Source organism: Strigops habroptila, chromosome Z, assembly GCF_004027225.2.
Source record: "Strigops habroptila isolate Jane chromosome Z, bStrHab1.2.pri, whole genome shotgun sequence".
Lineage (NCBI taxonomy): Eukaryota > Metazoa > Chordata > Aves > Psittaciformes > Psittacidae > Strigops > Strigops habroptila.
The window spans coordinates 72577294-72683230 of record NC_044302.2 but is presented as its reverse complement, the minus strand read 5'-3'; the positions used below and the strand labels follow the sequence as shown (position 1 = coordinate 72683230).

Here is a 105937-nt window from a genome sequence, read left to right as displayed (position 1 = left end):
TCTTGTGGCTTCTCTGGCCTTGGGAATGCCAGGTTCAGCAGTGCTCATGTCACTGAAAGTCGGGAGAATAAAACTCCTTGACACCAATGCAGCATCAAGAAGCAGACACTTCTTTATTGCAGCGGTGGGTGCTAGGTGGAATTTCCACAAATCAAGCACACCCAGTGCCGATTTCATCCTTACATTTATACTCAAAAATTACAAGGTAGTACACTCCCAGTTACAATGATTGGTTAGTGATTTACATACAATTACATTATCTGCAGTGTCATTCTCTTGTGCTACTATGCTTGCACGAGGGAATGGTCTTCACCTGGGCAAGGGTCTTCTCGATCTGTGGGTGTTTTTTAGTATTATTATGAAGGAAGTTTACTTTAAGTCACCTTAAAAGTAAGTTTTGTTGCCAAGTTGGCCAGCTAGATTTCTACTTTGCCAGGTTGTCAAATAACTCATCCTGTATACAATAGACCCTAGGTGCTTTGGTTATGCTCTAGAGAGTAAGGACTAAGACTAGGATGTCACAGAGAACAGGGACTTCAAGCAACACAGCTTCTGATTTCTAAGCTAACACAGCATCCCATGCTAACATAGAGGCTAACTTCCTAAATCAAGATGTTCTTATAGATAACTGCGTCATAATAAAACACAAAATATAGAAAGATTCAGTAAAACTTAAGATAATCTGCAACATTTAGCACTGGATAGGTATTTAGCAAAAACAGTGACAAATTGCTTTCCTTTATTTCTGTGGATACAGAAACCCACATTTCTGTGGATTTTGTGGATGACAACTAGTTGTCCTCTTCAAGCAGTTAGGTAAACACTTCTAATTTGTTTGGTCCTTCACATGAAATTTACATCAGGAATCATGTATTTTGAAGCTATGCCCTGTGAGGATCAAACCGAGTTAACCACTGTTTCTGCCTCACGTACAATTACATCAATGATATCATTATAATCCCATAGAAGGCAGGTAAGGAAGCTTGACAGCTGGTGATTCATACCCCTTTGCCTAAGGGAGAACTTTAGTGCTTTATTTTCTATGTATGTTTGCCTTGGTGTGAGGCAGCGCTTGCTGGAACTGCTTATCTAAAAATCTTCCTCCTCCAAGAAGAAGAGTTTGTGGAAGCTATTTCTAGACCCTGAAATGCTCACCCTGAGAACTCCAATATGTGGTTTATTTCCATTACGCTACAAAAAGTGGAATGAGGAACCAACGTTTTGAAACGTAATAGTTGCTGGGTGCTTGCCTTTTTTTCATTTTTTTTTAATAGGAAATGGGAACAGCTGAATTTGATTTATTAATTACAAACAAACAAAAAAAAAAGACCTTACCGATGTGACTGGAGTTCAAAAATAAAGGAAGAGAAAAAAAAAGAGCAACTGACATAGGTTTGATGTTGTTTGTACCAATGTAAATCCAGAGCAACAGTGAAAGTTACTAGTTAATTGAAATTATGAAGAGTCTGACGCCACAATTAATTAATTAAAGCAGTGTTACTCAAGTGGTGGCCTTTGGGACAGACCTCTCTCTTTATAAGAAGTGCTTCTTAGCTGGTTTGCACAGGTACCTACCAGCATAGCTTTCTGAACCCTGACAGCAGGGAAATTTACTTCTTTGTGAAACCCCTGTCTTTCTGCTAGTCCTAACTGAAATTGGCCAGAAGGTTCAAAAGCAAAACAGCTATGCTAAAGATACATAATAATTTATTCTTAACCTTAAATGTTTTGATGTTAAAGTTTTGCAAGTGTGCACACTGGACACCAACACTGATATCTAGATGCTTTCTGAAGTAACTGACTTTTCCAAAAATATTCATAAAGCAAAGCGTCTCATACTGACTCTCATTTGAGCAATAATTACATAGCACTTTTAAAAAATCAGCAAAATGTATATTTTTATAATTTTATTTCAAACTGAATTACGGTTCTGTTTTTAAATTAAACTCTGCTCATCCTTTTCCAGGACTGTGAATCAAAACACCACTTGCTATTACTTTGTACTATGAACCAGAAGTAAAACTGAGTAGAAACAAAAGTGAAACTCAGAGTCTTTGCTTCACTGTCTAAGTTGAGAATACCAAGTGGAAAAAAACCCCTACAAACACATGAAATGTTTCACTTTGAGTTTACTGTAATCAATTTAAAGAGCTTTAGAAACAGTTCATAAAAGGTTCTTGTTCATGTAATTGTATGTGTACTAAAAGTTCTTGCCCTTCAAGGTCTCTGGTGATTGATGTGAATACAGCAAGCAGTTTGGAAAATGTACAAGATAACCTTGGTTCAGTTTTATGACATTAACTTCCATATTGCAATCAAGTAGCCTAGAAATTGTATCTTAATCATACATTAAAAAAAACCAAAACCAACAAACAAAACCAAAACAAAAAATATCATTAAGGTTGAGCTCTCCAGTGAGGAAATTCCAAAATTTCAACAGTTGACCTTACATGGATTTAGTTACCCTGTTCTGTTGTATTTTGTCCTTTCAGTTTCTAGCTGTATCACACTCACATCCTGTCACACTGGCTAAAGCAGATTAAATTACATGAACAGATTAAATAATAATAAAAAACCCCAACAGGATAAGAAATTACTGACTGAAATGAATTTATATAAACATTAACTTTTGAAGCTTCCTGACTTTCACAGATAGATAAGTGCTGCCAAACAAGTTCAGGAAGGTTAACTTCCCATAATAAGCAAAAGCACCTTGACAGAGCTGCAGCTCATTACGCTTAGAATCACTATGTATTTAACTTCTAGAAACCTTAAGTTGTAAAATTCTTAACAGAGTTTTCCATCTAAATGTCCAAAGATATCTTGAAACATAAGAAAAAGTTCTAATATATGTACAATTGTGAAAATATCTATTTCTAGGAACAAACATACTTTCCACAAACTGATGCTAGGTCATTACACAGTCCTGAACACTGCATAGGATGAGGTTCTGGAGAAAGTATTTACGTGAACCTGGGCTGGAAACTTTTAATTTTGCATCAGAGTAACTTCTGGTCAATTTCTGAGCCCCTCTAAATGTCTGGAAACCCCAAGGCTGAAAGCAGAAATATTGGTTTGTGTATATGAGGGAAGTAGGCTGTTTCCCATGTTTGACTCGTTTAAGAGAGTCTAAGACGAGTTTGCTTAGATTTTTCAAAATTAAAACGCCAAACAAACTAAAATAAAGCCCCAAAACCAGAGTCTCTCATAAATCTGTTATGAGAGGTTTTCAAGTTAGCAGACTTCCCTACTCCCAGGAGATTTTCAAATAAATTTTTTGGGGAGTTATAACCTATTTTCCTGGTGATAGATAGACAAAGGAAGGCACAACTTGAGCTTCTCTTTATTATGCATATAAATACATTCAATTTGTATTGCAGTTTAACCAAACCGTATATGAAATCACCTATCATTGTGTTTAGGCACCAGTTAAACACAGAGGATATCCTGCTCTAAAGATGAAATAGTCTCGCAGGAAAACACAACAAAACAAAGCCTATGCAAGCAAAATTTGATTAGGAAATAAAATGTAACTCAATGGAGACCTATACTCAATGGGACTCCAGAAGAATCTGTGTTGCAATCACTAGGAGTTTTGACTGCACAGCCACTGGCAAACAGTGCAAGCCGAGGTTTGCAGTGTCTACACTTCAAGGTTCTCGTTCAACCCAGGTTCATTAATTTTGTTTTGTTCTGTTCTGTTAGCAGATGATGTTGTTGAGGAAGAAGAACTCAGACTCTTCCTACTGACTCCTCTCCTCACTGGATGGTGCTAACATATGTACCTGTTTACTTTGACCCTAAGCAAAAAGCTCTGAAGTCACAGAGTGGCAGTAAATTTGTGGTATAAATGCCATTTATACTGAGCTATTGCCCATCAGTGGACTGTATTTCAAATTTTATTTTCAAGAAGCTCTACAGGTAAGACAATTGCTTGCTCTTACTTGCCTGCCTGCTTTTTCCAGCTACACAAGTGCCAGCTGCTAGGTGTTATCCTATAATAGGAGAAAGGCGCATGTTCCTTCAAAGGAAAAACCCTGTGCTGCTGCTCAGTTGTGACTCAACTAACTTGGCAAGCCATAAATTTACCCCATCTCCAGATCAGATCCATTCCAACTTGTGCTGAGCCACATGGATGAGAACATTCGAAGGCCTGGAACATTTAATAGAGCCATCAGGCAGTGTAGAGATCAGCACAAGCATTGCTGTTCACCTTCAGTCAGCAATTTATTATTTGGGGCAACCAGCTTCCTTAAAAAGTAAATAAAAAAAAATACTGAATCTTTCTCATTTACAGAAAACCCATCAGAAACTATTTAAGCCAACAAAACCACAGTAACTCAATTTGAAAGATAAGAGATGAAAATCCTTCACACTACGTGTGGTTCATCTGTGTATGTGCTACCAATTTAGGTAAGCAATATAGCAATACCACTATGTCGTCTTCCTTTAGTCCAGTTTAATGCCACTGCACATCTGGCACACAGACTCCCCTCATCTGAACTACGAATCCTGATCACTGTAGGCTATGGAGGGGACTTCTTCACTGTCTTCTCCCTCTGTTGCTTGAAGGAATCACAGAGTGCTATTGGAAAGTGGCAGCTTACCAAGCCCCTGGAGAATGCTATGGAAGGGAAACAGGGCAGTTACAGGTATGGCGGAGGGGGGAGCATTATCAGATTTTATTCCTCTTTGTTTTATACAAGTCCTTGTACTGCTTTAGTCACTATAGTGTCTGAGTGCTCTTCAGTTGCTCAGCAATTGAACTGATGCCTGTTCTTGCATGGGTTTTGGTTTTTGGGGTTTTTTTCTATGATGTTGTTTTGAGGGGCTTTTTTGTTTGGTTGGTTTTCATTTTTCCTCTGCGATTGTTCTATGATGCAGCGTTTTGTACCTGGTCAAGAACAGGGGGACTGTTAGAGAAGGTAGTGTCAAAGAGGTGCACCTTCCACCAGGAGCAGTGTTCAGAGCAGGACTTAATGTCTGGGGAAGTATCTTTTGCATTCTTAGGTATAGGCATCAAAAGCAGCCTTCGAAGAAAAACATTATGGTGTTTTTTTACATGCTCTTTACTGTCTGTCAGAGGAACAGCTATCAAGTGAATGTCTAGCAGGGAACAAACTTACCATTGGGACCCTCAAAACCAGGAGATGGCTTTTTTCTTAGTGTTTTGGTTTTGGTTTTGTTGTGTTTGTTTTGGGGTTATTTTTCCCCAAAGTGGTTGAATTAGAAGTGAGTCCTTTCAGGAGCTGAATCATATGCAAACCTGTATTTATTGGTGCTTGTTCCTCTTTTGTCCTCCAGGAAGGAGGTATTCACTCATACCACTCAAGAAAATAGGCTTCAGAGAATGACTATAAATAATGAAAAGTCTTCCTCAAGAGTGTTCTTTGTGCCATATATTCAAAGAAAAGCATGGATTTTAAACTGAAATACATTTTTCTCCAAGGTTGGACCTACACAAACAGAAGGAAGAAGAAAAACTATTACAACATATATTCTTATCTTTAAACATTAAAAATTTTACATCCTACTCCAAAAGTAGATGGAAAAGTGAAATACATGCAGACAGTCTTCGTAGATTTAAATGAGTAACTTTCTTAGCCTTGTTCTAACTCGTGAAGGTTCTGCAAACAACCTCCCTTCCCCCCCTCCAAATACAGAATGTGCTTTGATTTTACTTTCATCTAAAAATGAAAAATCTAAATCCAACTGTGAGAATTTTTTGAAGTAACTACAACAAAACCGTTTCTATCATTTTTAACTGTCTGAATATGAAAATAAACAAAATGTATTTCCTGGTCTGTATGCTAGTATCACAATTTGGAACACAAAAGTAATCAAGAAAGTAAAACTAAGCCTTTTGCACAGGGTGGGAAGTTTTGCAACTTGCTTTGAAAAGCAAACTAACTCTGAAGGGAAGTTGTTACAACAGTTGTAAAAATCACATTTTGTGTATAATTAGTGGTATTTTTGTCCCTTATTTGGGAATATGTTTACTAAGTTTAGTGTTTTACATTCCTATTTAATTTAGGATTCTGCAGTTATGTGTGTGTTACCACACCCTACACATATTTGTGTCGACGCAGGAGTGAATATGTGAAATGAAACGTATAAACAGGATGTAGATAAATGATACTTCAATCCTTCTAAGTTCCCATGTGTCACTTGTACCAAAGTGTATTAACATGCAAATGTAGTGTCATTTAGCAAAGAAAAAGGAAAGAGGGATGCTTAAAGAGCAATAAGATGCAAATCCGAGATGCTGACAATTTTTGGGTGCCTTTGGAAGGACTTGTTAAAAATCAACAGAGTAGCAGAAACACTGATAAAAGTAATGTACAATCCTGAACAGACTAGTGAAAAAGGGTAGTGTTTCTTGCTATAAATACCACGCTAAAATGTGTTAAAACTACCTCCAATAGCAGGCAAATAAAAGTAAAAATGCCTGCTATTACATAAGCTGTAACGTTTGGAGTCCTAATGTAGATTGGACTTTCACAGTCTTGTCAACTGGCGGTATATGCTTTGTCACTCAAGAGTTTGGCGAGTTCTGCAAGCCCACCTAAACCTGACCCTGACAAAATGTTGAAACTTGGTTAACGTAAGGACTTCCCACGCATTTCAGTAGAATTCTTTGCATCCCACAGAGATCTTGATGAGCTGAGTCTTAGACATGCAGTGAGCCCAACCAACATAGTACGCTACTTGTCTTTTAAGTGGTCTGGGTATCAGTAGTATATTAGGTGATTATATTTGGGAGGCATCAGGACATTTTTGTTTTGTGGTTTCCTTGCCCCACTTGCAAGGAATTTTCAGTGTCACTGCAGCACATGGTTATGGGTTTTTCACACTGCAGCCTGGAAAGAGAGGGACATTAAAACGAAAAGCAGATTATTAGAGGATGTAATACCACAGGTATTAGAATGGTACCATAGAATGGTTAGTGTTGGAAAGGACCTTAAGATCATCTGCTTCCAACCCCGATGCCATGGGCAGGGACGCCTCACACTACACCGTTCCACCCAAGGCTCTGTCCAACCTGGCCTTGAACACTGCCAGGTACTTTCAGTGAGATCAGGGACTAGAAGAAAACATGCTGTAATTGGCTTTATTTCAGAATCACCAGGTAGCCTTTAAACTGCATGTTCAAGGAAATCAAATGAGCAACGTAGACACTGAGTTGAACTCCTGTTCTGAACTGGCCTAATTTGTTTTCTGTAAGATGATGTTATATGACATGGGCACACTCTTTTCTTCTGCACAAAGAGTAAACAAACACATATAACACTGCAGAAACGACAGCGATAAGCCTGTCCCTAAAAGAATGGTATTTGATTTGAGAGTACCAAATTGTTAGCTGACATTTAACAGCTTGCTTTGAAATCACTGAACATTAGGAGCATGAGCTCGTTGTTAGGTTTCAGGCTCACATCTATTAAACTTTTCCATGGCTTTTTTAGTTCTTCTCTGTCCCAACTTCGTCTTCCTTTGTCTCCTGGATAAAGGCTTCACGGTACGTACTAGTAGATCAAATCCTCTGACCCTGGTGTTCCTTCCCTAAGTTGCTATCTGTTCTGTCAGCAGTCAACAGACAACCCGTTTCCAGAGCTTTCAGGCGACGCACGTTTACTTGGCATGCACGAGAAAATCTGGGACAAACTCATCACTTAGTAAGTTACAGAGGAATGTACATTTGCAAGATCAGAACTGTGCAATAAATCCCGGGAGCTGGGACAGAACTAGTGCACACTCAGCTTAAAAAATCCCCGAAGAACAGAACGTGAGTTTTTCCTTTGGCCAAATAACACGCTCTCTACAGCGTAGCGACACCACAGCGGAGATGCGCCGCTTTTGTTTACCACGGCTGAAGAGGGCAAGATGTGCCTCTCAAACTTGTGCGTGCTGGTCCGAGGCCCTTTGCCTCAGCTCCCCTCGGGTTTTACCTCACAGCGGCCCGCACCGGCGACGGCAGGCGGAAACCTGGGAGAGGCAAGACGCCATCGATCCCCACACGGACCGGGCTGCGGGCAGGGGCAGACAGCAGCAGCCGCCCGCACAGGAGACGCTCCCCTTTCCGCATTTACACAGCGCTGGGGCCCTCTCTAGCGCCTACAGGGGCGGACCCGCCGCTTCGCGCCTGCCCTGCGCTCGCCGCGCTGCCGGTAGCCCCCGGCGCCGGCCGCCAGCGCGGCTGCCCCGCGGGCAGCGCTGCACTGCCCCGCCCCGCCCCGTCCCGTCCCGCGGCGCCCGGAGCGGCCCCGCGGAGCCCCGCGCCGCCAGCCTCCCGGCCGCGGCCCGCCTGGCAGCTGCGCGGTGACGCGGGCGGCGGGGAGCCTCGCGCCCCGCCCATCCCGCTCCCCCGCGCGACAGGGCGGGGCGGGCCGGGCGCGCGGAGGCAGCGGGCAGCGCGCGGGTCGGCACGCCGCTGCCGCCGCGTCGCGCGTGCCCCAGCGCCGTGCATGGCGACAGAGCGGGCCCCGCGGGGAAGCTCCGCAGCCGCAGCCGCCGCCGCGGTGAGTGCGGCCCGCGCCGCCCTGACGGCCGGGGAGGGGGGAGGCGGCGGGTACACCTTCGGCGTTCCCCCGCGCACCGTCCTGTCCCGTCCCGCCCCGTCCCGCCGGCGGGCAGCTCCGCCGGCCGCCCCGGGAGCCGCGTGAGGCGGCTGCCCCCGCCCGGACCCCGCGGAGTGTGAGTGCGGAGGGCCGGGCGGGCGCGGGTGCGCGGCGGGAGTGGCGCGAGGCACCGCGGGGGGCGGCGGGCTCCGCTGAGCGGTAGGCCGTACCTGGGGAGGGGGGGTGGAGGCTCCCGGCCGGCGCGGGAGGCCCGTCCCGCCCGGCGCTGTGCTTACGGGTCACTGCCGCGTCCCGTCCCCGCACCGCGTAACCCGCGCGCCCTCGCTGCGCCGCAGAGTCCGAGCTGCCCGCGGGAGGAGGACCGGGAAGCCGCCGTCCCCCTGCGGCTGCCGCGCCTCGGTGGAGGTGGCGTGTTCTGCCGGAGAACTTCCTCGAGTACTTACTTGTAGCGCCAAAAAAAAGTACATTAAAAAGCAAAATCTGCCGCTGCAGGAGGGCAGAGAGCCACAGGAGCATCTGCGGCTTCTCTCTGTGCGTCTGTAGTGAAAACGGGTCTGGGTGGCGAAGCGTTCCTGTACATGAGGGTTATGAATTAATGGATTTTATTCACTTCCACGAGAGACTTTCTGTAAGAAAAGAGTTTCAGATAAAACTTCCTAAGGTTTGGTTTGTGTTTGGTTGTTTTTGTCTAATCAGAACCTCATTGGCCCCGTCGTCAAATTTCCCTTTCTCACCTCTGCAGTATGTGACAGGCGAGAAAACAACGCCTTGCTGGGGTTATTCGTAAATTACTTGTTGACATGTCTGCTTGAGACACAGACTATATTCTTTTTGCTTCTTGTAAAGAGGGAGACATAACTGGGAAGACTGCTGTGGCTGCCTGCAGTTTCACATGTGATTTTGCGCTTCAGATTAGGTGCCTAATGGTCAGTGTTTTCTGACATCTTAGCCCTGTACAGCTTTCCAGTTTATCATCTGCTTCTCCACTGGTTCTGTTGCTAGCCAGAGTCAATGTAGATGTAGTTTAGGTGAGAGAGAAGTAGTTCTAAAGTTTGTGTTTCGTGGTAAATCAGTATTGACAGGAGATTGTAGAGAGATTGTATGCACTCTTAAGAAGGGTGGTTCTGCCCACCCCCCCCCCCGCACCTAATCTTCGTAGTAATTGGTGTGAGAGTAACACTGTAGTGATGTTCCTTGGGCATGCCCATTTACCCTCCCTTCTTAGAGCTGGTGACAGTAATTTGAGGATTCAGTAGGGACACAGTAGCCATCACTGTCTTCTGCTTGGTGAGAATGAGTCCCAAGTGACTTCAGTGGTGCTAATAGAGAATTTTGTAGTAAACAACTTTGGTGTTTTAGTGTGAAATGATAGGGAGTTCAAGCAGTGGTGCTCTTTCTGGAGAAGCCTTAAATCTGAGCTGTTTACAGAGCTTTTTACTTCCGTGAGTGCCAGCAGCAGCAACATAGGGAAGTAGTATTTGCTGCTGGGAGGGGAAGTTTTAATGAGCAAGAAGTTCACAGAATACAGAAAATGGTTCAGCATTCTTGCTGATCAGATCTGACTGGAACTGCAGAATGGAAAATGAAAGGAGACTGCTGCTGCTTCGCATGTGTGGCTGTCAAAAGTAGCAGTTAGGCTAATGGAAAACAAAGTTGAAATCTCTGTAGAATGACTCTTTCCAAACTATGGGGAGTTAGTGTTATGTGTGAATGTCACTGCCTTCTTGTGCTTGCAGTCCCGTCTTTTGCTGAAGTGGTAAGAAACATAGTTTGCTGCAAATGGGTTTGTCATTTTTGCTGTTGGTTTCTTTATCTGAGCTCTGGGACATTTCTACAGTATGACCTTATGTAAACAAAGAGCTAAGTGATGATGTTTGCAGTTACAGGAAATACTCTAGCATCTTGGCTGACAGAACCTTAAGAGGAAAATAAGCAAGATTCAAAGATACAGTGATATTAAACAGATACAGATAGTGCTAGTTATGGATAAAAGCGAACCACTATCAAAAGTTACAAAACTTTCATTAAAAAGCAGATTAACATAACTAAACATACAATAATGAAAAAAAAAATAATGGTTTTAATGGTGTTTTGAAGAAACAACTGATGTGGAACAAGGCAACCAAAATCTCATGTTTTGTTTTTTGGGTTTTTTTTTTTTTATAGAAATAACTGGAGCCTTGAGTAGGAGGTTGAACTAGATGACCTTCTGAGGTGCTTTTCAACCTGAATTACCCTACCCTAGTGCTACTATGCTATTACGGGCTAGCATTTCTATTAGAACGCCCCCCTTTTTTTCTTTTACTTAGGCTTTTATGCAAATATGAACACTGCTATTAGGCAATGCAGTGTTACATTTTTTCAATTTAACTTAATGGAGCTGCTATTTCAAAGCTTCTGATCCTTGCTGTGCCCTGATTTCAGTGGGTTCCGTATGAATTCAGATGTCCTCCCACAGGGTTCTCAGCATGAGCCCAGTAAGATGACTAATATGACTAGGACCAGCAAGATCTGAGTCAACATTTGAGCTCATGCTTGCATTTTTATTTCCCTAACTTGTTTCAGACGTGATGTATCAGAAGGTAAATGAATTTTTGGATATGACATTTTTGAAAACTATTCCATAAGGTAGATCTGTCTTTGGGCACTTGAAACGCACAAAATGTGTATATGCAATGAAGCTTCTTTATAATAGGAAGGGCTGTAATCAGTTTTATTTGCTGCATACAAAGAGGTGCATTTTTCTGCAAGCTGTGTTGATTTAGTGAAGATTTAACCTGTCACTTAAATGGGATATATGCCTACAAGGTACAAGTGTAAGGCATCTTGTCACTGTCAGTTGCAACCTTTGAGATGCTGGAAGGAAAAAAAGTGATGCCTCACTCCAGTGTTAAGATCTTTGGGTCATGCAGTACTGAATGCAGAGAGATCTGTTTCACATAGACAGTGATATAATCCCCTTACGTTATCGTGGGTATTGAGATGCAGCTGATACGATCTTTTATTCCTGGCTTTCTTTCTGTCCTCTTGGACTGCATGAGAAAGCAGTTTTCTGTGGAGGAAAATCCAAGTGCTTTTTGAGTAGACAAGTAGAATAACTTGCCTGGAAGATATTGTCATTTTTGACAACAAAGTCCATCTGATTTTGGTTATGCAGTCACTGTGTTGCACAGTCAAACATGAACATTTAAATCTGACTTGTAGGAAAAAAAACCCCAATGTGATGCAGCCAACTATTGACTTAAAATCAATACATGCATTGTCCTTTTATGATGTCCTTTTATGCATCTGTGCCTTTGACAGTATCTTCCACAGTAGTATTACACAGTTCCGTTTGTTAGAAGAGTGCTTTTTTATCATGGTTGAACGTTTCCTTGTATTAGGAAGAGAGGCAGTATCTCTTGGATATTTTGTTTTTCTGTACTTCTCTCCCTTCTGGGCTTTCTTCTGTGGGTTTTTGTTTGGTTTTTTTTCCTTCCCTAGTGCCTTCAGTATTTGTCCATAGCTCAGATAAATCTATGAACTACTTTTGGTTTTCTGGCCACAAAGGACAGGTGAAATGAGAATATTTTTGATCCCTTTTTTTGTTCTTTGAAATACTTTGTTTCTTGTCTTGCGTACACTTGTATTAAGAAGAGATTCTGTCAAGCTGCACATTCTGTGCATGGTTATTTTAGAATCATAGAATAGTTAGGGTTGGAAAGGACCTTAAGATCATCTAGTTCCAACCCCCCTGCCATGGGCAGAGACTCCTCATGCTAGACCTTGTCACCCAAGGCTCTGCCCAACCTGGCCTTGAACACTGCCAGGGATGGAGCATTTACCACTTCTTTGGGCAACCCATTCCAGTGCCTCATCACCTTCACAGTAAAGAACTTCTTCCTTATATCTAACTTAAACTTCTCCTGTTTAAGTTTGAAGCCGTTACCCCTTGTCCTATCACTGCAGTCCCTGATGAAGAGTCCCTCCCCAGCATCCTTGTAGGCCCCCTTCAGATACTGGAAGGCTGCTATGAGGTCTCCACGCAGCCTTCTCTTCTCCAGGCTGAACAGCCCCAACTCCCTCAGCCTGTCTTCATACAGGAGGTGCTCCAGCCCTCTTATCATCCTTGTGGCCCTCCTCTGGGCTGGCTCCAACAGCTCCATGTCCTTCTTATGTTGAGGACACCAGAACTGCACACAGTGCTCCCAAGTAGGGTCTCACAAGAGCAGAGTAGAGGGGCAGGATCACCTCCTTCGACTCTGTTTAATGCAGCCCAGTTTATTTGAAGTATACTTTAAGGCTTACATTTGCCTTAAAATTCAATGCCATGTAGGAATAGCTGCAAGTTATTCTTTCGGGAGTTTATTGTATTTGCTGGCATCAAGTAGCTGTCTTTTGGTCTTTTTGCTTGGCTAGCTCTCAATTTTTATCCTGCTTAAGCTCATGAAGTAAGAAAAACTTTGAGTTTTAAATGTCTGATCTTGATACATATAAATATACAGTAAGCTTGGTACCTGTATTTCTCAAACTATTTTTAGAGACCTAAGTTCAAGTGCATTTAGAGTGGGAGCCCTGCTAACTTCGACGTGAAAATACAGGATTGCTTGTCTGGATTCGGTTACAGAGATAGGGCCACAGATGGTGTGGCCCTCTGAACATCGTTAGGTACTGAATATGTTAGGTAAACTTGACTGCGAGCACAGCATTTGAGGACAAAGGCTATTGGAAAACAACCAGTAATTCCTAATAAAAGAGGGGTGTTTTAGTGAGATTAAAAGGGTGCTTTGGAAACCTATTAAGATAGTCAAATAACACAGGAGGTTCTGAGGTTATGAAGATAAAAGCCTCTTAAAAATACAGCTTTCAAGTGAGGGTTGGTGTTGGAAGACAGTTTTCAGAAAAAAAGATAGTCCGTGGTATAGTTGTTGTACTGCATACTACAGAAGGCAGTCCGAGCCAGCCAAAATCTCTTCTGCAGCATTTCCCAGTTGTGGAGATTTCTGACATTCTTTAATGTTTGGTGCTGGTTCTCTCAAAATGTAGCAGTACTGTATTATGTTTGTTCGTAAGTTAACTGTAATACAGTTGCAAGGGACAGCAATACCCAGCTCTCTCTATACTTCTTTGTGAAGGAAAAGAGCAAAAGGCTGCCAAAATTCACAGGGGAAATAAAGCCACTTACTGTTTGTTGCATCCGGCATCTATGAAGGAGTACTCCTGTGTGCTTGGAAATCAGGAGCTGGGTCCAGATAGCAACTGGTCTGTATGAGAGGCCATCCCCTCAGGGACAGGCAGAATCAAAAACATTCTTATTCTGCTCTGTAGTCTACAAAGGCAGAGAAGGCAAATTGTTGTCCTTAGAAAATGGAGTAAGTAAAAGGAATTGAGTTAGTGAGACCTTTTAAACCTTTTCGTTATAGAATCATAGAATCAGCTAAGTTGGAAAAGACCTTGAAAATCATCAAGTCCAACCTTTACCCCAGGACTGCCAGTTCACCACTAAACCATGTCACAGAGGGCCTCATCTACACAGCTTCTGAACACTTCCAGGGACAGTGACTCCACCACTGCTCTGGGCAGCCTTTTCCAATGCCTGATCACCCTCTCGGTGAAGAAATTTTTCCTTACATCCAGTCTAAACCTCCCCTACTGCAGCTTGAGTTGAAAGAATCAAAATTGGACACAAAGCCAAGCTACTTTTATTTTATAGATTGTGTGAAGACTGCCAAGAGAATAGGTGAGCCTAAAAGCTTGCATGTTTTTCAATTTTATCATCAAACTACTAAGGACATTTCCTCTCAATATGAGACGTACCATGGGGAGAACTGCTTCCCTTACAAAATGATTTTGGCAGTCATAACTGGAATTTCCAGTCTTACTCCTGGCATTATTTTGCCATACTTTGCAGCACTGGTACTACAGGTTCTCTCTTTGGATTCTTTTTTGAACCACTAGAAGTTTTATTTTTTAATTTATAGTGGAATATGTTATGGTCATATAATAATGTATACATAGAAATGTCTTCAGTTTTTATTGTCTTGTAAAATCAGGTTTATGCAGTTTTAAAGAAACATTTATTTTTATTACATTGACAAATTGTCTGCTATGCGTAGACTTTTTTTTTTTTAAATATACATATGTATGTTTTGATACCTTGAGGTTTTGCCCTCTGGAACAGTAGAAAGCAAACTATACCTACTTAGCAGTTGGTGGCCAAGGGACGGAAGAATTCCTAATGTTGGGAAAAATGAGTGGGAATACAAGCAGAGGAAAAGTTTGGCCTTTCTGTGAGGAATTATAAACCCTGAAGTCCCAGAGATATAAGAGAAAGGTAGAGGTGGTTGTTTCATGGTGTGTATTAAGTGTTCTCTTAAACTGCCTCTTTCTTCAGTCTCTCAACAAACACTGGAATTTGCTGCTCCCTTGGTTTTGTAAACACAACAGCTCTTTGAAGGGCTATGCTGTAGTCTGTATCACAACTGTGACCCGTGTTAAAATAAAACTGTTTTCTCTCTTTTGGAACAAGTGGCACAAGAGAAGGGAACAGACAGGATAACTTCTTAAGATGGCTTGCAGTGCCAGAGAAAGCATTGTGTAACCACATCCTGGATAACCCCAAAGATGGACTGAGCTACAAAAGAAATTTTGGGTTCCCAGTGGAATCTGAGGGCATGGGATTGCACAAGACCCAGATCCTCAGCTGTGGGCAATAAAGCGTGTGTCAATCCAACAGCTGGCTCCCAAAAGGTTGAGACTTTGGAACTATTCTAGCAACTGTGTAAATAGGTGCATGGTTATCTTTTAATTGCCGTATATACCTCGGTCTTCATAAACCTTTGTAACTACACTGTCTATCAGGGGGTTTGTGAATAAATACTTCTGGTTGCTTTTATTGCAGCCTGGCTTCAGTTAAAGGTGATTTCAAGGTAGCTGGCTAACAATAGGCTAACATTCTATTCCTATATGTCTTTTGATCCCTAAAGCTGGAGCCTAGCACACTAACATAATGGTTTGGGCATTGAAAGGCTGATGGTGTTGCACTGAATTCCAGTGGGTGTTTTGGAAGCATGCTTGCAGACGTTTGGGGAGAAGCATGTTAGATTTCAGTTCGTGATAATGAGAATGAAAATCTGTTAGTAGGACTTGCTAGTAGGCCCTGTGCAAGGTGGGTGTAAAAAATGAGCTGGAATATTCACTTTTCATTGTTATGCATTGGCAGACCTAACAGCAGTGTGATGAAATAGGCTCAGGTCAAAGTGGAGAATAAATAAACCAGGGAGTTTATTTGGTTGAGGTTAATGAGATTGCACCAGTATAAGTCTGAAACAAATCAATTTGAAGCAATGTCTGCACTATAGTTAGCATGTGTGATTGTAACACACATGGATGTCCCTTAACCAGCTTATACTACAGCTGCTGGAAGGTACAGCATGTAAATTGCACAGGACACTGGATATTTAATGTCACTTTTGCTACTCAAGCTGGTTCAGGTGTATTAACAGTGTTTTAGAAGGGTGTCTTTAGACTGCAGCAGACTTAAGTCATGCCATAATTTACTTGAGCTTTGGTACTTTTCCAGGTCTGTTTTCTAAGAGCTTTGCCACTTACTGAGACTCATACCTTATCAATATTTTTGCCTGTGAACTCACAGAACTGAGTTTTAAACTAACCTTAGAATGTTAAAAAATGTTTTTACTTCATTTTGTGAAAAAGATTGCAGTATTTGTCAATTTTATGGTGGTTCTGTGAGTTCTGGCACATAATTTTTTTGAACTCTTGAACCTGAGGTAAAAATTTTGGGGTAAGTTGATAATACAAGATGTCTCTTTTTGTTGTTTAAGATATTATGCTGTAATTAGAAGACTGTGCAAGGTAGTGAAATGACATTTCTTAAAGTCAGACATTTTAGAAGGAGTTTTGAAGTTTGCCATTACCTGATATTACAGCAAGTTAACCACATGCTATAATATGCTAGAAGGTATTGTCTGTCTTGTTCCTTACTCCTTCAGTAGTCTTGTGGACTACTCTACCAACTCTGTGAGGTATCTTGGAGCAGCTTTATATTTAAATTACTTCAAGCCATTTCTAAAATAAGAAAAAGCTTTCTTTTAAATAGCATGTAGGGCACTTGGTGCTTTGTGTTAATGTGTCAAACTACTTTTCTCCTTCTCCCACATCTGAAGTCTGTCTTGGCGAAGAAACCCAGTATTGTTTTGACTTGCCACAATGTAGCTGAAGTATTTCTGACTGAGAATGCCTAAGGGGAAGTGACCTCGAGTGCTCTTTATCACACTCTTAAAATGATAGGTTAAATATGCATGGAGCCAGGAAAAGTGGTGGTCTCTTTTCATGCTAAGGGGACATGCAGAAGGAAAACACAAGCATATTGTCCCTGATCTGGGGTGAACAGGCAGTTAATACACATCAAAAGGATTTCTTTATGCTTGTTTTAAAGAAAAACATTTGGAGGCGGTTATTACAATTCTGCTAAGGCCTAAATTTAATCAAGCAATGTAACTTCTGATTAGAGATACGTATTCATAGAATCACAGAAATATTTAGTGTGGAGGGGACCTCAGAGGTTTCTGCTCCAAATGCCTGCCAAAAGCGGGGTCAGTAATGAGGTCAGAACAGCTATTGAAGTTGTATCCCCTCAAGTCATGAGGATGGAGACAACACTGCTGGGGTGGCCTCAGGATAGAAACTTTCTCCTTAGATCCTCTCTGAACCACTTGTGTTTCAACTAATGCCTGTCCTCTCTTGTCCTGTAAAGAGCCTGACACTGCCTTCTGAATAACCTCCATGTTGGTACTGGGGGCTGCTGTTAGGTTCCCCCAAAGTCTTTTCTTCTCCAGGTGGAACGGGTCCCACTCCCCAGTCTATCTCCACAGGGTCTCTGCTACAGTCCCTGATTATCCTGACTGTGCTCATGCCCTCTGCTATGAACTTGTTCCCATTTATCAGTGTTTTTTCTGTACTGAGGGTATGGGATAGGGCCTGGACATGGAATTTTTAAATTTGAGTAAGATCTGAATATCTGCAAACTTCTAAAGAACAGCCAGGACAGGAGGTGGTCAGAAACTTTTTAACAGCCAAACTGGGAATGTTTCCTCTCAGTTTATGTAAAAAATAACCATAAAATTATGAGATACATTGGTTTTAAACCTTTGAAGGACACTGTGACCAGGAACAATCTGCTCAGTTCATATAATTACAGTGAGTGCTTCCCTTCTTTAATGAACTGCTCAATTGGAAATGTAAAATGTGTTTAGATGAATTTATTTGGTTATGTAGCATTTCTTTAGAAGTGTTGTGTTTAATAATGTAAACTCCAGTTTTTTAGCTTTGTATGTGCTTTTGTTAAATTTCAGTTTTCTAAATGCATCATGCCAGAAATAAGTTAAAAAATACTGTCTTGGAAACCATAGCCAATGTTTTAGCATAATGTAATTGATTAAAACTCAAAGTCTGGATAGAACACATTAAGTTCTATTGCTTCTTACATAAATATGCAACATAATGTGCCTTGTTAATTAAAAAAACTAGTACAAAGAATTATTTGACTGCTTCGGTCAAAATTAGATATGCGGAACAACGGCTTAAAAAATAAATGTGCAAAATGAGTGATTTATATTAAATGTTCTCTTCAATTTCAATCTTAACTTAAACAAGCTATTTTCAATTAATTTGAATAAATCAATGTGTTTTGCCCTCAGATTGCTGAGTACTTAATTATACGTAGTTTATATGCATGCAATACATACATATATATATGTATATATATGCAATACATGCATATATATATGTATATATATTTATTTTTTAAATTCCATGTGGTTCTTTAAGATTCATGGATTGTTAAACCAACTGGAACCTTTGGAGTACTACAGCCTTTTGTTTTTTGTCAAGTCATTAAACTTCAACCAGTTGAGACAAATGTGTTCTGTTTTGCTGGAATGTCTTTTAGACCTAGTTACAAGGGTACGGCAGTGGTAGTTAGTTCTTTTATCAAGATGGATTCTTTAGTACAAGTTCTCAAGTCAAGTTAGTTTTAATGTTTGTCTGTTTTAGCAGTTGCTCTGTAACCTCTTTGGTTACTAATAAAGTTAATTGTGGAATGTAAGTTTCTTCCCTTGAGGAACATAAATGTATGATGAATCAGTGTGCCATTTATTGCATCATTTAATGATGTCTAAATTTGTTTAATAAGAGTTTGTACTATTGATGTTATTTATTCCTAAGATTATTTTATTTATTACTGGGACTTGTTCTTTTACTTGACAAACTAGTTATATATGTAATGTTAGAACACTTGCATTCCTTTTCCACTTCTTGTTTTATGTTGCTTTTTAAATTATATGTTGCTGCCTCTATTGTCAAAATAGGATAAGCTAAAATATTAGGCTGTTTTCCTGATTATTTCAGATTAGTTCAAAAGGGGAAATAAGAAATCTTAAGAAATCTCAAATTGTTAAGCAAAAAATCTGTGTCTTAATTATTTTCCTCTAGTTGAGAAATACATCTATTTGGAAGCAGTAAGCATTCATGTGGTGTTATTAGTTGAAACGAATTTTGCCTATTTCTGGTTCAAAAGTGAATAGAAACTCTCATTTAATGGTTAATTTGTTATAGTCCATTACAATGAATTTAGAATGCTTATCTATTGTTTGGCACAGTATCTCTCTTATCTTGACATAGTTTCCAATTACTCACTGAGCTTTTAGAGAAAGAAACAAAGGAAACAAAACTGATGGACATCCTTTTGCCATAGGGGAAATCAGGTGGGAAATCATCCTCCCTGATAACACATTAAAGAGGAGAAAGAGAGACTAAGGGAACAACAACAACATAGAAGCCTCCTTGGCAAAAACATACAAGATGCGGCAACAGAGTTAAATTGAGTTGTAGACTCATGTGGTAAGCTTTCACAGCAGATGGTACAAAAAATAGAAGTTTTTTAAAACTGTGAAAGTGGACTTTCTAATACAAAGGATAGTGCACACTCAAGATAACTATTTTGAACCTACAGATAAAAAAAGACAGACTCAGTCAAAGACACTGAGAGGAGAGCATAATATATCCTTACTGCTTCTGAATGGTTATGTTTCCTCTGCTTTAAGAAAAGGAATTTTCTTCTTTTCCCACAACAGTAAAAATATTGTTGCCGTCCTTTCTTGCAGTAGTGAAGCAGGAGGTGAGTTTACAGGCAGAAGCAGGAACTCAGTAGGATTCTGGAAATAAAATGGGTTAAAGTAAGGAGAGAGCAAGCATGTAAACAGCTTTGTCTCTTCGTCCCTCCAGATGCCTCTCTGTTCTTTAACTTCTTACTATCTCTTTACTCTTCTTTTTCAGAACTTTTCTGTCATGTTCAGTCACATCTCTCCTATTGTGCTTTCTTATATTCCTTCCTCCAGTACCATTAATAAAGGAGCCATTAGCTGTGCTGTTGTTCTCAGATTCAAGCAGATTTTAAGATTGCTTTCTGATCTTGACAGTTGTCAAAATGTGACCTACTTAGAACCAAACTTCAGGGCCTAGATCCAGCCTAGTATTTAGTCTTTCAGTTTACATTGGTGAAATAACCTTTTGTCTTTCTGGATCTGTTGTCATCTCAGATTTGTTAGAGTAAACTCCCCAATCAAGTTTTGAGCACCTCTGGATGGGAGAATGGGAAGAAAAATAAAATAACCAAAAAGCATACTACATAAAAGAAATACTAAGATAAGAAACTATATGGCACATATATTTGCAGGATGGGCTAAACTATATTAAAATTGTCTGGGAGATTGGAAAATTGATTTTCAGTTGGAGAACTGCTGCTGGCTTTGAAGAGGAAATTAGTTTTGATTTGTTAGTGGAAGAGCAAATTGCTTGTGAAAAACAGATTGTGAGAAGATTCAGTTCTGCTAGCCTCAGTGGACGAGGGTGTGCTATTGTGATTAGAATTTATTTTGAAGTGTGGGGAATGAGAAGAATCGATATCTGTCTGGAAGGAGGAGAGAGCGGCAGGTGGCCTGGCAGTAGACTGGATGAGAACTGATATTTAGTCTGAAATACAGGGATGATGGGAGGAAGTCAGTGTTATGAATGAGGGTAAAAAAAGAACCCAACCCAGGTGGCAGAGATGGGTAAAAAGGTGCAAGAAATTTTGGGTACAGTGGTTCTGTACTAGAGGTGCAGAAAGCACAAGTCCTTGTCTATGTCTTTTTAAAGTTAACTGTTAATATGTACATGTTTAATTATTCCAGCAGTTACAGCAGTTGGAAAGTACTGTGTAATTTCAAGTTTCAGTGAAGCTGATGTGTTGAGAATGGCAGAGTCCTTTCTTGTGAGAAGACTGGATATTTTCTTTCGTGGCCTTGGTACAGATGATTGATCCAGAAAAAGATTGCTTGTAGGCTTTTGGGACTGCTATTCATGCTGTGTGCAAGTGTCTTGCTCGCTTTTGATTCAGTGTAGTTGAAGGCCAGACACTCTATAGCTATATGTGAGCACTAAAATTATTTCTAAAACAAACAAGAATTTATTTCCCCAGCAAATGCTGTATCTATCACATGTGCATGCACACATTCCTGGCTTATTTTTCACATATAGCTTTTTTGTTTCTTCACAGTGGAATAAGCAGAAACACGTATTTCAGATTGTGGTCCTTATTTAGCCTGTGTAGTGAAATAAAGTAGCAGTTTAACAAACCTTTTTGTTTTATCGCCTCTCTGTTTCTGTCACAGATGGTATGCAGGATTATTTTTGCAATGTTAATTTGTGATCTCTTCTTTCCTGTTTGTTCCTACATACTTTATTTCCTTTTCTTTTAGCTGTGTAATGGGTGAAGTCCTTTTGAAGGCATAATTAAAATATAAGATCGCAGTACTAACAATAGGTAGTGAATTGCTACATGAGACTAGAACTGCTTAAGTTAATGAAACAATTTCATGCTTGTAGGTACATAATTGTACATGCAATGTTTACAGTAAAATATTACACAGTTCTTTTTTATGAGAGGGAATCTTTAGTAGACCATCATTGCATGCATAAATATACGTTTATCATTCTGTATTTAAAATTATAACATGCCTCTGTTTTATGGAACATGGGAGTTAATGTAGGTCATTATTAGAACATTTCATGTGCTTTCAAAATGTGGTTAGAGCATTAAAAATGTATTATTACTAATGCTACTTCTTCTGCTGGTTTCAAAACATTTCAAAAGTTCTCTTGGTCTTTAGCAAGTAGATCATCAGAATGCTACCGCTGGACTAGTTCACACAAAGTCTGGCATTAGCAAATCTCATTATATGATTACAGATGTACTTAAAGTGTTAAATGGTAATGAAAGAAATGACAGGTCAGCCATGGATTACACAGACTGCATGCAGGAGTGTCAGTTAGTTTGTTTATTTGTCTGTCTTTTTGGTTTTGCCCTTGTAACCTGGAAATCCTGGTTGAGTAAAGAACATAATGTTTACTGTCAAGATGACTGTGGTAACTAGGCTATTTATTGGGAATAAATGCATGAAATCTAGACTCAGTAACATTTGACATCTGCGGTTGTGTGTTTCTCATAAAAAGGTAGATGATTTTTAGCTCACTGATAGTGTTGGAACTAATGAAAGTAATGCTGTAATCTAAACATGGTTGTGGTTTGGTGGAAATTAAGTCATTTGCAGTGCAGAAGCAAGAAAAATTTGGCAACGTTACCCTTAACAATAGCACAAAAAATAAAGTTTTATAGAACCTTTTTCTAGATATATAATATATTTTTTTCTAGGGTTTGTATAAATTTCTAAGTTAACTTGTTTCTCCATTTAAAGTCTCTAAATGCAGGCTGTTTGCAGAAAATATTTTTTCTTTCTAAAGTTCAGTCATCACATAAATAACCTGATCGAGGATTTATACTTTAATGAATTATTTCTAATTACTGATGTGACAGCCGTTACACAAGAAGACATTGCAGATTATCAACTCCACAAGCAATTTATATGTTCTTGAGTGATAACGAAATGAAACAGTACTGAAAGCTGGCTTTTTCTGTCCTCTACGGAAAGGAAAAAAAGCCCCAAACTTCTCAAAGGGGCAGAATGAGTCCCTTTGAGGAGTCCTACTGTGGCTAGGGAAGGAAAGAGGAACTGGAGAATGCCCAAAAGAAACAAAGGAAAAGGAATTTAAAGTGAGGAACTTTTACAAAATAAAGCAGGGGTAGAGACTAAAGTGGAAAGAACAGAAGAGGGTGGGGGGTTTCTTTTTCCTTCTTTTTTCCCTCTTTTTCCTTTTGTCTTTTTGAGGGTGGGGAGAGGATTATTATGTATAAAAGAGAAGGGAAAAACATAAAGCCAGAGGAAAATGTTGAAGGGAGATTTAGCTGTCACCATAATTACAGTACTGCTGGATGGGAGGCTCAGCATGAGAATCACTTTGAGGCTTTGCAGGCCCAGTATAGGCAATATACTTGCGTTTGTGTGGTAAAGGCAGAAATATTTAGTCACTTGTCTGAGTCATACTGCCACATTGGAAAAGCTTGTAAAATAAAGGGCCAGTAAAGGGGGTCCTCGGCAGCTGAGCAAAGGCAATACAGAAAGGAGTGATTTGTTTGCTTATAGAGTAGAATTGCTAATAAGGTGAGAGAGGGAAAGAGGTTTGGCAAGGCTGGCATGAGAAAGTACATGGTAGCTTGGTGTCACTGTTATCAACGCCTACTACAAACAAGCCTGGTAAACAAGAGGAACAAGATCCTTGAGCAGAAAACACTGAGAAGAGAGAGAGACAAAAAAAGAGAAAGGTTTAAATGTTCTGAGAACTGAAACTTTCTTCTAGACTGAGTCAAAGGACAGCTGAGTTAACTGGAGTTTAGTAACATAGATGGAGAAGGCTAGTGGGTTTGTATTTATCATTGTTTTATTTCTGGTACTGCTGCTGCAGTGATAGTGGGTAGTCATTAAGCTGACAAAATCCTTGCACCTAGATACACAGTATTGTTTTAGTAGTTGAAGGAATTCGAAGAAACAGTGTTTGAGATACATATGGATGGCCTTCATCAAAAGCACTGGTTCTGTTATTTGGTTACATTCAGTATAAAATAAGGTCCATAAAATGCTAAGAACAAAAGAACTGTCATAACTGCATATATGATTACAACTCTTGAAGCAGACAAATTTCAAGTGCCTTTAAAGAGAATGTGCAGCCAGGTCACACTTTGTTATTCCTGTATATTTTCACATAACCAAACACCTCTATTCAAATGATTCAGTATTATCACTAGAAACCTAGCTTCTGATATTTGCCTGGTTTAAAGTACCCAGCTCATTTGGGACTCAGATTTAAAAATGCATTAGGTTAATAGGCAGAAAGCAAGTCAACAATCAAATATGTTAGACTCCTTAATCTGACTGAACTGTGAGGATTCAAATATTATTTCACTGCTTGGGCTTTCAGTCAAAGCCTTATGAAATCAACAAAATAAATTTGAATGCTGCTTCATTTTTATTTCGATCTCTGTGGCCATGATAAATATTTGAGTAATCTGTGACTCAGGTAGTAACTGAATAAATTAAGCAGGTTTTATGTAGCAAGAATTTGTTTTTTAATAAAACTTGATTTCTGAGTTATTGCTGAGGTAATTAAAAGGTTGTTCTTTAGATACGAGAGAAAATACAGCCTTTTGGAGGTAACAAGAAGTACATTTAGCACTCACTTTGGGAACATTTCTGTGTAGTAGGTCCTGTTGTTACTATTAAAGCCTTGAAGTTATTGGTTACATTCAGTATATAAGTTTAACAAGTATATAAGTTTAACAAGCTTCCATGCTAGACTACAAAGTTTGATGAAAGGGATTGTCTCATTGTAAAGTTTGTTCTACACGGCTTGGGGAAAAAAAAAAAAAAATTAAATCTTGTTAGCCCAAACGACGTTTAAAACAGGACCAGCTGCTTTGTGTTTGTTTTTGTTGCATAGCTAAGTTCCTATGTAAGAGTAGAATTTTGGGCTGGTGTTCCTTCTTTTTCATACAGGTCTTGCAATTGTTTTGTAGGCTTTTGTGAATCAGAAGCTGCTCCAGCAAGTTCAGTCAGTGATTGCGTCAAATATATAAAACTTCAGTGGTGACAACAAATGTTTATAAGTGACAGTTTTAATCTTTGATTTAGTCTTGGTTTTTTTTGTCAGTTGTTAAGCATTTTAGTATTTCTGATTTATTGTCTAAGTCTTCAAACTAGAATAATCTTAAATAAATGACACTCCTGCAAGGAATACAGAACCATATTCCTGTTTTGGATTTCAGCCAAGTGCTACGTAAAGGTAAAATTGTTTCCAATGACTAAGTCCCTTGATGTGTATATATACATTTTTATGTATAAAGTATATAGGAAAAACTGAACATGCAGAATGTTACATGTATGTGTGTGTAAAGAAAACATATTTATATGGGTGGTGCTTATAAGATATGTTTACTCCTGAATTATAGTGAACATTTGTGTTGAATGCATTCTCAGTAGGCCGTTACAATAACTACTACTTTTCAGGATATACTCAGTTGTTTCCTAGGTATAGCCTGCATTTTTCTTAGGTATCTAACTTTGCATTTGTATCATTAAAATATTTCTCTGAAAAGAACATTTTGTTTGAAAGGGCAGTCATTTTGTCTGATTGTTGCTATTCCAGAGCTTCTTAGTACTAGATCAACGTTGGCTTGCAGGAATGTGTCCAGTGAAGGACAGCCAAAGATGAATAGGAGTGGAGTAATGTACAAGGCGCTGAGAGAACTGTGTGTTTTACTGTTTGGAGAAGCATGAGGAGACATCTGTTTGTTGTCTTCAGCTACCTGATTAGACTCTACAACGAATATGGAGCTGGACTTTTTTCTGAAGGTACATGGTGTTTGAATGAGCGACAACAGTCCCGAGTGAAAGCATGGGAAATTTCTGTTAGTTATTAAGGAAAATTTTTCAGCAGGAGGGCAGTCAAGCACTGGAACAAGCTGTTCAGAGAGGTTGTGAAACATCCATCTTTGAAGATGGTAAAAACATAACTAGACAGGCTTCAAGCCTGGCATAATTTGACCCTGCTTTGAGCAGGGGTATTGGACCAAATGACATCCCTTCCAATTATATTAGCCTATCATTTCTCATTGCTAATAAGAACTTATATCAACCTTTGTTACTTTCACATGTAATAGTTATGACTTTTGGTTTTGTTGCTGTATGAAAACAGTGTATTTTCTCACACCAGAAATGATGTTTGCATGAATTGCACCTGTGTATGAATAATCATAACCCCAGAGTAAACAACCCTGCTCAATTTTGATTCCATGTTGATCATTACTTTGAGACTCATAATTAGTATGTGTAACAACCTCTCTAAAGTACATTTCTCATTTGTTTCTTGAAGTGGAATGTAATGGGGTACTAAGTTGAAATCCTGGCAGAAGCCTGCTGAACCTGTAGAGATGTGTTTGGTTAATTGAAGTGTCTTGCTGTGGAAAAAGTATGCTCATGGCCTCTTTCCTACATGAAATCTTTTATTTTGAGGTTTTTCTTGAGTCTCAGAATTTCTAAAAGAATGTCAGTTTCCAGCCATGACCCAGCTTTTTATTAACCCTGCTGGTTTTCATGTAGATTTGGAGAAACTTCGATTTCTTTTTTTTTTGTTTTGTTTTGTTTTTGTGGTGCATTCACTGTGGATACAGTTCCTTGTCAGTGTGTGTCAGTGTTAGACTGGGCCACCTTCCCGTACCCTTCTCTGCACCTGTGCTAGCAGTCCTATTTCTGTGGAGTGAAAGAATACAGAGACCTAATACTGCTGAAAAATTTTAAATAGTCACAACCGAAATTGGTTTACTGAATGTTGTCACAGTACAAACACAAGTGCTGACATAAGGGAGCAAGGTGAAAGTGAGAATGGGGCATCAGCATTCCAGATTTTCAGACATTTAAGCTAGTGTGAAACCACTCTCAGGAGAAATTAGGTTACTTTTTTTTTTTTTTTTTAGTTCATTTAGTACTAGAGTTAGTTACTTGTCAAATAATTAGAGTAATCTTAAGTTTTGAGTTTTGGTCATGAGAAAAGAGTGTGGCTGGTTTCGTAAGCATTCAAAATCAGTTTAGCTGCTTTTTCAACTAAAAACGTAGCTGTCTCTTGCAGGTAAATTTGTAACTAAATGCACTTGATTCACTTGTTCCTGTGGTGTGTTTATACAACAGGTATCTTTCAAAGAAACGTGTAACTTAAACACTTTAAACTGGGATAAAAGCAAGCTAATATGGGTCTTTCTACCATGTGTAATTTTGTTTATGTTGGTCTGTGATTAATGCCAGCTCTTGGCTGCTGTGGTTTTAGATAGTTCTGTAATTTGAGATGGAAATCATGGATATCCAAGGCCAACATACACATTTCTTTAAGTGATAAAATCCTTATATTTAAGTATACTTGCTTCTATTTATTTAGAAGTTTCTCTGCTTTTTCATGGAATTTAAATGATTAAATGGATCTGTTTATGTACTGAAAAGCTAGCATGTAGAAGAGTTAATCAGGATCACATCCTGAAAGGTAAAGAATATAAGGTAAGGTTCCTTTGGACTTCATAAATTACATGTTCATCCCCCATGCATTCAAAAGATATCACTTGAAGTTGCAGTAATGGTAACACTCATCTCCCCTGCATCCACAGCTTTGCCAGCAGCTGATGATTCCAAAAACACTGCTTTTATGTAAGAACTTTTTCAGAACTCCAGCTCTGCAGATTCATCTGCATTTTTCACATATGGTAGCAAGATGCATGGCATTCGTATATGAGAATTGAATCAATGTGTTTGTGCGGGTTCAGTTTTCTTGTGGTCTGTAAATTCGTGCATAGCACATACGCATACCTAATATCCTTGTCTTACATGTTTAATTAAGTGCTGCCCCTACTGCTGTTCCAGATAGTCTGTGTTGAATAGTGCCCTATTTGAGGTGCACTCTTTCAAGTTCATGCAGCTCTCTTTGCTGGTCAGCCAGTCAATCACATAGTCAGATGTGCCTTGACAGAAGCACAACCAGGATATTTGCTTTAGTATGTGCTTGTCTTTTCCTATTTAAGGATCAGGAGGTGTCACTGGAGAAGATCAGTTGCCTTCCTCTTCAAGTCTCAATCTCTGAATACTTAAGTTGTATAATTCTGCCTCAGCCTGTATTGTGTTCCAGTGTGAGTCATCGTCCTTGCCAAATGAATTTGCAGTCCTGCCTAATCTTGTTGCCATGATTTGTGTCTTTTCTTGAGAGGGTAATGGCCTGCTTGCTTTCTTTTCCTTTCTTGCCCTGTTCATCCAGTTATTTCAGTGTGGAATTACAGTTTTATAAGGGCCTGCTTATCTTACGTGGTGGAAGGACTGCTCATGGTAGGTGTCTTTTTCATGTCTAAAAATGCCTGTCAGATGTGCTTTTATGAGTCTGATTTCATTACTTGGAATTACTTGACTTGTTGAGTGGCTGATAATGATTCTGTGTTCTCTAAGCTAGATAAATTACTATGATTCTCTTTCTCTTTTGGATTGCTGAAAAAGCAGATTGGCTAATCATTAGGATGGGAGCTAAAAAGTAGAAGTGACAAGAAAAGATGGAGAGTGGAAAGACTGGACAAGAAAGGGGAAATTCTATGGAAATTAGGAATTATGTGGGATCATCAGTTAATCATTGTGTGTGTGTGGGGGGGGAAGTATCCAGCTATGCTAGAACTCTTAGGATCTTCCAGTCTGATGATTTTCATGTCTGAAGGCCAGAGGGATTTTGCGAACTCTCAGACATGTCTAACACCCATAAAAATCAGTTAATATTTTGAGTGAATTTTGTATTTTAATTCACCTAGGTGTGTCCTTGTAATCCTCTGAAATCATGACAGAAGATGGCCAGATCATTAAGCAGCCCAAATCTGTATCATACAATTGACAAGGCAGCTGAGTATCCACCTGGAATATTAATCTAGCAGTTAACATTGCTTGTCTGCATATTCCTACAAAACATGTTACTGATATTTTTTTGTGTTGTTGTTCCCACCAACCTACCCCAGTGATGATTTCAATACAAAGTCATCTTTATCCTGATGTTAATTTAATGCTAGTTTTGGGTGAGAAAGGAGCACTGAATTAATCTGGTAGTGGTAACAGAGGCCTGGAGTCTTGAAAGTACAAAAATCCCTATGAATACTATATTTTTCTCCTTTAGCATAGTACCACATGTGATTTCTAAGAATCCGTCACCTTTTAAATTTCATCATTATTATAAAGGCAGATGATCAAAATCAGTTCAGTCCCATTCCATGTACCTCATTGTGCATGGTTTGTATATTTTAGTTTACTTTTATTTGAATTGTAAGTTTAGTTTGCCAAGTGCTGTAGTTTTTGTATATCCATAGGAAATTTTCCATCCATAGGAAAATGAATTAAAAAGTTGAATCTGCTTCGCAAATGAGAAGTATCCCAGTAGGAGTGTGTTAGCTCTTATTTTTCCCTTTTTCACTCTTTGTAAGCAGGAAAACGGGTACATTTTGGAAACTTAGTAGTGCTCAGATTTGTATTACTGGTTTCAAAAGGCCAGTAATCATCTGCCTTAGAAACTGGAACTGAATGTTTCACGCAGTTGAAACCTTTTTTGTTTCAACAAAAAGGTTTCTTTTTCATGAGAAAAGGAAAAAAGAGCATGTTTGGTAGGAAACTGAAATGTGGTCGAAGTGCTGTGGAACTAAATTACATGTGGCAGTTCATACATGTTTGGAACAAAAATAAGTGTTATTCAAATGTTCACAAATGTTCAATTCATATTGGCGTTTTCTCACTTAGCAGGATTTTTGTAAATGCACATATATGATTTGTATGTGCTTCATCCAGCAATCTGTTATGACACACAAACCTAAGACTTAGTAAATATACTTACCTAGTTAAAAAACAGTAACTCTCAAGTTACTGCCCTTATTGGGTAGCTTTAACTGTGCAGTATTCCCTTATAATGTATTTTTCTAAGTACAGTTAATGTTTGATCAGCTTCTCGGAAGCTTCTCAGAAGCTCTAAACTGAGGGCTGCTGCATAGGTGATACACAAATGCAGAACAGGAAAATTGGCCTAGACTCTACAGACAACACAATATACAGGTAAGGAGGAAGGGCAAGGGGCCAATAATGGTCAAGTTGGCAGGCAACACTTCAGCATGTTTTTAGGGTTTTGTCCTTTACTTTTTTTGGGGTAGCTGTGAGAATCTTAAGAGGGAAACAATGCAAATATACCATTGCTATGATGGATGTTTTATGGAGACCACCTCTTGGCAAGCGAAGTAGTATGGAACAGGTTTATTTTGAACGACAGTAGGACAGGGAGACTGGATTTCTGCATCAGTCTGGTGGGCTGGGAAGTGAATGGGAAACAGAAACTGCTTGTGAAGATGAAAGAGTAGAATGAGGAAAGAATGAGCAAGGTCAGAAAATGGGATGGAATTAGTGGAAATACGGAGATAAAAGAATGGGTCAGACAGATGTGGCAATTCGTGATGTCATTAAGTAGATGAAATGTAGTGTAAGGAAAAAAACAGCGAGAAGCATACAAAGGTAAGACCACTTAGCAGTTTTTTTGCCCTGAGAAGAAATCAGGACAGGAAGAAGCAGAGGCAGGAGAATGGAGTCTGAAGTGCAAGCTAAGCAGCATGGGGTTCAGTTACACTGGCGGGAAGGTCCTTCTGGTAAAATCACAATGTTAGAGAAGAACCATGTGTGCTGGAAGTTCAGGCTGATCAGTAGCAAGGTGGTCCTCAGCTTGAGTGGAAACAGAAGCTTGTGAGGATGCTGAAGGGAGGTGAGAGAAATATAGAGTGAGAGCACGCATGAGAATGGGAAGAATGGAGGGGGGAGAAATAAAGAGGTAAGCAGAGAGATTCGTTAATCATGTGAGTAGACTGAGAAAAGAAGAGAAGGAAATCAAATGAGAAGGGACCAGTGCTGATGGAGAGAAATTGTGGAATGGGTGGCAGGTAGAATTGTGGGGCTGAAGACTGTAGAGAAGAGATGCATTATCAGAGAGCAAAGTGTTGTTTGATAGAGAACATTTGGCAGACTGTGAGAATTAATACTTCCTTTGGTTCAGTGGGAGATCAGGCAAAGACAGGAATGCAACAAAACCTAGCCAAGGATCAAAGGTTGAAGTTTTCTGGGGTGTGAGGAGAGCCAGAGCACCTGTTTGTTTGGGGATTGAGACTATTAGGATAAGGAATTGAAATGAGTGGAAGCTGTGGAGGCGGAGGGATGTATATTAACATAGGTGCTAAGAGAAGGGCATTCTACAGAAGCATAAAAATCTCTTCTGTCTACAGGAATGAGCCCAACAGAATATTAATTTGGTTTATTCATATTAACTGCTAGAAATGATTATATTAGCAATTTTGCATAAACATTGGAATTGGGAACATTTAGATACTCACCATAGTTGTGGCATGATTAGGCAGTACAAATTAACTTTATCCATCATCTGACAATGACGAAATGCATTAACTTACTTGACTTTGTTTCAAAAATACAGTGCAGGGTTTTTTTCTTCTTTTGAAAGATTTTTGTATGTTATAACCAGATGATGTATAATAGTGCCAACCAGTCACTTTTCACTCAGAAAATGAAATGGGGTGGTGGCTTTCTTCCCTGTGCAGTATGCCAACTTTTTTTTTATTTTATTTTTTTAACTTACCAGCTGCCAGTATCTTCCTTCTGCCAAGCAGTTTCTCATAATTTAACCTCCACTGGCAACTAAGCACCACACAGCCACTCCCTCCCCCCACAGTGCGTAAGGAAGAGAACCAGGACAGAATCAGAAGAGTAGAAGTGAGAAAACTCTCAGTTGAGATAAAGACAGTTTAATAAGTAAAGCAAAAGCTCTACACACATGAGCAAAGCAAACCAAGGAATTAATTCAGTATTGCTCATTGGCAGGCATGTTCAGCCATCTCCAGGAAAGCAGGACTTCATCACATGTAATGGTTACTTGGGAAGACAAATGTCATCACTCTGAATGCCCTTCCCTTCCTCCTTCTTCCCCCAGCTCTATATGCTGAGCATGATGCCATATGGTCTGGCATATCCAGTGGGTCAGCTGGGGTCTGCTGTCCCAGCTGTGTCCCCTCTAACTTCGCATGCACCCCCAGCCTACTTGCTGCTGGGATGGTATGAGAGACAGAAGAGGCCTTGACGCTGTGTAAGCACTGCTCAGCAGTAACTGGAACATGGCTGTTTCCAGCACAAATCCAAAACATAGCCCCTTACTAGTTACTATGAAGAAAATTAACTCTATGCCAGCCAAAGCCAGGATGTGGTTAAAGCTCTTTCCTTGTAACACGTTGCTGGTCTTCCTCAGTGCGTAAAACACTGCTGTAGGCTTTTGGCAGTGACATGGGAATGATGCTGCTGGGAAAAGGATTAAAGATACAAGGTAATGTAGTGTTAAAGTAAAATATGTCGGAAAAGAATAACAAGTGAAACCCTCAAATAAAACACTTTTGATGTAGAAAGTTTGACTATTCTAAAATGAGGAAAGAAGGAAAGGAGTAGAAAGTGTGAAGGCAATCCCTGCAAAGGATTAAATACCATTCTGTCTTAAATCACATGTTATTTTCTGAAGATACAGGAATGGCAGCAGCATTTCTGGCTTGTGTTTTCACGCGAAGCATGAGCCAAACTGTCCCAAACCAGGGACAGGTTGGATGGAGCAACCTGGTCTAGTGGAAGGTGTCCCTGCCCGTGACAGTGGGGTTTGAACTAGATGATCTTTAAGGTCCCTTCCAACCCAAACCATTCTGTGGTTCTATGAATACAAGAAAGTCTTGAATGTGGTATTAAGAAGGACTACGATAGTTGTACTATAAAAAGCCTGATCAACAAGCAAGCGCCTTAGTTCGTGTAGATAAATTCTCTAGAGATATTTCAAAACAGAGGTTGTATTTACAGGTGTCAGAATGGTTGTTACATAGCAGTTTGAGGAAAAGGAGGAATGAATACTTCATATAGATGAAAGAAATGGAAGTGATAAGCTAATGAAGAACTGTTTCATAACTGGTGAGTGTGAAGAATTAAGCCTTTCTTTCATTGTTCATTAGTTATCACGGAATATAGGTATTCCAGACATATTTACTCATACTCTTTCATTGTAGGAGTAGAGGTAGCACCTCGGACTATGAGGATCAGGAGACATTAGAGACCAGAAAAGGGGGCTTATTTGGAAGGAACCAAATATTTAGAAGTTCAGCTTTTGAATCATCAAATTTTGAAATATACCTATTCCGAGTGTTAATGAAAAAGAATGTAAGGAATGCAGTTAGGTAGTGGCTATAGTGCAAAATGCAAGCAATTAGATAGCTATTTGATAATGTGTTTGTCCAAAAAATATGGCCCATATTTGTTACGTTTATTATAGTAAGCTCACATACTTGAAAATTACATGGCCATAAGCACTAATGAATTTCTCTCATGCCGTCTATGCTAGTGGAGAATATCAGTCTATTAGAGGTTTTTGTCAAAAGCTGTTGTGTTGTCTGGTGTGTCTACAGTGCCCACTGGGTTTCAGGCAACCACTGTGAGCGACATCCAGAGAAGTAATGATTAATTAGGAACTTACTAGGCATCACTCTACCAGTTTCTTTTCCTGTATAGTAGACAGTTGAATCTGGGCAGTAGTCCAGATTCACATCACAGAAATTCACATCACGTACTGGTGATGGAAGGGAAATTAAATTTTTCAAGATCATCACGTTGGTAGTCTAGGGAAACCCAATAATCACAAAATCATTTGTGATGAACTGTTTCCTGCTGTGATACCTACTGATAGTAAAACTGATACTTGACATTAAAAACTGCATACTATTAATTAAGAAAACCCACACCAATCTTGCAATTCAGGCAAGTGCTTGAAGTAAAAAAAAATTGTAATTTAATCTGAATTCTTTCCAAAGGCTGAAAAAAACCCCTGCTTGAAAGGCAGATACCTATCTCTAATTTTCCATAAATCCATCATTTATATTATGATAATGGTATGTTAAGCAGCTGGGGGAAGGAGATGTACCACAAGTGCATTTTAACTTTGACAGCTGCTTCAGGGAATAGACAAAACATGCACCATCCATTGTGGGAGGTAACAAAACTAAGCACACATCCATTGTGGGAGGTAACAAAACTAAGCACACATCCATTGTGTGAGGTAACAAAACTAAACACACATCCATTGTGTGTTTGGTAACATACAAGCCTGCTCAAGACTAAATGAACAGGGTGGCTGAGGATTTGGGCAGTAGAAAGAACAATGTTAACTCAGCATCAACAGATAAGGATCAGCTAATTGTTTGCCCTTGCTTTTAGTGCTCCTGAATATCCAGGTTTCTTTTCCCTCAGTCTGTGCTTGAATCTCTAACTTGAGCAATGCCTTCAGACTCATCTTACAAAAACAAGGTGGGTTGCGGAGAAGCACTGTGGCAAGAAACCAGGAAATGACAGGCTGCTTCAAAAGCTGTCTGGGAGCTGTTTGTCCATCAAGACCATAGTACTGATTGCATGTCTGTTCAGCTAGAGAAGAAGCTGGCTGTCGCTGATGTATTTTATACACCTTTTCAAATATTCATGTAGAATCACTGGCATAGTTGGCATACATTGCTGAAGCCTGCTTGTGTTTAGGCAGGGTGCTTTAAAAGCTATAGGTATTTTCTTGTGTCCAGGAAGAAGCAAAACTGGTTTGTCTGAGCAGAGGTTTGCATAGACTGCCCAAGAAAAAATTGAACAGCTGTGAAATCCACGTATGTGAGCTGGTGGACTGTGCAGAACCATTCCTACATTTCTGTTTTGTATGCAACTTGGGAGACAGCCAGATGCTTATAATCATTTGTAGTTTGGCTCTTTGTATGTTCCAGATGATAAGAAAATAACAGAGCTGCTTCCCCATCTCTGTTCTGCTTGAGAGTGGGAGATGAGAGAGTACCTGGTTGATGACAGGGATTAGAGCTGCTTCGTTCTTTTGGAGGAGCATTTTGCGACAAGTATTGACTGTTCTGGTTTCCTTCAGTAGGACTACCTGGCTCTGTAACAGGCAATGTTTGTCAGTAGTTAGCAGACTAAATATTCTGTGATTGGAAATGTGAGTAGCATGTCCTCTTGTGCCTTGCCGGCTCAAGTTTATTGAAGAGTAACTATTAGTTTTACTGGTATTTTTACACAATGCACAAAAAATTAGAAAGTTCAAAAGATAATTTGGACTTCTGTGTCTGGCCAACTTGGTTTTGCTCAAATGTTCTACTGAAAGACTCCGTAAGTCTCCTTTTCTCTTTCTCCTCAGAATCAGCCCTGATGGTAGTCTTTTCCCAGAAAGATCTGTTCTCCCACTTTTTCTCTTTTTTGTCTGTTTAAAATAGGATTTTATAGGTTTCATTTACTCTACCTTCATCAGAAAAAAGGTCTGCAGACGTCAGCAACAGTAGGGTGGCACTCGTAATTTCAGTGCTCAAAGGCATTAGCTGCCCTTGTGCTCAAAGCCATTAGGTGCCTTTGAGATTTCTGCCATTTACTCCCCATGTTTATAGAGGAAGAAATGACTGAAATCCTTGGCTTACATATCCTAATCACCACCCTGAGGCTTGGCAATAAGATCAAATCTTCCTCCATCAACTTTTTTCCAGCATTCTAAGGGAATAAGTAAATGTTGCTTAGAGAGTGATGAAGAACCAAAGAATTATGAGAAAGATAAAAATAATAATATCTCCTTCTCTGCAAAAAGGAGGGGGGAACGGAACTCGCCCAACCACCTATGGTGTGTTTTTAGCAGCAGCTGTTCGTGCTTTTTTTTTCTGCTTACATGTAGCTATGATTTGGACACCATGGGAATGGAAAGTTAATGAATTTGTTACCCTATAGTGTGGTATGTGATCCCTGCTGTATGCTCTGCAGTATCTGATTTTGTAGCCTGGGAACGCTGGGCAGACTCACAGAACCTATGGGAACTGGGAGAATCTTTGATGGGGAGTCACTTAAAACTGGTTTACTTGGGTGAGTTTGGGACCTGATTTGGAGAGACCACATCTGCCAGAGATGGGAGGGGAAATGAAAGAAATAGTCCTATGTACACTTTCTTACAAAACAAGAATGTAGACATGCAGGAGATAAAATAGAGCAGGTAACTACCTTTTTCCTACCCTAGTTTTCTTGATTTCTAGCCCACATATGACTCAGTATGTTGTCTGGATCTTCCATTTGAAGTGAGGCTCCTGCTTTTACATCACTCCTTTACCATCATGGGGTATCTCATGTCTTTGGTGTCTGTCAGTGCCTTCCAGTAAATAATGCTGTGAAAAGGTATTTTCTTCTCAGGAGTAGTTTAAACTTCTTCCAAAATTTTCATTTGTATTCGATTACGTTTCCATAGGTTAAAACAAAACAGAATGCTTTGGGAGGACGCTTTCATCTCCTTCCTCTTTTTCGATTTTTCTAGGAATCAAATGGAGTCCAGATTTCTGGTCATGTTTAGTAGTTACTATATATTTTCTTATACCTACTGATATCAAGCAGGTTACAACATGCTAGGTTTTTTTTATTTGCCTATGCACAATCATTTCTTTCACCTTGCGTGTATTAAGGTTATGCCTGCCTAACAATCCACAGACTTTTAATTAGTTTTAAACAATCTTAATTAGTCTTTAGTTTTAAACAACGTGGAATAATGCTAAGTGACTGAGGTTATTTCAGTTAAAATTCGAACCTAATTCTGTTCCCAGTTGTGGTTGGGAGGTGAGAGTAAAGAGAATTTCTCTATTAAAGAAGCATGGTGGGCAGTAGGAGTGGGGATAGGGAAAGAAGGAAAGCAACTGTCTTTTGAGACATTTGGGCTCAGGCTTGGCATGCTAATCTGTGCTTTTGACCTGATAATGCATTCTAAATTTGAGGACTGTTCAAGCAACATTCAGGCTTTAGAGTAAGGGATTCTCAAATTTTCTACAAAGCATGCTACAAAGATCTCACGTTCTGTTGGTAACTGTAAGTTTCTGATGTCTGTCATCCTGTCCTCTTTCATCTTCCCCCCTCAATGATTTGCACTTTCTTTTCCTATTGCCCACTCTTATTCTGGCAGGACTGTGTGTAATACGTAAAAAGAACTGAAGTCTTCAGGTGTGACTCAGTTGCTGTGCATACATTGCTTAGCAGGATCATACACTGCTTAACGAGACACAGTCTGAGAGAGGAATAATTTGGCTTTAGGACGGGACACAGTCTGAGAGAGGAATTATTTGGCTTTAGGACGTTTCCACATCAGGTGAGATGGAATCCTTCACCAAAGGATGAATCCTCCCATTACCCCGTCTTGCTGTCAACAAGAGCACGTGGCTGGTAAAAGGAAGTGCAAGGGAAGACTGTTATCCTCTGCCACTTATGTTATTTTAGTTTTAGGGCGTCTCTAACATCCTTTATCGATTATGAGAGTCATTTCAAACTACCTTAGCTTTTCTCAAAAAGAAACTGCTTTCTTGCAGTTTCCACTTCTTGCAGTTCTGACTGTATCTGTCTAAAGTGACTCGCAGGTCTGTCCCAGCTTACACTATCCTCACATGTGGTCACGGTGATGTGTGCTGCTTATGCCAGTAGGTTGATGAGTCAAGTGTTAAATGGTGATATTGTCTGTGAACAGTTTTACAGGGGAGTGGGAGGGGAAGCATCTGCTACATGAGATAAACTTCACTTCTTTTAGAACCCATCAGTCTTGAATGAGAATGGAAGAATAACGAGCCCATTTCTATGAACTTGTTTTAATTACTGCTTGGAATAATGCAGAGGCATGAAGTCTGCTTAGTAATGGCATTTAGACTGGATCAGTAGCACAGAGCCACAGAGAATCCTGTTTCTGTTGAAGGCATGAGGGATATTTTGGTCACCTATGAGGAGCACAATACGCCCACTGGCTTTGGTAGAGATGTTCACAGTAGTGTCACAGTTGTTATGTAATTCTCTTTTTACTGAACTGTAAAGAGGAATTGAGAATGGAATCTTAAACAGTTTTCAGAATCATTGTGTTGTATTACTTTGAGACATGTTAAATATATTGCATTTGTGTCTTTCAAGCTTAATGCCTTCTCTTCTCTTCTCTTCTCTTCTCTTCTCTTCTCTTCTCTTCTCTTCTCTTCTCTTCTCTTCTCTTCTCTTCTCTTCTCTTCTCTTCTCTTCTCTTCTCTTCTCTTCTCTTCTCTTCTCTTCTCTTCTCTTCTCTCTCTTCTCTTCTCTTCTTCTCTCTCTTTTCTTCTCTCTTTTTCTCATCCCCCCGCCCCCCCGGTATGGTTTGTTTTGTTCCTTACACATGCCCTTTGTGTTGAATTTTGTGTGTTCAGGAGAGTTTCTTTTTCTTTCCTCTGCCTGAGGTTTCCTCTGTGTACTAAAACTGAAAAATGAAACTGAGACATTGTTCATGGGGAGAGTTATGGCAAGGATTGAACTTTAAAATGGATTTTCTTTTGCAGCATTTAAGCAGTTTGGAGATATCAACCACACTTCCTTTATGGTGCTATTTAATTTTTCAACTACTTGCCTCTGTTGAAAGGAATTATTATATCATTCTTTACAGTTAAATTAGTTCTGTTAATTATTTTGTGAAACAAAGAGTTGTGTTTATATTAGATCTACCAGTGGCTCACAGTGTGAACCTGGGCAAACACTTCAGACCCTTGTACTTGTTTTACAGCTGGAAAGTAGGAAAGATGACAACATTTTATGTAAAGCACCCTAGTACTGAAGTGCAACATAAACCAAATAGATTAAGATTACTGTGCATAGTTACAGAGTTGTCCATAATAGTGGAAGTAATCTGATGACACTGAGGCCAAGTTCATCACTGACAGAAGTATGCTCTGCCTTCTACAGCAAAGTTGTATTTTGGGGTTTAGTTTTTAAATATATTTTGTACCAAAGAATGTTATCAGTGGCCTAAAAAAATTAAAGCCAGAGTCTGGCTTCTCCTGATATTTGGGTGGGTTTTTTTACATTTTCTTTTTGTCTGTGTGCTTGTCAGAGGGATGTAATTGTACTGTTACTTTATTTGCTTTAGCAAAATGAAACTCAATTCAGTTATTATTTGATGAATTGGCAGACAAGTACTGTGATGTTTAGTTTGGATCTAGGTGTGGGTGGACTGTTCATGTACTGGTGGTCAAAGTCCTTATTATGGACCAATTAAGAAAAAAAAAATCTATTTAAAAAATCATTTAGTGGTAGGTGAGCACTGAGGTGTGGTGAATGCTTTAAGGGCAGCAGGTGGTAGAGGGTATCCATTTATAGGTACTGAATGCCTGATCAGAAGTGGTACATTCAGACATTTTAAATTCCTGCTTAGGATTTTTAATTGGATTGAGTTTGCTAATTGGAATATGCGTTTCACAAATCCAGTAACTAATAGCATTTATAGTAGTTTGTAGTTTGTTAGGGTGTTTTTTCAGGACCTCAAAGCATGCGTAACAGAGAGAACAGACCAGGGTCGGTTTTAAACTTATTTCAGTGGGTCTCAGCAGTTTGTCTTAGACCTGAAAATGTATGTGCAAAAACCTCTTAGAGTGACTAGTTCAGCTGGAGTCATGTCTTACTTGGTGTAGCTTGCAAGCTGCAAAAAAACTTGCCTGTAATGTACTCCATTTCCCTTGTGTTCTAGACCTAGCTCCAGCTTACCTGATTAAATGAAATACAAAGTGTCAAAGAGTCTGCAGTATCTTTAACAGGCCTTTTTTGGGGAGCTGGCTGGGTTTTTCATTGCATTAGGGTCTCAGCTTGTTTTTATCATCTCTTCATTAGCAACATATTAAGTAGTATGGAATACTTGGTCTTTTTCTGTTTCACTTTGGGGAGTGGTTCTTGAGGTCCACAAAAGTCTATTCCTTTATTGCAGCTTGTTCCAAACCCTGGCAGAGGGGCCTGAGATTCTTAGTTTGGCTGAGGTGAAGCTGCAAATAAATATGTATAGTATGCTGAACAGTTCTGTAGAAAACTGAAGTGGTTTGTGAGTTTGAGATTGATCGAGCAAAAAGCTCATCTTGTTTTATTGTTTACAGAACAGATCGCCTTAGGTAGATTTGAGTTTTCCATTGAAAAGTGGGTAGGAAAATACCACCTTTAGGCAACATAGAAGCAGAAAGATTTCTGACTTGGAGTGGCATCTAGCAGGAAGAACTGATGTGTCTTGGTTTGCATTACTGAATAGATGCTTCTGCAGAACTTCCTGTAGAATAGTGGGAACTCATCCAAGATTGAAATGTAGATGAAAGCACTAGACTCAGAGGCTCAGCGGCAAAGCTTGTGTTGGAATTGACTTATGTACTGAGAGACTTGAATGTTTTAAGTTTTTTCTAGTTTTCTGTCATCAGATAAACTTTTAAGAATAGTTGAATACTTTTTCAGTGGAAATTTTGTAATGTCACTTTCTTATAAACAACTTAACAGTTCAAAAATACATCAGGCTATAAATGTTTCATCTTTACTTTATAATGCCTTCTCACGAAGGAAGTGATAATAATACAATCTGTAGCAGCACATTTTGAAATCCGGAAAAGAACACTGTATCTTCTTACTTGGTCTTCTATGTATCGCAGACCAGTTATATTTCATCTTCTCCTCCACTACCAAATTCAATAACACAGGTTTGTCTGAAGTGTATTTTGCATCAGTGCATCTAAAAAAATCAAGAAATACAGAATCTACTGCTTTCTTGACTGTTTGTTCCAGTAGTGTTATGTTCTTATTTCTGAAAGAGAGAAAAAATGCTGTATTTCAAATAGGTATTTATTCTGCAGTCATTATATCTGCTATTATTTGCTTTTCCATTATGCTTTTTTTTTTTTCTTAAATCCACAGTCTGCTGGAGCTTTTTGATCTGTTCGGTCACAATTCATGTGCTTTTGCTTTCTGCAACTTCCTTATGCTTTTTCAGGATATAATACCAAGAATCATGAAAAAAGCTTTGTGTCATTCTTATTTCAGCACTTAGGGAAATATGCAGTATGAATACAGGGAGCTCTTTGTAAGTGTATCTTAATTGGGAATATTTTCTTTATCTTTAAAAGTAAAGCATACAATTGAATTGCATAATCATACTAAAACCAGAGTACTGTAAGTATACCAGCAATTGGAAATGTTACATTGTGAATAGGTGCTTGTCTTCTTAACTAAGGTTTTTTTTTTTCCCCTGTCATTATCATTAGAGTTTTGCAGAATCTCTGCTAATGGTGCTTTTTATGACAAACCTTTGTTTACTTTCAGAGCCCTGGGTTTTTTTGCTTTCATTTTTTTTCTGACAATCTGTGTTTATAGAGATAACGTGATCTTGGCAAAGCATGTAGTGGTGTATCTTTGCAAAAAGCTGGCTGGTATTTCAGATAGGGAGCAAGTGGAGAGCTCTCAGGCCATGGGTGATTAAGGAAGCATTAAGTAAGTATCAAGTAAGTACATTTTCACGAATTATAAAGATAAAATGTCAACATTGCTGTCATAAATTATTCGACAATAAGTACTTCAACGTTTCTGTCAAAGAATAACAGAAACTGCAGTATTTATATGGTAATAGAACTCCAGATCATTTTTTGATAGGCTTGTGAATGCATTTCTGTAGTTTTGGGGTTTAGAGTATTAGTATTTTAATTAAATATTAATTTACAGACATAACTTGATTTCAAATATTTCTGTGGCACTGTCTCACAAGATTATTGCTTGGATATCTCAGAGGGTCTTTCTCGTGTTTCGTTGTATTGTATTATATGGCCAGGCCCTGATTCTGTAAGGATTTATAAATGTGATTTAGTTCGTGCACAATGCCCATTTGTAGCTTTGTTGAGTCTGCATAGGATCTAAGTTGGAGGCAAGGATGGAGGTTTCGTTCTTTGCAGCTGTTGTTGTTTGTTGGTTGTTTGGGTTTGGGTTTGTTTTGGATTTGGCTTTTCTGGGTTTTTTTGTATTGGTTTTGTTTTTTAAGGCTGGTTTATTATTACCTGGTTTAGAGCTTCAGGGTCTAATCTTGCCTAGATTTTTAGCTGCTTCTGCAATACCAAGAGAACTTAAATAAAAATGCAAGGCATCTTACATACATTGCATTGTATGGATTTACATTTTCTGCAAACAGGTAATGCAAAGTTAAGCACTTCTACATAATATTAGTATTCCAGGTTTCTGTAACTGATGTGTCATTGGAAAGAGCTAGCTTTGTTTCCTCTATGTACCTGTACACTTTTCCAAGGGCAGGTGCGTGCGTGTGTGTGTGTAAACAACACCAAAATCCCTTAGAAAATCCTGCACCTTGAGGAGGGAATTTCTAAATGAGATTTACATCAAGTCTGGCCTGTTGATAGACAATTTCTAAACTAAGGCTGAGAAAGCAGGGTAGGCTGAAGATGAAGAGTCTTTCCGAAGTGTCCAAAACAGACACTGGCATCTTTTGCTCTTGCCTGTTGGGTAGAGATTGCTGATTCACTCTGACTTAAGTGTTATCCTGTTTACATGCTGTCAGTTTTTTCTGTAAAGGGCTAATTTGTTGAAGCACATGTGTTCAGATTCTCTTCAGATAGTGTAGAAGCTGGGATATGTGTAAGGGGATAACTTAATTGATCCAGATGTTTTCACATTTTTGATGACTGGTAAATCTGAGGCAGAGTCTTTCCCTCCCCCACATTTTTTACTGAAAAATGTTTCAGGAAAAAAGGTCTTGCATGTTTTATCATGCAGCATATTATGTGAGGTTATTGTCCAAGACCACTTTACCCTTTGCCTTTGTCAGGTGGTGAAAACTGGGAGAGGAAAGAAACCAAAGAACCCACAAAAGTCTGAGCAGGGGGCGCATCGTAAAATATAGTGAAGAACATAGTACATATCTTTGTTTTCTATTTTTGTGGGCAGAAAAAGTGGCTGGGGTTATGATTATATTTTACATGGCACTTTACCATGTATGGTAAAGTATGAAGGTGTACTTCTAAAGGTAGAGATTTAGAAGTTTGACAGAGAAGAGTAGTTTCAGTCCTGATATTCTGGTTGTTGAAACTGGAGATGCCTTTTCATATAGAGCAATATAGCAAACAGGCATAGCGGTACTCGTGTGTGTGTCATTATTTCTCACTATACATAAAGTGACTACAAATTTTCACAATCGGTCTTTGAGGTTTGAGTAACAGTTTTTTCTTAAGTTATTCTGATACTTGGCCAGTAATCAGGATCTTTTTATACATCATTTCCCACCCCCATCCCCTTTCTTTTTCTTTTGATGCTTTTAAATGCAAGATCTGTTGGAAGAGAATGAAACATAAAATAAGTGGCGTAACTCATGGAGGGGAAGAAGGTTTTTAAATATTGTTTTGACTCTTTTTGTATTTACTTTGGCTCTTCCTCCTTCTGTGTACCTCGTACTTGCTTGCAGGAGATGGCGGGTGTCACTGCCCTTCCCCTGCCACATAATCTTCTGTTCTTGGTTCACAGGAAGAGAATTCTAGCTCTTCAGCCCTCAAGACTTTCTGAAAAGTGTAAACATATATGACAGTTACTGTAGAGGCAGTAGTTTTACTAACCTCTGAGGAGGGAAGTTGCCAGACTGGGGAAGTGAGATAAGAGGGCAAGAAAAGGGAGATGACAGTCCAAAAGGGTTTAACTTGTTAAAATCCAGGTCTTGAGAAGAGCTTCCTGAACAACTCTAAGCTGGGCAATTTATCCTAATAGCCAATGCCAACTGAAAAGAGTTACATCTGGTTTTCCTCACAGAAATGTTTGCTGTGAGAAACCCTTTATTTTCTGCGATGGAAAAGAACCTTGTATTTTCTATCAGGATATAGCTCCGTTTGATGAAACTGTTTCATTTTTCTTTGCCTAGAAGATACCTTTTTTGTCAAGACTCAGAGCTCCAGAGCACTGCCGTAGTCGGAGAGGATAAAGAACTTTGTCGAAGGTCTGATGCCCTTCAGAAGTACCAAATTACGGCAAGTGGTGGGTCTTTGCCGTTCTCTTTCTTCCACAGCTCAGCTGTTGAGAGCAGATGTTTACCTGAGAAATCCCTGCCTGCCACAGGAAAAAGGGCAGGTCTTTGGTGGCTGAGAGAAGAACAGCAGTTTTGAAACCTTTTCCATTGTGATACGGCTAGTGTCTGCTGTGCCGCTGTTCAGCGCTCTGACTGCAACATGAAATGGCAAGCTTAGTGCAGCCTGCTTGGTTCTTGACAGCATCTGCTAAGCTGGCATCTATTTTGCAACTGTTGGTGCTATTCTTTGTCCGCACAGTACTGTAGCAATAACTGTTGGTTTGTATTTTGACAAATCCTTCTTTAGTTGTGAAGGGGATAGCTTGCTTTCTTCAAAAATGTCTTCTAGCATCACCGCCCTGGTTTTTCAATCTTACGGTGTTTAAGAAAGCCAAGCAATCTGACAGACTACTTTGCTGCTACTGCTGTACTTTTTGCTTTTGTTTCTACTTTCAATATTTAACTTGTGATTTTAGCTGTAACTGTCATATGTATTCTCTAGCATTGAAGTGTTTTTCCCCTAGACAGTGTTTTCAATAAAAATGCCTTTTAATATAAAAATACTTTTTTCTCTTTCAGTGGTGAGTCAGACTATTTTTTCCACTTTGAAATGTGATTTTTTTAATCTTTATTATCTCCTAATTTCTTGTTAATTCACTGGTAGTTGTTTTTACATTAAACATCCAAAACACTGGCGTCAGTGTATGACACTGTTCTGCATTTCTTTTGTCACCAAAAGCCACCAGGCAGAATGAGACCAGTAACGAGCAATCCTCAGAAACACTCTTACTTGGAGTTAATTTGCTCCATGCACACAAAAGGAGTATTGGCAATTCCTTTTTTATGTCTTTTTGAAAGAAATCAAAGAATCAATTAAGGAAGACCTGTGCTGTACTAATTAACCCGTATTTCATGGTGTAGAGCTATTAAATAGAATTAAGTTTTTAGTATAGTTCACAAAAACGTATAGGATGATGTGGCATACTTGTGAAAGTATCAGTCCTAATTTTGCTGTCATCATCATTTATTGCATCACTTAAGAAGAATTTTAGATATGTGTAAGGGAATCATGGAAAATTGGAGGAATTTTCCACATACTTCATGCAGAATGTCTTTCTGACCTATTGTGGTTACTTTTCCTATGTGCATCTAAAGCTGTGCAGGTAATGGTGGCACTGAATGGACTAAGAATCCTCAAATGCCACTGTCTTGGGAGGTAATCTTTGCCAAAACAATTAGGCAACCATTTGAGTTGCTTGGAAATTTACTGATGAAATAGCCTTTTGCTAAAATTTATCGGCATGGTGAAATTGAAATGTTTTGCAGATACAGATACAGGCTGACTTCTGACAAAACTCTGATAGAACCTAAGCAGAGCTGTTGCTTGTGGACAGGTGTTTGATTTGAGTGCTTTTCTGGCAACTCACCTACTTGGCAGGTTACTGTGATGCTGAGGTTTCTAGAGTGTATTGTTCATTCTGCTTTTCTGACAGCACCCCACGTAACTTTCTTTGTGAGATAAGGTAGGGCAAGGACTTTATTCTACTGTGAAGAACTTAGAAATCATGATTATTTGTCTTAATTCTGAACCAGAATAAGAAGATTAAAATCCTCATACTAACAGCTTCTGTCCGCTTGGTCCCTGTGTGTCATGCAGGCAAATTAAGCCAGGATCATTACTCATTCCTTGTGCAAAAGTTCATGAACTCTTGCTGAATTGCTGATACATGCACTGGTTTGCCAAGTGAAAACTGTAAGCAAATGTTATCTTTGCTTCTCTACTTTTTTTAGCATAAGTTTTGTCATTGATATGTTAGTTTGTCATCTTTTTTTTTCTATTTGCTACCATATGCATTCAGATTTTGATACATTAAAAATCCTTGTGTGATATTAATGTACAGATGGGAAAACAGGAAAATTCATCTGGAGTCGTTTTTTGTAGTTGTTTCTTTTATGAGCAGTTGTTCTGTTATTGTTCTGGACTGCATCATGAATGTGATGAGGTCGAAGGAAGTGATTCTACCACTCTACTCTGCTCTTGTGAGACCCCACTTGGTATACTGCATACAGTTCTGGTGTCCCCAACATAAGAATGACACTGAGCTGTTGGAGCAAGTCCAGAGGAGGGCCAGAAGGATGATAAAGGGGCTGGAGCACCTCCCATACGAAGACAGAAGCAGCATCCTCATAGCAGCCTTCCATTATCTGAAGGTGGCCTACAAGGATGCCAGGGAGGGACTCTTCATCAGGGACTGTAGTGATGAGACAAAGGGTAATGCATTTAAACTGAAACAGGGAAGATTCAGGTTGGATATAAGGAAGAAGTTCTTTAGTATGAGGGTGGTGAGGCATTGGAACAGGCTGCCGGAAGAAGTTGTGAATGCTCCATCCCTGGCAGTATTCAAGGCCTTGAGCAACCTGGTCTAGTGGAAGGTGTCCCTGCCTGTGGCAGCATGGGTGGAACTAGATGATCCTAAGGTCCTTTCCCATCGTAACCATTCTATGATTCTATGTGTCAGTGGCTTTACCTTGTGGCAGGGCAACTTTTAGATCCCCCAGGATCTAAAGGCAAAGCATGTCAGAAAAAGATCATAAAATCTGGAGACGTACTTTTTTTTTTTTTTTACACAAAACATTTTGAAATGTGCTTAAAGACAATATCTTATATTTTTGTGAAAGCTGTTTTTAAAGTCTGAATAAATATTACCAGGAAAAGACAAAGAGTTTTCTTAGTGCAGAAGATGATGCATTTAAATCACAGATTAACTTTATGTGTAAACTTGGCATCTGTTGTCTAAGCACGGAAAAGGTTATCAGATTTTCCAAATTGCTTAGTATTTTTAAAGGTGGTGTTGAATACTTCGATAAAGTTAGTCAGAAGAATGTTTTCTCATAAATATGTGGTAGGAAGATGCGAATCTGTTGCTGTGAATTTTTTGTGAAATACTAGCTAATGTAGAGTGTTCTGACTGAACAAAGACTTCAGAATCTCTTGATGGTTCCATTAAGGAGCAGTGGCATTTCTGCACATGCTGATGTTTTAAAAATACAGTACTTTAGTGCCTGTCAAAGCAGCATGTGCATTTGGTTCCTTGAATTTAGTATATTTCTGTGTTAAAAAAAAAAACTACCAAAACAAACTACATTCATAAAGGAAATCATCAGACCAGATTTGCAAGGAATACTGCCTGTTATATGCAGAATATAGACACTGTTGTTACCTTTTGAAGATTGTAAACTTTTCATAGTACAACAGGTCATGCTGGGTGCACGTTATGAGAAAGTTTAGTTGTGGTCCATTTGTCGCTATTCAAACTGAACCGGGAAGACTATAATTAAATGTTAAGTATACCGTTGAGTGGCGCACTTTGACACCCCTGAGGGACCAGATGCCATCCAGAGGGACTTGGACAGGCTCGAGAGATGGGCCCATGTGAACCTCATGAAGTTCAACAAGGCCAAGTGCAGGATACCACACCTGGGTTGGGGCAGCCCCTGGTACCAATACAGGCTGAGGGATGAAGGGATTGCGGGTACCCCTGAGGAGAAGGACTTGGGGGTACTGGTGGGTGAAGGATTGGACATGAGCCAGCAGTGTGCGCCTGCAGCCCAGAAGGCCAATTGTATCCTGGGCTGCATCCAAAGGAGGGTGACCAGATCACACTTTCTGTGAGTCTGCCCCTTCACTCTGCTCTGGTGAGACCCCACCTGGAGTGCTGCGTCTAGCTCTGGAGTCCTCAGCACAGGAAGGACACAGACCCATTGGAGAGGGTCCAGAGAAGGGCTACAGAAATGATCAGAGGGCTGGAGCACCTCTCCTATGAGGAAAGGCTGAGAGTTGGGGTTGTGCAGCCTGGAGAAGAGAAGACTTTGGGGAGACCTTATTGTGGCCTTTCAGTTCTTAAAAGGGGCCTATAAGAAAGATGGGAAGAGACTTTTTAGCAGTGCCTGTTGCAATAGGACGAGGGATGATGGTTTTAAACTGAAAGAGGGGAGATTCAGGCTGGATGTGAGGAAGAAATTCTTTACAATGAGGGTGGTAAAACACTGGCACAGGTTGCCCAGAGAGGTGGTGGATGCACCATCCCTGGAGACATTCAAGGCCAGGCTGGATGTGGTTCTGGTCAACCTGATCTAGTTGAAGAAGTCCCTGCTCATTGCAGAGGGGTTGGGCTGGATGACCTTTGAAGGTCCCTTCCAGCCCAGACTATTCTATGATTCTATGTTTCTATAATAAGTGCAAACCAACCAAACTAACAAAAACAATTACAAGTGGGAAGCTGACTGACTTTTCTTCTTAGAATAATCTTGGTTTAGAAGTAAAAAATTTATTTTGGCTAAGTTTCATTAGACTCTTAATTCATTTTGGAATTGGGCATCCAGGAATGTTCCAGGTAACATTCTTTGCAACTCTCCTTTTAAAAGACCAAGTTGTGTCAGATGAGACTTAGTCAGTCTGAAAGTATGTAAACTGAATAGTTTTATAAGGTCTTGATGCAGATCCTATAAATAGGTATGTGTGTAAATATGTGCAGAAGAAAAAGTGGTTGACTAAAAAAAAAGAGAAATATATTAGGATAACCACTGTGAGCTTGTTTGGCTTGAGTTTTTCGTCTCCAAATTTCCATGCTTTTTGACCAGAGCTAAGAGCTGCTCTTTCATAAGCAAGCGACCATTTTTCTGTTTGTCATCTGAAGAAGGATAGACTTGGTATTAGGCTGCTTTATCCAATTTTTGCATTTGAAAATGCAAGCTGCAATGTCACCGAGCATATTGAAAATGCTGGGCAGAGAGTAGAAGTGCCTGGAGTTCTTAACCTGGTTTGTTCCATCAGTTCATCAGTAGCTGTCTCATACAGCTAATGATGCTGTGCAATTGATCTGCAGTTTTTGGAAAAAAATGCATAATTAACTACAGTGAGGTAAATCTTCATGCAGCTTCACTCAAAGTCAAGAACCCGCCTGGGAATGATGAATGCAAGGCAGTTCTGAGCATGGAACAGTACTTCAAAAATGGAAAACAATTTACAGTACACAGCAATGCCTCTTGATCTGAAACCTGCGCGAGCAGATGGTGGTTCTGTGCTTTGTTTGATCTGAAGCTCTCAGTTCAGTGTGCATGGAATGTGTGCTCAGTAGGTCAGTAATAGACTGCTCTGCCCGAGACAACCCCCTCTTTCTCCTCTGGCATTTTAATACACGTCTGGAAAATTTGCATTGATTGTACTGGACTTTGGATCAGATCTTAATTAGCTGGCTAGACAGCATTTGAAGGAAAATCCCTGGAGGTATATACAAAATACACAGCTGCCCAAACAAGGCAAAACTGCTTATCTCCAGCGCCGGCACTGCAAGGAAAGAAAAGCTGATCGTTGCCATAACAGCCTGACTTCTGAGAGAAGCTGAATTTACTGCTTGTTGAGATAGGTTCCTTTTTCTTAGGGTATTGATGATAGACTCGGTAGACACAGCATGGTGCTGAGGAAATTGTGTTGATTTCCTTCTCCTGTGTCCTGTCCAGGGAGATTTCTGTTTGAAGAGTCAGCAAAGCTTGCAGAGTTCTCTCAGTTTGAATTCTGTCCCCTTTGAACTTCAATTGTAACTTTTCCCCCTTTATTTAGTTTTAAAATGCATTTTTGCTTCTCTGTCAGGGCTGCTTCTACACTGGGAGGGTCCCAACAGGAAATTTATCATTTTTTTCACCGGTGCAGGAAGTTGCTGTTATGCTTAAGTACTTTCAAGTGGTGTTTCTTGAAACCACGGAAATGTTGTGCAAGGAGAGCAAAGGGGGCGTGCCCTGTCATTCCTGCTGCAAGACAGTTGTTGTTAACTTCCACATGAATTTAAATGAGTGGTTTTCAAATACAATTAATTGTTCTGGCTAAAGGGAGTGTTACTACTAAGTGAACACACCATGTCTCCTTTTGTAATTACTTCTCCATTTCTCTTTTCTTCATGTAATGCCATCAACAGTTTTCTTAAATGGATGCTGTATTCACAGAAAACAAAAACGTGGTGACTGAAAAAAAAAAGAATTGGTAACTATGTTCCAGGTTGGATTTCATACACCAATTTCTTGCTAGAACTGAGGAGCAGTCTCAATACCAAAAATGCATTTTTAAAAAATGTTGGGTTTGATTTTTTTTAAAAATTTGTATTTAAAAAACCCTAGATTTAAGAAGTTCTTGGCAAAGACAGTGGGAATTTGGGCAAATGAGATAGGGGTGGATCACTCTGTACCTAAACACAGATTTAAACTCTTAAACAACAATGCGTTGTGTATTGTTCACAGCCATTAACTTTTCTAATATTAAATATGTGTTTTTACTGCAGAGACATTATGTTCTACCACTGCTCGTGCGCCTGCTTTGTCTGACCTCCTGCGGATACCAGCAGTGAGTGAGTGACTTGTTATATGCTTATTTAAAGAGCTTCATCATTCTCATGTTTCATTCAGAGATTTCTCAAGTGATAAAAGGTAATTAACAGTTGGGGATTTATCTGTAGTGCGAGATTGCTCTGATATTTGAACCTCCCAAATTTAGTTTAAAAAATAGGTGTTCGAAGTGGTATAGTTTAAGATCCTAGCCCTGAAGGTTTCCCTAGAAACCCACAAAAAAAAAAAACCCTAAAAGCGTACGCTGCAGGGCAGGAGGATTATTCGCATGAAGGAGTTTAGATTTTGCAAAACTGTAGACCCCATGGTTCAAATAAAGAAATAAAAAATGTTGTTCTAAATGGGCCATGAATGCTCCATATAATTACATCATGAGGACTGTGTATGTCCTCCACATTATAATGGAATTTCTTGCATAAATAGTGGGTTTCAATCTCATTAATCAATTTCTTCCTGGTTGACTTAAAAAGAACTGTATGAATTAGTGCAGTCCTGTGTGGCTGGTAAAATTAACCCTCAGATGCACTAGAGGTACAGACAGCAACAGAGAGTTGTGTGTAAACATGTTGCATTGTAGATGCTGGTGACAGCAGTTAGAGCAAGACAGGGAAGGATTAATCTCATCCTTTAGAAGCTGTGACTTGAAATATTATCCAGATTAGGAACATTAAAATAATCCTATTAGATCAAATCCTCTGTTCATCAGTACCAGAATCAGATCTTTTATAGTTAGTAGACTTGATCTCCAAATCAAGATGTTTATATTCCATCCAGATTCTGTTACACATTGTTATGTGGATAAATGGACAGGCCATTTTTCTCTTTCACTGAATCTTATGTCAGATACCCACTTTCAGGTATGTGCGGACATATCTCCTTTTTGGCAAATAAATAGATAAATCTGTGGTAATGTAGCTTACCTAGAAAAGTCACATTCTGGGTGCGTTAAAAGAGTGGACTATTTCGCGTTTTGTATTTACTTTGTGTATTTACTTTACATTTTTTACTGTATTTTGTTGTTATTTCACATATTTAGGTATGATCAAGCAAGATTCCGTTCTTGGTTATGGAGATTTAAGGAGGGAATGATGAGGGGTTTTTTTGAAATGGCAAATGTGTTTCTAAATACACAAACTCTATGAAGGAGGGCTAGGCACAAACATGTCTGTTTAGTTCACTTTGGAAATTGGCCAGGTTTTCAGTTAGTTCTATAAACAGTATTTCCATTCAGTGCTGGATAGACAATACCACGTGACCAAGATGAAAGAATCTGTCAGTTCAGGTGAAGGTTTATATTCAACAGAGTTATTATTGGAGTATTTTAGAAAAATTACTGTGCTAATTAAATAAGCCTTCCTCTGGAGATAAAATCTGTGATGTTTTGTATAAGCAAATGGTAGAACACAAACATTACATTTTACATACTGTTGACTTACATACATAAGAAACATGAATTCCTTGATCGGTTAACATAAAAGCATTTTTTTCCTTAATTGAACAGTTTCTTGTTACCTGTGTGCTGCCTTTACAGCTGAAAGTACACGTCTCTTACATTTAAAGGTTGCTGGCTCTGTGATCGAGGGTTCAGGCTAGACATGAGGAAGAAATTCTTTACAATGAGGGTGGTAAAACACTGGCACAGGTTGCCCAGAGAGGTGGGGGATGTGCCATCCCTGGAGATGTTCAAGGCCAGGCTGGATGTGGTTCTGGGCAGCCTGATCTAATTCAAGATGCCCCTGCTCACTGCAGGGGGGTTGGAATAGATGGCCTTTGAAAGTCCCTTCCAACCCAACCTATTCTATGATTCTATATGCCCGCCTTAGATCAGGGCCCAAGGAATGTAGTGAGGGACACTTGCACCTAGAAATTCAGATTTAATATATCTGTGATACAGTGGCTCTTTATGTTGCTTTGTTTGGGAAACAAAATTACGCACTTTTTTCTTGATGATGGTGTCTTTTTTTTCTTTTTTTCTGTTGTGTTTTTCTTTTTTTTTCTTTCCCCTAGAATTACCATCATAATAGAATAATTTTATCCTACTGTATGTGTAATTGAATATTTTTGTCTATCACATAGCGCATGAAGTGAATGTTTTCCTCCTTAAAGATATTCAGCTTTGTGTTTCTGCTGGCTTAACCATTGTAATCCATTTCTGTAGCACAAGTCATCTTTCACCCACATATATGTGTATTTGTACACTCATGCTTTCCTCAGTAATTGTAGTTGGGAGCAGAAAATTTTAAAAAGTCATGTTCCAAACAGTTCTTTTACGATACAGCAATATAGTCCAGTATAAACAAAAAATCTAAAAAGCTGTTGAAAAATGCGCTTTTAAAAGTGTAACACCCATCTACCTATCCAAAACAGTAAACATATTTTGAAGTGAAACAATAACATTTTAATGTTGAATATGTTTATTAACTGTTCAGTATTTTCGTCAGCAACGTACAGTGGGATTGAATGCACCCTCAGCAAGTTTGGGGGTGACACCAAGCTGAGTAGTTCAGCTGGCTGATGGGCTTGAGGGAGGGGATGCCACCCAGAGAGACCTGGTCAGGCTTGAGCAGTGGGCCCATGTGAACCTCATGAGGTTCAGCAGGGCCAAGCGCAAGGTCCTGCACCTGGGCTGGAGTGATCCCCAGTATGAGACTGGGGTACAAATGGGTTGAGAGCAGCCCTACAAAGAAGGTCTTACGGATATTGGTAGGGGAAAAATGAGACATGAGCTGGCAATGTGCACTTGCAGCCCAGAAAGCCATCTGTACCATATAAAAAAAAACGTGGCCAGCAGGTTAAGGGATGTGGTTCTCCTCCTCTGCTCTGGTCTTGTGAGGCCTTACTTGGAATCCTGTGTCCAGCTCTGGGGAAGACATGAAAGCAAGTTAGAGCGAATCCAGAGGAGGGCCACAAAAATGATCAGAAGGCTGGAACACCTCTCATGAAGAAAGCCTGAGAGAGTTGAGGTTGTTCAGCCTGGAGAAGAGAAGGCCTCAGGGAGATTTTATTGTGGCACAAAACATTCAGTCTTTCTTTATAACTGATGTCTTGTTTAGACTTATTCTGCATTTTGAAAATATGAAATGCTGAATTCCAGGTGGTTGCTGCTTAGTATCAATTTTAATAAAAGCAAGCCTAATATGTGGTCAAAGCTTTTGTCGTAAGCATGGATTAGACTGACTAAAATTGTGATTTAGTCACAGAATCATCGAATGGTTTGGGTTGGAAGAGACCTTAAAGATTCCAACCCTCCTGCCATGCACAGGGACACCTTCCACTGGACCAGGTTGCTCCAAGCCCCGTCCAACCTGGCCTTGAACACTGCCAGGGATGGGACAGCCACTTCTTTGGGCAACCTGTTGCAGCGTCTCACCACCTCACAGCAAAGAACTTCCTAATATCTAATCTAAATCACCCCTCTTTCAGTTTAAAGCCATTCCCTCTTGTCCTGTCACTACAGGCCCTTGTAAAAAGTCCCTCTCCAGCTTTCTTATAGGCCCCCTTTAGGCACTGGAAGCTGGTACAAGATCTCCCCTGAGCCTTCTCTTCTCCAGGCTGAACAAGCACAACTCTCTCATCCTGTCTCCACAGCAGAGCAGCTCCAGCCTCCTGATCATCTTTGTGGCCTCCTCTGGACTCGCTCGAGCAGGTCCATGTCCCTCTTGTGTTGGGGGCCCCAGAGCTGGATGCAGTACTGCAGGTGGAGTCTCATGACAGCAGAGCAGAGGGGCAGGATCACTTCCCTTGACTTGCTGGTCACGCTCCTTTGGATGCAGCCCAACATGTGGTTGGTTTCTGGGCTCAAGCGCTCACTGTGGGGTCATGTTGAGCTTCTCATCAACCAACACCCCCAAGTCCTTCTCTTTAGGGCTGCTCTCAGTACGGTCTCTGCCCAGCCTATAGTTGTGCCTGGGATTGCCCTGACCCAGGTGCACTTGCACTTGACTTTGTTGTACTTCCTGAGGTTTGCACAGGCCCATCTCTCCAGCCTGTCAAGGTCCCTCTGGATGGCATCCCTTCCCTCCAGCATGTAGACCGCATCACACAGCTTGGTGTCATCGGCAAACTTGCTGAGAGTGCATTCAGACCCACTGTCCATGTCATCAGCAAAGATGTTGAACAGTGCTGGTCCCAACGCTGACCCCAAAAGAGGTGAAGAAGAGCAAAGACATTGTTCAGCTGGCTTTCAGAATATGCAGTCAATCACTTTAAAAAAAAGGCAACAAACTATTATCATATATAGTTATATATGTGGTTATATATTGAGTTATTAGTCGCCTATTTTCTTTGATTACATTTATCAAAGAAGATTTCTAGCTTGAGTTTCTTATGAATAAACTTCATTAGCCTGAAAGAAGATGGTCTTGGGAGTCCTCCCATTTTTATATACAAACCAAGTCTTCTGATTTAGAGTGTCACCTCACTTAGTACATGTTTTCTTTTAAGTGTCTACTTAAGATTAAAACTCAGCGAAAAGGAGCTATTCGTGTCCTTCTCTTCATCAGTGCCAGTTTATAACCTAGCTAATTGTTTTGTAAGTTACCAATGCAATCTTTGTATTTAGACTGGGAATATAACGAGTTGTGCATATGTCATTGTAGGGATTACTTTAGTTTTCAGATTTAACCAGCATGTTTCAACTGGACAGGTAAGCACACAGTGTCTGAAATCCAGTGTGAGGTAATAAATCCTCTAGTGGGACTCCCAACTAATATCTTTGGTTTTCCTGTCATAATGTCTTCTGTTTTTCAAACTAGAGCTACCTAGTAAATCAAAGAGAAACTTAACGTTTGGTAAACCTTCTAAGCCATTCTCTTATCCTCAGCTGTTAATGTTCTTCCTGTGTCAGAACAGTACTGTCATTAAATAGGAGAATTACAAGCAAAACCGAATACAGTTAGTCAAGAACTACGCCTTACATTTCTTTTAGGCAAATGCTCTGAACAGAACCAAACCGAACAATGGCCTGTCTTACAATGACAAATATGGAAGGTACAGAAACTTCTACTGCCCATCAGAATGGTGACATCCATGGGAATAGCAGTGCACCCAAGCAAACAGAACCATTGCTTCAAGTATACCTTTATCATTCTCCTGGGAAGACAGGAGGAGATTACCTTCAATTTCCAGCTGGAGAATATGTCGCAGAAGAGATCTGTGCTGTTGCCTGTAAAACCTGTGGTAAGTATATACATACCAGTTTTCCTAATGAGGGAGTGAAATTCAACTTAATGCAAGAAAGTTTTCAATAATGCAGAGCCCATCAATGTGGTGGCATTTTAACTGAAATGCTAACCTCTTCGTTCTTTCAGAAGTAATTAGCACTAGGCTGCAAAACTGTTCCTGTTGGAGAGGTTGTGAAACTGAGATTATAATTGGGTAACTGCTGTGTTTTTAAAATAATTTGAGGGTATGCTATCCTTTACCTTGAAGTCTTCTTTCATTGAACCGACATATTGTTTGGATAGTTAAATCACAGCAGGAGCTGGAAATAACTTGAATTGCTTTCTGTTGCAACCCTACAAAACAGATTGGCCCTGGAAGTTGTGCATGTATTGTATGTTATACATGTTTAATCACTTTGCAGATGGAAACTGTTCTATTAGATATGACTACTTGTGGGTAATTGTTTGAAAATAAAGTGAGTAAATGACAGGACAATATATTTGAAATAAATAATCATGTTTATATGTAAGAATGCCTTTGAATTGTTACATATGCTCAGAGATTAACATGAACATGTGCTGATACCCAGAGTAAAAATACTTCAAGCATGCATTTTGTGCATGCATCTTTCTTTCATTGCAAAAGTACATTGAATTTGTGAATAAAAAAATTAATTCCAATAAACTTTGGATATCAAAGTGACTGTCTTTTTGTTTCTCATGCAAATGTGAACACATACATGTACACATATCTTTGTATCTTCTTTTGGGCTGTCAGTGGTACAAGATTAGATTTGTCTTTTAACTATCCAAGTGCCACATTTCAAGTGCAAATGAATTTAAAAGAAAGGCTTGTAATTCCAAATCTTTCTTTCATATTGGGTTACAAATATGAAGCTGCTGAGTCTGTATATTTTATTATCTTGAAACACCTTACACTTGCGATGTTGGGGGTTTTTTGCTATGCTGTTTTTAAATATGCTTTAAATGACTACTTTTGGGAGGGATCTGTCAGTTCGGTGTTGTTGAATGTTTTGTACTGACTGAGTTTCATGCTGTGAATTGGTAGTTTCACAAAGATTCTCCTGGGTTTAAGCCCCATTGTTCTTTGGAGATCTTCAGGCATGGCAGAGTCTGGCTAAGATCTGAGTTTGTGAGTCGCTGTTCATGTAACATGACAGCTTTAGGCAGATAAGCACATACTGTGCAGAAGCATTGCCCAGGATTCATTCTCGGAGGTCATGAGGAAGTAGTGTGGTATTCAGAACTTTTAGCTTTGTGAGAATTCACTGTTCTGATGACCTTGTAAGTCTGAGTTTGACAGATTGACCTGGGAGTGTTCTTAAAGTTAAGATATCTTTTTGATGGTGGTTCAAATGAAGATCTTTCCAGTATCTTCCACTGTATCCCCAAGGTTCCATAGTCTCTTTCCTGCAGTTGAAGAAAAGAAAAAGGGCGTGAGCCATATATGATATTCTTCTCACGCACATCACAAACATGCAAAACCCAATTCCTGCTTATCCACAAATCCAGATAGTCTTGTTTCCTATGACATCATCTGAAGACTTTATACTATATTGCTTGTTTTGTAGGACCTCACCAGTGCTTCTCAAGGCTTCTAGCTTTCTGGGGTACCAGTTACTGTTTTGCTGGTATAGCTAAGTACAAATGTTAAAAATAATTTGTGTGAATAGTACAAGTTGGTTTTGTATTTTTCTATTGTTTCAGCATTCTTCATCAGAGTTTCTAAAGTATATCACTAGTGATTTATACTTGCTTGTATATATAAAATGTTTTATCATATTGAGCCTTTATCCTTGTAGAGCTGAGGTAGACAGAGTCCTCTGAAAAGTGATTTATGCCTGGCAGCTACTATGCAAATATTATACAACCTTTTTCTGAGTGGAATTTATAACTACATTTTTTTGTAAATTGGTGGAAAAGGCTGAAGTGGCTGCAGGTTTACATTTATGCCATGTTCTTGAAAATCTTAATAAATTAGCAACAAAGTATGCAGAGCTAGTGACTTTAACTAACATTTTAATAGCAAGCTGCAAAACATTTTGGCGAAGTTAAAGGCGCATGGTTTTGGTTAGCATATTGCATTTCTGCCATGACCTGTCCTGCTGGTATATAGGAACCCTAAATTTCTGTAGGGTATATCTGAGTTTATTTGTTCTGATTTCCCCTTCTGTTAGGGTTGCTAAACCCTTGAAATATTAACTTTAAAGGAACTAGAATCCCAAGAGGGAATTTGATAATCCTGACTGGGTTGCTAAGTTACAGGTAGCTGACAGTTTAAAAACCCTTGAATTTCTTGACTTCTGTGTCTGGTTTTGTTTGTTTTGTTTTATTTTGGTTTTTAATGTTGGTATCCTGAAACTCCACCTAGGAACCTTTTAATTCTCACCTATCTAAGTTGCAAATAGATTGGAAGTTCCATGGTACTTCCTTGAAAACTGCTGGTGCCTCCTGGAAGCCCATAGGATAGCAGAGAATTTATGATTATGCCGAAGTAAAAATACTGTTTCAAAACATTTAATGTGACTAACACTGGCAGTGTCTGCAGTCAGTTAAACTCAAGGGAGTGACTGTTACATAATGTGATGGTATGCAGTACTTTGTGCTTGTATGGCTCAGTACCTGAGATTGCTTGTTAGTAGCTAGAGAATTTTAAGCATATTGTCCTTAACATGCTGAATTTCCCAAATTCACATATCTCAGAGTTATCTGTGATTATAACTGCCCACTGTGGGTTTTGGGGGATTTTTTGGTTTGGGGATTTTGGGGGGTGGGGGTAGGGTGGGGTGTTGGGTTTTTTTCTCTTTTCTGAAGCGATAGCCTTTATTGAAAATCCGCAGTCACACGACACGCCACCCGCACCCTCCTGCGCCCCAGCCCCCTGACGCGAGGAATGAACTCTGAGCAATTCCGTTTTGCCAGGAAAGGAAACCTGTCCTTTGATTAACTGTTCAGAAAACATTTTGCTGACAGGATAGAGACAGTGAATGTGGTGTCAGAGTTTGGTAAGCCTCCAGTTTGCATGACGGATGAGGGCTAGATACTATTTGTTTGTAAGAAAAGCTAAGCAGTTTTCAATCTGCTATGTACAAGACTTTCTAAGTTTTAGATAGTTTACTTGACAGTTGTGTGAGAACTGACTGATGTTTGTATTGGACTTCAAAAATCGGAGAATTTTTAAAAATTGTCTTTACTCATTAACTCCATGCAGCTAATCGCTTTCATCTGTATATGTCTAGTGACTTACTATATGCTTGAATTAACAGTTTAGTAAGAAGTATTTCTACTGTAGACTGCATGTGGCTTCCACGTGTCATAGTGATGTCATGGCTTTTGTGATTCACAGTTTCTGGGTTTTAATTTTTCTTTACAGAAGGATGTTGCCTAATGAAAATATATTGTATGGGTGAAAGGGTACCTAACGCCAACAAAGGAGGAAATAATAGAGAAAAACTGTGTTTCCTTAGCTGCTTACCATGGTAAATGAAATAGTGTGACTTGTCTGAATGTGGAGATCTAAAATCATAATGAGGAAAGGAAGAAACTACTATGCAAATAATTCTTTTTTTAGGCTTAAGGTAGAAGTTTGAGGACTAAAATTCTGCTGTGTTACAGCCTTGCATGATGTTACTTGACAGACTGTATAGTATCATGAAGCTCCTTTACTTCACCTTATATACAAAATAAAGTACTTGCCAGAAGATAGTCATGTTTATGTCTTTGCAATAGTCCAGAAAATTTATTTAATAGCCCTTGCTGGAGAAGTTGAAGTGGAGAACAGTTCTGCTTTATTATGTCTGAGTCACTGTCTTCTCTCCTAATTGATCACTGATTGATTTGATAGCATGGCTAGTGCAGTGCAGAAACCCAGGGGAGTTTTTTCAGTACCTGTTGTGATCAGCTTTTCTGATTCTACATGTGTTGAGACTACATTTCTCAGAACTTTTCACTATTGTTGACGTGTCTAGGCTTCATCAGAAGACTTTGATTCCCCACCTCCACCCCCAGTCTTTTGGTTTTCATTGTTTCTGGAGAAAACACTTAAATACTGAAATTACCATTTGCTTAAAAAGTCCCTGCAATTAATAATGCTGGTGAGATTTACATGAAATAAGAATTTTTAGTGCCTCTGCTTTTGTCAGATTTTTGTGGGCCACTTTCAAGACTCTGATAAGGGGGTTTGCTTTACTTGTATAATCCTTGAACTTTTTCAAGTGCAGCAGTATTCTGGCACAAATGCATAATTCTTAAGAGGAAGAAAAAGAGAAGAATAAAAATGTACTACTTTTCTTGGAAAGCATGTATAATCGATATGTCACTGAGCACTGGCAATGAAAAGTACAAGTCACCGTTCAGCATAACAAACTTTAAAGTGTGAGCGATAGATGAGTGCACAGTTTGCTCTTCACACATAAGACAGTGAAACAGATTTTTTGGATTTTTTTTTTTTTTTTTTAGTGCCAAAACGTCTGATTTGCAGGGGAAATTCCAAAGTCAGGTTCTTCACTTAGGTGAAGTTTCAGAATGGCAATTATATGATCTGGATAGAAAAATCTGTGAGTTTCTTTGGTTTTGCTCAGTTTTTTTTAGGGGTTGGGTTGTTGTGTCTGTAATGTATTTTGTGAAATATGGCAGCTTAACATTTGAATTTAAGAATATGACTTGGAAATTTGTTCTTCTTCAGTATGCTTGTGTGGGATTCTTAATAGGGGAAATGCATTAATAAGACTAGGTAAATATTCAGCATTGTCTTGAATGGTGTTTAGCATCTGGCTAGAATCCTGAAATAGGCTGGTGATTCACATGCCCTACTCTGTAATACATCTGAAATTATTTGGGATGCAGAAACCATACAGCCTTAAATCTGCAAAGTCAGTTGTTACTGCTTTATAGACAACTGATCTTTAATGTAATCTAGTTGATCCAGATATGATCACTTCACACATCAAATGAGAACCATGATTGGTTGCATAATATAGATTTCTTTTTAACTCCATAAAATTGAGTTAATTTAGTATGTCTTCAAACTCTGATGGATCAAATATGTTCTACTGCACCATAAAGTTGCAACATCTACATTTACAGCTAATTCTTCAATTACTTAATCACCTCAGGGTTATTCCTTTGGGGGTTTTGTTTAGTTTTGGTTTCTCTTTGGATACTTTAATCTTTTCAGTTTCTGTAGTTTCCTGTAAGTCTGACTCCTTTTCATAGAAAGTCATGTGTCAGGACCTGTAGTTCTGGAATATTTCGGTGAGCTTTAGTTTAAACGAGTGTCAGATGATTAGCTTGTAGATGTCAGCAGTTTAACCTGACATTTGCACAATAGACCTCTTGTTCTTAGCCCTCTTAATGGCTCCCTACAGAGACAAACCTCTTTTTGTAAAAAATTTAAGCTAGTTGTTATTCAAGGCTGAATTACTTTCTGTTCCACAAGCTTATGCAGTTTTATACGTGGCATTGATTAGTTGTTTGTAACTCACTCTCTTACATGCACTTCAGATGTGATGAAAGAAATTTGGGTCTGCCCCTTTTGGTAGGTGTTCAGAACAGAAATAAAGAAATAAGGCTGGGTTGTTTTTTTTTTCCCTTCCTGGTTTCTTGTGTGAATTTCGATGATTTCCTTCTAAGTCTTTGGGCAGGGCCATGGGTATTTCGACTTTTACCATAACTCTTTTGTCTCTTAATGTGTCTTAAGTTACTTTTATTATCTTTATCTGGGGTTTTTTTCAGTATTTTTTTGTCTGCTTTCCCCAAAGTGTCTTGCTTTAATGTAAACATAGTTTTCTTTCATTTTGAAAGATGAAAGAAAACTACTGCGACTTTCACACTGCAATTTTCATCCTACTCTCTGACCTCTACACCTGTATACCTTCAAGTCTTCAAAACGTTTGTCAGTGGTTGAATTCATCATTTTGTGCTGTGAGTTCTCAAGTATTTAAATGGTGTTCCAAATCATAGCACTAGCATCACATAGTACAGTGCTGCAGCATCTGCCTTATGTCAGGCTGTAGTTTGAGCTGGGAGCCAAAAAAACCAAATTAAAATTCTCGTGCTGCTGAAGAGTCAGTTCTCAACTGATTTCCATTAGTTTGTGGTTAAATAGGATCCTCATTAAAACAATCCTGAATTGTTGAGATGGAAAAAAAGATATTTTCCAGTTTTGTTTAATTAACAATATATGTTTGGTTTTGGTCTTAACTGAGCTACTAAAATATAAATGGAAGGTGGTTGTCCTAGTCACAGTGACTTTCTTTGTATTGTTTTATTTCTAATTTTTCATCAGTCGAAAATCTTAAAATCAGCGCCTAGATCTGGTTTAGGAAAAAGGTGATGTGCTGTTCTTAGCTGACTAATCTGAGAGGCAAAGAAGCCATTATATTAGATGCCATACAGAGAAAATCTTGTAGCCTAACAATAAGGTATAGGATAACAGGTGAACACAGTCTGCAGTCAGAGAACATAAAGGAAGAATAGGAAAGTAAACCAGCAAAAACAGTCTGCAGGTAACGGGGTGATGATTCCAATGCTGTTGACAATGATGGACTAATGCAATGAATAGTTGGAGAACATATGCCAATCTGCTGTTTTAACCCACTATTTATTTATTTATTTATTTATTTATTTAAATAAAGTTGATTGTTTTTGAAAGGAGTTTTCTATGTTTGCCTCTCTGTTTTTTGTTTAGGTATCATGCCAGTGTATCATAACATGTTTGCACTCATGAGTGAAACAGAGAGAATGTGGTATCCCCCAAATCACATCTTCCATGTAGATGAAGCCACCAGACTCACCCTAATTTACCGTATAAGGTAATCGAAATCAAATGTTATGCACTTTTCGTGGTAAAACAAGACTGTATGAGAAAACACAACCAATAAGATACTTAGTTGAACCATAGTTTCTCCAAGAGGTTGTGGACAGGTTGTTGGTGAGATTGTTGGTAATAATCTGCATAAGAGATGGATAAAAGACTCAAAATTATCGGAGTAGGTTTGAATAATGTATTTATTTCATTGTCTATATACCATACGTTTGCCATGTCAGACTGGAAAAAAAACAAATAAAAAATATAGCAGAAGTAAAAATATTATTTTTCTTAATGATACATTTCATCTCCTCTGTGATTGCCTGTTGGAAATTCTGCAATGCAGAGCAATTATCCTGTGTAGTCAGGCAGATGTCTGCAATAGAATCATTTTTCTCTAACCTTTCTCTGACGTCTGAAGCTACAGACGCAGTTCTCCTTATGTAAAAGATTTTGTTTAGGTGGCCTTCAGTGTTTCTTTAGGAGCTGTCTCAAAGGAAACTAGAAGACAGTAACATAGAATTCTCTATATTCAGATTAGTGACCATAGCTTTGCAGAGCTCCTTATTCTTACCAGTACAGCTCATCACCCTGCTTAAATGCTGTGGTGCTTTAAGACACCAAAAACTGTATCCAAAGCCTTCCATTGACTAGCTGGGGCTTCATATTGGTCCTCCAAATCTGCCAGGACTAATTACATGTCTATGAGAGCAATAATGTCTGGTGTTGGTAAGCAGAAGTATCTGGTTATTGATGTTTACATAAATATTTCATAACAGGTTTTATTTTCCCCACTGGTATTGCAATGGCACCAGCAGAGCATATCGGTATGGCATTCTTCGTGGTACAGAAAGCCCTGTTCTTGATGATCTTGTCATGTCTTACCTATTTGCACAGGTATGATTTGGTTGATTATTTTTCTAATGTGGGTTGATAAATGTTGTTAGTATTTATTCTCTTTCATGTATTCTGATAGTAAATGTGTAGGCTGTTTTGACAGCTCGAGGCCCTCTCAAAATGAAAAATTCTGTGTCATACTGTATATTTGGAGAGATGAAGTTCAAATGGCAGTTGTGGGGAGAGCAGTGAGAGCGTATAGCTCCTTTCTTGTGCCACTGTCAATTTTTTCGGTGTGATTTCCATTTTCATTTTGGACTGACACAGTATGGACAACCATCATCCCCACATTGACCTTTTCAAGATTTGAAATTAAAAGATTTTGAAAACAGTGTTTCTAAGCATGATGGTAGCTGCTATCCATTATGAACATGCGCAGCTTTTTGCGGATGAAGGGATTCATTCAGGAGAGTGTAGTCTTAAAAAAAAAACAAACAAGAACAAACCTCCCAAAGCACCAAACCAAACAAATAAACAAAAAAACCCACAAACAAAACTACACTCCAAAATCCCCTTTTCATAAGCAGCAGTGCTACAGTTTTAACCTGCATTCTTGCATTCTTCTTTCTCAGTGGCGAGCTGATTTTTTGGACGGATGGGTACAGATGCCTGTTACTCATGAAACACAAGAAGAATGCCTTGGAATGGCTGTTCTGGATATGATGAGAGTGGCAAAAGAAAAGGACCAAACTCCACTGGCTATTTACAATTCAGTCAGGTGACTCCATACTTTGTAATTGTATCACACCAGTTTGATATCTAAAACCAAAGTTTTTGCACATTAGCATCTGGGAGGAGATGTTCAGCTGTTGGCAATTGATTTATTTAGCATACTGACTCCATAAACTTAGCCGTAGTGTAAACTAGAAATTATTAGAAAGGTTTTATCACATTTGTGGGTTTGGGTACATGGATTTGGTTCTCTTAGTGAGAGGTAAGGCAGCAGCTACTTACGTGGGAAAGAATGTACGTAGTAATTTGAGTTGGGAGAGACTTCAGGTCTGGATCCAACCCCCTGTTCCGATCATGACCAACTCCAAAGTTAGGTGAAGTTACTGAGGACGTTGTCCATTCAAGTCCTGAAAATGTCCAGGGGTGGAGATTCCACCATATCTGTGGGTAGCTTTGTCCTATGTACCATCACCCTCACTGAGGAGGATTTTCTCTGTATCTAATCAGTCTTCTCTGTGATACCAATGGTCCTCTGTAGCCTCTAATTCAGTCTGTTCCATATCCATCTGTTAGTTGAAGACAATTAGTAGAACACCTTTCTTGAGCCTTCTTTTCTCCATGGTGAACAAACCAAGCTCTCTTACGCCTCTTCTGTCATGCCATGAGCTGCAGACTCTTAAGCATCTTGGGCTGATCTCTGCTAAACTTGTATGAGTTTATCAATTCCCATTGTTTTATCAACCTAATTGGTTTCTACTCAGTTGAGTTAATTCTGTCCTTGCTTAGTACTTAATGCTTAATGTTTGTCTTTTAATGAAACCTAGCAGAAGGAGTAAAAAAGAGAATGAGACAAAAAATTGTCCAGCTTATTGCAGGTGACGAACTAGTCTTTTGCCCCTTGATAAAGAATATGGACTGAGATATAGGAACTTCAGTGAGAACCAACCACAGTGTTCTATTCTACCACTTACATTTTCAGCCAGGAAATCTGTTCTTTATTGATGTAGTTGCCTCTGTCTGTGCAGTATCCTCTTTCCAGCTTCTACACCAAACAGAGCAACTGTTCAACTTCTGCTGCCTTAGCTCAAAACTTCAGTAATGACTAGAACAGATATATCTGGATTTATGGAAAATGCATTATGTAATATATGTTGAACTGAGTGAGGGGAAAAATATGGAAAATTGAAGAAGAGACAGGGCTGTATTTGAAATATCATACTACACATGGAAGAAAGGATCCTTGTTATCCTACAGTTTAAAAAATAAGGTTACATTTAGAGGGAAAATTATTTTCATGATGACTTGTTTATCACAGAACTAATTATCATTGCTGGACTTAATGGATAAAATTATTAGATTTTTTTGCTGTTATGTATTCACAGCTACAAAATGTTTTTGCCTAAATGTGTGCGAGCAAAAATCCAAGACTACCACATTTTGACACGAAAAAGAATAAGGTACAGGTTCCGCAAATTTATACAACAGTTTGGCCAATGCAAAGCTACTGCCAGAAACTTGAAACTTAAGTATCTTATAAATCTGGAAACCCTTCAGTCTGCCTTCTATTCAGAGGTTTTTGAAGTAAAGGAACCTGGTGGAGATCCTTCTGGAGAGGAAAGTTTTGCAACCATTGTAATAACTGGAAATGGTGGAATTCAGTGCTCAAGAGGAAAACTTAAAGACTGTGAGACACTGGCAGAGCAGGTAATTTCTGTTATTATTTTAATGCTTGTGCAGTTTATCATGTATCAGTGATTAGCTTATGTTAGAAGTTCTGATTTACTCCAGGTAAATTTGGTAGGTAAATTTTACTTCACAGTGTTCATATAATTTCTGTATGGCTGAGGCTCACAGAAATGTATTGACTTAAACAGTTCAGAATTCTTAAATTATTTTTTTCTTGAAGTATTAGAAGAAAGCCAGTACTCGAACATGTAATACTTCTGTGCTTGAGAAGTGAGAGATTCTGTGTTAGACCTTCATTACTGTAAAAAAATCAATGTGGAAAAGTAATGACCCTGCCCCCAGTTGTAGGTAAAATGTACAAATACCTCAATTTCTCTTCGCAGTGTTTTGAGGACTCCAAAACCAGGTAGATTTCGCTATACTCAGACTCCTATCAGTGCTGGAGCTAGCAAATTTAAAGTGACATTTCTGTGACTGCAGGGTCCATATACTCTTTGTTAAGGAATTAGATGCTAAATGGTTCCAGTAAGTGCTCGTAAGCATGTGCAATGTCATTTATATGACATTGTAATTTGACTTGCGAAAGACTGAAGGAAGTGGTATAAAATAGTATAGTATTAAAAACTACCTGAACTTGCTATCAGAGGAAAGTATGTCTTGGATTTCACATATAATTATGATCAGTGCTTCAAGTTACCTAGTCAGTGATGACCATGGCTATACTCTTTCTTCATTCATACTGCATCCATCTCTTTGGTGGCAGATTTTGCAGCTTTTATCACTCTGAACAAAGCCATGATGTTTTGGATTGTTAATAGGCTTTCTATACCTCTTTAATCAGGATGCTAATAATGAGTTCTCAATTTCAATTGTTAATCCTCACAAAATACTACAGAGCAAATAGAAATATCTACAATTAAAAAAACCAAACAAACCAAACCACAAACAAACAAAACCAACCAAACAAAAAACCCAACACCCAAACAAAACAAACTCACCCATACATGGATATTTCCATTCACAGTTCCTGGATCTTTGTGCGTTTTTAGATTGATGCTCCTAGTGATGGTCCTGTAAACAAAAAACTTTCTTTATCTATAACGGCGTATTTAAGGATTTATCGTTCTTTGTTGGAAGCTTCCAAGTCCAGAGATGTAGGAATTTGCTGAAAATAGGTGGGGTTTTTAGTTGCATTTCGTGTTATGACTGACATTATATAACCAATATTTATTGCAGGATTTACAAACATACTGTGATTTTCCTGATATTATTGATGTCAGCATTAAACAAGCAAGCCAAGAAGGCTCCAGTGAGAGAAGAATTGTCACTATTCACAAGCAAGACAGCAAGAATCTGGTCAGTTTACTTTGCTTGCTGTTTTTTCAAATAGATGTTGCTTTGGGCAGGCTGTGTGGTTGCTGTGATATTTATCATCATAGGATCATAGAATGGTTTGGGCTGGAAGGGACTTTTAAAGATCCTCTAGTTCTAACCCTCCTGCCATCAGCAGGGACACCTTCCACTGGTCCCAGTTGCTCCAAGCCCCGTCCAACCTGGCCTTGAACACTGCCAGGGATGGGGCAGTCACAGCTTCTCTGGGCAACCTGTGCCAGTGTCTCACCACCCTCACAGGGAATACTTCTTCCTAATACCTAATCTAAATCTTCCCTATTTCAGTTTAAAGCCATTCCCCCTTGTGCTATCCCTATATGCCCTTCTAAAAAGGTCCTCTCCAAATTTCTTGTAGGTACTGGTGTTTATAGTATTGTATAACCTATTACCATGATGTAAAACTAAATGGATTTCAGCAGCATAAGAGGTTTATCAGAACACCAGAGGTCTTTTGCATTCAAAGCTCTCTGCATGGAATAGTACAGAAATAGATATTTTTAGCTCAGGGTAGTTTCGGATACAGAGATTGGTTCTTTTCTTTATTGAAGTATTAAACCCAAGTCTGGGTTTTTCCTATCAATCAAATATGCTGCTTCCATGCTGTTGTGGTAAGCTGTCTGCTGATGACCAACACATTGAAAAGGCTTCGAAGTGCTCTCAAAGAATGATGATACACAGAAAATGAGTACTGAAACCAAATAAATGTCATTTTTACTATTCAAAATTCTTTAAAGAATCACAGAATCACAGAATGGTTCGAAGGCACCACCATACATCATCCACTCCCAGCTGAGGTGGGTCACCTAGAGCACATTGCTCACGGTTGTGTCTGGATGGCTCTTGAATATCTGCAGGGAAGGAGACTCCACAACCTCTCTGGGCAACCTATTCCAGTGCTCAGACACCCTCACAGTAAAGAAGTTCTTCCTCATGTTTAGGTGGAATTTCCTGTGCTTTAGTTTATGTCTGTTGCCTCAGTCCTATTGTCTGGCACCATGGAGAAGAGTCTGGGCCCATCCTTTTGGCACCCTCCCTTCAGATACTTACATAAATTGAGCAGATTCCCCCTGAGCCTTCTCTTCTCTGGGCTGAACAGGCCTATCAGCCTTTCCTCATGTGAGAGGTGCTCCAAATCCTTAATCGTTCTAGTAGCCCTTTGCTGGACTTGCTCCAGGAGCTCTGTGTCTCTCTTGTACTGGGGAGCCCAGAACTGGACACAGTGCTCCAGGTGAGGCCTCGCCAGGGCTGAGCAGAGAGGCAGCATTGCCTCCCCTGACCTGCTGGCAATGCTCTCCCTAATGCAGCCCAGGATACCATCGGCTTTCTTGGCCACAAGGAGACATTGAAGGCTCACGGACAACTTGTTGTCCACCAGGACCCCCAGCTACTTCCCAGCAGGCCAGCCTCAGCCTGTACTGGTGCAGGGGGTTATTCCTCGCCAGTTGCAGGACCCTGCACTTGCCTGTGTTGAATTTCCAAAGGTTCGTCTCTGCTCACCTCTCCAGCCTGTCCAGATCCTTCTGAATGACAGTGCAGCGCTCTGGGGTATCAGCCTCTCTTCCCAGTTTTGTGTTGTCTTTCTAGGGATGGAGGTGGGTCTGACTGGCCTGTAGTTCAAAGGGTCCTCCTTCTTGCCCATTTGAAGACTGGGGTGACATTTGTTTTCTTCAAGTCCTCAGGCATCTCTCTTGATAGCAGTGAGTTTTCAGAGATGATGAAGAGTGGCCTAGCAATGACATCTGCCAGCTCCCTCGCTATTCATGGAAGCATCCTGTGAGGGACCACGGACTTCTGGATGTCGAGTTTGTCTAAGTAATCTTTAGCCCAATCTTCCTCAAGCAAGGGAGATAATTCCTTTCCCTAGACCTTCTCCCTGGTCTCATGGTCAAGGATACCTGAGGGCTGACCTTAGATTTAAAGACTGAAGCAAAGAAAGCATTCATTATCCCTGCCTTCTCTGTGACCGTCACAAGCAAAACAGACTCAGGGAAATGAGAGTAGGTTGAAGAATTAAAAACAAATCTTCAAGACATCTTCCTCCACCCCTCCCTTCTTCCCAGGCTCAACTTCACTCCTGAGTTTCTCTGCCTCCTCTCCCTGAGCAGCACAGGGGAACAGGGAATGCAGGTTGACATCAGTTCATCACACATTGTCTCTGATGCTTCTTCCTCCTCACATTGTCACCTTGCTCCCGCATGGGATGTCTCCCAAGGGACACGGACATTCACAAACTTCTACAGTGGGGGTCTTTCCCGTAGGCTGCAGTTTTTCACAAACCTGCTCCAGCATGGACTCTCCATGGGGTCACAGCCTCCATCAGGCATCCCCCTGCTCTAATGTGGGATTATCTCCATGCTTCAGTTGGATATCTGCTCCACCATGGACCTTCATGGGCTGCAGGGGCACAGCCTGCCTCACCATGGGCTGCACCATGGGCTGCAGGGGAATCTCTGCTCCTGTGCCTGGAGCACCTCCTCCCCTCCTTCGCTGACGTAGTTGTACACAGAGTTGTTGCGCTCAGATGTTCTCACTCTGTTCTTTGGCTGCTGTTGCACAGCAGTTTTTCCCTGCTTCTTAAATGGTTATCACAGAGATGGTATCACCATCCTCGATGGGCTCAGTCTTGGCTGCAGTGGGTCTGTCTTGGAGCTGGCTGGCATTGGCTCTGTTGGACACAGGGAAGGTTCTAGCAACTTCTGACAGAAGCCACAGCCCCGCTACCAAAACCTTGCCATGCAAACCCAATACAAGCTGTTTCTTCCCTTATCTCTGTGACTGAAATGTGGGTCTTCAGGGCTTCCCATCTTGGCATTTATGTGACTAGAGAGCTTTCTTCTCTCTTGTGTTCATGAAAAAGCTGTGTACAACTTACGTACTTCTTCTGTGTAAAAATGTATTTTTAAAATTTAAAAAATATTTCAGTAAGAATTAACTAGTTTTATTGTCTCTCTGGTGATGCTTTTTTTAAAAGAAAGGCATATGGTTTGCTTTCATTTATAGTAGAATTATGATTCCCATTCATTTCCTGCATTAATGGCACAGAATTAACATGTTAAGAATTTGAAAAATTGCAAGGCTTTTTATTGAAACAGAAGAGTAGCTGAAATATCTGTGCTGCTGAGAGCATAATAGCTTTTCAAATTGGTGGAAGAGGCTTCCTTAAGCTTGAGCCATTAAAATTTTCTTTAAAAATTCTCAATAGTGGTAATTGACTGCGTATGCTTGTGAGGGTAAAAGTGACTAAGAGCTTGTGTAAAAAAGCTAGTGAAGAGGAAGGCAGAGCAGGAACAAGTGCAGTTGTTCTTTTGCTAATGCTGTTCTTTTGCTAATGCTTTTTGTGTGGACACTTCACACACCAAAACTAGCTGATGTAAATTAAAATTTGTGAATTTAGTTTAACCTGTTACAAAGCTAATAGAATTCATTACAGAAATGTATTTTACCCAATTTTAGAATGTATGGATTCATTAAAATGAATGGGTTTCTAGGGCGTTGTTTGTCTGGGTTTTCTGATTATATTATTAAAAAATGGAAAGATAGTTGTTTCCAAGTCCTCTTTTAATAAAACAAATTATTGGCATGTGGTCAAGAGCACCAGCTTTTTTCTTACTGTCTAGCAAAGAACTTGCTAAGGAATTATGTTCAGCCACTAAGTGTCCCCGCAGTGTCATGGGCAAACTTGTACAGCATGTACTAAAGCGTGTTCTGTTGGGCTATGCTACTGGATGAAATCTAGTGTGGCTCTGTAGGTGGTAGGATAACACTTCTCTGTTGAAGTAGAGACAGCCTTTAATGCTCTGATACAACTGTCAATATATTAAGAAAATATAGATAATTGCATAAAAATAGACTCTGTTTTCCCTTATTGGCAGTAATAAATATGAAATATTTAAAATATTTTATAAATAATATATAAAGTATTTTATATATAAAATATATTTAAAATATATAAAATAAATACATTGTTACAGATGGATTTAATTTTGCCTTGCCCTTACCAGTTCAATGTATTCTGCATAGACCTTTTCCACGCCCTGTTTTCTTTTGACCACATTATTCTTCCCCTTGCTTCTAGCCATTGTACCTCTCTTCATAGTAATTAAAGGTCAGCTTCTGTTTGTGATCTAGCTCAGGAATCCAGTTTTAACTACTAGTTAAATTTTCAGGTAGGTACTTTTCTAGAGATTTTAATTTGCTACTTGAAGGCAGCCCCTTTGGTAAGCAAAGCCTTTCCTTTAGGAAAAAAAACACCAACACCATGTTGCCACTGCAGTAGCTGTCTGCCATGCTGGGTTGTATCCACTCAGTTTTTCCCTTTCAAATGTTCCTTCTTGTCACCATTCCTCTGCTGTTTCATATATAGAGGAAGGGTTTTGTTATGGCAGATTGGTTTGGGTTTTATTTTGAACACTGAAGATTGCTAACAAGCTTTGGGTGGCACAGGAAGGTACAACTATATGAACAGTAGTTAAAAACTACTTTTATATCTTTAATGTGTCTTTTATACCATTACTATATCCAGGAATTTTGTGTTGCCTATTTAAAATTGAATCTCTCTCTCTCTCTCTCTCTCTCTCTCTCTGTGTCTCTCCCCCCCCCTCATGTTCTCTCTACCCTTCATTCTCCCCTGGCAACTTAACAGGAGGCTGAATTTCAGTCATTAAGAGAAGCTCTCTCCTTTGTATCATTAATTGATGGATATTACAGATTAACTGCAGATGCCCACCATTATCTCTGTAAAGAAGTAGCACCACCATCAGTTCTTGAAAATATCCAAAGCAACTGCCATGGACCAATTTTGTAAGCAATTTTTAGCAATGTAACAAGGTGATACTATTTTTGAAAGATGAACTTCAGTTGACTGTGGACTATGATGGACATCTTTAAATGTGTACTTATTAACTTTATGTAACATAAAATGCTTTACATTTTTCGTCTTAGTTTTCACTTTGGAAAATACAATACCTTCTTCACATATTAAAAATAAATGGAAAAATTCTGGTTTTAATTTTTTCCATTAGAATTCATTTTATCTTCAAGTGAGACAGTCAGGAAAGTCATGATGCTGATTTTGCAGAATTATAGTTACTACCCTGGCAGCAACATGCCATGTCATAGACAGAGGATCTCATGTTTTCACTGCAGCCTCTTGCAGTTTTATTATCTGAGTTACCAAGCAGAAAAGGCAAATTCAGATAACATTTTCCTCAATATTTGAGCAAGTTAATAGTTCATAAAGTATTATTTGTTGTTTGCAGAAACACATGTGGGAGCTTAGAAATGTTTTGTTAGGTAGAATAAAGTGGGTATTTGCTTTAGCTACAGAAAGCTTTAAGCTGATATGTGCAAGATATGTTACATGAAACTAGCACTGTCTACTCGGCTAATACAGAATCGTTCTGTAAATTTCCCAGTGACAGAAAGAGGATAGGTGCTGTAATCTTCACAAGAGATAGAGGAGAGGGATATAGACCTATACAGTTCTAACCACATTTCTTGCACCAGTGACTACTGCTATGTATTTATTTAGGGCTGTTTAGAAGGATGCGCAATGAGTTTAGATCTTTCCAAGCCATTTTATTCCTTACGAGATGGATAGAAGTAGTCAGTTAGCAAGGCTTAAGGGGAATTATTCTTGTAGTAACAAATTACGTTTTATTTCAGCTTCTCTTTTGTGTTAGCCCTTTCCAAGTTAAACCCACCTTTTTTACCCATGGAAATATTTTGCTAATTTTAACTTACTTATTAGGCCGCTTTATTACCACTTCTTCCATAATGGATGTTGAAAGTCATAAGACATGGGGAATATACTTTTTTAGACTGTAAGATTTCTCATCAAACAAATAATTGCAGTGTTTTCAATATAAAAAAAATTTAATATACTGCTATCTACATCTATATACATGTCTCTGAATATTGGAAAGTAAAGGGACATAAAGATTAACTTAAAGGAAGCTGTAAAAAATGAAGTTTGAATTGCTGTTGTATTAGATATGTGATAGTAGTGCTTATTGGCCAATCTCTGATGTTCCTTCATTTTGAAATTATGCAATATTAAGCATTTTCTTTTTACTATAGCATGGACTTTGCTATCAGTAAACTGAAGAAAGCGGGTAATCAGACTGGCTTCTACGTTCTTCGTTGCAGTCCTAAAGATTTTAAAAAATACTTCCTCACTTTCGCTATAGAGGTTTGTATTCTGCCTTACATACTACCTGTATAATCTTTTTGTGTTATAATGATGAGCTTAAGATGTTAAGTGAATGATTCTGAATTTTCTCTTCAGAACGTTTGTATTCAGAATGTATATATTCTGTAGCTACTTCAGTCAGATTGGCCAGGTTTCAGGGTCTTGTGAGAAACCTCAAAATACATGTATGGTAAAGAATTGCTAATGACACATACCATATGCCTAGGAGAGTAAGACAGGTGGAGGGGAGAGCTTGAGAGTCCTAGGGATGGTGACATGGCTCTTGGAAATGTAGTACTTGTTTAGGTGGTAGAGCAGTTTGTTGGGTTTTGGTTTGTTGTTTTTTTTAAAGTTTGGGGTTTTTTAGTTGTATTTTTGACCTAGGATTTCCACTGACCCTTTCTTTTCTCTTCTCCTGAATAGGGCTTAGATAGAGTGAGTATACAGCCCGTGGTGATGTGAGAGTCTCTCTCCTTCACAGGTTCTTCTGGGTTTGGGTCCTGTCCCTGTCCCCAGTGCTGGGCCAGCTGGATTATTTTGCAGCTGTAATGTAATCACAGATCTCCTGCTGGGTATCTTGTGTTAGCTAGAGTGGCAGCCACCCTTGAAATGCCTGCAATTTTCATGCAGCTAAAGAACCAGAAGTACCTCTCCTCTGAGATTGCACTTAGCGATAATACGGTACTTTAATATTACTGTTTCATAATTGCATTATCCTGTTCGAAGGACAGGCTTATCCTAAATTAAAGTAATAGAGCTAAAGTAATAAAGGTAATGCATGAGCTTTTCTTCTGATTTATAGCAAGCTAGCAAGGTCACTAAATACTTTCGGAGGTATGTACATCTCTGAAAATGACAAAATAACCTTGATGTGTGGATGCAGAAGTAAACAGCCATTTTACGATCAGTGTCACAAAATCTTTATGTCCAGTCAGTGAAGTGTGTTTGACAGTGACTTTTTTAGACTTAAGAAATCAGTCCCTAAACAGACTTCAAGAGTCAAAGTCTTGTGTGTCAAGCTTGTGAGTTAAGCCTGCCATTGAGTGACGTAGCCACATTTATTTTTGTCTTCCTTGGTCTCAGTCTTTCTGGGCAAACTCTTAGCAGGCTTTTGAGATTCAGAATTTGTTGGAAGCACTGTTCAGAGCTCCTCTTGTTTAAAAATGTTTAGTGGTATCTTTTCAAGACTCATTGTAAAAATAATTCAGTGCATATTGAAAATATGTGCTTAGAAACAAATTGCTTAGAAGTGTACTGTAGATGACAAAAACCAAGAAATACATGTGAGGTCTCCAAATGCTTGCCAAAAGAACATAGAGTATGAATATCTGGGCCGTTACTTCCAACAGAATTTTGTTTTGATATTATCCCATGTAAGGGTGAAGAAGCTTTCATTGCTAGCTCTGAAGGATTTTTCCTAGCATTTGTTATCTGTTTTCTCAGCCCCATCTTTGCACATTTCGTAACATTTGTTTTTCTTAACATCAGCATACTAATTGCAGTGATGGGAGTAGAATCATATTTTCTCAGAATCAGTATTATGTAGTGAGAATAAAATAACAAATTATAGTAATATTTTGCTGAAGCATTCTTTCTTTAGTTAGCAGAGTACTATACATTTAAATAAGCTTTCAAATACTAAATATTGATCAATTTCATTTTTAATGGAAATAATCTCTGCAGCGAGAGAATACCACTGATTATAAGCACTGCTTAATTACAAAGAACGAGAATGGAGAATATAATCTTAGTGGAACCAAGAGAAGTTTCAGTAATCTTAAAGATCTGTTGACCTGTTACCAGACAGAAACTGTCCGTTCAGACAGCATAATTTTCCAGTTTGTCAAATGCTGTCCTCCAAAACCAAAAGGTAAGAGATCATTTGTAAGCATTTTCTGGAATTTAAAAATAAATTAATACTAAATGACTCTCAGGTAGATAGATATAGAAGTTTGCATGGGGTTTTTAAAATTTTGCTGACCTATTTGTTCATCTTCATCATTGTTTTCAGTTCTAGTGTTTGCCAGATTTTACTTTGTTATAAGATGGTCTTCCAGAAAGAATCATGGTAGCCAGTTTCATTATTAGAAGCAAAACTGGTTTCTTAATTGCAGTGGATTGTGTATAGCAGCATTTCTTCTTCAATAATGTGTTTTCATGTCTTGAGAAGGAAAGTCCTACTTAATATATAATTTCTTACTGAGGATAGGTCATAAGCAGTGGAACCAACAATGCCAGTGATTTTCTTGTTGATATTGTAGCTGAATTACACAAAGGCTACACTGTGATTTCAGCTTCTTTTTAACACTGAAAACTACATATGGACTAGAGCTCCTGTTTCAGTAGTGGATTTTTCTTTAATGTAAATTAAAGTTTTTCGACTAGCTTTGATTTTCATAGTGTCTTTCTTTATGAATTCTGATAACATCTGCCCTTTTTGCTTATTAGCAGTAGTACTATTTACGTTAATATAGTCTTTGTCTCTAAGTTCTTATTAAAGAAAAACTTGAGAGAACAGACTATTTGATACCACATTTCTCTCTCAAATTTGATTGAAATTAGCCAATAGATTAAAAAGCTTAGAGAAGATTTGACAGGTAAACACATATGCACATTACAGAGGATAATAGTGTAACCATATTTCCTTCAAAACCAAAAGTGTATATGCATTAGAATTTTAAATTATTGAATAAATATGATTGCACATGAATGCACGCATATTCCCACAAATATGTGCCTATTACCTTTAGTTTACTAACAGACCTGCTTTTTTTCATGGAGAGTCTTTTTTCAAGATCACTCGAAGAATAATTACTCTGGCAAGCATAATGCAATAAGAATCAATAAAGTGCTCCCAGGGCAAAAATATGTAAAAGCTTTAAAGAGGCATCAGAAAGATAGGCACATCTGAAACTTTGTAATATAAAAGAAGAAGGTGACTTACCTCCCCTTTTTCCATGCCATATTGTTATTACAAATACAGCAGAAGTTAAAATATGAAAGGAGGCAGGAATGTTTTCAGAATGTTTGTCAAAAGTAGGAGTACTCAAGAAACTTAAAATAGCTGTGTGAACCTAAATGCTTTTGCTGACTAGAAAAAATCAGGCTTTAAATTTGGTTAATGAAATACTGTGTGGCTTTTTGAATAAACTGATTTCAGTGTGATATCTTTTTTGTTGCATTAACAGCTTCTCATTAATAAACCTTCTGAAATAATATTGGTTTAGTTTTATGTTTTATAAATTTACCCTGGTTTCCTTTTCCCCATCCTCTTCTTCCAGATAAATCGAATCTCCTAGTCTTCAGAAGCAATAGTGTTGCTGATGTACATTCATCACCTACACTACAGAGACACAATAATGTCAACCAGATGGTCTTTCACAAAATCCGGAATGAGGACTTGATATTCGTAAGTCCATTAGTTGCTTCTTCCACTGGTAGGTTTAATACACTCTAAGTTTTAAAAAACTCAGTATAAATTTAAAGAGCCTTATCTGAGCTAGGAGATTTTACTGTGATCTTCCTTTAGTTAAAATTGTGAGAAAAAAGATTTTTTTTTTCCCTCCCTCCAATTTTCCATTAGTTTTCTTTCCTTCTAGGGATGTCTAAATACATCTTTAACAGAACTTCTTCCTCTCTGATTCTTGAAACAAGTTATTTCCTGAGATCCTTGAGGAGTCAATAAAAAATAAGCAAAGATTTAAGACATTTCTGATGTAGTTCCTTCCTTGTCCTCTCAATTTGAATCTAGAGGTGTGCTAGCTGTAAAGATGTGCGCATGTGTTGTTTAGGGTGTTTGATTAAGAGATCTTCTGCAAAACCGGCAGAGATTTCTGATTCTTTTCCCATCTGTATTCTACCTTTCTTTTAGGAGGAGAGTCTTGGACAGGGCACGTTTACAAAGATTTTCAAAGGTGTAAGGAAAGAAGTAGGAGACTATGGCCAGCTCCATCAAACTGAAGTTCTTTTAAAGGTTCTGGATAAAGTGCATAGAAACTACTCTGAGGTGGGTGTGATTGTTGACTGCTGTGTAATGTTTGTCCATACTATGCTGAGCATTACTGTTCTGACAACAAATGAGTATTTTTTTATATGGTAGAGGGTTATATGTTGAACCAAGCAGTGTAGACATACACTTTGGACAGTTGAAAACAATGAATAAATGACAATGCATTTTAATTTTAATAAGCTGGGTAATATATTCAAAAGGTAAGTGAAGATCAGTTGTTAAAAGGAGCAAGAGTACAGAAATGCAAATATATTTCCTGGATGAAAATGTTCTAATTTTGATCTTATTTTGTTGGGTGACTAACCAGTACACAAGCAAATGTAGTTGGAGATGCCACTAAGGAGAGTTAAAAAAATGGCTAAAGAAACAAAAGCATCTGAAACCTTCCTGACAGGGTTAGGTAAGGTCTGTTTGTAATGGATGAGTGATATACTACTTCTTGTCTTTCAACTTAATAGTGTGCTATGAAGAAATAAATTGGAAACTGAACACTGCATTATGAAAGAGTGAATTGGAAGCTGAATAGTGCGTCAGGAATTTGTCTACAGTTTACTTAGTTAACTGACATGGAAGAAAAGATTCTTTTTAAAATGTTGAGATATACCTGCCTGCAGAAAACAAGATTGCTAACCTCTCTGGAATGTGGATTATCAGTTATTTAAAAAAAAAAACAAAACAGACAACCCTAAACCAACCACAAACATAAAACATACTACACAGGGTCTTTGCAATGAGATGGAAGTTTAAATGTTTGAAAAAATGCACATGACTTTAATGAATTTATTAGAAATCATGTAATTTTCACTGATATTTATTCTCTCTAAATCTCTCTCTCTCCTTCCTCAAAGTCCTTCTTTGAGGCAGCAAGTATGATGAGCCAGCTTTCTTACAAACATTTGGTGTTAAACTATGGAGTCTGCGTATGTGGAGAAGAGAGTAAGTAAAAATTAATTATCTTTTTGTATTAATTTTATACAGCTGTCATGAGACTTTGCCATTGGCTGTGGGTAAAAGCAGGGGAAAAGAAACAAAACAACCTGTCACACCAGCTGGATACCCAGTACATGTTCACATTGCATTATTAGTCTTGGTGTCAGAACTAATTAATGTGGTGATAAAGAAAATCGAGAAACTGTGTAAATACAGTCCATGTGAATAGTAACCTCTGTAAATTACTCACAATCAAATCTGTTCCATCTGAAAATCTCACTTTTGAAAAGTTTTGGCCAAGAACTTAGTATAGCGGTTTCTTTGCAAAAATGCCCCCAAGTGGGTTTTTTTAGTTTATTCATTGTACCATGCACAGGGACTGCATGTAAAATTTCAGGTAGATAAGTAAATAATTAAAAAATATATCTAAAGATGTATATGGTTACTTATTTCTCCTTGTATTGCAGTTGTCCTCTATAGACAGTTCTGTTTGTGAAGGCGAGAGAATTGTTAGTTTGGCAAGAAACAAGTTACTAATAAATAGGAAGAGAGGCTTATTGTTTGGGGTTTTTTTGTGGGTTACACACTTCATGTACAGATTTGATGAAAATTGCATCACATAATTATAAATAAAGGTTTGCAGTCTATAAAATGAATGTTTGTGGCAATTCTCTGATGTCATATACCTTCTAATTTATAGTTAGTTCACCAACAAGGTATCAAAGAAAAAGATGGATAATACTAGAGCAGTGAATCTGTCCTGAAATTCCTTTATTTGTTCTTGGTTTTAATTGTTACTCTTTTTACTATTTTAAATCAGACATTCTTGTACAAGAATATGTAAAATTTGGATCCTTGGACACTTACTTGAAAAAAAACAAAAATGTTATCAATATCTTGTGGAAACTGGAAGTAGCCAAACAGTTGGCATTAGCCATGCATTTTCTCGTAAGTAGTTTATTCTTCAGTTTTGTTAATGGCTGAATTCAAGTGTTTCAGGCTAATAAATACAGAATGGCTGAGCTATTGCCCTACTTCTTGAAACTCTGAAGGGTATTTTAAAACAGGCTGGCTGTATACCATATAGCCAAGGACACACCTTTGTTATCTTGCACAGAGTGTGATTGAATTTCTCATTCATTTCTAATGTTTTAGCATGAAATAAAAACACATTTCCAGTAAAAATTCTTTTTATTTTTTCCAGGAACAGTCCTTCCTGCTTTTCCCACCTCAGCTCATGATGTTGAACATAACTGTTTCGTGGTAGCGTTAGTAGTTAACCACTGGGTGGGGAAAACATTGTGCTGTTAAGACTGCTGGTACATCTTTTTGTGCATTAGGTCCCAACCTTACTGTCTGTTTAATTCAACAATAAAGACTATTATTCGAGACAGAGTATGTGATTAGATGAATCTTCCCTTTAATGGAGTTTAAATATTCAGTTCTTGGATTCATTTTAAATGAATCATACTGATGGATCAGTATCCTTCTGAGTTACCGTACATAAAATAGTTTTAAACCGAAAACTTTAGGTAGGTAATTAAAATGAATGAAAATTGGCTAGAAACTATAACTCTGAGAGAAACTGATGAAATGTCTGAGGTTTGATCAACTTAATCTATCGTCGTCGTTTTCTTTCCTGATGTTTCCCTCATACTGTAAAGTACTGGTTCAAATACCTCTTCAACCGTAAGATTTTTTTAAGTATGTAAAAGTTGCTTTTCTGTTAATAGGAGGATAAAGGCCTTATTCATGGGAATGTCTGTGCAAAAAACATCTTGCTTATCAGAGAGGAAAACAGGAAGTCTGGAAATCTTCCATTTATAAAACTAAGTGATCCTGGCATCAGTATTACAGTTTTGCCAAGAGAGAGTAAGTCTTCTTGTCAGCTTTCTTGTTTAATGCTTTTGACTTGAAAACTAAGTTTGGGGTGGGGTTTTTTTCTGACCACTGTCCCAGGTACTTCTGTTACAGAAAGTTCCTTCATCCATATGTCACTTTGAAGTAATGTCTGCCGTCCTAGTCAGCAGTTTTGAGTGTATCTTCTTTATCAACAAATAGCTACAGGAAGTAAAGCCGCAACTCTCCATTGTGTGAGATTTTTTCCTTACTGTTCTCATTTTCAACTTCTTTTTTTTTCATTGTTACTATCAGTATGCAGTAAGGTACCATGAGTAAGTCTGTTGCATCTGCAGGTAACTGCTGGATTTAGTATCCTGTTATTGATCAAGATTAAATTGTTGTATTTTATAGCTTGGTGAATGTCGTGGTTTAAACCCAGATGGTAACTCAGAATCACACAACTGCTCACTCACTCCCCCCCTTCTCCCCCTCTTCTCATCCCCTGCTCCCGGAGGGATGGGGAGGAGAATCGAAAGAATGTAGACCCCACGAATTGAGATAAGAACAGTCCGGTAACGAAGGTATAATACAAAACCACTACTGCTACCACCAATAATAATAATGATAAGGGAAATAAGAAAGGGAGAGAATATAAAACTAAAAGGGGAAAAGGAAAACAAAACAATGAACACCAGTGATGCACCATACAATTGCTCACCACCCGCCGACCGATACCCAGCCTGACCTGAGCAGCAGTCTGGGCCTTCTGGGTAACTCCCCCCGGTTTATATACTGGGCATGACATGCTGTGGTGTGGAATACCCTTTTGGCTAGTTTGGGTGAGGTGTCCTGTCTCTGCTTCCTCTGGGCTTCTTGTGCCCCTCCTCACTGGCAGAACATGGGACTGAAAAAGTCCTTGATCAGAGAGTAAGCATTACTTAGCAACAACCAAAATCATCAGTGTGTTATCAGCATTGTTCTCAGACTAAAGTCAAAAACACAGCACTGCACCAGCTACTAAGAAGGAGAAAAATGACTGCTACAGCTGAACCCAGGACAGTGAAGCTTTCAGAGCTGAAAGTAAATAGTATAAAATTCCTCATTATGGAGCCTTTGCTGTGCCATAATGTGCCACCTCTAGCAAAGTACTTTTTACTCTTTGCTGTCTAGTTCCTTTGCAGTAGCTAGTAGGTCTCAGTAATACTGGGTGAAATACAGAAGTTGGATCAAAAATAGTGGAAATGATGTTAAAGCAGTTTTATAACATTAGGCTTATTTTACAGTAAAACTAATGGTCTTCCACTCTCATTCATAAATATTATTTTTGTACATATTCTGTAGTTTGGGTTTTTTTAGGCAGAAACAAAAACTTGTAATCTTATTAGAAGCACGTTGCAGAATGATATACCTAAGTATTCTGAAGTCATTTTACGAAATCAAATGTGTTAGAGAATTTTCTGGTTTTATTATTCATCTTAACATGATGTTTTCTTTGCCTGATTGCACAGTTCTTCTTGAGAGGATACCATGGGTGCCACCTGAATGCATTGAGAATCCCAAACAATTAAGCCTGGCCACAGACAAATGGAGCTTTGGTACTACTTTGTGGGAAATCTGCAGTGGAGGAGACAAACCTCTAAGTGCACTGGATTCTTCAAGAGTAAGTATTACTGAGTCTGCAGTCATAACAGTTCTTTGAACACTTCTAATTTAAAACATCTGCTGTTGTAACTATGTCAGCACGTAAAATGTTTTACCACAGTAGGAAAAGGACACTTTTACTGGTAGCTAATCGTCATAAGTGGTGATTGAGGTTTGTTTTTATGCTGTTTGTGTTTATTTTTGTGGGGACAAAGTACAGTGTTGCCAGTATTACCTTGTTCATGTTTCTGTTGCTTTGTTACAGCAGCATATGACTTCAAACAAAAAGTATTCCTAAAATGCACATGGATTTTAACTGGCATTGTTCTAGTAATTGAACATCTTAAATACTCTAAGACTCTGTGTGTTGCAGAAAATTCTATTGTTTTAGCTAAACCAGAAATGTTAACTTTGTTTCAACTAGGGGCAGGGCATGGAGGGGAAACACATTCCATAACAATATTACTTCTTACATATTTGCTTCCTTAGTTGAAAGCAAAAAGATTATTGCCTTAACTACACTACAAAAAGATTTGTAGTATTATTTTTAGAAATGGACTGTTACCTTCTCAAAAAGCCTGTTCTGATTTCTCAAGTGTTGTAATCAGCTCTTTCAATAAGCTCTAAGGTCTACCTAGACCTAGTTTATAGATATCTAGGTATTTCAGAAGTTGCCCTCCTCTCCTCTACTAATATACATACTTTAATAATACTCAGACAGTTTTTTACAACTGGAGGAGCTCAGCCAGCTCACAGGTGGATAAAATCTTCTGATGGATCCATCCCATTGAGGTTTCATGAAATCACCAGTAAAGGAGACCACCATCTTTCTCAATATCATTCTCTATTTTGTTCTAGCAGTAACTGACTTGGAATTTCTGAACTAATTACTCTAAATTATGCCAGCCTTGCTATGTTGTCATCCTTGGCTTTTCACGTAAATTGGTCAGATGTACATTTGATGAGATTACAAGTCTGGGTTGAGAGCTGTATCTTTTGGCTTTTATCTGTTTAATTCCAGAAACTGCAGTTTTATGAAGATAGGCACCAGCTTCCTGCCCCCAACTGGACAGAACTAGCAAACCTTATAAACAACTGTATGGATTATGAGCCAGATTTCAGGCCTTCATTTAGAGCAATTATACGTGACTTGAATAGTTTGTTCACTCCAGGTGAGTCTGTGGTACAACGAGAGCATGCTAGACAAAAAGAACCCTGATTCCTACTGGTTTATTTTTGTGTGGTGCCTTCCTTTTTGGTATGTTGACCCACAACCACTCTCCAGAGCAGCCCCAGAAATCTAAGTTTGTAAGGACACTATGTGACTGTTTTAAACACTGTGTTTAGACACTATGAACTGTTTTATTTTTTTCTAAAGGTGAACACATTAGAAGTTAGCATTATCATTCAAAGCAGTTTTCTGGTTTGATTATTGCCTGTCCCAACCATTCTAGTCTCTGAACCAAGTATGTTATGTTTGTGACTGTCTTTTTTCTCTTAATAAAATAAATAGGTTTCTTTTTTTTTTCCAAGTGAAAGATGCATGTTATTACAAGTTCATTTCTGCCCTCTGCAGCAGTGGAATTGTTGCATAAGAGTTGCTAAATTTGAAATACAATAGGCCTGCAAAAAAGAAAATTGGAAAATTAAAGCAAGACTTCCTATAAGTTAAGACAAGTCATTTGGCTTTTTTGTAATTCATCTTTGACTGCAAATTACTATGTAGAAATTAATTTGTTATTAATACTCTACTGAGCTTGGGGTATGCCAAGCAAAGGTAGAACATGCCAAGATTATAATGTTTCTTCATTCTCCTATTCATTTCTCTGTCGCTCCTGTTCCCTTTCTCTCTTCCCTTCTTCCTCCTGTCACTCAGATTATGAGCTTTTAACAGAAAGTGATATGTTGCCAAATATGAGAATTGGAGCACTTGGGTTTTCGGGTGCTTTTGAAGATCGTGACCCAACACAATTTGAAGAGCGACATCTGAAGTTTTTACAGCAACTTGGCAAGGTAGGATGTTTTGAAATTCTCTAATTGCCTAGGAGAGAACTGTCTTTTTACAATGACCCCATATATATTATTTTCATTTAAACTTTTGCTACAGAAATTAATAATTTCAGTCACATATGACTACAATGTGCAGTTCCTGAAAGGAGGTTGTAGTGAGGTGGGGGTCAGTCTCTTCTCCCAAGTAACAAGTGATAGGACAAGCGGTAATGGCCTCAAGCTGTACCAGGAGAGGTTTAGTTTGAATATTAGGAAAAAATTCTTCACAGAGAGGATGGTCAGGCATTGGAACAGGCTGCTCAGGACAGTGGTGGAGTCATCGTCCCTGGAAGTGTTCAAAAACCATGTATATGTGGTGATATGGTTTAGTGTTGGTCTTGGCAGTCCTGTGGTAATGGTTGGTCTTGATGATATTAAAGGTCTGAAAAGTCTTCCAACCTGGTTGATTCTGTGGTTCCTTTTAGATCTTTTTCATTTTCACAATATCATTAGCTAGAATAAAGATAGGTGGTGTCTACAATGAATCCAGTCACACTGAAAGGCTAAGATCTTTTTCAGTAATGCAGAGCTGCATGTGACAGATTTCTATTTCTTTTTTAAATACTTGGTATTCATTTTAAAAGGCTCCAGAGCAGTCTTGCATAGAACTGGTGGAGTTCAGGGCTTTTTATGCATGCGTATACTGGGAAGTCTGAATACACAGTCCCTAAATTCAGTAATGTCTTTGAGGTATATGTAGGCCTTGAATGTTTTAGGTGTTAGAAATCTGCATTTGGTGACTACTTTTGCAAGTCATTGCAGCCTGCCTGTGTGATGCCTAGAGAGATGACCAGGTGCAGGTGGTAGAACTTCACCAAGTACCATTTTCCTGGAGTGGTTCCTTGCTGGTTTATGGTTTTTATTGGCATAATAGCTATATATTCCTTTGACTCCAACTACTAGTGAAAGCAAGCATGAAAGCGAAATGGAAGAATTACTTGTGTTTGCAGATGGTTTGGTTTTGACTGTAAATGGTAGTGTAGCATGGGGAGAAGAACAGAGTGGTAGGTGATGACTGCACAAAGGAAGATGGAGAAAACCACAGAATCATCATAGAATGGTTAGGGTTGGAAGAGACCTTATGATCATCTAGTTCCAACCCTCTTGCCACAGGCAGAGACACCTTCCACTAGACCAGGTTGCTCAAAGCCTCATCCAGCCTGGCCTTGAACACTTCCAGGGTTGGAGCAGCCACAGCTTCTCTGGGCAACCTGTTCCAGTGTCACACCATCCTTATAGTGAAGAACTTCTTCCTAATACCTAATCTAAATCTTTCTTCTTTCAGTTTAAAGCCTTTCTCCCTTTTCCTGTCACTACAGGCCCTTGAAAAAAGTCCCTCTCCAGCTTTCTTGTAGGCCCCTTTAGGCACTGGAAGCTGCTCTAAGGTCTCCCTGAGCCTTCTCTTCTTCAGGCTGAACAAGCCCAACTCTCTCAGCCTGTCTTCATAGCAGAGGTGCTCCAGCCCCCTGATCATCTTCATCGCCTCCTCTGGCCTCACTCGAGTAGGTCCACATCCTTCTTGTGCCGGCCACGCTCCTTTTGATGCAGCCGAGCATGCAGTGGGCTTTCTGGGCTGCAGGTGCACACTGCAAGCTCCTGTTGAGCTTCCCATCAACCAGCACCCCCAAGTCCTTCTCCTCAGGGCTGCTCTCAATCCAGTCTCTGCCCAGCCTATAGTTGTGCCTGGGATTGCCCCAGCCCACATGCAGGACCTTGCACTTGGCCTTTTTGAACTTCCTGAGGTTTGCACTGGCCCATCTCTCCAGCCTGTCCAGATCCCTCTGGATGGCATCCCTTCCCTCCAGTGTGTCAACCACATCACACAGCTTGGTGTCATCGGCAAACTTGCTGATGGCGCATCAGTCCCACTGTCCATGTTGCTGTCAAAGATGTTGAGCAGGATCGGTCCCAACACTGACTCCTGAGGGACACCTCACAAGTCTCCATGTCACAAGTCTCCACTTGCGCTCTTTAAGTGCAACCATCAAGCCAGTTCCTTATCTGCCAAGTCCATTTGTCAAATCCATGCCTCTCCAATTTAGAGACAAAAAATGTTGTGAGGGACAGTATCAAATGCACAAGTCCAGGTAGATGACATCAGTCATTCTTCCCTTATCCACTAACACCATGGCCTCATCATAGAAGGCCACCAAATTTGTCAAGCACAATTTGCTCTTAGTGAAGCCATGTTGGCTGTCACCAATCACCCCCTTATTAACATAAACGAAGAAAGGGAAGAAGGTAGAACATTGAAACAAATGGGGGAAGAACCACCAAGAACTGGGGGAGAGTTAAGAGCTGAGAGGAACCTAAATGAAGGAGTTTTTGCAGGTGCAGCAGCAGGAGTATGCCAACTAACAATTTGAAAGTGCAAATGAATATCTGTGAAGAAGGGGGAAAAATAAATGGACCTCAAGCCCCTTGTTTCCTTCTGTGCTGTTCGTTTCCTTTCATCGAAGATGTTTCTGAACAGGAGATCTGTATTCTTAACCTGTGATTGGTATTCCTTTCTCTCAGGGAGGTTTTATGGCATCTCAATCACCTGAATGCTCATACAGTGAGCACTGAGGCAGCACGCGCAAGCACTAAGAAAGAGACAATGTGGACTTGTTTTTAATTCAAGTATTTCCATTTGTGATCTAGGGAAATTTCGGCAGTGTTGAGATGTGCCGCTACGACCCACTGCAGGATAATACAGGGGAGGTGGTGGCTGTGAAAAAGCTGCAACATAGCACAGAAGAGCACCTTAGGGATTTTGAAAGAGAAATTGAAATTCTTAAATCTCTGCAGCATGATAACATTGTTAAATACAAAGGAGTATGCTACAGTGCAGGTATGTGCTATATTAAATACACCTTCAAGTCTACACCTAAGTATGCATACTGAGAAGTTCAGAGAGGCAAGTGTTTATGGAAGTCACTAGCTTGTCATAACTTTAGCAGGACTTAGAGAGTACAAATCAAAGTAATGACTGTCGTGTACTACTACTCAGTACAAGATGGACTTTTTATTCAGTCAGCTCATTGCATTATTTGATTGATTTAGAGAAAGTACCATTTTGATTAATTACCCAGTTTCTTTATCTTAGAGTGAAAGTTGTCCCAGAAAATAATTTAAGGTTAAGTGGGAACCTTAAGAAAATAATTTAAGGTTAAGTGGCAACCATTTTGTAACTATTGTTTTTTACTCAGTGTCATGTCCTGGAATGGATGTTACTAATTCTTATACAGCCTATGCAGTAAAAGACTAGAGAAGAAAAATTTTTAGGCGCAGATGTGTTTGAGTGAATTGTTGATGCTGTTGAAGTTGATGAATGGAAGCGTGGGTTCTGCCCAGGCTCTTACTGTAAAAAGAAAAATCTTGGGTTAAGAATCACACTGTTTTTAAAGATGGTATAATTGCTGACCAGTCCATGTCAGTTGCCATTCTGAGTTTCGTCTCAGCAGTGTGGAGGAATTACATAAACACAGATACACACATGTGGCACTTCTGCTTTGCTTTAGCAGTAGTAGCTGAAGTATTGATTAAATGATCTTGATTAGTGATGTTGTGTATATCAAGCATATCCCCATTACTGTTGTGTTCAAATAACTGGCATTTCCTGAACAAATGCAATTAACTAATACATGAAAGATTGCATAGTGGTGTATATATAATAAATTATTTTTTGGTATTAAGACTATTTTCTATTTTATTCATAGACATTTGTAAATGTATTTCAAAACTTGTCATTGGAAAATGACAGAAAAATAAAGTGTATTTTTTGTTGTTGTTATAAAAGGTCGTAGGAATCTAAGATTAATTATGGAATATTTACCATATGGAAGTTTACGAGATTACCTGCAGAAACACAAGGAGAGGCTCGACCACAAGAAGCTTTTGCTGTATGCATCTCAGATATGCAAGGTAGGAAATTTTAGATGACTAATACTTTTCAACAAGTTTTTGTCTTCTTGGCCTTGCCTCATTTGTCTCAAAACAACCTTGGTGTATCTTGTATATCACTGTTGGGCTGCTAGTACCACGTAACCCTAAAAAAAGTAGCAGTATATATTCCTGTACTCAAAAACTGGGCAAACTTCTGAGTATCTTAATACAGGATGCAGAGACTGGCCTATCTGCTGACTGAGGAAGAATATACTCCATTTATTTCTGTTTATTTCATTGTTTGCTTAGCTTATATTTTGCCCAGAAGAATTAAAGCCCCTTTTCTCCCTAACAAGAGCTGAAATAAAATTTTGCAGGAGTTAGTATACTCATCCAGGCAAACTCTTCATGACATAGTATAACTGATTTTTTAGCACTTGGACATTCAGCTGTAAAACCACTATAACAGCACATGTTTAAGAAATTTTCTTTAAACTGTAAATAATATTTGCTTATTTAGCAGAAAGAGCAAAGATACATGATTTCTGTATGAAGAAAGAGAGGCCATAGAAGTGCTCAAAGCTGTAATAAATTATTTGCTAGTCTCACTGGTTGGTACTGAAGATCCTTAAAATTGTGAAAAGCGGGGCAAACACCTGATCTTTATTGTGATATCTTATTTCCTCAGAAAGAGAACTTAATGACCATCCTAGTTTTAGTCTGTTATTTTCTTTAGATACAAGAAACTACAGACACTTTAGATTTCATTCCATGTTCAGTTGTTTGGGGAAAGAAAAGCAGAAAGTAGGGAGGCAGGGGGAAGACATCCACACCCTCAAGGCATGTACCAGAAATATTTTTAAATTCCTTTCCCCAACCTGCACATCAAACACATGGAAACAGTAGTTGACTTAAAATTAATGAGTATTCTTCAGTGTTTATAGCCCATAGATATTCTAATGTCTGGTAATTCTGCTATGCCGCATTCGGAGCAGAAGCTTTCCTTCTGCGGGTCCGCAGAAAAGCCCTGGCAAGAATCAGGCAGGAGAGTCTCTGCCAGAGCTGAGATCTTCTCCAGGCATTCAAACTTCCTTTGAAGTGAACAGAGCTTGATAATTCCCTGCTTGGAGCTGGACTGATTGAGTAAACATTTTAGCTACTGAACCTGAGGCATGTATAGAAGGATGCCACAGGCACCTTCAGCAGCTGATCTCATGTATTCATGTGTTTCACTGAAGCAAGGCTGGATGGGTAGTCTTCAGCAAAACTCCTTGATGGGCAAGCAGTGTGCAAAGTTGTGAAAGGAGTGATTTAAGGTTGCTCAAAGAATGACCATCAAAAGCATTGGCAAGAGCAGTTCTAATACGAATTTATAAAACCAAAACAAAATTCAGTGGCAGGGTTCACTCTTACTACATTTTACATGGAAGACACATAAAAAGAAAAATCAAAGTAAAATCAAGTTAAAAATGATTGATAGAGAGACCGAAGGCACAAAAGGTAAGGGAGACCCTCCCATGAAGTCACAAGGTTCAGAATAGACCCTCTTGCTTTCTAAGATGCTGATGGAGCTTAGGTGCGACTGAGTCCAATCTTAGTCTCAGACTTGGGCAATGGTTTACGTCTGATGGAACAAATACAGGGAATAAGGAAATCCTCCTGTGGCATCATGAGGCTCAGAGTGGACTTGCTTGCTTTCTAATCTGATAGAGCCTAGGTGCAGCTGGGTCTAGTCTTAGTCACAGGCAAGGTTACAAGTGTACTAATTCACCACATATGGCTTTTACCTAGCAGCAATCTGTGGTTTCAGGGTGGATCTTAACATTTACAAAGTGAGTAAATAGGATTTACTACACTTGCTATGTCAGTTTATACACACATGCACTTACAGTCACAAAGACATGTAAAGATACCACTTAAAAACTCCCCTAGAATTCAATTAAATATTCATATCAAATGTCTTGACATTCCTCAACAGGTGAGGATTGAGCCTTGAGGAGTGGGGGTACTTCAGCTCAGGTCCCGTTGTCAGCTTTTGACGACAGTCCTCTGATTATTGCAAACGTGGAGAGTCACGAGCTCTGAGAGGCATCCCATCCAGAGAGAGATGCTGGTTGCAGCCTGCTGCAGTCCAGGAGAGCTCAGGGGGGCTCACTTAGGCCTCCTGTTCATAGGGTTGCAAGATGATTTGCTTTAGGCATTAGTAAATTTCTGATCTGGACACAACCTGGGTCAGTAACTTCAGTAACAATGCGAGCGTTCCGCTCAGGCTATGATCAAAGGAAGGCTGTCAGGGGGATGACTAATTATCCCCAGTCTCGCTTCTCACCTTAGCCAGGGAACAGCAGTCCCTGGTACGATCAGTGCCTCCCTTCTTTAGCCATGCAAGAGTTCCTGTTATGGTTAAGAGGTGCTTCACTGCCCAACTCATTACACAAAAGCCAAGGTCTGATGTGAATTCCTGAGGTTGTAGAGCAGCCCAGAGGATGGGCGGGGAGATGCACCAGTGCATGAGGTTGGGAAACAGAAAATGTTCACAAATCTGTGGCAAGTGTCAGTCTTTAAACAGAGAGGAAGAATTGAACATGTGATCAGGATTAAAAAGTCCTCTAACGCGTGTCTCGAAGTCATTCTCTGGTAACAGGCATAAGAAATTCTCAGTACTACTTCTGCAACAAAATAACTGTTACTATCAGTGCTCTAAGTCACTGAAAACAATTTTCCTTCAAGCAAACAGCACCAGCTAGGATGACAGTGAGAGTGAATCAATCTATCATAGAATAAAGATGCAACAGGTGTTTTTGAACACACACAGTTGGCCACTTACCTGTTTCATTCTGTGGTCATCTTAGCCTGTGACCTGAAGGGTCATAACGAGACTGCCCTTTTCACTCTTGTAGGAATCTGTGAAGCTTGCATATGTAAGCCTTCAGGCCCAGTCAAAAGACTGAAGGAACAACAGTGGCAATGTATCTCTGGACCCTAGTCTGTGAGACAGAGGTATCCGATAGGAGGGCTGGAAGGTGGATTTTGGCCTTTGCAGGCAGTGCAAGGATGACAGGAAACTTTGGGAAAGGACCTGAATACAGAAGGTAGAAAGAAAAGTTTCTTAATGTACGTGTGTACCTGCACACATATAAAAGGAGCATCCAAATATTACACGACTTAAGGATGATAATGAAAATCAAAGTAGGAGTTGAAATGAGTGTTTCTTAAGTACCAAGCACCAACCAAGAGAGATAGAATATACCTTCTGCAGATAACATAAGTGGGAAGACCCTGCTTTCATGTGACAAAGCATGGGTACACATAGTGTGAGAATGTGGGAAGTCCATAATGGACTTGATCTTAAAGAAGTACTTTCACTTCTAATGGAAGCAGTCTAAGAATTACAGTGTTCGTGTCTTGCTTTGCGTTGTTGTTGCTGTACAACCTGCAAAGCAATGTGCAACATTCTGTTACTTCGAAACAATTTGATTAAAAACATGAGTACCTAATATTATGAAAATGGGATATGAATGTTTTTCCTTCTTCTTTTAGCTGATCATATTTCCCCTTTCCTTTAGCTGTTTTTGCTTCTCTTCCAATGTTTGCTCTTTCAGCATCTCATATTTCTTCTCTCTGCTGTACATTTCTGTCACTCTGTTATTTTGGGTTATTAAATCAAAAATCTTTCTCCTTCTGCCTTGTTGCTTTTCTCTCAAATGTATGAGAGAAAATACCTGAGGGTTAAGATGTGTTTGCTTGCTTGCTGTGTTTTGGTTCCTTGCTACTATACTGGGAAAGGGTTCCTGACTTAAAGGTGTAATTTTTTTTGCACATATCTTGTACTGTGAAAAGCAGCATTTTCAAAAATAGTATTTGCTAGTGGTGATGTTTCTGTAGGTATAAATCAGTGCAGCTGTGGCCTGGTGCAGCTTGTGCCACTAGTACAACTTGTCTGGTGGCAAGCAATAGGACTCTGTACTTAACTTCAGAGAATCCCGACAATAGCATGGCAAGTTACTTCTCTGTGCATCTGGCAGTTAACTGCCTATCAAAACTTCAGTAACAATGCTGCCGTTCCACTTAGGCTGTGCTCAAGGGAAGGAGTGTTCCAGGGCTGTCAGGGGGATGACTCATTATCCCCACTCTCGCTTCGCACCTTAGCCAGGGAACAAGAGTCCCTGGTACGATCAGTGCCTCCCTTCTTAGCTATGCAAGGGTTCCTGTTACAGTCAAGAGGCACGTCACTGCCCAACCCATTACACCTTTAAAAGGCAGTTAACTTCTCCATGCATCTAATTTTGGGGATATTCTTTTTTTATCTTTTGGTCCTGCATTTTGTTAATGCTGGCTGACAGGAGAAGATAGGAATTAAGAAAAAATGCCATAATCAAACAGAAAAAAGGCCATTTTTCCATCTGTTAATGCTTTTAAAGCAATAAATTGCTTCATGTGTCCTTGCTGCAGAGTCCAACTTTAATGATAGAAACATTTAAAATCACATAGTTAAATTCAATTCCATTGTTAGAGTAGTGCCGCGGGATTATGATCTCCACTTAGAAATTTGCATGTATCTCTCTTAGAACAGGTATTTTTCAGGCGAACAGAAAGATTACTGTCATTGGAGGAGCTTTAGGACTGTTTTCAGTACAGCATATAGTAGTAATAAGAATTTACAGCATTTACATAGACTGTTTGTATCAGAAACCCAGGAGTCTCGCTTTGAAAAAGCTAGGTGTGGTGTTTTTCAGGATAGCAGTGGGTAAGCAGGCAATGAAGAATTACAGCGTCATTTTTGAAGGGGTTTTGAATGGTATGTGAGTAGTCAGCGATGCCACCTAGCGGAGCAAGGAGGTAACGAGAGCCTGAGGGGAAGGTCGGGCTTCAGAGTCAACGATTTCTGAGGCTTCTCACTTTAAAGAAAAGAGAGAGAGAAATAAATCTTTTAGCATTAATATTATAACTTTAATGTTCATAAATTTTAGTTCAATAATGCTCTTAGCGTAATTTGTTGCTTTTCAGTTGTGTTGTCGCAGTGAGAGATTTTCTTCTGAAACTGAAACTGACAGCTTGCTTTGTATTTCCTCTCTCATATGAGTTGGGTGTCTCTTGACTTTGTGCAGAGTCTACTTCTGTGCACCATTTATTGCTGTGTAAGCAAGACATTCTGATTTGTAGTAATGCCACTACACACACTGGCTTCTTCTACATTTCATTGTTATCAAAAAGGATTGTGTACATTGGTAAAAAGGGATCAGCAGCAGCAGGAGAAGACATGGCTTCAGACTAATGCTTTGTTACAGCAACCCATGGAAGTACAACACTAAGCAGAACTTTGTTGGTGAATAATGATCCATATGGAAGAGAAACACACACAGGTGGGAATTCTGTCAATAGTTGTCAAATTTAGGAAATCATAATATAAAGTTTCGGGAAGCAGAAGTACAAACCGAAGAAAAGATTAAATGAAATGGGTTAATAGGACAGTCTTCTCATCTGCCCTGGATTGTGTAGTTTAGCCCAAATTTTGGTTTTCCTTCTAACACCAGCAAACTGCATTTGGCCACAGAAGGGAGCTGTAACAGCTGTCCAGCTATGTAATCAAAAAACACTTGGCTCTGACAGGTGTTTAGTCTGTCTTCCTTCAGGTAAGGGAAATCCCTCCACTTGGAAAAAGTAACTCCTCAGAGAAGACAAATGTTCAAGCGTGCCGATTTTTGTAACAGTCGTGTTTGTGTTTAACTTTAATTCGCCTCTTTAAGGAAAGTGCAACTACTTGATGGTAAAAGTAACTCTTTTCCTATTGTGTTTGTGAACTTTCTGTCTAGGGCATGGAGTATCTGGGCACGAAAAGATATGTTCACCGGGATTTAGCAACAAGGAATATCTTAGTGGAGAATGAGAACAGAGTTAAAATTGGAGATTTTGGATTGACAAAAGTCTTGCCACAAGACAAAGAATACTACAAAGTAAAGGAACCTGGTGAAAGCCCTATATTTTGGTAAGTCTTGTTTTGATGTATGAAATCGTGACATATTTTCAGTTTTTGCAATTTCAGCCAATTGTTTTGCATATTGTGGAATTTTTAAGTACAAACTCAGGCCAGTTGCCCAGCATTGTGAAAGTCATGTGCATGGGACTTTTCGACATATTTAAAACAAACAAGCCAACCAAAAAATAACCAAAATATTTAAAAGAAATAAATGCAGCATGAAATGTATTCAAAGATAAAAGAAATCTAAAAGGGCCTGTTTCCCAGGATGCTTTAAAATTTTGGATCTTTCAGTTCCCTAAACTCAGCCATTCATATCCTCTAGCTGAGATCTGTTGCATAGGCCCTCTGTTGACCAAGAGGAGTTAAATCCCTGTTGTGCTTTAGACTCAGCTGGTAACTCAGCAAGACGCAACCACTTGCTCACACTCCCCCTTCCCTCGCTCCCGGAGGCGGAATGGAGAGGAGAATCAGAAGAATATAAACCCCACGGGTTGAGATAAGAAGAGTCCAATAACTTAAATAAAGTAAAATATAGTGATAATAGGAAGAATACCAATAATAATAATAGGAAACAACAAGAGAAGAAATGAAAATTCAGAAAACACAAGTGATGCACAATACAATTGCTCACTACCTGCCGACTGATACCCAGCCCAGCCTGAGCAGTGATCTGGGCCTTCCGGGTGACTCCCCCCAGTTTATATACTGGGCATGATGTGCTGTGGTATGGAATACCCCTTTGGCCAGTTTGGGTTAGGTGTCATGTCTCTGCTTCTTCCCAGCTTCCTGTGCCCCTCCTCACTGGCAGAGCATGAGAGACTGAAAAGTCCTTGATCAGAGTAAGTGCTACTGAGCACTTACAGGGCACAACTAAAACATTGGTGTGTTATCAGCATTGTTCTCAGACTAAATCCAAACCACAGCACTGCACCAGCTACTAGGCAGAAAAATAACTGTTACAGCTGAACCCAGGACAATCCTACAGACTGTAGTGAGCAAGGATAAAGTGCTGGGTTGAATATTCAGGTAGATGTCTGTATTTGGGCATTGAGCTTCCAGAGAAGGCCTGAGTTACTCCAAAATAAAGTAATGCTCCAATGAGCTCTGCTTTGCTTAGAAAAGGAGAACACTTTGTATAGCCTCTGAAAATGACAGAAGGATGCTTATTGGCTGTAACTGACTTTCTTTCCAGGCCTTATCACATCAAAATCTTGTTTACTCACACTACAGATTAGAAAAATATCTACAACTTTGTTGGAAGAAAAACAAACTTGAATATAGTTATCACTATCTGTGTGTGTTTAAGGTGGTTTATGTTTTCAATACCAATTAACTGTTATTAAAAGAACGGTTACTTGTGAAGGCAATGGAAGAAAATGAGAATGTGCTAATGTCTGTGAACAAAGAACAATTATTCATGAAAAAAACCCCAGTCTTATTAAAAGAAATACCTTCAAAATCAGGAAGACACATGTTGCATAGAACAATCAATATTCCCATGTGTTGCAGGTATGCTCCAGAATCTCTGACAGAAAGCAAATTTTCTGTGGCCTCAGACGTGTGGAGTTTCGGTGTCGTCCTGTATGAACTCTTCACATATATTGACAAGAGCAAGAGCCCACCAGCTGTAAGTACCTAGTTAATGGTTCTCAAAAGTTTTTGTCTATTTAATTAGTTTTTCAAAAATATATAGATTGTTCCTATACCTAAATAGGTTGATATTTACTGATCCTTTTCTGGAGATACCTTAATGTTCATGAGGCAGCATCCGACCAGAAGCAGCAACATGCTAAAAACTATTTAGTATCAAGCCATAAGAGGGAAAGGAGATCGAAAATTATGTGATAATCTGTGCAGATCGTATCCATGCTGTAAATCCTAACTATTTGAAAAAGATTTTAAAATTTCTCTTTATAGATTGTTCTTATTTTTTGTGGAGAGTAATCCCAGATGCAACTGTTTCCTTGCAACATGACATGTATTCTTAATGCTACTCCAAACCTAAGGTTAAGCCAAACAAATACGTAAACATTAACTTGATTTAAATAAGGTAACTTAGAAGTTGTTTTCTTTTGTTACCAGAACCCAAAGTTGGTACATAATTGAAGTTCAAGAAAGACAGTGGCTTTTTGCAATCTGTTAACAGGCATCTTTAAAGACAAATTTACAGTCGATGGAGAAAAATGCTACTTGTGCACCAAATAATAGTTCTCCCAGTTGGAAACCAGATTCACAATCTTATATCTAGCAAACGCAACAGAGGAGAGTTGAGCCTTGTATACCTACTTGAGCTGTCCTTACTCTTGGCCAGTGTCTCAGTCCTGGCAAATATAGTTTTGAGAGCTGAACGGTTATGACAGGCAAAAATACATTTGGAAGATCTCTGCATTGACCTCAGTGGGCCTCTTAGTAATTCAGTACAATAACTAAGCTATCAAGGAAGAATTCTCAAGGTAGGGCCAACTCTTTCTGCATGATAATGTGAATGCTGCAGACAGTGGTCTGCAGTGGTAAAATGGAAAAAAAGTGGGAGAGTAAGTCATGGGCTCAGGTAGGATTATACTTTGAATGAATTAATTTTACATGTGCATTAACCACTTCGTCAGGTTGGTTATCCCATTGGTATGTATCAAGAGAAATGAATTTTGCCGAGCAAAATGGATTAGCCGAGGTGCTCCTCTAGCTGTTGCAGTCTTTATAATTACACATTGTTTCCCCAACTTCAGCCATTTGCACATTCTAACAACAGTTGTTTCACGTTTTCCTGCAAAGGATCATTAAAGATGTTTATTTAGCATTGGAGGAAAAATAATTCCTGTATGTCCTGCTTAGAAATTATTTTCAGTTAATAGTACTTCTGATGTCTGGCAGTCTGAGATTTTAGTCTACTTTTTGGGTTATGTTGATTTTTGGATAGCAAGATTTTATCTCTGTTTTAATTATGCTACTGTTTCTGGCATCTAGTTACTGGTTAATCTTTTTTAATACATCAGTATGATATTACCTGTTTTCTGTTTTCACTGTGATTTTTCCAAGCATCAAGATCTTGTTTTAATACTTTAGGAAGCTCTTCAGGATTAGCTGTGAGGTTTATCCTTTTAAAACTGGTTAATCATCAGGTGATAATCAACAGTTTTTAAAATTTTTTACTTAGTGCTTCAAACTGTGTACGTTTCATCCTATTTTTATCCACACACACACAAAATACATTCTCTGGACTTGGAATTTAAAATTTTGTCATTGTTATATACTATTCCAATTATTATTATTAACTCTTCTTACAAAGAATTTTTGGTTGGTAAGAATATTGCAGCATCTTTGTTTTTTTCCTTAAAAATTATTTATGACACCTTCTGTTTCAGGAATTCATGCGCATGATTGGCAATGATAAACAAGGGCAGATGATTGTATTTCATTTGATAGAGCTTTTGAAGAATAATGGACGACTACCAAGACCAGATGGATGCCCTGATGAGGTGAAATATTGTATTAATGTTACTATAGCCTGAAAGGTGCTCAGTCAGGGTGAGTGCCCCATAAGTGCAAACTTTGTTTTTAGTTCTGCTTGGATTACTGAAGTATTTATACAAGCAAAGTGACTGTGCTGTTACTTTATCAGTTGCACGATTACTATAATTACATTTTTCTCCTGATCCTTCACATTGCATTCCCTCAGGAGCCTAGAATGTAGTCTTTCTAAATATATGAAGTAGGACTGTTATGACTGACTGCTGTACTGAGGCACTCAGGCTTTTATTTTAAAAATACAAGTTTATTGGGGCAATGAGATTAGTGTACAGAACTTGTTCCATGTAAGTTCTTCTTCAAAGCTGTGAACTATGGATTCTTCTAAAGTCTGTAACATTTACCAGAAGTATCTTAATATCTACATAAGTTTCTCCACATTTAATTCCAAGATTTAAATAACTTCTTATCTTGATTATTTTTTTTCTTTTGCTCTTCCTTCCTCAAGCACAGGAATACCCATGTTTATCATGTGTCTTACACACTGTCAAGCATTCTCAGCCAAGAGCAACAAAATCAGATTTTCTATGTTCAGAGCCTTCAGATTTGTATTCATGTTCTTCATAGATACAGAAGTGTATATGTATGCAAAGCCATCCTCAGAGCTCACAAATTAAGTCAGTGTTCTTTTGCTTTTGCAATCACTTCAAATGTTTTAAAAAACACTTTTCTTGCTTCTTCTAAGTCTTGTAGTTCTCTATTCTTCAGAGCAGGTGCACTTCAGCTTGAGTCAAACCTTTTAGGGCTGGGCAGGTGAATCAGTAGGGAAAGAATATAATTAAAATAGTTATGCTTTTTAAAATGCATAACTTCCAGCTCGGATCTCTTGCTGCATCCCTTTGGAATCAAGCACGCTTGTCAAGAAATAACCCATTCAAAACTAGAGACAGAGGAGAGATTGGGGGCAAGTGGTCTAGCAGAGAAGAGAGAGAATGGTACAGATGGGGCAGGAAAGCCAAGGGGAAAGAAGTCTCTGAAGTAACCTTTCTTGCATTATGAGTACCACAGTTGTTGAATTGTAAAGGTTTGGCTTTTTGTAGATAACCTGAATGTCATATGTATAAGATAATACGTAATCTGTGTTACGGAAACTGTATCAAGACTACTGCAGAGGTTCCAATACCTGACATTTCTTCAGATACCAAAGCAAGATGGAAATGTTTCTCTTTTGTTAGAAAGTGCTCTTCCAAATTCATCCTGAAAGGCCAGTCATAACAGATACTAAATCTTCCAGATGTCTGTAGTTTACAAGGTGCTTGAGACTTGGATCTAAAGCAGCTTGATCAATGCAGGAGTTTCAGATCAGCTGGGGAAAAAAAAAAGGGAACTGATGCTACCTTTTTTTGCTATGAGCTGTGCAGATGGCTCTTAAGCATCACGTGAAAAGTTGTTGGAAATATGAGAACTTTTATGGCTTATTCCAATTATACATGAAGAGTAATTGAGAATTTAATATCCCAATGCAGAGAAGTGTATGTTAATTTTGCAGGGGAAGCTTAATTTAGAATTGCTGTCTTTGTAAATCTGATTTTTGGTCAGACTTGGAAAGCATATGTAATTTTAAACATTCTTGAGCTTTCAAAAAAATAAAAGCAAGCAAGAAGATAAAAACTCAGCAAAATAACAAATATCTTAAAAATTTCAAAATCTAGCCGAGTGAATTTCTATACTATCTTTTTTAAAAAATCTCCTTTTATAATAAAGGCTTTTGCAGAGCTAGCTATCCTCACTTCTTGCTGTCATTGGGATCAAGCAGGTAAACTGAGAGGTATAGCAAGACTTCAGGCACACTCTTGTGCCACACTGTTGCTTGGAAGCGTAAATTTAAATTGGATGGTCTTTGGACCAGTTCAAAGTAACAACTACTTGTAGCATCTGTTTACCTACTACTAATTTTCTCTGTTTCTTCTCCAGATTTATGCCATCATGAAAGAATGCTGGAACAACAATGTTACCCAGCGCCCCACCTTTAGGGATCTTGCTCAGCGAGTGGATCACATAAGGGACAACATGGGTGGATGAGAAGACTGTCCCTCCTTCAGACAACGTGTTGGAATGCAGAACAAAACATACTTGGTCTGCTGTGTATAATTGACATATGCATGATGTGTATCTCATCTTAGCTGAATGTAAAATCTATGTGGCAAAGTTCCTATCATAGTCTGCATATTGAGGAATCCTGCTGGTTTTCTTTATCAGGATGTATTTGTTACTATGAGAACATGTTGAAATTTTCAATAGGGAGGAGAGAAATTATTTTTCTAAGTAAGAGAATCTAATATATGGTCAGTCTAAAATACCATTATTTGCCTTACTTGGCAATGCAAAAAAGAGGTGACTTAAAATATGGTGAGACTAAGAGGTGAAAAGCCAGTGTATTTCCTTGTTGAAATGGAGATGCGCAGAAAAGACTGCTAGAAAAGTGTTTTCAGACTGAATGTATAGTGACTTGGCACTCTGTTTCGTGTGTTGCACAAGGGCTTGTGTTTGTTAGTACAGTTTTACCATTTTTTTGCATTGTTCATGCAGAAATGGCTTCTCTGTATAACAAAACAGAAGTGGTTGTGTAACCCACAAACTTCTAATGTGCCTGTCTGAGTCAGTTATCAGCCAGCGATATATGCAAAGAGATATCCTAGGCTGTGTGATGTACTGTAAGTATTTTGAGGGGAAGGGAACAAATTGTTCTTAATTTGGAGAGCCAGAAATCCTACTCACCTATGTGAAAATTTTAATTTAAAATTTAAAAACAAACATGTTATCCAGTTTTTCTTCTTTTCCTGGCTTGAGTATTAGGTTCCCTTTATAAAATTGAACATACAGTGATGACAAGTAGCAATGATGCCATTTTATACAAGGCAGTATCGTCAGTTTGTTTCTGAATACTAAAAAGCTAAACATACTGCTTTTAAATGCTGCTCTTTTATTCTTCTCATCCTTGTAATTTTCATGCAGTTGTAAATGTATCTATAAATTGGGACCTTTTCCACAGCGGAATGAAAAATCTAGAAAATGCCCTCAATTTCGCAATTCCTCACTTTGCTGTTAGATGATCATCTTACACCTTCCCTCCAGTACAAAAAACCAGAATGCTTACGGCTCAGTATCTAAACGGCCAGTCACAGTCACATCAAGTCTGTTTCGTAATGAAGTGGCCCAAGTCACCTCCTTTTTCTTTCCGTGGTAATACCCAACATAAGAGTATTTGAAAGGAAGAATTACAAGTGCAATTTCTTCACACTTGGCAGAAGGCAAGGACAAGAACCCAGTTAGTGAGAACTGGAAGGAGATCAGAGCTACCTTGAGCAGATTACTTATGCTGTATAATTCAGCTTTTGAAATAAGTCTAACAAAAATTTATGGACAACTGTTTGGTTCTGCCTCCAGGCATAAAACTTGGGGATAATCTCATATCTCAAAGCAGTGAAGTTGCAGGTTTTGTTTATTTTTAATTCAAGTAATCTCAGTGTTGTTGTTGTTGTTGGTTTTACATAAGCATTATTGTTTGCAAAGTACAATGCTCGTTTTTCTTGGACTTTTGCTGAAAGAAGTTCAATTAAGGGGATATGCAACTTAGCAAACTGACCTGATATCTAGATTTGTATTTAAAAATGAAATGTTCATTTATAAAATTTGTGGCAGTTGAGTCAGTGAAACAGAGTTACTTTCACTGTGTGTCCTCCTTAAGATGTGTGGTTAACTACATCCATCTTGTCAGAAGTTTAAGTACCTCAACTTTAAAAAAATAAAAAAAAATTAAAAATCCATACTTAGTGTAACGTAGTGCCAGTATAGCAATGTTTTGTACCACTATGATGTTTCTCTCCCACAATTACTCATACAAAATTACAATTTTATAATATGGGAGATTGCTAAATAGGGAATGCTGCCCATTGCATTTAACAATATTTCTGTTCGTTTTCTTGCCACCAAGGACTTGCATAGATAATTTTAAAAACTAATTTCGTGATCAGTTTTTAAGCTGCAAAGAACTTCGAAGTGCTTTTCAGTGTAACATCTGTTTTCTCCATTTCTATATATTGCTTTGAGGATTTTAAATTTTGTGCAAAAAATGTCTTTGCATTTGTAGTCTCAGTTGTATGTATGTGTTTTTTGTAACAAAAGAAGATAAAGCTTTAAAGCATTGAAACAGCATTTTAGCTGGATAACATATGCAGGAATTATTAAAATTTGCAGTGTATGACACTCAGTAGGTAACTGGTTTCCAATATATAGTAGACTAAATATAATTTATGTAAAAATCTCAGGGAAGCTCATGTAATCCAATGAAGAAATCTTCCAGTCTGCTATTTTTCAAGTGAATAAAAAGTCTTTTTGTTGTTCTACTACAGTATGACTGATTACATAGTTTATTTGATTGCATAAATATAGTGTTGAACTCAAGGATCATTTTAAAGTGTCTGGTGGATTTTTTTTTTTTTTTTTTACTTTAGTGCTTTATAATTTTTAGAGAAAGCCATATCTTCACACTGCAGTATAATTTTGTGCTGTTGGTCAGGAACATAGAGTCTTTTGTTACAAACCTGTCCATGCAAAGGGCTTGATCATTTGTGATGAGTATTTTTAGCTGGGTGAATAGGACCAAGTAGTACTTAGGACTCTGGGGGGATGTGTGATCATCTGCAGGGTCAATTTTAGGTCCTGGAGGAGACCAAATGGTGTTCTCAAAAAACTCTTGGGGATATAAATGCAGTGATTTTGCTGAATTTGCTATTGCAAATTGTAGTAAACCTTGGAAAAAAACAAACAAACAAACAAAAAAAACCCCACACCACCAAAAAGCGCTGCATTTTGAAAGCTCTACAGTAGCGTTGAATAGTGCCGTATCTTTATATAGTCTTTGTAGTAACAGAGTCAGTTCTTTGTTTTAGATACTTTCTTCAGCTGGCATTGCATTTGTCATACTTCAGTGTAATCATGCTACTCAAAATGCTGTGATTTTTTTTTTTTTTTGTAGAAAAAGTGCTGGATTATGCATACATGGCTGCTGCTATGATGTAGAATTAAAATATAAACTACTGCTTTGCACTTGTATTTAAAGTGAAAGAATTTTTCTCTAAGTGCACAACATATCCTGTATTATCTTATTCTGTATATCTGCAAACAAGTATTGTTTAGTATAACATTGGTTCTCTATCAGTATAAATATGTGAAGCTTCAAAATGTGTTTTAAAATAGATTGTAGAACCTTACAACAGTCACGTGGTAAGCCAGAGGAAGATTGAATTTTCAGGAAAAGAATCCCACATTCTTGTTGTCAAGTCCTAGTATTGATTAAAAGCTTCCAGTTGAGATAATTGTTACTAAACGTACAGATGAATGTAACTGTAAAAATACAGGGTTCCCCTCCTCCTGCCTCCTCCCCAAAATTAAGTTTTTAGTTGTTGCATTTAGTTAAGGTGTTGACCAACTGCCTTGAAATGTATGGGAAGAAGTATCAAGAAATGTAACTCTTGTGTGAAGAAGGCAAGCTTCTAAGGAATGTGTGATCACAGGCACCTAGAGGATAAGAGTTCTGAGAGCAAAAATAGAAGCATAGAAGAACAAGAGAATGATGGAAAAAGGCCGATGTTCAACACTGAAGAAGCTTTCTGGAGTGGGAGATGCACAGTGAATTATGAAAAACTGATGTCTACTGGAAATGCCATACCATGAAAAATATGCGCTAATGTGTTTCTAAATTGTATATTGTCTGCCTTAAATATAAAATGCTCACAGAGACCTAACCCGAGTGAAAAATACAAAAATTACTATACCAAAAGAAACTGCTTAAGATTGTGCCATGCCAGACAGCAATTCTGAAAAGATGTTTGGCTAAGTGTTTTTCTGAATTTTGCTTTTTGATTAAGACATTTACAATACTTTATATTAAAGTAGGAAAAGTCCCTTTAAGGATGGGGGTGCAGGGAAGGAAGAAACCTGCTACTTATGGTTGAGCTGCAAACGTTTGAGCACATGGTTTATGGAAGAGATCATGAAAGGGATGTTTTTTAGAAAACTGTGTATTGATACCTGAAACTTAACTGTGCATTTCTTTTGAGTTTGGATAGTGAAAATAAAATAACTAAATACAATGAATGGCAAATGCCTGCCAAGATTTTCTTTTATATCATACCTAAAAATAGTTACTGGTGTTTAAATCTCTGCTGAAGAGAGCTGGTCTGTTTAAAGGGGTAAACCTCATACAACTTTGTGACCTTCCCAGAACAGCTGTATGTAGGGTTTATCTTCTGAAAGGAACTTACATGTGCCAAAGTAAAGATGGTATATTGGGTGCTCCCAAAGAGTAGGACTGGGGTATTTCTCATTTTTGTCTTTTTCATTAAGATAATTATTTTGGGAAGAAGAGGCATGTCCTTTTACTCTCAGTATTTAGAGAGAAGCAAGTCTGTAAGACAGGGACCACTAAGAGATCGCCTGTTAACCAGACTACAGTTCTTTAGGATTTCTAGCACAAACTTAGGAAACCAATTCTTGATTTGCATTCCTTTGTCGTCTTTTCATACGACTTCCCTGTAACTTTACATGAAAATTATCACCACTTAGCTTGAACAGAGTTGAATGGTGTCATTAAATTTTGAGAAGTATTATGGTAAAATGAAAGATACGCACATAAATACAAGCATGCAAATATATACTTAAGCTACTGTACTGTGGTGGAAATTAAAATCAAGCTAGTGTTGTCTCCGCTTCCCACACATAAAAGGCAACTAATTCTCAGGGTAGATCACCTGAAGATTATTTTGTGTGACAAAATACCATCCCAATGAAGTTTAACGGTTATTATAGGTAGTGTTCTGCTGTTCCTCCTAATCCCTACTGACATAATTTGGGATCTTTAATTGTTCTAGAGAATAGATTTCTGGGAAAAGGAGAAAGTTTGAAGAAGAAAATACTGCAGGGGGTGTAATAATGTCATGAAGGATGTTGTCCCCATGTTACAAAGTACGGGACAACGAAGCCTTCAGTTCATTTTCATGTTATGCAGTAGTGTGATGGTCTGCTTGTACTTTCTGATAAGTAACTACTCATAGTGGTTTTAATGATTTCTGAAATTCAGGTTTAGAAACCTGTCAAACTGCAGTTTTCCAAGTGAAACATTCTTTGTGGGTGGTAATAAGGAAAGAAGTAAGAATGTCCAGTGTTTGCAAAGATTACCCCGAACTATTATGTCAGGGAGGCATTTAAAAGAAAAAAAAAGGGGGGGGGGGGGATATAATTATGCTAATTGTATAAAGCAACCAAGGCAGCAGATATTAGTTCAGATATTTATCTGCCCTAGAAATGCGGACAAATGAGTAGATACTCTCAAGACAATCCCACCAATCACTGGGAGCAAGCGCAGAAACATTAAATATTACTGTTGTAGATAAGTAATACTAATATAAGCAGAAGGACAAGGTAAAACTAAAATGCTTCAAGTTTTCTGTGATTGATTATTTTGAGCTATGCAGAAACCTCCAGAAGTGGGGAGTTCAAGATTTTTTAGCTAAATTAATACTGTACCACAGCAAATATTGAATTCTGATGAACTGCATTATGTTGGATTTTAACTTGGGTTTGGGTTTTGTGGGGTGTTTTTTGGAGAATGAGAAAGATGGAATAGCATACTAAATTATCACCTTAAACTTCTGCAAGACTGCAGTGGCAAATTTGCTGTGTGTCAGTCTGTGTATCCAGTTGCATTTTCCATATAAAGCTGTGCCAAACATCAGCTTATCGAAGAATGTTGATCAGAAAACCCAAAGCACCTCATAAAAACAACCGTACACCACTTACCTTTCCTTTTGTGTTACAAAGATTTGAAAATTTTAGAGAACTTATAATAAGCTCACTAGAAAAAGCCAAATAGCATCTCTGCAACTAAGATCACTACTGAAAGTCTGAGTGGTAACAGAGCTGTTATTTTAGGATCTAATTTTACTATTTGCGTTCTTGCTTAAGTCTAACTTGAAATACGATTTTTATATTTTTCTTTATTTTAAATTAAGCAACCTCCCTCTCCGCTGAATTACACTACTTCTGCAGGAAACAGGAAGATTTCTCTGTGGAATTCTTCAGTCAATGCAACTTTATTTGTCAAGTTTATTCTGAGACTCCGTGAGATAAGTTGAGCACCCTGATAGGTTTGGAACTCTGTATGTGCTAGTATGTCTGATTCTGGAGTTAAAACAGATTAAGGGTTTAGAGAAGGTAAGTGTCTGCAGACGTTGAGTTGGCATGTATTTTCCAGAGTGCCTCATCTGAAATGTATAAAGGGACTGTGTAGCACATGAGTAACAAGGTTGGTGCTACACGGGCAAGTGTGATTTCTGCCTGTGCCAGTTCCTGAGTTTGTAGAGGAGATAGATAGCTGCTCTCAGAAAGCTGTGCAACCCATTTGGGACTGTGCTGCACATCCGACATGCACTCATGTGAAGCATGTGATGTACTACACAGCATTAACTCTAGAAAACAGGAATTTGAGGGCAAACAGCAGCCAAGGAAGCAGAATTTCTCATGTTAAGGCTGTATGAAATTGGACTAGATGGTAAAACTTGGGGAATTCCAAGTGTTTAATAACCTCATGCATGCAATTCACAGAGTCAGATACTGCTGATGTGAGCAAGTCAAAAGAAACAGGACTGGAAGAATAAAATCTGGAAAATGTTGCAATAAGCAGTAACGTCTGAAAGATGTGACCAGTCATTTTTTTTATTCCTCCTCCCTAGAGTACCTGTAAGATTGTAGTGCTGATTAAATGCCTTCAAAGAAAGTGTGTGAGCTATACTTGGAGTAGTGCTAACTCAGAAGCTTTACAGCACTTCGCAGAAGAAACATGAACAGTGATCTGGACAGTTAGGTGCTTGCTGGCACTGCCTCTTTGTTCCCGAGTGCCTGGTACAGCAGGGAGGGAGGCTGGAGCCCGGGATCCGCGCCCCTGCCCTGCCACTCTGTGAGAGCTGGCAGGATGTGCTTGCTCTACCGGGTGCCCATGATGGCAGAAGTGCTCGTTGTCACAGCAGCCAAAATCAAGAGCTGTGTGCTTTAAGGGGGTTTGGGAGGGAGTTGGTACACCTGCTAACTCTGGTTCACAGTTGTTGCCATCGGGTCAATGCACGCACAGATCCCAAGGTGTATCTGGAGCTCTGGGAGCAAGGCTTGCTCACTCTGTCGGGCACAACTGGAGGTATAAGGGGAGGAGGATCCCTCAGTCTCTTAAATAGCTGTGTGACAGCCCAGGATTTGCAAGGGCGTTGTGTAGGGAGCCTTTCTGTGAGGGCTTTGCAAATCCTGGGCTCAGCTTTCTGGAGTTCATCCTT

General features: G+C 38.9%; 1 protein-coding gene across 12 annotated transcripts; it reads left to right on the top strand.

The window, feature by feature from the left end:
• Positions 1-8376: 8376 nt before the first annotated feature.
• Positions 8377-102634, top strand: JAK2 (Janus kinase 2). 12 transcript variants are annotated; one of them, XM_030471165.1, is made up of 26 exons: positions 40741-40995; positions 49520-49584; positions 49880-49945; positions 54871-55121; positions 61815-61938; positions 62714-62831; positions 63404-63549; positions 64886-65207; positions 66426-66545; positions 71224-71381; positions 72660-72771; positions 74455-74641; positions 76053-76180; positions 76643-76777; positions 77629-77716; positions 78531-78658; positions 79444-79582; positions 81061-81212; positions 82215-82365; positions 83070-83206; positions 85886-86075; positions 87024-87148; positions 92923-93095; positions 94599-94716; positions 96452-96565; positions 98529-102634. In XM_030471165.1, exons 4-26 carry the CDS (start codon positions 54902-54904, stop codon positions 98634-98636), a joined length of 3393 nt encoding a protein of 1130 aa, XP_030327025.1. In that variant the 5' UTR covers positions 40741-40995; positions 49520-49584; positions 49880-49945; positions 54871-54901; the 3' UTR covers positions 98637-102634. The 12 variants fall into 12 exon arrangements, with proteins under 12 accessions (XP_030327028.1, XP_030327024.1, XP_030327025.1 ...); XM_030471159.1 differs by having other exon boundaries at positions 49880-50024; XM_030471170.1 differs by having other exon boundaries at positions 40744-40995; positions 65058-65207.
• Positions 102635-105937: the final 3303 nt, after the last annotated feature.

What these genes read in the sequence shown, in the direction of transcription:
- JAK2 (XM_030471168.1), top strand. Translation starts at nt 54,902, where the DNA reads ATGGCCTGTCTTACAATGACAAATATGGAAGGTACAGAAACTTCTACT. An exon ending in GTGCACTGGATTCTTCAAGA is followed by an intron (nt 81,213 to 82,214) that starts GTAAGTATTACT and finishes GTTTAATTCCAG; the next exon opens with AAACTGCAGTTTTATGAAGA. An exon ending in AGGAGTATGCTACAGTGCAG is followed by an intron (nt 86,076 to 87,023) that starts GTATGTGCTATA and finishes TTGTTATAAAAG; the next exon opens with GTCGTAGGAATCTAAGATTA.